This window comes from Labrus mixtus, chromosome 6 (assembly GCF_963584025.1).
Source record: "Labrus mixtus chromosome 6, fLabMix1.1, whole genome shotgun sequence".
NCBI classification, from domain to species: Eukaryota; Metazoa; Chordata; class Actinopteri; order Labriformes; family Labridae; genus Labrus; species Labrus mixtus.
Window position 1 is genome coordinate 16,647,168 of NC_083617.1, and position 144,179 is coordinate 16,791,346.

General features: G+C 39.4%; 5 protein-coding genes and 1 non-coding gene across 13 annotated transcripts in view; 3 read left to right on the forward strand and 3 right to left on the reverse strand.

Annotated features, from left to right (window-relative positions):
* Positions 1-11,599, forward strand: part of LOC132975614 (WAS/WASL-interacting protein family member 1-like) — a 22,733-nt gene extending 11,134 nt beyond the window's left edge. For all 4 annotated transcript variants that reach the window (XM_061040293.1, XM_061040296.1, XM_061040295.1 and 1 more), the window contains 8 exons: positions 5,071-5,173; positions 5,374-5,503; positions 5,913-6,077; positions 6,757-7,483; positions 8,161-8,261; positions 8,482-8,709; positions 9,655-9,768; positions 10,069-11,599. In XM_061040293.1, the coding sequence (XP_060896276.1) occupies positions 5,114-5,173; positions 5,374-5,503; positions 5,913-6,077; positions 6,757-7,483; positions 8,161-8,261; positions 8,482-8,709; positions 9,655-9,768; positions 10,069-10,121 (1,578 nt within the window). In that variant the 5' untranslated portion in view covers positions 5,071-5,113 and the 3' untranslated portion in view covers positions 10,122-11,599. The remainder of the gene's footprint in view (positions 1-5,070; positions 5,174-5,373; positions 5,504-5,912; positions 6,078-6,756; positions 7,484-8,160; positions 8,262-8,481; positions 8,710-9,654; positions 9,769-10,068) is intronic.
* Positions 11,600-13,133: 1,534 nt separating this feature from the next.
* On the forward strand, positions 13,134-21,526 carry LOC132975605 (lysosomal cholesterol signaling protein-like). Of its 3 annotated transcripts, XM_061040282.1 has the most exons (20): positions 13,134-13,272; positions 13,730-13,938; positions 14,046-14,193; positions 14,325-14,454; positions 14,575-14,753; positions 14,920-15,072; positions 15,195-15,262; positions 15,800-15,971; positions 16,706-16,861; positions 17,006-17,089; positions 17,278-17,401; positions 17,500-17,584; positions 17,849-17,936; positions 18,194-18,413; positions 18,527-18,604; positions 18,968-19,122; positions 19,509-19,604; positions 19,695-19,759; positions 19,865-20,002; positions 20,798-21,526. In XM_061040282.1, exons 2-20 carry the CDS (start codon positions 13,781-13,783, stop codon positions 21,285-21,287), a joined length of 2,787 nt encoding a protein of 928 aa, XP_060896265.1. In that variant the 5' UTR covers positions 13,134-13,272; positions 13,730-13,780; the 3' UTR covers positions 21,288-21,526. The 3 variants fall into 3 exon arrangements, with proteins under 3 accessions (XP_060896265.1, XP_060896264.1, XP_060896266.1); XM_061040281.1 differs by lacking the exon at positions 13,134-13,272 and having other exon boundaries at positions 13,434-13,938; XM_061040283.1 differs by lacking the exon at positions 13,134-13,272 and having other exon boundaries at positions 13,434-13,938; positions 20,740-20,942.
* A 3,440-nt stretch (positions 21,527-24,966) lies between these two features.
* On the reverse strand, positions 24,967-31,856 carry LOC132975606 (transmembrane protein 41A-B-like). The gene is made up of 5 exons (XM_061040284.1): positions 31,431-31,856; positions 27,317-27,467; positions 26,418-26,579; positions 25,814-25,952; positions 24,967-25,716 (listed from the first exon to the last, which is right to left on the reverse strand). Exons 1-5 carry the CDS (start codon positions 31,568-31,570, stop codon positions 25,481-25,483), a joined length of 828 nt encoding a protein of 275 aa, XP_060896267.1. The 5' UTR covers positions 31,571-31,856; the 3' UTR covers positions 24,967-25,480.
* An 8,768-nt stretch (positions 31,857-40,624) lies between these two features.
* Positions 40,625-81,619, reverse strand: bean1 (brain expressed, associated with NEDD4, 1). 2 transcript variants are annotated; one of them, XM_061040306.1, is made up of 6 exons: positions 81,199-81,619; positions 80,988-81,158; positions 75,527-75,644; positions 51,024-51,227; positions 50,342-50,483; positions 40,625-41,259 (listed from the first exon to the last, which is right to left on the reverse strand). In XM_061040306.1, exons 3-6 carry the CDS (start codon positions 75,549-75,551, stop codon positions 40,869-40,871), a joined length of 762 nt encoding a protein of 253 aa, XP_060896289.1. In that variant the 5' UTR covers positions 75,552-75,644; positions 80,988-81,158; positions 81,199-81,619; the 3' UTR covers positions 40,625-40,868. The 2 variants fall into 2 exon arrangements, with proteins under 2 accessions (XP_060896289.1, XP_060896288.1); XM_061040305.1 differs by having other exon boundaries at positions 80,988-81,619.
* A 9,786-nt stretch (positions 81,620-91,405) lies between these two features.
* cdh5 (cadherin 5) lies at positions 91,406-127,243 on the reverse strand. Of its 2 annotated transcripts, none has more exons than XM_061040286.1 (15): positions 126,200-127,243; positions 117,168-117,413; positions 115,888-116,167; positions 115,290-115,406; positions 114,961-115,128; positions 114,610-114,791; positions 113,018-113,131; positions 112,384-112,526; positions 112,170-112,303; positions 111,023-111,132; positions 109,713-109,815; positions 103,858-103,988; positions 103,510-103,624; positions 98,305-98,437; positions 91,406-96,907 (listed from the first exon to the last, which is right to left on the reverse strand). In XM_061040286.1, exons 2-15 carry the CDS (start codon positions 117,411-117,413, stop codon positions 96,520-96,522), a joined length of 2,364 nt encoding a protein of 787 aa, XP_060896269.1. In that variant the 5' UTR covers positions 126,200-127,243; the 3' UTR covers positions 91,406-96,519. The 2 variants fall into 2 exon arrangements, with proteins under 2 accessions (XP_060896269.1, XP_060896268.1); XM_061040285.1 differs by having other exon boundaries at positions 117,168-117,417.
* Positions 99,389-99,460, forward strand: trnaa-cgc (transfer RNA alanine (anticodon CGC)). The gene has a single exon. It is a non-coding gene; the product is annotated as a tRNA-Ala (tRNA).
* Positions 127,244-144,179: the final 16,936 nt, after the last annotated feature.

The window sequence follows — 144,179 nt, forward strand, 5'->3', positions numbered from 1 at the left end:
GTGCAGCTTGAACAGCCTGACGAGACAAGTTTGCTTGTGTGTGAGTGACGTTTTCCTGTTCAGCTAAAGTTTGTCTTACTTTGCAAAAACCAAACCCTGAACATATTTTCATTTCAGATCAAAGATGGTTGTCGGTTACTGGTGTCTAAGTAAGCAACGTCATGCAACTTCTGTACCATACAGTAAAAGCCCCAAAATGATAATGAATTAACAGTTTTAATTATTGAAGGAAGAGTGAGGTCTCATTTATAACCTCTATTTGACCTAAGCGCCTGCTATTGCACCATATCCCTGTGCTTGAGAGAGAGTTCTATCTTGACGGAACAGAACAGCAGGATTTGTGATAACACTTTTTTTTTTTTCTAATAAGTTGGTGATACTGATTTTTTGATTTTTTCTTTTTAAGTGATAGTGTGTCGTCCTACGAACCTGCTTCATGAGATAGTTGGATGTGCGGACACAAATGTTGATCATACTTTCTGACAGAAAGCCCCTGGTGTTGATGACACCAGAGAGGACTTTGAGATCAAAGAAAAGAGAGAGAGAGAGACAGAGTGACCCAACAATTTGCCGGACAAGATTGGATCTCTGTCTTTCTTCAAGTTGTTGCAAGTAAGAATTGCACCCTGAAACTTTGGAACACTTAAGCCGTCGACTCTCCATTGAATTTGTTATCACTGTTAAGACATGCTGGGGTTTAATAGGTGAACTACAAGGTGTGACACAAATTATAAGACGTTTAAGAGATGAGTTTGAATGTTTTAACGAGAGGTCTTCTCCGTACGATGTAGCTTGAACTTTATATCAACTCAACATCATTACAGTGCATTTATGAAAACAAATGCACATGCAATATCAAGTGTAGACTCTCAGGTTTGTGAGTCAGAGTGCCAATGCTTTTGATGTAAAACATTAAACCTCAAGATGTTCCCAAAGTCACACTGATGCCTGACTTCACTCTTCAACCTCAGACTCTGCTGTTATAGTTTCAATCCTACGTATATAAAACCTGAAACATGACACTGCAGTTAATGTCCAACCTGAATCTCAGACTAAATATCCATGATCTCCAGCATTTTCTTCACATTATTCCAGCCTCTTACAGTATTTACTCTTTCTAAGTGTTGTCACATGCACACAACATACACATTCACAATCTGCATGAAAGGCACCATGGCATTAAGCTCTTAAAACGGAGGTATTTCTACTAAACTGTTAACCTTTTCCATGAAAAGGTAACCTTTACCTTTTCATGTTGGGCTCTCAGTCAGTGTTTAGGTTTATTTTGTTCAATTTCCATCATGTTCTAGGTTTGGAAGTACGGGGCCGTCATATACAGGTGAATGGAAACATCTTAATATCTTAAGACCTTAACAGGCCCAGTAATGATCAGGTTGGAAAATAAGCATGTGGTGTATTGATATTTTTTATAAATACTACATATTAGTCAATGTAGGCCACTGCTGTGGAAGTATGGTTCTTCAACTAAACAGCGTTCTAGAGACAGTTTAGTAAATGTATTGTGAAATCTGTCCTGTGTATTTCGAAGCCTCTTGAAAACAAAGAGGCAGCATTGCACGTGAAGTCCTTCAGGCACTGCACAGTCACAGCCATGCTTTAGCCTAACTGTTATTGCTAGCACGACAACATGTTGGCGGTAATAATGCTAACATGTTGATGCAAGGCAGATTTAATGTGTACCATGCTCACTTCAGGAATTTAGCGTGTACATTTACTGCTTGTACCGTCACTTTAAGATATATTTATCAAACTATATTTTGCTTGTTCCCATTGATAAGGCTTTCTAGACTTTGATGCATTTCTTTGTTGGGAGTATTAGACTTAAAATAATTAAATGTAAGTCTGTTTAGTCACCACTTATAATAATAATAATAATAATAATAATAATAATAATAATAATAATTAAGTCTAGTAATAAAGCACTTATCAAAACCAATGTGACAAAGTGCTCTTCAGAATAAAATCCCAACAGTAAAACACACAACAACAAAATCCTATTTAATGCATGAAAATAAAACAACAACGCAGCAATCACCCAATGAGCAGAGACTGAAATAGAAGCAACTTGACTAAAGTTAACAGTAACACAAATGAAATAAATAAAACATCATGGATGAAACAAGGATTATAAGAAGGCCTTTCGATAAAAATATGTTTTTAAAAGAAGATACTGATGTAACTAGTCTGAGTTCCTCAGGCAGGTCGTTCCACAGCCGAGGAGCCCGAGCTACAAAAGCTCTATCTCCTTAGTTTTTGGTGGTGTGAACGAGTGCTGCGTTGTTGTTGAGGATCTCAGGCTGCGCACTGGCTGGTAAGGGGACAGAAGTTCAGAAATATATTCCGGATTTAGCTCTGCTTCAAAACCACAAAACTCTAACGAACTGTTTAGAGTTGTGGTTCGAGCCTCTAACATGAGGTGTCATGCGTGTGAACTCTGGGGTTGACAAACAATGCAATGACATTTGCAAGAAGCTGAGAATGAAAAAGGGTGATGGAGGGGTGGGGGTGGGTGGGGGGTGTGGGGGGGGGGGGGGGGGGGGGTGTAAGAATGAACAGTGTGAGAGTGATGCTCAGTTTGAGGGAGAATATCAAAATGAAGCGTAGCTGAGATGAAGAAGTATCATCATCCTGGCAACCGGATGGCTGCGGTGCCGGAGCTGCATGGTGACTTCCTGTTTGTCAGCAGCATACAGGAAGTGTGATGCTTTTAGAGGATGGTCTGACTGTGTGTGACTTAAAATGACTTAAAAAGAGGCCAAGCTCTGTGAGTATGTTTGTAAAGGGAGAGTCATCTATTTCAGTGTCAATTCAAATGTGTTTGTGTAGGACTGGTACTGTGCAAGATGCACCTCATGTAAAACTTTTGCAACTAGATATCTGTTTCATGTTATTTGATCTGAGCTTACTTCTGTATTCTTACTGCAATCTAGATAAAATACAATTACATTGTGGATATTTTGAATCTTTACCAGTTACAGTCCGCACATCTCAGCTACTATTTCTGTGTGTCTTTGATGCTTTTATAGCCTGCGATCTGAACTGCAGTATAATATTGGCGATGGAGAAGTGAAAACATCTACTGGGATTTCTTGTGAATTTACTGTATGTGTGTATCGGACCATAAAGTTAAGAAGGGGAAGTGTATCTGACTTATGTCCTGTCAAAGGCTGCTTCACCTGTCAGGTTGTTTTTGTCATGTTTTTTGCAGGATGTGTTTTATCATCTGTGTTTTTCTATGCAGAGAGTTAAAGTTGTGTTTTCTCTCTGCAGTAGAGGCGTTGAAAACTCCTTTCTTTGTTTTGCAATGTTAAAGTTTTCATGCATGTTGGAGTTCTTGATTTCCCTTGATGGAGTGTCTGCAGCTGCTTTCATCTTCTTCAAGTAGCATTTGAGCCTGCCTGAATTGTGCTCTTCCTGGTTTGATACAGTGGGTTGATCCAACATGCTGTTACGTCGTCACTCAGTTTTGAATTGAGTTTCCAGCTTCAGCACCTAAAATTGATTCAGATTATCATGCCAACGAATGCATATGGAAGGGGACAGCGCGGCTTTGACTAATATTACAGGACTATCTCTCCCCAGTGGCTTTAACACAGAGAAGAGAGTAAGCAGCATGTTATGAAGTCGTGTTTTAGGGAACTTAACACTCAACTTCCTCTTTATGACATATTTATCTCAGGTCTTTCATTTCCTATACACTCACGATCAGCAGATCAGCGGAGCTATTGCATGTTGTTCCGACATATTTTAAGATAATGAATTCATTATTTTTAGACTTTTTAGATTTTAGGCTGACGTTCCCCTGCAGGTTTTCTGAAGGGAAGATTTAAACAAAAAGTTGTGCGAGGCACTTGCCACCATCTTGCCTGTAACAGGAGCTAGCATGTCACAATTTAGTGATTGGAGCAGGAGACAACGTCCACTGATATATGTTATAGGTCAACATCCTTGACATTAAAACAAACAAAAAAAACTAAAACCTTCATGTAATTCTATAATGCTCCTGATTAAAAGTTCTGTTTTTTTTTTTCCTGCTCATTTCAACACAATTACAGCAGTGTTAAGCACTTTAACGTGGGGATAAATGTTCACCTGTGGTTGTTTCCTTTCAGTTAAAACACTTAGTAGCACTCATATCTGGTTCCAATATCGACATATGTGTGACACGTCCTCCAGGGATGCACTGATGCATCAGTTAAAAATCAGAATTTGCCAAAACTTGCCCTGTTGACTAAAATCTGCCCTTTGGCTAATAATGTGACATGCACTAATGTCAGTAGCGAAATTGCTTCTGCTGTGTTGTACAAAGTTAATGTTAAGTTAATGCAAGCAGGCTCTATGCTGATTAAGGGAAGAGAATAATATTTGCCAGACGTCACCTGTTTGATAAACTTGTGTCATGGTCAAACGTGACAGGAAAAGCTGTCAGTGTGGGATTCAATTTCAAATTCAAGAAGCTTTATTGCCATGAACAGTTACAACCATTGTGCTAAAGAAACATAATCAAAACAAAATCAACAATAATATGAAATGTAAAATATTTGATTGATGTTATATTATACTTATGACTATATTATAATATTCGTCTTACACCGTCTCTGAGAAAGATCAGTGACATGTCGTTTGTGAAACGCGTGTAAGTGACATTTCAAGGTACATGAAGAATTAAGAACTCGTCATGTAAAAACATTGCTATCCCAATCAGCAACTGGCTCAATTATAATTTTAAACAATGGTATCGTATCTGCCCTGTTTTTCACAAGATAGTTTGAGAACCACTGCAGGACACTCGTTCTTTTTTTATTGCAGAATCTCACAGTGAGAGCTTGTTGTTTTTCTATTTGAATGAAATAAAATGGTAAAAGATTCACTTGTCATGTGACTTGAGTAATGCTGATATGAAATTAATTTTTATGGAAACTCTAAAATTGTCTTAAATACCTTGCTCTGCTTCTGCCTTATTCTGCTATTATATTTTGCAGTGTATTGTGTCTGTGTTTTTTCCACTGATGTCCACATGACTTAAATGCGGCGTTATCTGTCCTCCAGGGTGCGGCGCCCCGTGCAGATAGAGTAAACTGGAGAGAGGAAGATGCCAGTCCCGCCTCCCCCACCACCCCCAGGGCCTCCCCCTCCTCCCACCTTTGCTCTTGTAAGTCATTCTATCTCTCTGTCCATCTTTGTGTTTTTCTACCCGGTACAATATGCTGCTCAGCAGAAACATCATGTCAAGTTCAATCCTGAGTTTTCTCCAAACACACTGTTTTACCGACACACTCTCATCTCCTGACATGGTTTCCATTGATTTACCAAACAAAGTGAAGTGTTTCTGTATCTGTGTTTGTGTTACAGGCCAACACAGACAAGCCCAATCTAAAACGCTCAGAGCAGCAGGGAAGGAACGCTCTGTTGGGTGACATTTGTAAAGGAGCCAGATTAAAGAAAACCGTTACCAATGACCGGAGTGGACCAACACTGGACAGTAAGTCAAGACCATGATTCATGATGTTCATTATCTTTACTGTATCCTTACTGCAACGTATGTAATACAGCGTATTACAAGTACAAAATATATGGTAAATGTACTTAAGTTTATATAACGCTTTTCTAGTCTACCGACTACTCAGCGCTTTTACACCGCATGTCACACCTACCAATTCACACCCATTCTCACACTGATGGCAGTGGTTGCTATGTAGTGAGACCATCAGAAGTAACTAATCACATTCACATGTATTCATACGCCACCGACGAAGCAGCAGGCAATTCGGTGGCGGTGTCTTGTTCAAGGACACATCGGACATGTAGCTGCAGGAGCTCTACCAACTGAGCCACAGCCGCACCCTGAATGTCAATCAACTTTTTCTGTTTGTTTTTTTTCCTTCTTTCAGAACCCAAAGGAGGAGGTGGAGGTGGAGGAGGTGGAGGTGGAGGAGGAGGAGGAGGAGGAGGAGGAGGAGGAGGTGGTTTTGGTGGTGGGTCTCCTGCTGGTTTAGGAGGCCTGTTTGCAGGAGGAATGCCAAAACTGAGGTCTTCAGCAAACAGAGAGTCCACTGGTAATTCAACATAAAAAATGACTCTGAAATTGCTCTGAAGTGTGAGGGTTGAAGTGCTGTGTGTCATTGTGTGTCAGCCATGTCAGAGACGGACAACATGTGCAGAGAGGTCTACAGTCATATAGGATCGCCTCCAACCCCCCTGCCCCCTTTAAGAACGGGCAGGTTTAGATAATGAATAGATGGCAATATTTCCTACAGATTGATGCTGAACCTGAGCAATGGAGGAGGCACGTGGTGGTGGGGGGGGGGGGGGTTGTAACCTGTTCTTTATTAGGTTAGGTTATATGTTGATATTAGGTTTGTATATTAAGTATGCTTTATTCTCTCACTTATTTTAGTGAATGTCTTAAACGTAAAGAGAAGCTTCAATTTTAACATCGAACATCACACCTCAAATGTTTCATTAATGGGAGGGACATCTGACGTCCCTCTGCTCTGTCTCTCTCTCTCTCTTTATCTCTCTCTATCTCTTGTGGTATATATTCTGTTTTTATATGAATATAGATTTTAATAATAAAAAATACAAAAATGGCCATCAAATAGACCTGATGGCTGTAAGTTTACCTGGACGGCCTGCCTATGTGTTATTTAAGTGTAGGGACTACTGGAAGGATAATAATGATATTGAAACAAAGTTAGCATGCTTAATTTCACTGTCGCTGTTTCTCTCCTCCAGACTCGGCACCCAGCCGCGGACCCATGCTCCCCCCAGGAGGTCGCTCTTGTGGGCCAAGTCCCTTTGGTGGTGGTGGTGGTGGAGGCCCGCCTAAACTCCCAGGAGCCCCTGCTGGTGTCCGTAGTAATGCACCTGATCTTCCTAAGGGCCGACCAAGTTTTTTATCCAGACAGGACACTCCTGGAGGACCCCCTCCTCCTGTACCCAACACACCCAGACCAAACCAGAGCTTCCAGTCTCGTGGTGGCCCACCTCCACCGTCACTCCCTGGAGGGCCGAGGCCTAGCCCGGCTTCCGGACCTCCCCCTCCTAGCCTTCCAACTGGGAGGCATGGACTTCTACCACATCCAACAGGAGGCTCCTCAGCTGGACCAAAACTAGGATTCTCTGCAACTCCTCCCCCTCCCCCTAACAGCAGCCGACCCTCTTTTCCACCTGCTCCTGGGGGAAGGCCTCCACTTCCCGACGACCGACCGCCACCTCCACCTGCCCCTGTGGGAGGTCGTCGACCATCTATGCCCCGAGACTTTCCCCCACCTCCTCCATCTGTCAACTCCAAACCTTCTTCCTCTGTCTCTCCTTCCTCTGCCTCTCGCCCTACAACTGGTGGAGGTGCGCCCCCTCTCCCACCTGGTCGACCGGGCCCTCCCCCCATTCCACCCTCCCCTGCTGTAGGAGAGGACCACAGCACCCCTCGTCTGCCACAAAGAAACATATCACTCAATAGGTAAAGTTGAATCTGCCTCTTCAAAGCATTTTCTATCAGGCGTCAGACACTGATGGATGTTCTTGATTTCTGAGTCTAGTTCGGTGGCCGAGAGAATTTGCATAGATTCAGATCCAGTTGTTCTGTGTTGCTGCAGTTCACGCAACATGCAAACTTCTCTATGGAACTTCCCTCTTGCACGCATAGTCTCTTCAGTGTTTCCCCTAGGTTTACAGCGTTGGGCGGGTGGGGACAAGCCGACTTTTAATGACAGCTGTCCTTTTCTATCGGAAAGGTATCCTTAAATGACTTCTTTCCCTGATTTCCGACTCTATCCACTATCCTATCCCTACAATAAAGGCACAAAAAGCCCAAAAATCAAACTTAAAAAAAACAAACTTATTTGACCTTCAGGGGGGGCGGGCCGCCCCCCTAATATAATGGTAGAGGAAACACTGCTCTTAGCTTAGCTTGTAGTTAGTTTTGTTAGGAGACAAGTAAAATTAACTTTAGTTTTCTAGCTCCATCTGGCTTAATATTAACATACATAGAATTGACCTTGAGTTTCAAAGTCTTAAAAAAATGTTGTGACATTTATTAATAAAGTTGGATTGTACAGCGATTGTCACTTGATCTTCATATAGTGAGACATATAGTGGACACATACTGTAGATTAAAATTCAGGTTCTGCTTGACAGCCATGCTCCAGCTCCACCACATAGTCGGGCAGGACCTCTCCCTCCTCCACCGAACGAGAGGCCGCCATCTCTAGGAAGGAACCAATCCTCAACACGCACAGGTGGGCAGCCTTGAGAGATACATTTAACATTCAATTATTACTGCCTACAGACCATATATATATACATGATCAGAAAAGTTGACAGTGTTTGCCTCCTTTGTGCAAATAAATTGTTGTTGGAAGCTGTAAATATTGCACTTGAAATATGTATCTGTATCGTACAAACAATCACTTTTCTCTTCCTCAACTGCCATTAAAAATGTTTTTTCTTCCTCCAAAGGGCCTCTTCCTCCGCCTCCTCCCTCAGGCCGTAGCATAGGTGGGGGCAGTGTGAACTCATCACCAGCTCCTTCACCTATTGGTAGGCCAGGCCCGGAGCCCCCTCGTGGTGGACCTGGCGGTAGACCTCCCCTCCCTCCGGACAGGCCGGGGATTGGGGGGGCCCCTCCTCCTCCACCACCACCTATGGGTAACGGGTTCCAAAACTCTCACCACAACCAGATACAGGGTGAGTAAATCAGATAAGGTATACACTTTATTTATAAGTATTGATAGTTTAATTTGTCAGGAAATAGAGAACAGTGAAATCAGCTGGACCATGATTATAGACTGGATCCAATGTACAAGCAGTATATTGAAGTACAAAATAACCCTGTTATTCAGCATAATGGCTGTCTGATATATGAATTCATGTATGCCAGTAGTCACTCTGATGGCAGATTATTCTGTGGCCCTCAGTGTTGTTTTAACCACCGGAGATTTCAATGTGTTCAGCTTTGCAGAGAAACCCGCTGACCTCCCTTCTGTTTTGTTTAGTTTTCTCACTGAACCAAAGAATGATTTGGAGAGCAATGTGAACAAGAAGTGAAAAGAGATCCTAAATGTCTGACATTGTTAAATTCATCCATCCAATAATTTGTGAATATGGAATGCTTCTAAAAACTGGTGACACTCTGTTTGACAATCAGTACATCAGGTAATGATAAAAGTTTAAAGGAACAATATGTAACTCTGACCCGTAGCGTTTAAAATCGGTACTGTACTGTCGATACTCCAAATTCAAAACATTGGAGAGAGCCGTCCCCCTCGCTCCTCCTCCCTAGAGTCGATGCTCACGAGGGTTGCCATGTCTTAAAACTGCCTACCTTCTCTGATCAAAACAAAAACAAACCATGATGAAGCAGAATTGAAACTTAGAAGGAGGACATACTGGCTGCTGCGTTGTTGACAGAGAAGCCAGCACTTAAACATGGCATGTTTCCTTAATGTCTGATCATACAGGAAGGTCATGTTGTGATTTGATTCAGTAGATATCTTACATGTTGATCCTTAAAAGTTAATTACACAATATTTTCTTAATGCATTAACCCCTTCTCCCTGAATAAATATAGAAAAGTTGTTAATGTCATTCTGAATGGGAACCACACTGACCTCAGTTTGTCTCGTTGAACAGATGAGTGGGAGAGTCGATTCAATTTCCATCCTGTGTCTGATCTTCCTCCGCCTGAGCCCTACGTGCACTTCCAGAAAACCTACCCCAGCAAGATCGGCAAAAGTGACGGCAGAGGTCAGTCAGACACTATTAGACAAGTTTACTGATCAAAACAAATTGATGTTAAGTCATTCATTAAATGCACTTTATTTAAGTAGATGTAACTCACTACTTCAAATGTTTTTTTTCTATAATGAACCTTATTACATAGACCACTTCGTTTTTTGAGATGTTTTGTCAGATAGTTGTGTAAAACATTATCTGAATTCAGCTTAAAGTTCAGCTGTACTATGACACAGTGCCACCTGGTGGTGGGAATCTCCTTTGGACAGCGAAGTAAACTGCAAGCCTTTCTTTATTTTTGTCTCTTTTCAGGTTCTGGTAAAAAGGAGAGAGGAGCTCCTCCGCTTCCTCCAATGCCGAGGTGAAGAAAAGTTATCGATAAGCACAACCCCTCTCTGTTTCCCTCTTCCATCTGTTGCGCTCGTTGTGCTTGAATCTGCGGCATGTGGTTCATCTCCGGACTGCAGTGTATAGAATGGATCTGAAAGTCGGTTGACAAAGAAAAAGGACAAACTTACACAACACCTCTGAAGCAGCATTCAATGACCTGACCAAAGCCGTTTTATTTTTTCTTCTGTGGTATGTCCGGATAAAAAAAGGAAAAATGTACTTCTCTAGGTGCAAATATAATGTGTTCTTTTCAGGTTACATCCATGCTGTCCATGTGACACTGATCATTAACAAACAGTATTTTGTAAGAACATTTATCAATATTTACTCCTCAAACTACTTTGACATACTTCAATGCTTCAGTGCTTCCTGCTTGTTGGATTTCATATTTTTCTTGCTAGATGTTATATCTTACCAACCCAGCTGCACTTTTAGTTAAACAAAAAAAAAACAACTAGTATTTTGCAGCCTGTTTACAAAGTTCAGAGTTATGTAAAGCTTGATCAACATAGTCGCAGGATATCAGTGCAGGGCTTCCAAAGGTGTGCTGATAGGCCTTTTCTCTCTTTCGGTACACAGTGCTTTCCTTGTGCCTTTGTCTGTTCAGGACGGTATTTCCAGGCTGCTCAAAAGAGTAATGGGAATTATCCTAAAGTGCCTTAAATTATTTTTGGTATTTTTTTTTTCGATGGTCAGGTTGGATCACCTCTGCTGAAGTAAATGTAGAGTCTCAATGCCAGCATCGTTCAAGCAAACTAAAAATGGCCTAAACCTCCTGCCGTGCCTCCGCTTCTTTATCGGCTTCAGTGCAGGTGTTGAATTTGCAGAAGCCACACGTGCCTTCACATTATGGATATTAACGCCTTTGCATTTATATTGCAACCACTGAATGGTACTTTTTATTTGGTTGTAAAATGTGCATTTATTGTTCCTGATTGAGATGTTTTAAAGGACATCGTATGGTGTTATGACAGTATTCAGATTTTGCTGTTAAGGATTATGAAGGACCAGTGTCTGTAATTGGTGAAGGAAACAAGTGATACTGAAGGGCTGTATTGTTTTAAGTTATGTTTCTGTAATGTCCAGTATTATGCTTTCCCCAGCGCCACTCTGAATAGTCTTTGGCTTGAGATTTATTATCATGTGCTGGTCAGAGAAACGTCATCTTAAAGACAATCATAGGGAAGTTAACATGGATGAATAAATGCTTGAAGGTATTTGCTTTAAATCTGCTTGTATTTGACTTTTTAAAGAGCTTTGATATTCTTGTATAAAGACCTTCACTTTGACTACAGACAAACATGTTGAATTGTAATGTGAGTATCCAAAGGTAGTGATTTATTTTGCATTATCCATTTTTTACATTATCAGATAAGAGATATGCATTGTTAACATGTTTGTGCAATAAAGCTGGACAATACATTGATAGAACAGTGTGTCATATTATAAAAGACTGGCTTTGCTAGCTTTCTTTTTATATCAGAATTCTCCAGAGGTAAAATGTTACACTAGTCAATAATGTTTCAGGATTGTCTTGATTTTCTCACCATTGTGCAGCTGTACAATCAGTTATTATCATCATTATTCTCAGTTCTAACATACAAAAGTGATGGTAAAGTAATACCTCTTTTGGAAATATGCAAAGGTTATTGACTGACTGTTCAACATCTTAGTGTTCACACATTATTAAGCTGCCTCGTACTTGAGAATTTGAGGATAGTGGAGCCAGCTAGCTACAGTTTGTTTCAAATGAATGAAATAGGATTTTTCTGTTTGTTTTTTACTGAATATGTGTGAACCATAGACTGTAAATAATAATACATATATAGTCTTTGCCTATGGTGTGGACATGTGATAAATTCGACCCTTGTCACTGCTCCCTACGTACTATTACATAAATAGTAATAACAAGAACGAAGCTGAAGAAATATCAGAGAAGAATTGACAACTGATATGTACACAAGCATGTGGAAAACATATTTGGATATGAAAACACTATCACAATAAATTAAAAATAATTTCTTTATATGATTCAAGTGTTTACTGAAAGCTTTTGGAAAGGAGCAATGTCTCAAAGGTTTTTAAGGTCAGAAAGGACAATGACATGTTGCTGCTTGGTTCTGTGATGGCGGAGTGGAGGCATTGGGTTCGAATCCAATGGGGTTTCCACTATAAAAATCCTGCTCACAGCGGTAAGCTTCAGTTTTGATTGATATAATTAAAAACACTGACAGAAATAATTGGCTAGTGCATCTGACTTACACCCCGCACTGTATCACAGATGGCTCTAGGTCAGGGGTGGGCAACTGGCGGCCCGGGTTCCACATGCGGCCCCCATCAACCCTCAACGTGGCCCTCAGGTCAATTTTTACATATCAATTAATTGGGAGCATGAAGAAAACATGTCTAAATATGCCATGAAATCATGAAAACCAGAAGTACGTCCATATTAATATTTGATCACTGGTATATGTTGAGTTAAATTGGAGAAGAAAATTGACTAATCGTTTTTGTATCCTACAATTTGGCCCTCTGGCAGTGAGAATTAAATGAATGTGGCCCTTGCTGTGACCAAAGTTGCCCATCCCTGCTCTGGGTTATACCGTATATTCCATAAAACATGATGCATTAGTGGGAGAGGCTTCTTCTAATTCTCACTAACTATTGGCTTATATAATCGACCCTGCTTCTCAACTCGACGAGTATAAAATACAAATTACAAATTCGTCAGGTTTCATTATTACTATCCTTGGAATTCCTTTTATGTCACATTACATTACCGCTGCAGTCGCGTTTCCACTACAAAACACATGAGCATAGAGTTCAGAGAGGTCCACAGATATTATCATTCCGCTTATCACATGAATGCAGCGCATAGGATGCAGCGTCACGCAGCGCGCTATATCCAATCAGAGCAGGGGTGTAAAGCGTACCTCGGCTGTGATTGGTTGAGTCACCTGTCAGCCATTTTTTTCCAGGGCGTCACCACTTCGACGCAGCTGTCAGATGCAGGACCAGAGCTTCTCACACAAACGAAAAAAAACAAAACACGGGCTTTGCGACCTGCAAGACACATGAACTCCGTCCATTTCTCATGTTTAAAGAATGGTTTGCTGAGTAACAGAGGTAAAACATCATTTCTTATTAGATAATTTCATAAATCCGTGTCGGTATGTTGAAGGTATAGCTTACCTTGACCTCCGTTTTAACTAACAGTTCTCTGTTTTTAGCATGCACCTAGCTAACGTTAACCTGGCAATGACAAGGGCTCATGGAAAACAGATATGTTTTAGTTTTCTGCCTTGTGTTTTCATAAAAGCAAGCTCCTGAGTGAAGCTGGTTGACTTCACTGTGCCAAGTTAGCTGACGGTATGTTCATGCTCAGAGGCGTAAACAGGGACCCTGATCCCGTTACTTCAGACCCTCATACTCTTTTTTTATCACCACAATCCACATTAGTGTTGATTGAGTTTACACCAGCGGGAAGACATTGATATTCTGTATAAAATGACTTCACACTTCTACCTAACCTCTTCTCACTGATTCCTGTCACTCAATGTTTTCCATCCTTGCCTTGCTGTAGAGATAGTCCCCAGCAATCTCTTCATCACTCTGACCTCATCTTATCATCACCATGGAGACTGCCAACAACTACGTGCTGATCCACGGGAAAAACATATCCCACAATACCCTCGGAGGCTCTGCTGCCGTACCCCACATGTCCATCGACAAGCTCTTCCCAGCTCTGCTCGAGTGCTTTGGCATCATATTGTGCGGCTACATAGCTGGCAGGTAGGCATCTGCAAAAACAGTCCAAGAGGGAGAAAAAAATGAATCGAGGGTTTTTCTCAGCGAGGCTTTAATTGACCCTCAAAAAAATGACATTATTCTGCCTACAGGGCAGATATCATCACAGAGAGCCAGGCGAAGGGTTTGGGGAACTTTGTATCTAAGTTTGCTCTTCCAGCGCTGCTCTTCAAAAACATGGTGCTGCTGGACTTTGGAGATGTGATCTGGGCATTTCTCTGGAGTGTGCTGGTTGCCAAGGTCGGTGTCTTTGCATCTCTTTCACAAATTATTTAACAGAAAGTGCCGTTAACTCTCTGAAACCATGTCGTATGGAGATGTGATAACAATTGAACAAGACCTGACGTTGTTGTCGCCCCTCCTGTGTGTAGGTGACAGTGTTTGTGCTGGTGTGTGTGCTGACTCTGATGGTGGCCAGTCCAGACAACAGATACAGCAAAGCTGGTCTGTATGCCATCTTTGCTACGCAGAGCAATGACTTTGCCTTAGGATACCCTATAGGTGAGGCTGATACAAAATCCTGACGTAGACTTCCATACAAATTGTCAGTTTAAAAAAAAACACTTTATTTAATACACAAATATATGCATCTCTCTCTTTCTCTCTGCCCTGTTCTTCCAGTTGATGCTTTGTATCGGAGCACATACCCAGAGTACCTCCAGTACATCTATCTTGTCGCCCCCGTGTCCCTCATGATCCTCAATCCCATCGGCTTTGCTCTTTGTGAGGTGCAGAAGTGGAGGCAGGCCAGCCATTCACATCACAGCACTGTTGGCATTGTGGGAGTTGTAGTCCTACAGGTGAGCTAAATACAGGCTTTTTCAAAGTAAATTACACATTGTTGTGAATGTAATACAACCTAACATTCTAAGGGTTTGCAGTCATTTTTATGACTAACTTGAAGATATCAACTGCTGGGTGTGATGATTCTTTTTTAATCCACCACACTTTCTGTCTCCTCTACAGGTGCTGAAGAACCCAGTCGTATTCATGGTGATAGTGGGAATCATAGCCCACTTTGCCCTGGCCCAGCAGATCCCTGCTGTGCTATCTGAGTTCATAGATGGCCTGGCTAACTCTTTTGGAGGTGCAGCCTTATTTTATCTCGGCCTATCTATGGTAAGTTTGTTTATGTTGAATCCTTTGTACTTATTCTACAAGTCTAATTTTCAACCGATATGAACCACAAGTATCTGAAGTGTCATCATCATTGTGAAGTGATATCTCTGTCTCTGTGGCAGGTTGGCCAACTTAAGAAACTAACCAGAGACACAGGAGTGGCCCTGATTCTCCTCATCACAGCCAAACTGTGAGTCACAGTGGGATGATGTATGTGTGAGAAAATTATGGGATGGCCTGTACTACTGTATATGCTGTGTATTACACTACAGTATATTTAACTTGTTTTATACTCTTTTTTTTTCTTACTATATTAAGGTACAGTACATCGATTAAGAGGGGTTTTATTAAAACGCTTTTATGCAATACAGTCCATCACTACCAAGGAGGCTTAAAAAAAAAAAAAAAAGGATTTAAGCAACCCCTCTGTTACAAAACCTCAGATTAATCAAAAAGCATTATAAGCTTCTAGAAACGTTTTCATTGCATTGCTGTTGTATTATATTTTTGGACTGATATGTGCGAATCTTACCATAATAACCTGTAAAAAAACAGTTATCAAGCATGGTATTCATTGCATGGAAAATTCCATAAAACAAATCGAATAATTGGTGAAGCTATCAGTGTTTTGTACAAAAATGTTTTGATAAGCTTTATCTTAAACTAAAGCACTTAAACAACATTATTTTTGATGCAGTGTAATGGTTTATTCTGTGTCTGCCTCCAGCCTGGTGATGCCTCTGGTCTGTAAAGACATGGTTGATATTCTGGATGTCGGAGTGAACAGCACGAGCGCCAACCACACCAGTCTGTCTAACTTTGCTTTCCTATATGGAGTCTTCCCGACTGCTCCGAGTGTGGCCATCTACGCTGCCCACTACAACATGGAGCTAGAAGTGGTGAGTGCTTTTGATATGCTTTTTTTTTTTGTTATTGGGACATAAAACAATAACCCCCCCCCAATATGATTTAACAGACGTAGGACTGGGTTCGCAGCATATGTCCAAGTCCCTTTTTTTATTTATTTTTTTAACACATCTGCATTGAACGCTAACCTAGTGCCAGTTTTCTCTACTTTATCATTTATCAGTTAAACCCTTTTTTTCTACCTCCCCTTTGCATGTGAGATATAAAATGTGATCCCAATCCTGCTTTAAAGTAACAAAAAAATTACTGAAGGTTTGAACCAGATCAAAGTCAAAACTGGATGATGTGATCTGAACAACTGGGCCCTGGTCAGGGCTGTGAAAAGTAAGCTATAAAAGAATCTCACACAGACATGCAAACACAAAAACTGTGACATTTTTTTTAATGCCTTGCCAGAAATCCACGTTAAACTCTTCAAACTGTATCAATAGTTTGACACCATGACACGGCCTAGTTACATTCCTCTTCTGCAGTTACATGTAACGTTAGAAAGGAAAAGCATGGACATGCTACATGGAAATCACAACCAAGCCTGTGATTTTCCATTTATAATATCCACATTCTCATTCAGTTTTTAGTGTCAGAGTTTCCTGCACAGAATATATTTTAAAAAAATGCACCAAAAATACTTTTCACTTTCATTTGACCTCTGTTTTATCTCATGCCTTGTGTTTTAAAATGTCCTTTTCTTGTCCTTTTCTTACAGGTAACATCCGGGATGGTCATCAGTACGTTTCTGTCTGCACCCATCATGTATGTCTCAGCCTGGTTATTAACAATCCCCCTGATGGACCCGACCCCCCTGGTGACAGAACTTGAAAATGTCAGCTTCAACATCAGCATTGTCAGCCTGTTAGCAATGGTAAGTTTCTATATTTTTGAGTCTCCCAAGTGATTCCATTTATCATGAAGGTAAACTCAATAACTGTTCCCACAAACTGAATTATTATCAACACCCAGGAGAGTAAAATAAATGTGTGATAAAGTGTCTTGTTTCTTCTCTCAGGTGTGGACCATAGTGGTGATGTTGCTCAGCAGAAAATTCAACAGACTTCCTCACCTCTTTTCTTTGAATCTTTTCTTGGCTCAGGTCAGTCTCCAGTCACAGCGGAAGACACTGAAAGTTTGAAACAGCTTGGGGTGTCATAAGGAGCATGTGCTTCTCCAGTAATGTTTAGTGTGAATGATATTTGGAGTTCATTTTTTTCTCAAGAATAGTAACACCTCACATTCACGTTTTCTTTGCCTTCCTAACCTGCAGTACTGTCTTTACTCTAGTTCTTGGTGTGTGTCAGTATGATCCTATGGAACGTCTTGGTGAAACAAGAGGGCAATTTGATCGGCAGAATTATCACCTTCACGCTGCTCTATGGCTCTCTGTACAGCACCTACATCTGGACGGGTCAGTTACCATCAATTAGACAACATTTGACTCAAAAATGAATTGTTGTGTGGTGTGTGCAACTACTGACTGAAAATAAGCTTTGTTCTGTTGTTCAGGTTTGATCCCTCTGTGTCTGGCTCTGACTGACAGAGATGATCTGCTGAGACTCCGACCAGGAGTGTTCATGGTTTTGGGTTGGGGGTAGGTCAGCATGCGGGAACACCTCAGAACATTCTCTGAAACCTTATGAAGTATTTGTTGTTGTAATAATTACATTGATGCAAAAAAACAATAATCAATGTGTATTGTGTGTGTGTGTGTGTGTGTGTGTGTGTGTGTGTGTGTGTGTGTGTGTGTGTGTGTGTGTGTGTGTGTGTGTGTGTGTGTGTGTGTGTGTGTGTGTGTGTGTGTGTGTGTGTGTGTGTGTGTGTGTGTGTGTGTGTGTGTGTGTGTGTGTGTGTGTAGGGTTCCCTTCCTTATGGTCGGAAGCCTTCTAATATTTGGGGAAAGGACTGAGACCATCGATTCTGCCTTTTTCTATGGCAGGGCACAGGTTAGACAAATGTTTGATTCAATTGCATAACTTTTTTTTTCCTTCACAAGGCTTATTTTATGTATTGTATTTTAAAAAAAAAGTAAAGTCTCCTGTCATTGCTCTGCTCTAATCGGTTTATTTCTTATCAAAATCTATTAAGAAGATCCGTAAATATATAATAATTAAATGTAAAAAAAAACTTGCAATCATATACAATCAGAATCCTCATTAAGTAGTCCTGGAAGTTCTGTTCATTTTTGCGTGTCTCCCTACAGATCATTAGCACGGCAGTGGTGCTTGCAGTCAGCCTGGGGCTCGGTGCAATATCTCTGATGGGCCTCAGCCAGGGAGACAGGGAGCAGAGAGGCTATGAGGCCCTGAACAGAGCTGCTTTAACAGGCAATAATGAGCTGAGGCCCCCTGGTGGCACAGACGACTCGCGACAACCACAACAACAGCTGACAGCAAATTCGCCTGCCTGCAGCATCAACTCAGGTGACTCCAGTCTGCGCTTAAACCCTGTTGTAATATACTGTAGGCTTGGATTTTAAGCAGCCCTCTGTCTGCTGAGCTTTCTGCTTACCTTTACCCCTCTGTTGTGATACCAGACCACAACGGTTTCTCTCCTCTCCAGTCCTTACCGGATATGATCGCAAGCACACAGAGGGAGCACCTCAACAGCACAGGTAACAAACACAAATATGATACCTTCCAATTTGAGTTATTTCTATTGTGTGACCCGCTATTCAACTGTAATGTATCGATATCAATCTAGCTAATGCAGAAACTATAGCAAGGCACTGACAATGGCCGGCTTCTTAAATATGAATTATCTATATGTATTTTACACAATTATACTTTATGTGGCAGCTCGTCTCCACTGTGAGTACTGGTATGTATTTCTGTGTTGTTAAAAGTAGGAAAAACAAAGTCAGCTGAAACATATTAACTGTGTTAAAAGCTTTGCAGTGATTTAAAACAGAATTAAAATATCAGTGTTTTAACGTCAATCGGAGTGGAGTTGATCAACGTTGTGTTTTTATTTCAAGGCCACAGTGGGGCGCTGTTAGACGGGCAGACACTGGGCTCTACCACCTCTGAGCAGCCGCTGGACCTGCCGCCACCCGGGCTTCAACCCACTGACGATAAACAGACAGTCAGACACGTTCTGCTCTGTCTGCTCCTCAGTGTCAGTCTGCTGGCGGTGAGAGTTGAATGCTCGTTAAGTGTGCCCGTGTGTTTTTCTGTATGTCTCTGTGCAAGTCTGACTGTGATCAGCAAATTAGCAGGAGGGGGAAAAGGGAGAAGTCACACATTGACACTCTTCACAGACAAGATGCTGATGAGCCTGATGAAAGGAAAGTGTCACAGGCACTTTCCACAGTTTGGTGGCGCTGTGCGTCTCTGTCAATAACAACAGACTCCTTGAGAACAATGTGGTGGAACTGCTGAAAAAACACATCATTGTTATTATCACCTAGATTTTTGCCCATGACAAAAAGAAAAAAATCAAAACAAGCACACTCATAGCTTTATTATGACAATTGTCCTGATGTCTGATTGGTCACTGCTGTGTCGTCGTGTTTGCAGAACCTGTCCAGCTGTCTGTGGTGGCTGTTCAACAAAGATCCTGGAAGACTTTACCTTGAACTCCAGTTCTTCTGTGCTGTGGCCAACTATGGACAGGTAACCTCATGCACACGTGTATGAAACAAAACTTGTGTTCAGCAGTCACTACAACAGCTAATTAATTAATAATGCTTTTTATGGGCGCAGGGTTTCCTGTCATTTGGCATCTTTGGTCTGGACAGACACCTTATCCTGCTGCCCTTTAAAAAGAGGTGAGAGTTGTTGACAGTCGGTGCATTGTCTGACTTGTACATTAAGGTTTCTGGATCGACAGAACAAGAATTGTCTTTATGCTTGTGGGGGGGTGTCTGTTTCAGGTTTTTGGGCCTGTGGCAGGGCAGGGACGTCGATGATTTAAGTCCTTCAAGTGTACCAGAGGAGGTCAGACTCACCTGTACCCAGTTTGTCCGCTACCACAAAGATCAATGTGTACAAGACATTGTGCACACTCGCAGGTACAAGTACTAGTCTGTGTGTGAGCATTTGCATGTGTCATACAGCATGTTTTGTCCTCTCTATGAAAGGAACATGTTCATATGTTCAGAGAGATTTGAATATAAATGCTATGTTTTCAAATTCCCTCCATCTTTACAGCTTGTTTTAGTTTGTGCTTAGCTTTGTCTTTTATAATGGTTGGTATTTCCCCTCAGACTTTCCTATAATTTCCTCTACATCCTCTTTGCATTTATCTCTGATTAACCGTTCTGCTGCAGTAACCGATGTTCTCCAAAAGTGATTATTTTTCTTCAAATAAATTCATTTTGAGCCATTTAAAGGTTTTCTATATGTTTAGCTGTATGTTTCGTCATTGTTTGCGGAACATGATGAGGATTAGGATTATAAGTGTTTGACCTAAATTTGAACCTGGTCAGTGTTATGCAGGATGTAGTCATGAACCTGTAGGAGAAAAAAAGAAAATAAGCTAAACTAAAGAGTTAATTTTCCACTTTTTAACAGTTAGCAGATTGAGCCAAAATGATGTTACTGGTGTTGGACCACTGTACTACCTAACTCTACAACAAATGTCTCCTAAAACCTTACTAATATTGAGTCTTTGAATTTTTTTAGGATTCTTGAATGCTTTCCTTTCTTTTACACTCTTTCTTTCCTCTTTCTCCTTTTGAATTCCTCGTCCTCTCCTTCCTCCACGATTGCCCGCCCTTTCCCTCTTTTTTCCTTTATCATCCCCTAGTGGCTCAGGGGAGAGTGTGAGCGCTTCCACAGGTGAATCCTTCCTCTGATAATAACAGGTTTGGAGGAGGACTGGAGGAGGAGGAGGAGGAGGAGGAGGAGGAGGAGGAGGCTTTGAGACATTCCCCATCAAATCAGCCCCAGCACTTTGACCCGCATCAGGATCCTCAGGAGAAACTAAACCTCGAGCCGCAGAATCTGCACCAAAATCAAGTTCCAGCTGAATCCTGCAGCCAGTATTCCCTTTCATCTGGATCCAAGCTTGATCCTGACAGTGACCACAAAGCTCAGGTCCCGGCTAATCCCCACCCACACCAGCATGGTCTAGCTTCAAGCTCAACCCATCTCCAGCAGCATCCCCAGTCCTGCTCGGAAAGCGTGTTTCGGGGAAGTGACTTGGTGGACTGGCTGACAGAGCGGGGCTTGTGCGCTGGGCGAACCGACGCCAAACTGTATTGTGTTCGACTTCAACAGGGAAGAGTCATTGCCCACATGGGAGGTCAGGGCAGTTTCAGGGATGATCCCACTGCGCTGTACATCTTTACATAGGGAGGAGAGAGGGGAGGGGAGGTCCAATAACATTTCAGAGGAATTGAGATGGAGGTACAAAGCTGCAACCACCATGACCCAGTGTCAAAACCAAAGCAGAAGTGCCTTATGGTGCAGTTTCTTCAACGACCACCAGATACTGGTTAAGTCATGGCTAAGTGACTCATAACTAGCCTGATAAAAGTAGTCTGTCCTGGTTGAGTCAGTGGTTTTCAGGTTGATATTCAGTGGTATATTCGAAGGTGTGTGTGCTTTAATTGACAGGTGGTAGAAGCTGCTTCCTTGTCAAAGCGGTCGTTGAGACAGTTGAGAAAGAATAAGTGGAGATGAAGAAGAAAGAAGCTCTCCCCTCTCCTGACTCTGGACTAAATCTTCACTTCTGTTTACTCTTTAATCAAACATGATCTCACTGCTCAGAACTGAGCTTGCTTTTATATCAGCTGTATGATTTTAAACTTCCTCTTCTCTGGATACCTGTTAGCCAGTCAACTCCTTAATGAGGATGCACATCTTCAATGTGTGAAGGACAATTAAGTTGCCATTCATCAGCCTGTAGTCGCCAAATATTGTTTTATTTATGTGACATTGCGTTCAAATGCATCCATAAGCCTTGAGAGCTGCTCACTGAAAGCCAAGATCATCTTGAATCCGCCTGATATTTCAGCGTTGGATATTTTTGCACGGCGTATTTTTGTAACCACTCTGGGCCATGATGTAAAAACTTGCATGACTCAAAGCAGATGAGACTTCTACTCAGCACTGAACCGTTTGCACTGAGAGAATAATAACATTCTTCACAGGCAACACACTGGATTTCTGTCTTCTGATGATGCTGCGGAAGATATTTGTTAGCTTTGCATCGTTATTGTTTTGCTGCTGTAATCTTGGAACTCTTGGCTGAAGCCTGATTTTTTTTTTTCCCAAGTCACTAATTGGCTTTATTCAGCAAGGGTGAGAAATGAGCAGAGAAGCCTTTACCGCCAAATCTGGCACAAGTTTGATTAAGAAAACGTAGTCATAGCTACACCTAAACTTCAAGTTTTTCTTGTTTAGGAAGCACTAATACATTTTTTGTACACCAGATTCTTAATTCTAGCATTTGTTTGGGTGACCAATTCAAAAGACACTTGTTGAATTAAGCTTGTTTGAACCTTCAGAACATAAAACAGCACAAGAATCCTTTATGTCAAACACCCGTCTGCTGAAAAGCTGATGTTACATTTGTGCTACTAGGTAACACTGATAAAGTCATGATTACTGTCCTAAGCTCTGCCAGTACTTTCCTGAACTCAAAACTGACGTATGAGGATAAAGCTTATGAAGGCTGTAGGTCTAACCAATGTTTACAGATTGTTCAGCTCACACTGAGCGACTGGCAGCACTCACTACACTACACATATTGTTTGCCTGTTAAATTGCTGCTTTTTATTGTTTTTGCAACTATTAAGTTTAATGTGTGGAAGCAGGCCTGTGTGAAATGTGACAAATGTTACTGGCTTTATTTCCATAACACTCAAATAAGTTCTTCACCATCATTTGAGCCCTAAAGGATCCGATTTAAAAAAAAAAAGGATTTTCTTTATCACAAGCCTGTCATTAATTTTACATGTGCAAATTTGTCTGTCTTCCAACAACTAACGCCACTTTTAGTTCATGTGATTCACGTCAGGTTGTTAAATTGACAGAGTTGTTTTAATGAGATTAGTGCCTGCCTGTGCCAATGTGAAGGTGTGTGAGTGTGTGTGCATGGAGAAAAGTGTCTTTGAGTTCTTCGTGTGGTGTGTGTTTTTAAGTGTTGTAAAGCGCTGAGAGAGAACAAGAGCGATTTGAATATGAGTTACTGTGTGCTGTTGTTTCACACGTTCAGTGTTACTTTGGACGTCTTGTTGCTGTGAATCAATCAGGGTCAATGACTGTGTGACCATGACAAACGCACAAATAAACTACTCTTTGCATCCTACACATGTGTAATTTAATCATAAGAAAATGATCCGGTAAAAGCAAAGGTCAGCAGAAATCACAAATTTATCCCAGTTATACAAATTTGACAGAAAAGCAAACATTGTTCACAACATAATGGATAACACCGTGACATTTTTTAAAGACAGGAGTATTTTTATCTTTTTACTTTGTATGTTTTTTGCATCTGGTAAAAAAAAAAAATCTTCCTGTCACTTAAACAAAGCCCCTCATTGTTTTATTAAGACTTCCTGTGCAGCCTTTTGCACGTTGCTGTCCGACCTTCATGACCCTCCGTATCAGTTTTCACTGTTTGTGTCAAGAGCTGCTACACTCACACATAAAGCGTGACTCCACTCTGTGACTGTGAGAATCCTCAACTGTACTGTTCAGCTATAATAATAAAGGATTGAAAGTCCTAAATACAACAAACAGATCATCTTAAAATGATGAACCTTTAAATTCTACATTAGAAAAGAAAAGTGTCTATAAAAACCTTTGTTTCGTCAATCGACAACCATCCTGAATGTGGAGCGAACTCATGTTGTGGTTTTTTTTAATCAGGAGGTACAGTTTAAAACTCGTCTCTCTATATAAAAAATATCTGTCCTGCTAAACACTCACTTAAAAAAATGTTCAACTCCAAACGATTTAACTTCAACAATGACTCAGTTTAACTGAAAGCAAAAGACAAAGTGCAACAGCGCTCCCAGTAAAAGGCCTCGTAATAACAAGAGTAAAAGACGCCATCTTCTCATGATTGTATCAAAATAAAAAGATTTCAATTGAAGAGTAACTTAAAGGCAGAGTTGGTAATTTTCTCCAGATTCATATAAGATTTTGGTTGAAATTCTCTTTAGGTCTTGACAGACATTAATAACTCATGCTCTGAAAAAGGAATGAGGAAAATCTGTCATCTGTAGCCGTTGTTAGCGTGTAAAAACTTTGACCAATGTCTGCCACGAGGTGCCAATCTGCACTAGCCCTAGAACTCAAAGCGCGTTAACGATGACAGAGTTTATACTGTGAGTTTGTCTTTGGCCATTGTGAGTAGTCAATAGTCAGTTTTTTTTAACATGTATTGTAGTAAAGTTTAGCGTTTACATCCCGCTCTTCTGGAGCAACGCCGCTCGTGCATGTAAGTGAGGGGCGTGGCTTTTGAGGGAGCAATGACCAACCCTGCCTTTAATCACAGTTTAAGTATCTCTAAAAGTCTGTTACAACAGTGTGCTCTATCTCTCTCTCTCTCTCTCTCTGTTGAGCCCATCATTAGAAGATCTTCACAGAGCTGCAGTAAACCCCTCTGTGATACAGCCTCCGCTACATTAAGACACATGTTCAAGTGCTTTAGGAAAAGACAGATTCACACTCAAAACTTTAAAGAGTAAAAATGTGCTTAAAAAACTCCATGTCGATCCTGAAAAAGTATTGGCAGCAAACAGAGTTAGTGAGTAAACATTAATACAGATTGAAACATGATTGTCTTTTTGGTTAGTTGTCTGTTCTCTTGAAACCGCAGCAGACTAAAATCAACAAAGAACATGGAGGACATCTAGTATGTTTGAGCCACCACGGGGGGGTTTAGTGGGGCTTCCTGCACAGCTCTACACTACATGTTTATCACACGGACAAAATTGCTTTCAAAGCTCTGGCGATAACTTGACAAAGTGGCAGCACACTGGAAAGAGGGTCAGATTTACAACTGTAAATTTACATCACAGCGATCATGTCTGTAAAAAACAGTATTACATTTCCCCAATATGGAAATCACTGTTTGAAAGTTACAATTAGGCTTGAAGATTAAAAAATAAATTAACAGAATAATCATGTTTAAGGGTCCTTTCTCAGCGCTAGCACCTCTAAAACGTCATTTCAAGATGACCAAGGTGATTTAACACCATTTATTATTACAGTATTGCCTTCAGAATTTCAACTACCGAGCATTTTGTAGAGAATCCATTCAGCTTCAAATGTTAAGACCTTATTTCATTGTAAATCCAAGGGTCTTTAGGGCCCTCTCAGAAGATCTCCCTGAAACTCTGTACCTCTGTGATAACGTTCGGAGTGAGAAACATAGACTCTCTAAGGTTGGTGTTATGTTGCCTTAACACACTTACAAACGTTCAGAACAGATCATACTTATACTTCATCCCTCAAGAGGCTGTAGTGGACAAATGGCCACATGTCTACCACTGGACGAGCCCAAACCACATGACTCCTCTATCATGCCACAATCATTGTCTTTTCCGGTCCCGCTTGACATCATCCTGCCTGGGTCCATTACTGTCTATGCCGTCCACCTTGAGGTGAGCTTTGCTGAAGTGTTTGATCAGCGCTCCGGGTAGGAGAGCCATGAGGGCGATGGCCAGGAGCTGGGCCAGTGTCCCCCAGGAGAAGATATCATCCAGAGAGGAGATCTCAGAGAGCATGGAGCCCGTACGGACACAGATGAAGTTGTAGGGGATCAAACCTGAAGAGGAAGTTAAACAGCTAAGTTATCAGGCTCTTTGGTTGATAGTGTTGTATGTGTGTGTGTGTGTTTTAAATGGGTGTGTGTGTTGTCTCACCTATCAACACAGAGAAGAAGAAAATAGGCATGGGGATGTTGAGGACAGGACAAGTGATGTTAAGGAACCAGTTAGGTGTCATAGGGAAGAAACGAAGGAAAAGCAGGAAGAAGAACAAACTGCTACGATTTTCCTCTACCTGACAGGGGGAGGAAAGAGGGACGATAACAAAAGGGCAAACGTGGAAGAAAAGGAGGTGGAAGGAAGACAAAAGCAGAAAAAAAATCGTAACAAGGTTGTTTTTTGTTCATGCAAATATAGAGATGCTGACACGACAGCATGAAGCTACAGTACTTTAAAAACTGAGGGAAGATTTGGTTTTAATAGCGATAATTGCTTGTTGGTTCATTTGTTTGTTGTTATTTCTGAAAGTCACTCTTAATTGATTGATTGAGAGGTAAGATTTTTCTAGAGAAAGAGATAAAAGGCTCAGATGTTAAGTTAGTTAATAACAGAAAAGAAAGGGCTAAAGAAAGATGACATTTTTGAGTGGCTTTGAAGAATTATGCTTAAGTTCTATAAAGGTAAAAGCCACAGCCTGCCGCTCTGCTGGCACTGGTGTACAATATCAGTCATATTCACCCAACAGAGATGTCTACCGTACCTTCCTCTGCAGCAGGGCCACCTTCTCAGGGAAGACTTGAACCACGTGCTGCTTCCCAAAAGCCGAGGAGAGCAGGAAGCAGAGTGTGGAGCCTGAAGTGCTGAGCATGCAGGCCAACACCAAACCCTCCCAAGGGCCAAATGTTGCACCAGCCAACATGTTCTGAAGGAGGGATGATCAAACAATGGAAGAAGGATTTGTTCACAGAGCTTTGATGTCATGTTAAAAGTTAATCAGGCCATTAACTTCTTCTATGATTGCCAAAGTTAGTTTCGGAGTTCCACAGGTTTCTGTCCTCGGACCGATTCTATTTACCTCATATATGGATACTTTAGACATAAAACACCTTAATTTCATCATAGGTGTCAAAAAAATGCATGTTTGGTGAGTCTCACTCTGCGATAGCGTCACAGAATGAATAAGAAGATTAAACTAAATCTAAGGTTCGCTGTGAGTTCAGAGCTGCTGCAGCTATGCGCTACCATCTTGCTACGAAAAAACATTTCCTCCTCTAATTGGAAAGTAATGTATGTATAATGCTATTTTAAAACTTCCTTTTTTTGCCGATGACAATCTATATGAATGAAGCTAGCCTGCTTTAAAGACATAAAGAATTGAGTGACCAGTAGTTTGTTAGATTCAGTAATTCGTTTCAGTAAGATCTTCAACCAGTCCAGTTGCCTTTGGATCAAGCTTCGTAGCTTGCTGAGGTTACTGTGCTTTTCTCAAAACACCTCAGAGACACTTTATCTAATGCTACCTGGCTGCCCTGGATGGCATCATCTTAGCATCCATCACCATCATTGGGTATTTGACTCATGAGGGTCATGAGAACATCTTTTATTGAGATTTGGCACTCTATAAATAAAAATGTGCTGGATTGATTCATAATGTCTCACCAGGAAGGAGGAGCCAGGGATGGCGAAGGACTGTTTGTAGAGGTAGGCACTGCAGAACAGCAGCAGCACGTAGCCATGATGCTCTCTTTTGTAAAATTTGAGCATCTCAGCGAGCTCTCGCAGCTCATCCAGGTCAGAAGGGAACTTCAACCTACATGGAAAGACACATTATGATGAGTCAAATAAGAATAAACCAGTTTAATGTTGTGCCAGAAAGAGCCCAACAAGTTATGCAACATATTGAACAGACTGTAACTAATTATAAAAAAAAACAGGGAAGTGAATTATCCAGGCATTTTCAAATTGATTCTCTATAAATTATAGAGCAACATGAACTTAATCCATTCACCTTTTTTAAATGAGTGAGGCAGATGAAACTCATCTAAGCATCTTAAATTGTAAGAGAAACATTTATTATTTTTAATTTGCATGAAACAAATAGATTTCATTAAAAAAAAACGACAACATTGCAGCAACAGTGTGTGTTTCTGTGTGTTGATGTGCCAGTGTGTGTATGTGTGTTTGTCAGTGGGACGGTAACGTGATACATTTGATACAGAGACAGAAATAGCGTCACTGCCTGCAGACTTGAGCAGAGGGTAGGAAGACGGTTCCAAACACACACAGCCACACACACACACACACACACACACACACACACACACACACACACACACACACACACACACACGCACACACACACACACACACACACACACACCACGAAACTCAAGATGCTGACTTTCATAACCACCTGCTGGACGTTCAGTATTGCTTCTTCCTATTGGCCAGTGGACATACATTCTGTTCATCCATTGGTCAGCAGGCTGATGATGCTTTAAGTGCTAGGATATGTACTAGCATGAATGTATGTACAATATTTACGGAGGGAAATGTGTCATCGTGGCAATTTTAATTTTGCTTACACATAACCCCAAGAGAAACACCCTGCACACACACACACACACACACACACACACACACACACACACACACACACACACACACACACACACACACATGCACACTCACACAAACACACAAACACACAACAGACAGTATTTATTTATGTATTTATATAAAGGGGAAAAAACCCCAAGGAGAAGGGGGTTTCATCTATGAAGTCACTTAATAGCAACTAAGAAGTGTCATGGGGCTGTGTGGTATCAGGTTAACTGTTGAGAAAACTCTTTTAGCAACTTGAAAACTGTGAAATCGTAACGCACAGCAAATTCAAATTTTCCATCCTCGCTGTTTGAGATGTCCAACCAGCTGTCCAAAACATATTTGATTTACATATATGATATCAAACTGAGAAAAGCAGCAAATCCTCACATTTAAAATGCTGGAGTATTGATAAAGTGCTTAAAGGGTTAACTGGTTATTTGTCTGACAACAAAATAATCATTTTAGCTCTGAAAGAAACCTGAAATTACTTGCAGATATTTCATTATTTAGGGGTGACATTAAATAATATTAACATGTTTTCAAAATAACCTAAATGAATTATGTGTAACATTTCCTACTCTTTAAGCAAGTAGACATAGGTTATCTATTTTGATGATTTGTGTGCTTAATCTGTCCCTAATTTTGACGATGTTTACACAGACCAATTCAGAATGTTCTTTAAGTTAGCAGAGACTATCTCGGCCTCACCTGTTTCCTACAGGGCCATTAGATGATACATCAGAGAGTGAGGAGGGAGTTTTGCTTACTGTAAATGTTAGTGAAAGTTACCTGGTGGTATGTCATTTAGATCAATGATTCTCAACTGGTGGGGCGGGAACCAAAATCGGGTCGCAGAGCTGTTTTCAGTGGGTCGCAAACTTTGTGCCTGGAAAAAAACGGTGTCAAAAAGTCTTCGAGTCGTTTATTTTGTTCCGTCACAAGTTTTTCCCGTCTGAGGTCAAAAGTGCACGATTTTTTATAAAATAAATCTCATTGGTTGAAAGATATAAGAGGTTTGGGTCGTGACTCTTCATTAAGGAGTCGGTGGTGGGTCCTGAAGCCAGACCAGTTGGGAACAACAGACTTAGATAGATGACATAATATGAATAACTGTGACAAAAAGTCCCGTTTATTAACCTTGTCTGAGGAGATGAGAGATTTTACATCAGAAATGGTGGCTGTTTAGGAATGAAGACAACTCTTATCATCCAATGCTAATCCATGATGTCATTAAATAAATCTATTGTTTGTGTTTGTGCTGACAGAAATCCCACACTGTGTCTTTAATGCTTTTAGTTCATACTAGTAGTTGTTTTAGAGTGTTTACCACAGATGGGAGACTGGTTCACCCCTGGACTTTTCAGCTACAACAAAAGAATGTTGTGCATGTCATATTATGAAAGGAGTTACAAGTTTTTAGCATTGTGATCCTGGCATTACTGTGTTTGTAATGAGGCTCCCATCTGAACTAACGGATGACTAAGCCAGTATGATGCTTTCAGAATTGTGTAAATCAGTGTATTCTAGTGATGAAAGATACAACAGAAAACTCAAAGTACTTGGTCTTTTTTGATTCTCTGTTTTTTTTTTAATTTTCAAAATCCAAAACAAAAAAAAACAAGAATTTACATTTTTTAGACACTTCAAATCCAATTTTTAATGTGTACTTTTAAATGTGTCCCAAAGGAATGGAGCAGTTTTTATTAGTTTTTTAAAATAGAATCTGTAGCTTTTGATAGTTGGACTGTATGTGTTTTGTTTAAAAAAAAGTTTAATCTAAAGGCAAAACTTTTTTACCTCAGCCCATGTGCAAAAGACTTGATAAGTAACACTATGATATGAGTGATATCAGTTTAGTGGGTGCAAACACACACACACACACACACACACACACACACACACACACACACTGCTCTTGGCCTCAGAGAGTCTTGGTCGGCGTTATTCTATCATCCCTGGACATCCTTACACATGGCCGTCTGGCACATTGCAACATACCACTTACACGACTCACAGACTCACACAAACTCACACAGACTCACACAAGAGCACACTTAGACACGCACACACTCATTTTTAGAAGTTATGTTACCCATTCAAGCTGTAAAGCAGACTGGTATTATTCATGTCTTCATTCTATCCCTTTCATATACTCTCTCTGTAGAAAACATACTCCGGCATTAACATGGAAAAAGAAAGGTAAACATTGAAGGGTCACATGACCTTTGGCTGCCATTCTTGAGGGATGGGATCAGGAGGTTAATAAGAGGGATCACAGCCACTCAATATCTTCTTCTCATATATTCTGACCTTTTTCGACTGTCCTCTTATTTTGTTTCTTTTAGGGATTAAGGATGTTCCAAATGAAACCAGGGAGGGAGAATAGCTCATATATTTGTGTCATATACAGACATTCATTTATTTATTAATGCATTCATTTATTGAAGTGGTTTCACAAGCCAAACAGATTGGAAACCCATCATTTAGGATATGCAAGGGAATAGGGAATAAGGGGAACACAAGAGACTTGGGGGAAAGTTTCACTATTTTGGCTGAGTGCAATTGTTACAGCCACTTGGGAATATCCACCATGCAGATAAACCCCATCAAAAACATATCATTTACCATTGGATTATATTAATAGTATACATTTCTATCACTTTAATGGAGTTTATATAATTTTGGGCATAACTTCAAGAGATTTTTGTTATTAATGTGTTATGAATTATGTTTTAAGTAAAAACTACAGTTTAAAATGTAGAAGTCAATCAAGTATCTCTTAATGAGAAGTAGGTTTAGGCAATAGGCTTCTTTGTTTTAAAGGCTCTTCTTCTCCCACTGCAGTCTGCATCAAAGACTTGATAATAAAGTGAAATCTACTTCAGCCTACTTTTACCATTTATATCCCAGTTTATTGATTATTCTATCATCTATGCCCCCTGTAAATCTAATTTCTAGCCAACGTTGAGCTACGTTGATTGATTTGTGAGAGTTTAGTTTGCTCTCACTGTGTATTCACTCATCTCCTGGATTAATGTAGGAATTAATCTAATGTTCAGGATTTCTTTATTCGTTGTAAAAAAAACTAAAAAAAAAACTGTGGTTTTCTTATGCACTTTTCCACATGGAAGTTTCTACTCGGTGTTTAAAGTTGCATTGCCCGTACCTGTACTCCTGGACTCCCCCGTCCTCCCCCTCGGCGCCCGGCTCGACGTGCTTGGGTCCCGGGGGAAGATGAGTCGACAGCAGGTAGAGGTAGACAGTTGCCGCCACCATAATGGCAGCCAGTCCCGCTAAGGAGCGCATGTTGCCCCCCGCCGAGTCTCACTTTTTCAGTAGAAAACTCCAGCTGGAGACAGTCTGACCAACTTTAAAGAGAAGGGGGAACCCCAGCTGCATAAGAAAGTCGACGTGTTGTAGCTCAGTTGGACGACACCGTGGAAGGGGGGTGTCTCTTACCGGGAAACGGGTTACATATCACGGTTGACATTCTGCCTGGGTTCGGCTAAGAGATCACATGGCAGCCGGAGACGAACAACTTTCTTATATGTCCTTTCCTCTAACAAATATCAGATTAAACTTGTGGTGTTTGCATCTCATTACCAATTCAAAACAATAAACAACAGCCCCTCCCCCCAAAGGGACATAGAGCAGGATAATTAAATTTAATTTTAACCCTTGTTAAAATGCCGCTGAAGGTCTCTGTGTACAGACACAAATAAGCCACTAGAGGGCGACATAGTAAAGACCAGGTGGTGAGATTCTGTAATGACCATAGACTGTAAATATTGGTAATGACTCACTGAAAACACACAGTTATTATTGAAGAGGTTTATAATATGTAAGAAAATTGTATTCTTTTATTTTTATTTTATTCTTCAATTTTTTTGTCTCTTTTTTGTTTTGGTTCTAAATTTTGATACATTTTATGCATCATTGGTATGTTTTTGTTGTTAAGCAATAAGGTGAAACAAAGTTAAAATCATCTCCACACAAAATGATATGTGGTTGTGACATCAGAGGGAAGACCCTAGTCATATTAAGTTTATACACAAGGGCAAAGGAGGCATTTAGACATTTGCATTTAGGCCTAAATAAGAGACACAATAACAAGTACAAAAGTAATCTTTTAAAAGCTCAACTTTCAGAAATGTGCTTGTATAAAAGCAACAATAAAAAACTTAAAGTCAAAGTAGCCTCAATAGGCCCTGTCTCCTGGCCACTATTACTAAAAAGGTTTGAGTTGGAGGTAATTTTAACCATCATACATAACAACATACATTATGTTATGATAATGTTACAACAGTATAAATGATCTAACAAAGCACATTCTGTTTCCCTTTTGAAACTGAACACTCTTCATCCTCTTCATATGTATAAATTAGAACATACTCAACACAAGGACATGTATTTATAGTATAAGTGTTTATTAGAGGGGTATAGATGGGCGGTTTTAAAAGCTGTTTTTCCTCGCCTCAAGGACTGTGATCATCTCCTGCACAAGAAAATAAGAACATGACAGTTAAAAAAAAATCACAACTTTTTGCTTTTCAGGCACATATTTCAGAGGGTTGTTGTAATTGGGCCTATATCATTGTTAAGATGGTTAGACAGGCAGCCAAAACTGTCCGCCTTCAAATGCAAATGAGTACCCCCCCACCCAAAAAAATAAATAATAATTAGACATTTAGTAATAATGTAGTTAAGAGAAATATTGGAAATCACATGGTCTGCTTCTCCTCAGATTTGTAGCTCAGGATTCAAGAGTACTGAATGGTCATTTGGCATTGTTGCTGTTGCACTGTTTGATTCATCACTCAAAAAATAACCTGGTCCAGAGCTGGCTAGGTGTGCATGATATGCCACCATAGTCACGCACCCTAAAAATGTATCCACCCTATCCACCCCTATAGAACTGAAATCCAAGCAAATCCATTTTCAGCAAATCCTGCTTCAAAGCATTGAACTCTTGATGGAATACTTGCACAGAGACAAAAGGAGAGCCTGTGTCTGGACACAATTTTAACACCAGGAAGAAACTGGTTTGACATATAGAAATAAAACATGAAACTATTGTTAAGTTCTTAAGTTTCATCTGTTAAGTACTCAGAGATTGAATCACCTGCTGACCCTGCATCGCTGATTGTCAAGGGGTCATCTGCTGCAGAGTCCTCATCGAGTGCAGAGGGTTCCTCTTCTCGGGGTCCTTCTCTTTGTGGACTGGGGAATCATCATCTTGTGAAGAGGGATCATCTACATTGGGGTCATCATCCATCAATGTTTCATCATCGGTGGAGTCATCGTCTTCTGAAGAGGATTCATCTTCTGGTGAGTCCTCGTCTTGGGAGCCATCGTTGAGTTTCGATGGATCAGTGGACGAGATGGTTGAATTATCCACATAAATACCTTCATCATCATCATCCTCCTCCCCACGGGAATCTATTGGCATCGTGTTAAGCCTGACTATAAGAGCAAAGAGCAGGAGCACAATCTGCCCGTTCATTTTCTACAAGAGGAAAACTCACCGTCAGGTCCAACTTTAACTTCGAGAAACAATTTATGATGACTCTAAATAATGACTCACCTCTGCTTTGAAACCCAGCAGCATGTAGTCTGTCAGTGGATCTTTATCAGAGAAGTTTAAGGTGTCTCAGTTGTGACTTATAGACTAGACTGACAGGGGCTGATAGTGTCTGAAGAATCTTAACAATCTAACCAGTTCAGTTTTAGTTAAAGAACTAATTGTCGTCAAAAGTACATAACAAAAGTAGAGTGACATGTTTTTTAGGAACTAATACAGAGCTTTAGTGTCTCCAAGCTTAAAAGGGTTTTGCACTTAGCTGAAGTCAGAGTCCGTTGAATTGTAAAAGTAACCATATGAAAAAGTAAAATAATGATAATAATATTCTTTATATTATTATTACTGAAGCCAATGTCCTCTAAAACACCAGTGCATTACTCAAACTATAAACAGAAGTGATAACATTTGAGACACGTCCCTGTCTGCAGATTTTGCATGTATTGAATAATCTCTTTATAGAAATTAATCATTAGTAATACAGCATTTTAAATTGTAACAATTAGTTTCCGAGAGATTTAGATTACTTCAAAGCAATAAAACACAACACATGTTTTTCTAACATCCATGTTGTTTTAATATTACATCCTATAAAGCAAAGAAAAGCACTGAAGTTGGAACAATAACAGTTTACTGGTATAATTTGAGGAGCACGTGCAGGGAGAGTTGAGCCACTGAATTGTTTCTTCTTTTTTTTTGGTTGTCTGCATTTGGGATTTCTCCCTTGCAGCCTCAAAAGAAAAATGATGACATTTAAAACATACACAGAATTGAGCTGAGTCAACGTGTTCAATAGTTCAGCCTTATCATTCCTTCAAGATCTTCTCCTCTGCAAATGATGTAATATGTGTGAATATAGAAGCTGTAGTCATATAGAGCATTAGGTAACACTTGACACTGGCTTTTTTTAGCTGCACAGAACATGTTTTCTTGGTGTAATTCTAGCTTCAGGCGAATGGGTGCAGGTAACAAAAGGTTGTAGCCTACAGAACAAAGTGAAGCTTCAATGTCATGTGAAGTGACATTGTGCACTTTATGGAAGGTACAAAGGAAGCCCTCAAGTAAAAAGACGGTTTATTGGATTTGCATTCTTCTCTCTACAATGTCATGGTTGCAGAAAAAAGCAAGCTCATCATAAATCCATACATGAGTCACCGGTGCATTTCCCTCTACCGAAGTTTACCCAGGTAACAAAATGAAACACACTACTGAGCCTCCCCTACAGGCCCTCCCACCAGGTGATTTTATGATGAATGTATCATATTAATAATATGGCGGTCAAGACTTTATTTTTCTGTATTTTAAAAAAAGTTAAATGATGTATATTTCAATAATGACATTCCTGTGATACTGTTATTACCACTTAGGTGTTTTCCAGCATGAGTATGATCTTATTCTACAGATCATTTTTGAGTAGACATCGATTTGGACAGTGACTTTTGTCGATTTTTGGATGATACTACATTTGTTATGCCAAGTAGTTCTTGTAAACAAACAATTAAACACATAAAACACACATGTATTTAAATCTTGTTCTTCTGTAGCAGTCTAATGTTTATTTTGCTATATCAGTCTATAAATAACATTTCTACTGCTAACCCCCTAAAGCTCTCACAATCATTATTTCCCTGCCAAAACACATAACACACAGAGGTGTGGAGGCTTTAGATCATTTGTGTGTGGTTTGTTATATTGGTGGTAAACTATCACTGGGTAAGAGGTAAGAAGCTGAAAATCTAGCTTTCATGGACATTACACGTGTGCGATTTCACCGTCATTTGCCCTTGTGGACTGCGAGTGTGAAAATGGAATGAACATGACAGAAATGTTGGTTTTGCATGTTGAAACAAGTCTCAAGAAATTAACATAAAAACCAGATTGTACCAAAGTACACATAAAAGATTCCTGTGACTGGCTAAAGAACTAAACTGTCTAAACTACAGATAATGAAAAATCAAATGTTTTATTTACTTATTTTATCTTTTAGGGAAGCATGTGCAACTTTTTCATCCAGTAGATGTCACACTTGATGTCACCAGCATCAAACTGCAGCTTGGCGACACCTCTGCTATTCTGAAGCCTCCTCTCTCGTCCAGCGGCACACCTCCAACCCCTCTCCACTTGAGTTGCACAAAGGGGGTTATGAATTAGAACTCACCATAACTCAACACCATTAAGTCCAAAATTGTCCTTTGCTCAAGCTGCAATTGCCTGTTGCCTGCATTGTAGTGTTAGCAGGCTAATGTTAGCACACTTTGGTTAACTCATAGCTTCATATTGCACATAAATTGACACAGAAGCAGTGAATAGACTTTTCTTCTCTTCTCTTGTCCTTGACTGAAACAGCTTTATACGCAAGGCCGTCCTGTCCATATAAACATGATGTAAACACGGCCTGACAACATTACAGCTGGCGAGACTCAGGCTTCACATTCATTGCAGTCATGACATAAGCCGTTTTCACATATGCACTCCGGATAATATCTAGATATTTACAGGAGGACTTCTCCAGAGATTCTCCCGACCTAGCCGTTCACATATGCTCCTCACAGCTGGAGACTTTCCCTGTCAGAGGGGAGGGGGCTCGGGGGATTTCCCGAAGTAAGACGTGACGTAAAAAACAACGCAGAAGTGGCGGTAGCAACAGAGTCCGCTACACAACGCTCTAATGAGAATATTTGCCTTTAAATCAATGCTATGTGTAATCCAATGGAATGACCACATCCACAAAAGAGAGGAGAACAACATACTGATGAACAGAAAACATAATGCAGCCGTTTAATTACGAACACGGAGATCGTAGTGGTCGCGTGCAGACACTTTAGGCAGTCACTGTATATAAACGTCACTCGGGTCCCAATGGCTCGAATTGAAATCTCCGGAGTATATGCTGCCGCGTTCAGACATCAGCTCACTCGGATTTCTGCAGATAAAATACTAGGGGTCTGGCCGGAGAAACTCCTGGCAAAGTCCGCGCGAAAAATGCAGCCGTTCCCACATAGCCTAAAGTGCCTCCGGGTAGCCAAATCTCTGGAGTTTTTCAGGAGATTTCCGTATGTGTGAAAAGGGTTTTACAGAGTTATTTACAGAGGAGATACTTGATTTCGTCTGTATTTATCTTTAAAATGTTGCACATTCTTCCTTTAACCTTTTCATTATGCCTAAATAAAGCTCTATTTATTTGAGAGACTAACATAATACGTCAACATTTTGTTCCCCAGGACGTAGTGTTGTTTGCTGCTGTGTGTCTCCAGTTCTCAAATCCAGCCACTCAGAGGGTATAAGAGTTCAGATTTATTCATTCTTCTCTACAGAAGAAAATATTGGAACAAAACCTCAAATACAGAACATAAAGAAACATGTTGCCCAGAGTTCCTAATATATATACATGAAGTCTGTTGGTTTTGCAACTCAAACAATGAAAGAGAGGAGAAATGGGAAGTGATACACATGTAAGACATTTACATACCATTTACTAACACAGAATGCACACACACAAAACAGAGCTATGGAATAGCTGAAGAAAAGGAAATGGATGTGTTGGACTGGAGTAATCAAAAAAATCTCAGGTAGTGTTTTTACTGAACAAATCCTATAATACTGACATCCTTTATTAACTTTATTGTACCTTTCATCTAATCTAATAAAGCCATCATCTAATTATCACTTTACACAAGAACTGCAAAGAAGACCAAGGTGATGTAACTATTCAGAATCCAGGCCCACACATTTTCAAATTTAACACCCCCCAGTGGATCGTTTTCTGTGTTGAGTTCATTCTTACATTTTTGGTGGGCTGGGATGAAATTTTCAACAAACATCAAGCGGAATTTGTGTACACACTGTACAAACAGCACACCAATTCATGGGGCTTTTTTTGAAACAATGAATGCCTGAAAGGAGTCTCTCAAACAGTCGACATGAATTTTCCTCATTGAATCTGGAATCAAGTGGGGAAAAAAACTGGAATTTATTAGTTGAAAAATATAAAAAGTAAAATGCATTGTCTTTGGAAACAATGTATTAATGGATGTGTTTAAGTGTGGTAAAGTAAAAAACAACTCTTACTGTGTTAAATTATACTTCGATGACTGAAGGCAAAACCTGCTTAGGAAAGACTTCCAGTTCTCTAAGGATTGTTTCACCTGTAAAGATTCTTCAGGGGAGGAATTTCAGGTATAATGCAGGATTACTGTTGGATTGTACTTGCTTTTAAAACTACTAACACTTGTTTTTACAACAATGGTAGCAGATGGATCTCAGTATTTGTTTGTTTTGAACAGATTCATTTAAAAGTATGTGACTCTTTATAAAATGAGCCATTTAAAAAAAAAAAACCTGAACTTTGCAGGATGCTAGAGAGGGGGGAATAGAGAGAGAGGGAGAGAGAGAGAGAGAGAGAGAGAAGTCAAAACACAAAATACAACTAAAAGAGTATTTAACATGTTGTGTTTGAATTAACCAACTCATAATACCGAATGTTCATCAGTTCACAGAAAGAAAGACAAAACAAAGGGTGTGAATAACACAGCAACAACACACATCTGATAAGCTCATCTGTCCTATTCATGGAATCTGTTCTTATGTTATTAAAAATGGATTCAGTGCTAAGATCGTCCTTACACCACGTCATTAAAACCAAACTTGACAGAACCGAACATGTAACAGTGCAAAGCACTGGATTATTTGCATTAATATCATTATATTATGGCTACAATGTTCAAACTAACAGTCTGAGGGATATTAGGCACATCTTTAACACACACATATCACACAAGGACCATTCTGAAATAAACAAAACAAAAATACGACTACACATTTTTGACGAATGTTTGCATTCTGATGCCTATATGTAATATTTGCACAGTTATTAAAGCTCAGCCTCAAATGCTTGTAATAACTGCTGATAGATTGTGGTGTTTTTTTCCCCACAGGTCTCTAGAATAACTCTGCTGTACCCTTGGCAAACAACTAATGATCAAACACTTTTTCTAGGATTTTGTCACAATTCTGTTAAATGATATAAAATACTGAGAGCAGTTTTTTCGGGAGCAATGTAACAGGATTTTTGATGGCCATAGTGTTTGTTTTTTGCTCTTAGGCACCAAAGCAGAAATAAGCTGGTTTCTGTATTATGGGCACAACTCAATGCCTCCTGAAATATGTTTTTATACGTGTCAGACATTTATGCACAAAATTAAAAACCATGGTAAACCTATAGAGTTAAGGTTAGGTAACACCAACTGCTTGAAGAATGTCTGGAAGAGATTAAGATATGATTCATAAAAAGGTCCATGGTTGACTGAGACGGGACTGGAAGCTGCAAAAGACTTCTCAGTGCAGGCCCATCATACTACTCCCTATATGGAAAATAAATCACTGTGCTCGTCATCAATTGTGTCTAAGCTGTCTCTTTCATTTAAATCAAATAACTGTTGAATTCTTGTGTTTGAACTAAAGCTTTGCGTTTTAATGACAGGATTTGCTCCTTCAACTATTAGAAAGACAGACAGTCGGGCGGCCCACTGTTCTATCAATGCTTCAAATCGTCTTCGTCTTTCTATTGAAATCCTTTTTGTCTTGTAAAAGTGAAATTAACATCTGAGAATCTGGACTGGTCAGACAATAAACACCCTGAAACCTTAAGTTGTCACTCAGCTTCAACACAATTCGATGGGCATTTAAAGTATCTTCTTACATTTCATTGATCAAATGATTGATTCTTTAGTTCAGGGAATTATCAGAAGATTAAAAATAATTTAGAAAATAACCGTCATGAAAAATTGAAAAACAATTGACATCATTATTCCGGTCATGCTGTTAACATTTGTGGTTTGAACATGAACACACGTCATCTCGTAGAGGCTAAAGAAACTAAGAAGTGATCTGTCCTTATAAGCAATGTGATGATAATGTTATTGATCTAACACAATAAGTTACACCACTTAACTGAGAAGATGTTTTACAGCTCTAGTGCAATAAGACCTCCATGATGGCTTAAGCTTGGCTAATTTTTGATGAGAGTGAAACAAGATTTTTTTTTTAAAGGCAGAACAACCATTCCCCCAGTGAACAGTGCGTTTAGGTCTACAGTTTCATGTGTAAATTCTTTGTTGCATTTCCCCCCCCCCCCTCCCCCCCAAACCCCCAACCACCCCTCAACATCAGGAAGAGAGTTTGGAGCTACAGTTTGCTGCTTGGGTCCAGTTATAGAACTGATGTTAAAACCAGAGCCCTTTAGAGAAAAAGTGATGGCAAATTGTACAACAGTGGACGAAAAAAACGACCTCTCTGATGATGCCACATGTACAACAAATGTAACTGGAACAGTTGGAGAGTTGATATTTTACTGTTCCTGTCCAGGTAGTTTCTATATTTGTTGAAATTGTTGAAATCAGAAAGTCAGCCTTGTAACCATTGGGAGACTTTCCCCACACTGGAAGCTACATGACACACAACAGAGACTGAAAATAAGGTTCAATCTGTGTGCTTGTGTATACCTTTAACTACACTACTTTACATCACGTTGATATTAAACCCCGTCTTTCTGCTGTCATCTACAGTATGAAGACTCTAGAGAATGTTTTTGTAGCAGTAACTAAGTCCTTAACTCAAAATATGACACATGAATTATAGAACAAGAGATTAACAGTCAAAAAATTAACCAGACAGTGGCGTTATTACTGAACAGAAGAAAGTCTTCTTCTTATGGAGTATCATTTGGAACAACAAGAAAATAATACGTCATTCCAGAAACGTTACAGTGCAAGACAATCAGTGAGTATTTTATGTTTCTGTCAAGGAAAACGACTGTGGGTAAATAGTTGAAAACTGGAGTCCTGGCTGCTTTAAAATCCACTGAGATGTTAGAAACTGTATGGATAAGATGCTTTCATCTTATTAATTGTCCGTTGTTTTAATGTCACAGCTGCTCCTAACAGCCATTTTGTGTCCCACATCACAAGTGATTCTTTAATTCAACTGGGGAAATCCAATGGCGCAGGCGAAAGAAACAAATTAACAGTCCTACAAGATCTGGTTTGTCCCTGGTTGCTGGGAGTTGCCTTCATCCCCGCCCTCTGATTGGTGTTTATAAAGGTCACATGGCATGAGAGGGAGGGGTTGTCCTTGCTCAGCCAGCACCGACTCATAAGGCGGCGCTGCTTCCAGAGGGAATGAGATGGATGCGATGCCTTGATGCTCCTCCTGAGGGAATCCTGGCGGGTAGTGGGAGGGGGAGAACCAGGCGGCGCTGGCTGAGGTCTCACCATAGAACGGAGAAGGATCCAGACTGTTGAAGTTAGGCTGCTCTTCCTGCTCTGGCCCTCTCTGACAAGGGTCCAATAGGGAGTAAGGGGGTGGGTCATCTGTAGGTATGTAGATCGGGGTTGAACCTGGGCCAACACACTCATCGTAACTATGGACATGAAAACAAAAACCCAATAATTAGTACGGTGGCAAAAAGAGAACCAGCCAAACTACTTTCTGGCATGGCTACAAGCACGATTTTGTGTCACAGTCACACAAGCCAAGCAAGTTTAAGAAGATATTTTCATCTTTCTGGCTCCACATGAACATGAACGTGACAGACCCATATTTCATATTGCTTGAGTTAAACGACAAGAATATTATATATATATTATATATATTGCCTGAAATAGTTATCACCGATTTTGCTGTGGCTTGTGCTTTCCAAAACAAAAATCAATAGCCTTGAACCTTTGCAGTTCGGCCTTGGTGTTTCATAGGCAATTTTTTATTGGAAACTAAATATTAAGCTGTTTTTCACCATCAACATGAAGTCTATCCCTGTAAGAATGTATCAATGCCACAGCCTGTCTGTTTCCATTCTTAAACACTGAACGCCTCCTTCCTTCATCCTGCTGTTTTGGCAGGGTCCCAAAACACTTCCCTGATGAACTCCCACATCAGCCACAGAGGTCTTTTTTTTTTCTATCTCCTCCCCCAGCCACACAAAGAAAAGAACATTTTAATTGAATATATTCAAACAGAAAACATAATGATCTAATCTCTTCATACATGTGTTTGAGGATATAGGATGCGGTAAATCAGCACTGTTGTCAGTCTGGTACCACAGCACTGAATGCTTCTCTTTTTTTCTAGCTGTCAAATTTTTCATTTATCTTTCTTTTTGTTCCTGTTCACTCTGTTTCCTTCTGTACCCTCTGTGATTTTGTGCCCACTTGCCAGCTATTTTAAAGCAGTGCTAGAGATTTTGAGTATGTGTCTGCGCTTTCCAGCAAAAGAGGAGAGCTATTTTAGCTGAGACAAGACTCAGGCACGACAATAACAGGACTACATGAAGACCAACGGGTGGTTGACGGAAGGCTGGGACAACCAGCTTTGAATATGATTTGACAGTTAAGTGTACTGCTATCAGTTTTTATACAACTGTTAGTTTTGAACCAGCAATCTGATTGAACAATATTCATTCCATGAGTGCTGATAGAGTACAACAGCACTGGGACAGATAAATGCTAATATTACAAAGAAACTGTTCTACAAAGTAAAGAGAGTGCAGGAGATTATTTGTGTTGCACAAAAAGAATATTCAGTACAACGTCAAAACCTCGAGTATGGTAATGTTCACTACTTTAAGAATTAATATAGTACACTTTCTATTGTAACATCTGAATTTGTACATACACTCTCTACACAACACCCTCATAAACCTTCACGTTTGTACCAATGGAGTGGAGGTAGATTCAATTTTATTCTAATCATTTGATTTAGCTTTGGGTAAACCTGACCTTAAACATTCATGCTGTGGCATGTTGAGGTGAAAATTGGAGACAGGGTAAGTGTGTGCTTGGTTGAACAAGGGTGTTTTCAGAGGTGTTGTAACACTCTGTAAGTCCCTATTTGGTCTCTCAGGAGTTATAAGCCCCACCGCTCCCCTGTGGCCTTCTGCTGTGTTTCTGAAAGAAAATAAAAACACATCACACCAGATAATGAATATGGTGTTTTACACTTTTGTGTTTTCTGCTTTTATGTTCCAGTGTTACCTGGTGTGCCTGAGTGAAAACAATTTGTCCCCTATGGCACACACGCTGGGAGTTGTGCAACTGCCTCCCTTTGTTTGACCCTCTGTGTTTTTGAAAATGTCATGTTTTTATTGTGAATAAAATATGTAAGTTAGTTATTCACATCAGGACAATCATTAATTGATTCCCTACTGTTTTTGTCTGAGATAATTATTGTTCTGAACAACCTTGTGGTTTATGTTGAACTGACAAACCGCCTTCTACATTGAATACGTTTTTAATGATTAATTGAGTGAATTATTGATTCGATTTTTGAGTGATTAAGAATGCCCTACATTTAGTGATTTTCATAAATATTTATTGACCACTATTATTTTATTTTGAAACAAAATCATAAGCAGCAGAATTATGCTCATTGCTACACATTGCCCTCTAGTAGTAAGCTCTGTCCACAGTAAATATGATGGGAGAAATGTGTAGGTCAGGTCAAGTTGTATGAATGGCAGATTTCTGTTCTGGTTACATAGGGACGTCCAAAAGATTTTAGAGGGGAAGTGATACAAAATAGTTCATTAATTATACAAGCAAATAACTTATAAGGGATGTTTCTACAGTTAAGACTGTGTATCATTAGTCTTCTAGGTGTCATCTTTGTACTGTGGGTTGCTGCCAGTACGGGCAGAAACCATCGCCCTGAAGACAGGTGAGGAGGACAACTATAGGGCTTGCAACTGCAATGTAAGGCCTTGGCACATCAGGTCGTTGAGATGAAATTGATGGTGAAATTGGTGACTTTTTTTTTTTACAGTCAGCAATGCTAATGCAATCACGTCATCTATTGGCCCGCACACAGCCTTTCAGTGGCTTCGGTTTAGCCAATATGCATATTGTATTTCAACAAATTCTCCTCGGGTGTAAATCATCCACACTCTTACCTGTCACTCTGACATCATCACATAAAACGTTCAGAAAGTCAGTTAAGTATTTGTGGTTTGCGTTTCCTCCTTTCAGAAGGATGATTTAATTCCATCATGACAGGCGATTAACAGATGCTGATTTTGTAAGGTTAGCTTGTAGGCAATAGGCCTAAATAATTGCCTATGGTGTTGGCAGGCACATTTTAAAATGTTATGTTGTTCAAACAGAGACTCCTCCAGACAAATAATTTATAGCCTTAAAATATGCCCATCATTGTTGAATAAAATTAAACATCAGTAGATATACTTTGGGCATGTAAATGATTGAAATAGCCTACTATAGCTGGCATTGTGGTTTTATCCTACAACACTTTTTGTATTAACTTCATCAACTTGTTTTGGTGCACAAAGTAGCCTTATTATGACTTTTGCAGAACATTCATCACGCAGGTTTGTCCAGTTCCAACGTAAAGGTTGTGGCCAGCCACCGGCTCCTTTAAGCACACACCTCCCGAGTGTGTCACACAACAAACCTCATTGGATGAAGAGCTCAGATTTTCAAATAATATGGCGCAAACTCACCGCTGACTCGCATAGAAGGAGTGTGCACAGTGCAGCCCGACCGTGTGTCAGTCTAGTCCACCCAGCTCATGGTAGCACGTAAAAAGTCCGCTAATTTCTTCATCTGTCTGTCTCTGAGAACAGATTAATCTCGGCAAATATCCTCCTTTCGTAGGCTACCTAAGCAGAGCTCGCTACCATCTTCTCTACACTGGTGCACCGCCAGAATTCAAGGTAACGCCGGTGTGTGTCCGACTCCGGTTGCAAAGAGGTTGCAGAAAAAACAGGCTTTACTCTGGACTGTACATTTTGTACTGGCTGTCAATTAGTGACTACAAGCGACTGAGAAATAGGCGATGTGGGTTTTGTGGTTGTCATTATTTGTTAAGTTATTTTTTTATAGGGAGGGTGACCTTGTGGTTAATTGTTTGAGAAAGGAGTTTGAGCCCCAGCTGACTGCTATGTATAATTTGCTGCTGCCTGATGGTAGGCAATATATTATTAAGCCTATATTAGTTTGATAGACTGACCCTCTGACTGGCCGTTGTTTCCAGTGATGCCTGTCATCGATGGGGGGGGGATTTTTTGTTGAAATGTGAATGTAAGCAGGATTAGAAGGCCTTAACAATCAAACTATTTGGTGGTATTAGCTTTTATGTATGTATGTAATTTGTTTCTAACCAATTTATCTAATTGTGCAGGATAAAATCTCCGTATTGTGACTAAAGTACAGATATTTTTTCAGGACAGAGAAAGAAGTCTGAGTCAGATGCAGGTCAGGAGAAAGGGAGGACCTCTGGCAAGTGTTCATGAGCGGGTTGTGACGCTCTACAGAGCTGGACTCTGGACAACTGTAGCTTCAGCATGGACCATATGGTCCCTGTGTGTGAGTGTGAGCTTGTACAAAGCTGGCGTGTCCCTGTACCACTGTGAAGTATACCTGCCTGTGGAGTTAGAGAACCATATAGATGCTGCATGCACAGGTGTGTGTGTGTCGTGCCAAAGCAGATATGATTTGTCAGCATATAAAGAGTTAGATTTAATTTAGAAGGTTGCAAAACTGGTGAATTGTATCTCCCTTTTCTGTATTTCTGTACTGTGAATGTATTCTATTGATCCATTTGTCTCCCCGTCTCTTTGTCCCATGTTTGTGATGTAAGGTTTCACACTGGACAGTACAGAACAGTGTTCCTGAGATTTGATCATTAAGAATTCATTGCACTCTCATTTTTTCTCTCACTCTCTCTCTCTCTCTCTCTCTCTCTCTCTCTCTCTCTTACTCTCTCACTTGTACTTGTTCAACTTGTAAAGTCCTTGTCCTTGCTGTCGGGTGTTAGCATTTTTTCCTAAGCTTTTACATTTCCTGACTCAGAGTTAAAAAAAAATGTGATGAGACAGCCTGACTTGCCAAACTCTCCCTGTCTTAGTCAACAACACTAAGCATACAAGCTCATCAATCTTCACATATCAGTCTATGAGGCAAATGAGAAGGTATATAATTTTTAGATATCTGTGTACATATTTTGAAGGACATATCCTTCTTTATATTGTATATATTGTATATTGTGTATACTGACAACCAAAAACAAGTGTAATCACAATCACCTGTATAACAAAGAAGCCCCCCCCCCACCTAAGTCTCTTATAGTCCATTATGTTTATACTGCACTCATAGAGACAGAGGAAAACAAAACCTTCATCTCAAGTTATTACATTATTATAAGACTTGATAAAGTATTGTATTTATAGCATACTTCTTTCTATTTAAAAGATTTAAAATAAAGCATGTACAGTAGAAATAAAAACAACAATGAATGGTCACATATAACTATGTAATTAGGTAGAAGTTCCTAAAAAACTGAGGATAATACAATAGTTCAGATAGTTGAATTAGTTTATTCTTCTTTTTTAGTTTTTCTTCACTCTCCGCTTGCCGCTTTTTGTGTGTTCATCAGACATTATGACCTTTTTGGCCAACAAGTTCTGATTAATCAACGATATGCTATCTGTACAGCACAAAATGTGTGCTTACCAAACTAAATGTATGCAAACCAAACTATTTTAAAGTTTGGTTTGCCATCCAAGTGGCCTAAGTCTTCTTTATTTTGACTTTAATTGATCTTGAGTAAAATGCCATCATAATTTCAAAGCCAGATTATTTAAAAAGCATCTTTCTGAACTGAGGGCAACAGTTTACCTCTCCCTGCTCCCCCTATTACTTTGCAACACATCACAAAGCAATTTGTGTGTGTGAGTGTGTGTGTGCATATGTATCAATGTGAGTGTGTGTGTTTGTGTGGTAAAGCCTGCCCATCCTCTCCCTGAGAGGAAGCAGAAGCTTTCCGTCTCCACAGGTGAAATGCTGATCCTTGTGTGTGAGTCTTTCAGCAAGAGAGAAAAAAAATGATGGTGTGTGTGTGTGTGTGTGTGTGTGTGTGTGTGTGTGTGTGTGTGTGTGTGTGTGTGTGTGTGTGTGTGTGTGTGTGTGTGTGTGTGTCCAAAGCATGGCGTTCACAGTCTCAGTAGGTGAGCTGTTGATCTGAGTTCCCTGAGTTTCCCTGGACCATCTGTGGCCCACACACTCGCACACTGCAGGATCATCACATGACTGCAACTACCTGCTAGCTGACGGCGTCAAAAACAATGTCTTACCAGCATCATGGTAAACAAAAATGCACCATTTGTATATGCATATCTGCACTTATGCTGTCTGCTTGCAGGACCGTGTATGTGTTGGCTGCCGTCCGGCTCACACAAAGCTTGCCCAGAACACAACGCCTCGCTGCCAGAGCGCTGACGTATCTGGCTAGCTCTGTTCTCCTTTCTTCCCTTTTCCTTCCTCCTGTTGTTGTTGTGCGCTTACTGTTACCCTGTCTCACATTTCTGCTGCATCGGTTCAAGAGAGGACAAACATTATGAATGGATTCATCAGAGCTCTTGTGGGAGCTGTAATGGCGAAACTGGACATTTTCTTGGCCCGCATTACGCCCTGCAGCACCTAGACCCTGCTGCTGACCAGTTGTATCCATCCACAGAAGATTTATCTTTCCAGCTAATGCACTTTGTCTGTGTTACAAAACAGCACCAAGAACATGACAGGAGCTTTGGTTTGGTCCCCAGACCACAGCCCCAACGCCACCCTTAATGCCTCAGGTTCAACATGATGGATGTGAACATGCAACAGTAGAGAGTCGACGCGAATTAGAATCCAAGTGGAGCGTTTTCAGCACTGGTGAATCCATGGAGGCTTTAAAGAACATGATCTGTGTAGAAAAGAAAAACCGTCGAGCATATGTGACTAGCAGTTGGTTACTTGTATGAAGGCTTAGATGATGATGAAACTTGGCATGAGTAATCAGTTACAAAATACTAACTGTTGTATCCTGTTACATAAATAGAGTAAGAGAACAACCAGCTTTCAATTACTATGACACAAACAAGTCCTAATATTGACGTAATTGTTGTGAATAGACAGAAATAACACTTTTTTCCCCATAGCAATGATAATTGAAACTTCCTATGGGGGTATCGAAGTGCCAAGATGATGAAAAATAATAATCAAAACTTTGAAATATTTCAAACAAAAGGGTTCTATTGGTGAATTTAACAATAGCCTTATTTAGAATGCCATTTTAGGCTGCAGGATTTATGTCCGGGAGGCGTAAGGGGGGGGGGGGGGGGGGGGGGGGGGGGGGACCAATCACCCCTCTATACCGTCTTCAGAGGTAGTGACAGAGGTGAGACGGTTTCAGCTGAGCCAGCAGGCGAGCACAGCGCCGTGTGTGCGTGCATGTCTGACTGGCTATCTTGGAGTTCTCGCTGTGCCGTGCTTCCGCTATACGCCGAAACGCAACAAGAATTCGCAGACTGGAACGCCGCTATTACGCCGTTGCTGTACCAATATGAACGTACGAAGATGTGACGATGGCTGAGCTTCGTGGCGGCACTTTCGAGGGGAAAAGGGGCTGCTAAGAACAAAGAACAGGAAAGGATGACGGAGTGAGAAAACATCCCAAAAGAAATTTACTGAGGGGAAATAATGATAATGTTGAAAGTCATGGAGGCGTATTAGAAAGTCAGACAATGGCTTTAGTCAATTATGATCTCTTTTTGGAATAGAAGAGATATCCTACATCCCGTAGATGAATTTGGATTAAATGATTGATTGTTTCTAAGGCAGTGAAAGGAGGAGAATGATGAACACACACACACACACACACACACACACACACACACACACACACACTGCAAGGGAGGGATGTATGTGAATTATTAAAGTTGCCAATTAGATCAGCTGACATTTAGATCAAAAACACCATGACATTGGCCTTTAGAAAGCTCTTTCTTCCATTCTCCCCCTCTCTCAAACACACACACACACACACACACACACACACACACACACACACACACACACTCACACACACACACACACACACACAATTACTCACGCACATACACTCTCTCCAACACACATACACACAAGACGCACAAACACTCGTTCTTGCACCATTACAAAGGGCACCAAACCTAGCAGTACTCCTTAATAAATGAATTACATCAGAGGAAGGGTCAAACCAGCTGTATTGAGAGCAGTGGGGGCTGAGGGCTGAACAGTCAGGTGGACTTTTTTTATTGACATTTAATATAATTGGTAAAAGGAGGAGTGGTCTACTTCCTTTCTTGGACATACTGTAGCGGGCAAGAATAGCCAAGAGTTTCATGATTTGAGCTCAAATGTCACCAGAATGTATAGGTTCTTGTCCAGCACCAACATACCTTAGTAAACATGCCTAAATGCAAGGTTGACATTTACAGTATGTACTAATTGCACAACTCATTGAGTCCACCCATATCATAATGCCAGACATCTAAAATGAGATCATCAGACAGTTGATTAACTTAGCCTTAGGATGCTCTCAGGAAGCTTAGATTGCCAATCCAAATTCTTTGGCATGCCCAAAGTGTATTAAGACTTGTTAAAAAAATCTTGACTGCAAGAAACCATCCAAATAATAATTTATGCAACCTTAATACACTGGCACTTTACCTCCCGTAGAAGCACTTTAACTCTGAAGGTCACTTTATTCTGGTTTGTCTTGAATAACATCCCAGAGCCACTTTTTATGCTTGTATACATGTGTGTCTGTCAACTAATGTACAGTTTATGTTGCTGTTTGGTCATGACTTGTTGTTTGGTTGTTGCTTGTCATTGTGGTTATGTAAATGTGTACATTGTGCACCCCCAACCTGCCAAGGGACTACAGAAGGAGATTAGCCTATGGCCACAATCTGGCATATTAAGATGCTTATGTTCATTAATGTGCACCATCCCTATTTTAAATAAATAAATAAACTTGATCCAAAGCATCACTCAGAGGCTCTGGGCCATTATACCGGGGCATTTTTGTGCATTTTTGTGGCGTCACCCCCTATAATGTGTCCCACACTGAAATGACATCTTGATGCAGCTGAGCAGAAGAATCATACTCCTAGAAAGTGAATTAAGGACAACACAGAATCAGAAAGGCTATTGTTTTTAGAGAGAAAGATGCTTATTTCATGTGGACGGCCAATGTTCTGACCACAGCTCTGCATACAAATCTGTTGTTGGGGTGTCTTGTACTGGAGGACGTATTAGAAGCAGGAGACCCATGTTCGGCTCCAACTCTTGGCATCTTTTCTCCATTTAATTCCCCACTCTCTCCTCCTAAATGTCCTACTCTATCCAATGTCCTGTCCTCTTAAACAAAGGCATTAACAGCCCAAAATCTTAACAAAAACATCTGTCTGTTGTGGACCAAAACATCAGACCTGAGGAATCTCAAATCACAGTGCTTTAATTCTGTCTTAAAGATCTGGTGAAACAATCAGTCCTTATTTTTGTGCAGTCAGAACAAAGCTGAAGTCACTACAAGGAACAAATATACATGTCAAACTTTTCCTCTAAAAACTGGATCATGTGCATGATCTGGTGGTGAATAAAAAAGCTCAAATACCAGAGCCAAACACTTACCGTGGAGGAGAGTCGGGGTACAGGTTGTTGACCTGTGAAAGCGTCTCTCTGAATGAATCAAAGTCCAAACCAGGTGGGAAATCTTCTAAGCAGGTAGATCTCAGTTCTCCTACTGAGCCACCATAAGAAAAACCATCCAGACCTGCAGACGCAGAGACATGATGCCAATGTGTGAATTTGACGTTGTCATCAAGGGCCATCCAGTAGAACGGCAATAATTGAGGCAACGCAGCCTTAAAGCTTGTCTTTTAAAGAAAACAACATTCAAGCCTCAAACATGATGATGAATGCTACAAAGACCCCAAAAGATAGGAGAAGAAAGGAAACAGATTAGGTACTATTTTAACCCCCCGACAGAAGCTATTGTTTGATCTGTGCTCTAAATACTGATGTATTTACATTGTCGATGGAAAACCAAAACCCTACCAGAGATTTTGAAAGCCAGTTATGTGCATGAGTATGTGGGTGTATTGAGTTTTAGACCAACATCAGCAAGACAAATGTGTTGGGAGTGTTTCCTTAGTTAAGCCCCCATGTGAGAACCATTTCGAAGTAGCCTAAAGAATTAATATTGCTTCACTTTTCCCCCTTTTAAAAGACTTGGTGATGATCTGTTGACTCTTTTTGACTTTAATCTAAGTGTGAGCTGGTCTAAAAGTCAAACGTTTGGCTGCAGACTGACCGTAGCTGGCTCGGAGGTGTGGGTTGCGGAGTCTACTGTCTTTTCGCAGGCTGCCGACGATGATGGTGATGCAGGAGAGGAAGAGGACCAGACCTATAACGATCCCCGCCACCACCAGCGGAGACACCAGGAGAGATGCCTCCCCTCCTGACTCCCTCTCACTCCGGCAGTCTGGGTACTCCCCATGGCTCTGGTTGGAGCTGACTGCAGGGAAACAGAGACAGATGGAGGTCAGGACTGAGTGTGTGCGTGTGTGTTATGTAGATAATACCACACACTTACCATAGTGTATAACCATGACACATCAGTATATTAAAGTGTATTAAGAAAACATAAGCCTCAGTGACTTTATGAGTGAATGCTCTGTGGAGCTTTTGTTTATCTTAATTTTTCTTTGAACAGATATCTTGATTTGTAAAATAACAACTCATTAAAGCTCCTGTGAGAAATGTTAGGTTTGCGTCTCTCGGTGCCCCTTGTGGAGAAAGCAGTTCCTCCGGTCTCTGTGCTGATCTTTTCCTGTTCCTGTGTAAGCAGCGTTTTGTGATGAAAAGCATGCACCAACTCCATTCTGCTTTCTTTAACAGTCAAACGTGTGCGAGTCTTTGCCTTGGAAAACATAAACAAAGGCTGTTTCTGGACCGTACTGTAATTCACTGCATCTGACACTGACCCATCAGCACCAGTTATATGTAGTCAGAATTACTCCTAATTATTAATCTTGTAGCTGATGGTCTCATTTGGTTGTGACGGTGCCTGTGTGTAGCTCAGGCTGAGCTATGTGGGAATTCACAAATCTTAATCCTAACTTTTTACACAATCCACCATGTTAGAACGTCCCTTTGTACAATAAGCAATAAAATACAACATGTTATGTAACACAATATGCAGAGCTTGATTCAGTTATACTCTTACAATAATGGAGGTACATGTATGTCTTCCTGCCTGTCTGTCTGTCTGTCTGTCTGTCTGTCTGTCTGTCTGTCTGTCTGTCTGTCTGTCTGTCTGTCAGGCCTTAAGATAGTTAATGCACCAGGGGGTCATGTTACATAACTGCAGTCTTGCCCTACACACACTGTGTCATCGAGAACGTGATAACTTGAGCTGAAGTCCACACACACACACACACACACACACACACACACACATGCACAGACACACTTTTTTTTCTCTCAGTTATCATCATCATTAGATCACAGCACAATCCTGTTCCTCTTCATTTCTGTTTGAACGTCTCATCTGTCTGTTTTGCTCTGCTTGTTGACTCTCCTCCATCTGCCTCTCTTGATGTCTCACTGTCAGTCAGTCACTCTGGATCTGTCTGTCTGCGTTCACAACACGGCCGAGACAGGACAGAACAGAAGGGTACAGTATGTTTTCATTCTTGCTGTAAACCATAGTGCTGTGACTCTGGTCTTCATCCCTCTATATTATATGTGACACAAATCTGAAAAAAAATCTTCAAAAACTTCAGGACCACAAAGCTGCATGTAGTTTTGATTTAAGAACCAAAGACATGCGTCACTGCTGTGCAGGGGGGCGTCATTTCTTCGTTTTTCATACCATCTCATCACCTGTTCTATTTTTTCACCTGGAACAAGTACTTAAAGGCTTTATATGCATCGATTATTAGAATCTATGTCATATGGGTGGTGGCTCTGAATGATCTGGCTGCTGTGGTCTGTCAGTGCGGGGACATTTTTTTTTTTTATGAATGTCAAAGTAACAAAGATGGCATGTTCTAAATAAAAGTCTTTTGGATTTAGTGAATGCTAGTTATCTTAAACTCTTTAATTCATCACTTTAATTTTCAATTCAAATGCATGTTTGTTGCTTAATATTTGAAACTGCATTTTCATCAACATCATTTTTATCATACATTTTCATTACTTCCACCCTTGAGGTCCCTTTCCTGAAATGATAAATGGCAATTTTTGAGATGTGTGAATGGTAAATTTAAGACACAATTTCTCTCTATTGTCATCAAACTGCAACTATTTTTAACAAGTTGACCTCAAATGAATCACTAAATTATTCATCACTTAAAGTTGAGCAGACGTGTCAACTCTTTCTTCTCTTCTTTCTCATTATTCTGAAATGTGCTCTTTGCTCAACCACCTTCCTGTTCGACTGAAATGCTCCTCTTGTACACTTTACTGAAACACTCTCATACTTTTTTTTTAACAGTAATTGTGAACGATTTTTAGTAAGTTATATAAAATACTTTATGAGAGATTTTTAACAGTGTATATAAGCACACTTAACTCGTTTGAGTATTCATTTTATGAGAGATTTTCAGTGTGTAAGTGATTGAGCAATTTATACCTTTATACCTTCATTTGTACCTTCAAGGTTCTAGTTTAGTTTTAGGACAACTAAAAACAGATAAGTACATTTTTAGTCTGTTAAAAGTCATACATATTTAGTTAAAATGTTTTCTCTCTTCTAAAATGCCAAAGAATTGGGGCGCTGGTGGTGCAGTGGTTAGTGCACGCGCCCCATGTATGGAAGCTATAGTCTTCTCCAGGTTCAAATCCAGCTTGTGGCTCATTTCCTGCATGTCATTCCCTACTCTTTCTCCCTGAATTCCAACTCTATCCACGGTCCTATCTCTCAATTAAAGGCATAAAAAGCCCCAAAATAACAAATCTTTAAAATGCCAAAGAATGTCCGAATGGTTCTTCTCTGTGATTTTGAATTGTTTGTTTTAAGGATTTTAAAATTTTCTATTTTAATATTTCTTTATTTTTTCCCCCTCTGTCATGATGCTTTTGATGTTGTGTGAAGCACTTTGAATAGCCTTGTTGTTGAAATGTGCTATATAAATAAACTTGCCTTGCCTTGCCTAAAATAATTCAATTGGCCTAATACAAGTAGCTATATCACAAATTGATATGACTGCAACAGGTTTTATTCGCAGTTTTACGATACTAATAAACATGAAAAAACTTAAAAACCTAAGCAACATTTTTTTACAAACATTTTAAAGCAGCTGTAAAATAAATAGCCTAACATATGTAAACACTCATATGGAACACATAACAGCACTATAATTACTTTATAAGTACTTCAACACCATACTGATGATAATACATACTCTGAATGAACGAATTGTATTGTAAATACTTTCACAGTGTTGCAAGAGTAGCCTACATTTACTACACCTGGTATACATTTGAGCACAGAATAGCTACAGATTGAATCTATTAAACCGTTGATTATATTTCTTTTAAAAGGCAAGCCTTCGCCCTCAAAGGTCACTGACCTTTCATTGGTCAGTATGACATTTCATCTGCACTTCATTGGATGGCCAGGCTATTGTTAGCTCATGAACGATTGTTGTAGCAACAGCTAATGCTCTCTCTGTTGCACTGTTACACACACACACATACATAAACACACACACACACACCGGCTGCGCCTGCTCTCTGCCTGGCATCGCACACACACCTCTCCTATCGCCTGCTTAAATTTTGAGGGACATATTCGACACACAGTGGGGTTTAATATAATGGATTTTGATTACCTGAAGGCCCACCACCAACATTTTAGTCTCGTCTCTTTAACAAAAAATAAAACTCATGTGTCGTCAGAGTTTTTATTATCAAATATCTATTTTTAGCTCTTCAACATCTTGTCTTTGTTCATTTATCATAATTTTTCGTTGACAGATTAGCACTGTGAGTCTAATTGAGATCTTTTCTGTTGTTTATGAGCATTACACTTTTCAGTTGTGTATGTGAGTCTAGAATTTACGAGTAGTGTATGTAAAAGCGTGTCACTCCACACATGTGCATGGTCTTCAGTATAGTTTGTGAATAGTTTGCTTTCAATGTGAATGTGTGAGAAAAAGTAGGCCTACATGTATATGTGTAGAAATTCTGAATAATTCTGAATAATGTCCCTAATGGCCCCTCATACTCCATCAGTCCTTCATTAACTGCAATGCGTTAGACTTGTTATCCTACATGACACAATGTAATAAAGTAAACTCAAGTATTTTCACAAAATCTTTCATACACGATCCTTTGTGCTACGGTACTGGATATTAAAAGGAATGTGGTACAATATAAAAAATGTCTTCATTTTTGGCCATTATTCCAGGATGAATTTATTTGAGTCACTGACTGACCCAGAGGCAGAATACATTCCTTTGGTTGGCAATATGTTTCCTTCTTTTCCTTTGTTTCTCTCTCTTTCTAATGCAGCTAAGAATATACTGCAGGAAAAACGCCTAAAATCACAAGATGATTTACACTCACAATATTGTTTTCAATTTGCTCTCTGTGCTTCTCTGTTGCTCATTTGTCGTCTTTCCCCACTAAATGTCTGCGTCTGATTCTGTTGTCGACAGTTATTTGGTTTCACAAGATTCCCTAGAAGAGGAAAATGTTCTCTCGCTGCAAAATGATTCCCAACAGAGCTCTGTCCTCCGTTAACGTCTCCTCTCTCGCACGCCCCTTTGTCTCGTCTGTCTCCCTCTCCTAACATGATTTTCTCTTCATTTCGCTTCTCATCTCTTCCTCATAAACCCAATTTTCTCTTGTTCTCTCCAGAGAGCACACATGAGGAAATCTATACTTACCGGTATATAGATTTAAGTTCACATTAACTTCACTCCCTTTCTAACACTGAGGCTAGGCCTGGGTGATCAAACGATAACCATAATTATTGCGACATATTTTTACTGAAAATTAACAACTTTCACTCAGGAGCAAAAATCAGCCTTTAAATTTTCAAGCAATAATGATTTCATATTTATTGTGATAATTATCGATATCGGCTGATATGGCAATTTTTTGTCATATCGCCCAGCCCTAACTGAGACACACACTCAAGAATCAGAAGAACTGACGACTATCTTGGTCTACTCATCCAAAACTTTTTTGTCTGCATGCATGGCTCTTGGAGTGGGACTGTTGTTCCGTCCACCACTGTTGTTCTGAATACAATAGGTTTGCAGTCTTTAAAACTACTAGATGGATTGCCGTGAAATGTATGATGTCCAAATGTCATATATCCATCACTTTGCCCGAGCAATCATCATCAAAACAAGTGGTCTTTCCATCAGCCTGAGCTGTATCTCCAGTTTATTGCTGATGTGTTAATATCTTCATGTGCTAAACTAGCATAACAAATGTGTTAGAAATATTAGGTCCTGTCTTCTAAAAAATATATATAACATATTACTTTTTTTGCCCAATATTGATATACAATTAATTTAAAATTCCTGCCTTTTGATGTTCAGAGACAACTTTTTTGGAAGCCTAAAAGAACCTTGTGCAGGAATTTAACTAAAATAATTAATATTTCTCTTCCCAAGTCATGCCTGTATTAAATTAATTATATGTTTTTCTAAACTTAATGAATTCTGAATAAAGTGAGACATTTCACTCTGTTATTGTGAGACATACTTACACACACACACACATGGGCTTGAAAGCACAAACAGTGACCTATAGACATGCAATTATATGGTCAGAGTGAGGGGGTTGCACATGACCGACTGGCGGCCTGAGCAGTTTGGGGTTCAATTCAATTCTTTACTCAAGAGCACTTCGGTAGTACGTGGGGAGTAAACTGACACCTCTCCAGCAACAATGTTAAAGCAACAATAGCACTTTGGTTTTTCAAAACAAGACCGTGACCTTTCCCAAACCAAGTGTTGTGACTGTGCTATCCATAAAAGAAAGTTCAAAGGGGACCTTTAATGCTTGTACTTATTTTCTGTCATGATGTTAAAACGTCAGATCATGATGTTCATGATAAACATTGCCAAAGTTCTTCAAACTGTCATCAGCTCCAGGGAAACCCCCCGCTAAATCTTTTTAGGATGTTTTTTTTCCTTTTTCCGACCTCTCTGCTCAGGATTTGGTATCAAGTTCCAGGCAGTGCTCATGAGTGTTGTAAGTTCTGACTTCCAAAGCTGGCCAGTCAGAAGAAAGAGAGCTTTCAGAGAATAGGTTCTTAAAGAGACATAAGCTTAAATGGCTCCTGACTCTTTCAGAACATATCTAATACATTCTTGAAAATTACTTAGACAGTGTATTTAATGTGTTTAGCCAAAATATGTGTAATACTTTGTTGATATTTAAAAAGTTTCTATAATGCTCATTTTCAGCTCTACAGTATGTTTTAAATCTGGGAATCAACTAGAATTGCCTTGTATGACTCACGGCTAAAAAAAAAAAAAAAAAATCCTTTCGTGCCTTTAAATGCAAAGCAAGTTTCTCTTTCTGTTCTCAGCACTTCGGAGTGATCAAAGAAAAGAGCAGGAGAAATGAAGAGATACAAAGAGTAAAGTGACATTGGAGAGAGAAGGCAGCTGTGCAATAATTTTTGGGAGAGTGAGGAAGACAGTAGAGAGAGAGGGAGGGAGATTGTAATAAATGGTGATAGTGTTATATCTCAAAACCCTGAGGGGACTGGACCCAGCTGCAGAGAAAAAGAAGAGAAAGAAGAGAAATTCTGTTTGCATGTATGTGTGTGTTGTTGACTGACTGTGGTTTGTATTAGTGTCTTGAATTATTATCCCTACATGCACGTGGCATGTCGTAAATCAGTTTAAATTAACAGAAGGAGCAGGTTAACAAGGAACCTTTAAATCTTGAGACATCCAAGGCTCAGAAATGTCATAAATCTTTGGACTAAAGTATCACACCCTATTTGTCACTGTGTTGCATCACCATAGATTTTTTTGGGGAAAATATTTAATTGCCAGAACTTTTAGTGTATTGCTCCCAACATCTTGGCAAGCCTCATTTTTCAAGGAAAAAAGAGACAACAGCAATTTTTTAGGTGAGATGCATCATTATACATTATTGCCTAAAAAATGTAGGGGAGCTTCTTTAAATTAAATCTACATTTTCTAGAAAGATCGCATGAGTTTTCTTTAACACAAAAAATCCTCTGGACTTGCATGCAGCTTCATCCTGATATCACATCCTATAAGGCCTTTCTGCCCTAGTCTGTTAGAAAATAACTGTCTTGCTCAAAAGCCCTTCAGCTAGGCTTGTGCTTGCAGGCTTTTTTACATGAGAAGCACACTTGGTTACAGCTGTGTGTAAGAAAGTACTGTATATGCTATATGTTCATATATAATGGAAGGGCAACAGAGGTAATTCACTTTGACAGCTTGTCACTAAGGTTTACTGTTGCGCATGCACCCACCTCCTTCAATGTTACAGTGGTTTTACAAAAAGCTAGTCCGTATAGTCCTGGTGTTGTTAATAGTTCCAAGACCAGTGATAGTTACTGCATTTAATTCTGCATGAGGTTCAGGTTGTTTATGCTTCTTGCTTTTATGTTTCACAGACGTTTTGTTGTCGAAGAACGTACTGCTGCACTATGACGTCATCCTCAAGAGGAATAATCTTTATGCATTGCAAGCTCATGCAAAATGCAATGAGGGAAACTGCAAGCCCAAACATCAAACTACATAACTGAAGGTTTAGAAGTCCAACCTCCTCAACCTTGAAGTTATTTAGTTTGGATTCATACAGTATCATTTTACTGTAAACTCAAAAAGGAAAACAGATGGTAAGTGAGAAATCTGTCTCTCTCCCACTATTGGTGTTTTTAAAACTTGCCTTAAGACATATTTATACTCAATTGCCTTTAATTGTCAAATAACCCATCAAGCACAAAATCCATAGCTCTGTTAGTCTTGTGTTACACTGGACTTAACTGTCACTTGTTCTTTGTCTTTTGATTGTTGTTGTTCTTGTCTGTTACTTTCTAATGCTTTGTTTTCTGTCTGCAATGTTCAGCACTTTGGATCAACTATGTTGTGGTTAAAGTGCTATTTCAATAAAGTTGAGTTGAGTATAAATCAAGTTGAGTAAATAACAATAGAGGTTTTCGTTATCCCTCAATAAAAAATGGCCTGTAGTTCCTTGGTGGCAACAATCCTAAGAACAAAAAAATCACTATAAGGGATTTGTTTTCCACTGAAAAGGAACAGACGGTATTGTGTGACATTGAAAACCTCAGAAATTATGAAATAATGTTTATTTTTTAAAGAAGGGACTGAGAACATAGATTTACATGAGCACTTCTAACACAGAAATGTGCCAATTGAAATGCCTGAAATTAGTTTACAGTAGCCAGAAGGTTGATTTCAAATTCTTTAAAAAAAAAAAACCCACAAGAATAAACCTACTGATAGATCATTGTTGCAGACAAATACAAGACCGGTAATACATAACCACTACTCAAGATTACTGCATAAGAGTGCCCATGCAGTAACTACACAACGTAAACTGACTCAAAATACTGCAAAGTGGTTTATCTGAATGATTGCAAGGCTAAAGTAATAAAAAACAATGTTATTTTAAAAATTATAAAACCACTAAAGTGCTTCCTGTACAGATGAGTTTGGACAACATCCAATGCACCAAACGTAAGTGGAGAGGCTGCATTTGAATGCAGTGCTACTGGTAGAAGCATGCAGCCATTTGTAACAAAAATGTAACATACCAAATGGAACTAAATCACAATGTGTCCCAAAATAGCTTCACCAGTGCAAGAAACAAGTAAAAAATATCCCATATTTAATGGTGTTTCTCTTCAGTCTTAATTAAAGTGTATTTCATTTTGGGCAGATAGAAGAGTACAGGAATTAAATACTTTGTAAAGATAACTATGCAGACTTAGGATGGCCAAAAACTTTAATCTGAAGATGTAAAAGCATAAGAGGGAGAGTAACTGATTTTGTGTCAAGATCAACTTGTGTGTGTGCGTGTGTGTGTGTGTGTGTGTGTGTGTGTGTGTGTGTGTGTGTGTGTGTCCGTCCAGTCAGATGAGGGAGTCACTAGCAGTCATTTATTTTTGGGTGTCACAAGCTATAAAGGTTAAGAGCCTGTGATATTGACTGCTGCTGTGTTCGCTGCTTCACTTTGTTCATTAGCTGCATACATTATACAGAAGCATCAAGCAGCCACTCAGATTTCATCTGACAGCTTGTCATTATGAGTTACAACCTTTTTCCCTTCAATATGAAGTATACCATACAGCGCTGGCTGACTGTACATCAAGGCAATCATTCTGTTTTCGTTCTTTCGTTTTTTACATTAAAATCACTCAAATGTTATACTTACTCCAGAGCATGTTACAGTCATTTTTTTCAATATTTCCTATTTTTGAAGCATGGGTTAAACTTTGAAGGACTTACCAAGGGTAAGCTAGCCATTGCAGATCATCGCTATGAATCACTGAATATATACTGTACTAATAATTCAATAGGCAGGAACATCTAAGAAAAGTATCCATTTTCATGAAGCCGTTATCTTTTAGTCTCTTTAACACAGAATTATGTTCCTTCTTTCGAACTTTCATTGTTCCAACTCTCTCTATATTCCTTCAGGCTCTGCTTCAGTAGCTGATGAATATTCAGAGTAACACAACAAACCACTGTAGACCTTTTTTTTTTTTTTTTTGTGTGTAAAGCTGACAGCTGGACTGATATCCATCCACACATACAAGCATGAATCTCCCCGGAGACTTCAGCTTCTTCAAGGTCAAGACACTCTTCAGGCTCTGTTTGTACACCCGGTTAGTCATTAATGCGGATCTGCTCTGCTGGAACTACAGTAACAAAAAACTGTTAGCATCGTCTAAGAGAAAAATATAATCCTCTAATACATTATGTATAAAAGACTGATGAATGAAGAGAAAATAAAGAGGGAAGAAATACTGTAGGTTGGCTTCATTATACAAAATAAATTCAGAAAAATGACAACACCATATGGTTTAATGTCATATTTCCTTCAGATCCCTTCTGGATGATCATAATAACAAAAATCAATTGTTGCCTCAAATCATCTGTTTCATCAGTCCTAATAGCAACGATTAAGAATTGTAAACTACATTGTTATTGTTGCTATTGTGTAGATCCCTTCTGATATTTTTGTTGTTGTTTATTTCTTACCAAAACTGTCATTCCTCACTCACGATTTACTACTCTTCCCATTGTCACTGTCATCATGGTATAGAAATGTATACATGAACTGCAAAGCAACGTTTTTTAAGGTTTGATGCAAATAATGGTTCAGAAATGACAATAAGGCATTCTGGAAGAAACTCCAATAATCTATAAAACAAGTTTGGTTTCAGGAGAAGAGTAACAGTCAATGCAATAAATGATGTGAAAAAGACAACGAAGCCTGGTAAGTAAAAATAGACACAATGGAAGATACATTCAGTATCTCACCATCACTGCATTGTTTATCTGATCTGATGAATTTCAAACATGTCGTGGCAGCTTGCGTGTGTTTTGTGTGTGGGCTGGAGGGCCGAGCAGGATCTGATTCACCGACCTTCAGTAACCTCATTATTGTTTCTCTCATTCACTATCTAGTCAGTGCTGCTTGTGTCTTTTCTTATATGGGCTCGTGAAGGAGTTGCTGTTGCAACGGAAACAACATATGATAAAAAAAACTATAACTTTTTATTCCTTAAATGGAATAAAAAATCACAATATGTTTATTATGTCCTGCCAAGGGATGGCTCTAAGCTAACTCTGGTGCAATGCATCAAATGGCAAAATGTACGTTTAATATTGCATTTGGTCCCTTTTACAATTCAAAATAAAAAAATAAAAAATAGAAAGAATCAGTTTCCACCAAAAAAACAGTGGTCAGAGATATTAAAAGTAACAAAGAAACGGTAAAAACGCAAACAAATGTGAAGCAGTACATCTTTATGAGGTGACTGACTTTTTTTGAAGTCAATCTGTATAAATCTGTCGCTGTTTTAGAAAGCGTTTCACACAGAGTTCAATCCAACACTGAAACACTAATTAGCTAATGGACAACATTTATCACATTTGACACTGGAGGCTAATTAAGCCGCTTACACATAACAATCACTAGCAATGCAGTTAGAGCAGCAGGCTCATTAGGATGCATCAACATCAGTGTAAGTGTCGGACCACACAGCTGGAGTCTTAAGCCAATCAGGCTGAGTGATATCGACAACAACCGTGACACAGCAAGCAGTCAAACCTCAAACCGCAGTCAGAGAACAACACAAGCGCTGGGAAAACAGATGTAAGTTCAATGTTTTTCTACAGCAACAAAAGTATAAACGCAGTTTTTTTGGGGGGCTGATTTGGACTTACTTAGCACTTGACCTGAGCCTGGTTTGCACCACACTGCTCAAACTCAGTCATTAACCTCTCAGCTGGTGTTTTATTGTCTCACTGCAATATGATACTTCATTGTTTCAAATCACAACTGAAAGAAGGGATTTGTTTTAGATCAGAGGATCTAAAGATGGCATGGATCAGGGAGAGGAGCTTCTTTCACTTTACTTGAACTTTTAAAGTATTTTTAGTAGTTCTTACTTTTATAATGACACTTTTGTGTGTTAGCTGCACTGAATTAGAAAATCGACTTTATTTGCATTTCACACAATGATCAAATAGCTAAAAAAAAAAAGCTAAATTTTTCGGCTTTTATGGATATTTCTTTTGTCAATGATCGTTCTCTATTTTGTTTTTTTCAGCATCAGACGCTGCAGGATGACTTCCAAACCCTGAATACTTGATCTTGATATTTTACCACCTGCATTAAAAAAAAACACGTTCCTCCATTTCAGACATATGAATACTCTTTCCACTTAGTTTTTCCCTTTCAGAAAGACTGTAAAAATTAAGAACTGTTTAAAAATTAAGAACTAAGAGAGTGTGCCTTTAATTAGAGGGAGGGAGTTACTTTACAGTCATGGTTTTCAACAAGAAACCAATAATGTAATCTGTGCAATGTCTTTGCTAAACAGATGTAGAAATTAACCAAATACCACAATTAGTAAGGTTGTATTGTTTAAAGCATCAAATATCACCAAAGCCATGGGATTTGACATTATTGTTGAAAAAATAATGTGCAAACCTGACCAAATATTTTTTTCCAGCCAGCAAATCCTCTATTTACCTTAGAAGAAATACACATCTTAATATGTTTGTAGGTAAGGTATCAGTAAATGAAGCTTTTCTAGTAACCTATTCAAAGTCTGTATTTGGTGAGGATGGAGTTGTGGCCTTGACATTAAGTGACAGATATTATCTCCTCACTTGTGCAGCGTGCTGGAAAATCTTGGTACAGTGCGGTCAAAGGACAACAGGGGCCTCAAAGAGAACATCTCTCTGTGACACGCACATCCTCCTGTCTGTCCTCCGCTCTCTCTTTCACTGCCGTCTTAATCTTCCGCTTCCCTCCCTCCCTCTGATCCTTCCTGTTGTCGTATCGAACACATGCCAGGAGTGCTGTTGTTTTTTTAAGGAGAGCGGGTACACTGACTTTAAAGCATCATGTCTTAGTACTGGAGCAGGGGGAGGAGGAGAAAAAGGGAAAGCCCTGAACTCATCCTTGAGGACCACCAGAGTCAGTCGGTCTGCCTGAAGCGTCTTTGAGACATGCATGTGAATATAATGAAGCCAAAGAATTACATTGGAACGCTGTATACAAGAGGGAAAAATACTACCAGTTTTTTTTCTTAAGTATCTTAGATTTATCTTAGCCTATTAAGTAGGGGTGTAACAGTATGTATATATATATATATATATATATATATATATATATATATATATATGTATATATTCGTCTCGAACCTTCACATACACCTGGCTCACTTCACATATTCATACAACTAACACGTCTGAGTGGAGTAAAAGGCATTCACACATGGCAGTATCCACTTCACTATCAAGGTGGCTGTAATTATTGTAACTGTTAGCCAACCACAATAAGAACTATGTACAATAAACGCAGAAGAAGACACAATAAAACACAAGAAGAAGAAGAGTAATGTAGCGAGATGACACAGCAGAGCTAGAGGCTTCTTTAATTCAGCTGTGTGGGGAAAATCTTGAAAAAAAAGAAAAACAGATGTTCAACAATTAAACAGTCTGTGACATGACTGCAGCTAGTTGCGTATACATTTCAACGACTGTGCGTGCAAATGGAGAAGTAGAGGACCCTGGCTTCGAGTGTGTATTAAAAAAAAAAGACCCAAACCACGTTTTAATGTCACATCCCTTACGCACATTATTCAGTCCACGTTCCCTGCCTTTTACTGGCTTAGACGAGCACAATGTGCACTGCACACATTGTTTGACTAACAACCGTGATGGAGTACAATTCTTTTTTCTTTTATGATTCAACTTATAGCCATGTGCTAAGTAATGAGAAAGCATTGTATCTCTCTCCTAACATGTCGTTTTATATCTGAATAAGCCATAAGGAACATTTATAACATATACTCCCATGCCTTAAAGACCGAGAGACATTACTTTAGACTCTAGAGCCTTTTATCAGACATTGAATACCATTACTGCATACCTACTTTGTTATTCCTACCTTTAACATCTACTTAAGTAAATTATATATTTAAAGGTATGATTAAAAAGCTCTGCATGAACACAATACTGAAAGTGAATGGACTGTTTATAAGTTACCATCCCCTGTGTATAGCGTCCTTTTCTGTGTGTGCCAGCAGTGAGCTGATGGTGATGATGCCAGCAGCATCACTTGGCAGTCAGAGCGAATTTGATTTCACACAAAGCATAAAGAAACAGTGTTAGCCGCTAGCGAGGTAAAGCTGAGACATATTCAGAAGACCGTCTTTTAAAGCAGATGTGTTCACTGTTTCTGTGAGGCCTGTGTAGGGTTTACATGCAGTAGTCTCCTAAACCTAAGGCGCGATGCTTCTTCAAGGCTGACGGCTCATCAACATGACTGACAGGTGCAGTGGTACTAACTGAGTGGCAACAGAGAGAGGGAGATTAGCTAAATGGTCATCTGACTCTTGAAAAAAAAAAAAAACAAGCATACAGAATAATTACAAAGTAAGATTTGATGATATTGCAATTACAAATACAATTGCAATATATCTGGGACGCCAAGTGGGCAGCCTGGGTTCGAATCCGACCTGTGGCTCCTTTATCGCATGTTATTCCCCACTCTCTCTTTCCCAGATTTCCCAGATCTGTATTTTTCTCAGGTTGAGATGACATACATTTTTTGATTTAATGCTAATTTAATTTATATTTACATTTTGTACTTTGCATACAATTGCTAGAGTAACTGTTTGCTATGATGCACTTTGCCTTTAAGGTTGCTCATGGTTACGGTTGGCGTAGTGATATTGCTTTAAAATAAGTGAGGTATCACTGTTGTTGGTGCTCGGTCTGGGTATGTCATGCTTTGCTACGGACAGACATTAAAAGTAAACGAAACGCACAGCAGAAGTTGTCCCCGTGCTTTTGCTTACCCACAGCCAAAGGTACATTTACTTCAGTATGTGTAGTGTCATGGTTAACGGCAAGACAACCAAGGATTAAACAAAGAATCAACATCATTCAAGAAGCGCCTTTACAATTTCACCACCTAATGACCACAAAGAAATGGAAGATGACGACCAAGATGCATCAAATAAATAACTAAAAAGATTGCTGAAAAGATGTCAATAGCACAAAATGATCACAAAGAGATAAAGAGAGAACAAATGGGTCATTAAATAACACCAACATGACACAAAATGACCACAGGGAGACAAAATACATCATAAACGTATAAATTATAAATAAACGTAAAAAATAAAGATAAAGGGACACAAAAGAGAGGCTAAAATATTACAAAGTGACAAAAGTGGTCACAAAGATCATTCTAAATGATTTCAAAGAGGCATAAAATGGCACCAATTGGACATGAAAGAACACAAAGAAACATTAAATGTCAAATACGGGCTTTAAATGTGACTCTGAATATAACCTGATTCTACCTGCACACATTTTTGGTGTAAGTGGAGGTACTTTTGAAGTTACAGCCCTCACAGTCAGTAAAAAAAAAAAAACAACATAAATGGTGTTCAGTGTTGTGCAGTGAGCTGAACCTCAAAGTAAACGCAGCCTCTAATGAAGAGTGTAGGTTTAGCTGACGTTGGTATACTGCAGTACATTCATTCATCCTCTCTCACACATATCAGTATCAAGTAAGGATACGTATTTATGAGGCAGTATGTGGGTCACAAAACATCGCTGTGTGCATGAATATGGGTCAAAATACATCATACATGCCTTAATCTCCCCTCTCTCTCTCTTTCTCTCTCCCTCTCTCTCTTTCTCTCCCATGTGGGATAGATGGCAGGGAGACAGATTATCACACCCTGCTGGCCCACATTCCTGCCCACTCTTCATTTTAGCATACCACCCCTCTCCTCACTGGTTCAGCTCTGACCAACCCATGGGTTTGTTGTTGTTTTTCGTCACTTTGGGATCATTTATTTCCATAAACAACTGTCACTGACATACAAAGCCGACATAATCTGTCTCATGAATCTGTATTTTTCTATATAAAAAATAATAATACAAATAAACAGAGTACCTGTATGTTGCTGCTGAGTGTTATGGAAAAATAATTCGATAATAAAACGAGTGGACTTTGCTGGTCTATTACACAATTTTAAATTTTAATTTTTGTAGCTAAAATGGTCAAAATCAAAGCATTTTATTTAACTTTCTAAGAGCTTGTATACACACTGCAGTATAAAAATACCATTAACAATGTCATAAATATAATTACTGTCTGTAGTTACCAAAGTATATACACAGGAATAAGGACTAGTTCACACAAAATGGTTTATTATGTAGTTGTCTCAGCCTATGACATAGTATCATCACCTAAAAATTTGCACCACTTATGAGGCTAATGTTACTCCTGAGAGGGAAGCTAAGTGACAATGATTAAATACTTAAAACTAAATATGCAAGAGTAGTCTAATAAGTAACTGTTTATAACACAGGCAGTCTATCGTTTGCTAGATGGCTCGCTTTAAAGAAAAAAAGCTGCATGATCCTCTCATCTTAATCTTGGTTAAAGTATTCATTGCTCAATTAGTGGGAGTATCTTGAGTTGCATTCTGAAAACAGGCGTGATGAAGAAATATCACTTCAGAGGAAGGTTATTGTCACTAGCTGAAAGCCTTTAGAGGGATTTGAACTGATTCTAAGTAAATTCAAAGAGAAATCTCTCTGCAGAGGCTGGTTGTGTGCGTATGATAGGAAGAAGGAACAGTTATGTTTTATTGAGCAGGTGCACTGAAGGCCTGAGAGTTTTTTACTGGCTGTCCTGTGGTCTGATTATGTCAGTGCAAAGTCACAGAACCTGTTTAAATAACTAATGGCTGAAATTGCACATTTCTATTTTAAGAAATGCAAATATAGATCAGATACACTCAGTGTGACTCTGGCCTCTCTGAAGCAAAATGAAAATAAATCCTTGCAATCATGACTGTAGTATATCCTCCTGTGATTGGTCAGTGATCTCTTTAGATCTAGCTCTGATTGATCGATAAACACTGCAGGTCAAGTTGTGGTTGGCCAATGCCAGAGAAAAGTCCATTCTGATTGGTGAATGAGCCGCACAAATTCAAGTCCAGTGGTCAGAGAGGACTTTAAATCCAGCTATGATTGGTTGATCAAGACTTCAGCCGATCAGGAAATACCATCTATGATCTATCCTTGAACACACACACGTGTGCGCACACACACACACATACACACACACACACACACACACACACACACACACACGCACACAAACACACACACACACTACAAAACTCTATAGACGGCCTCTCCTGTACACAGTGGGCCATTTCAAATAGCTTTCAGAAATTGAGAAATAACATAATATGTATTTGGATTGCAATCATAACTCACAAGTCAAAACATTAGTTTCCCCTTTTTTTCTTTGCTTCCTCCTCAACTTCACAGAACATTTCTGGAAAGAAAGATCAGATTTTTTTTTCTCCATCTTATGCTGCAAAATGTTTTTGGGGTTTTTAAGGTAAATAATGTTTAGAAACTGTGAGAGCATAAACCATTTCCTACACCAGTCTACAATAAAACAACAAAAGATGCAACATTAGACTTTTTAGTACATGTTGAAAACAATTGATTCTATTGTCTTTTTTTATTTTTATTTATTTTTTAAAGAAGAAGAAACCATGTATGCCTTTTCCGTGGGGACCTTTTTTCTCCCCTGATTGACAGGTGTCTCTGTTCATCACATTCAGCTAAAGAGGTTACTCCTTCTGTCTTTGAAGGCTGCTCTTCTTCTTCTACTAACTAACTAACTAGGAAGTAAGCAAAAAGACAGACATCCCTTTCTGCTCAGAGCCAGAGCTCTGTTTAAATGCATGCCAGGATAAACAGCATCATCAAAAGAACACCTTTGTAAGTAGACAAAGGGAAATGATTTTAACTGTCTGTACTATATGCTCCAAAGCAACCATTTATGGTTGGAAGCAAACCATATAATGCAGCTTGTCATAAAGAACATGAGAAGTCCATCGCTGTCTGATTTTTAGGACATTATTGTAGAGTATAAAGCAAAATTAAGATGGATGCACACAATGTACTCACTATTGATTTAAAACTAAATAGCAAAGAACTTTTCCGATAACAAAATAATTTATTACATCACTGTAATTCCAGTTTTCTGGGAGTGTAAAGCTGTAAAGTAGAGGTGTGACAGTTTGACATGCAGCTACATGTCGCAGAGCATCTCAACACACAGCCTGTTCTTAAAAAGTATTTTTCTCGAGGTAAAGGCCTCATCATCTAACACAGTTTTTTTCCAAACAAAAAAAATCATGGTATGGCAAAAACATTCGCAGGATCCCCCCCACACACACAGCGGCTCAGACTGATTCTTTGAAAATTCTTTCCGTTTCTGCCAAAAGATTAGACAACCTGTCTGAAATCTGTTCGTCTGTCAGGTCACTAAAGGAGGATTACAACCAATCCAGGAGGTGCCTGTGGGCTCTGTGGCAACAGTCAGATGAATAAAAATCCAAAATAGACACAGTGTTATATCACAGAGGCCCAATGCAGAGAGATCTTTCCCTTTGAATTATAAGACTGTGATCTCTTTCTCTCCCCACTGTCTCCTCACCTCACAATGTCTCAGTCTCTGTCTTTGCTTTTCCTTGTGGTTTCCCTGTGTGCACCCTGCCCTTTTTCTCAACCCTTTCTTTCTTTTTGTCGGTCTCATCTTTCTTAGAAGTGCTGCGTAGGGGATAATGATGATGGAATAGAGGTGGAGAGAGGAGGTAGAGGCCATGTGTAATCATGTTATAACAGCTCCAGCAGAAACACCTCAGTGTAGCTCTGAACTCCAGATACAAATACAAATGCACAGAAATCCATGTTTCTAAAACGAATGCATTGCATAATACATTGCAGACTGATTATTTGCATTTCAGCATTAAAATAGTCATTGTCTAATTTGATTTGTAAAATGTATCCATCTAAATGCCCCAGTCAATTCGGTTTATTTTTCTTCAGTTTTTACTGTGCACACTGAAGAGGTGATCAAATATTTAAGTTGTTATTTGTTTAGTCTTTCGCTTACATCTATCACACTGCTGTGGGGGAGGGGGGGAGGGGGGGGGGGGCACCTTCCCCAGGCAGGTTAATTGGATGTAAATGGATCGGGACAGTTTCAAGCCCTTTGCCCCGTAAGAAAGTCAACCTGCCTCAGAGCTGCTGTGCCGACAGTCTCCACCTGAGCGTAACGTGTCCCTCTCTGTCTTACCTTGTCACATCACAAGAATGTAGACATTGGATGCAAAGACAGGAATTTGTCTGATGTGAATTTTTGCTTTGTAGTATCTGCAGAGTGAGACTCAATCATGATAACACAGCTAAATATTAAGGGTGTTTTTTTACACTTTTGATGACATTTTATACTTCATTCAGAGTCTGCTAGCCAAAAATGCTCTTCTCTGATAGCAGATACATACTAAGATGTTGCCATACTGTAAGAACACTTGGTATTCTCAAAACCAGCAAGCACTTCATGATACCATGAGCAGAATCAGAGATGCTTTATTCAGATTCTGTTCGATTGTTCTTTAAGCTATATCCACAGCAATAATTAACAAAACAAAATGAAAGGAAACAAAACAAAAAGGATGTTATCGCCATTTATTGTATAACCCTGTTGAATGAAGTTACTACTCTCTGAAACTATTTCTATATGTAGATAGTTTATCTTAATACACACACCCAGCAATTCTTAACTTTAACTAAGAAGCTCCATGAGAACAACCAAAGAAGATGTTACTCTATCTTAGACTCAAGTGTTGATCAGGCACTGAGATGAGGTTATCGTCACACATTTTCTTTATACACAGAAAAATACTGAGTGAATAACCATTGGTAAAGAAGTGCAAATGAAAAGTTAAAAGAAGAGTGATTGACCTTCTGCAGCCAAACTGAAGTCTGTTTAAGACTCACCAGGCTGCCATTGCCCTCCCTACGGGAATAACTGAATTCACTTCTTCATGGTAAAATGTTTAATTGTTGAGTTCTTTGTGGTAGGTCCTTTTAATATTCGATACTCTAAACCTTCATCTATCTATCCATCCATCCATGGTGACATTGACCAGCTGAGCCAATGCGTCCATTTCCAAATGACAAAGCTAATGGACTGAAGAGGAAGACGCAGCGAGTGGACATAAGACAGAGGAAGCCGGCGTTAGTCAATATTGGCACTGAAGACATTAGCAAAGACATTTACCCTTCACTTCTCCTTCCTCTCTCTCTCTCTCTCTCTCTCTCTCTCTCTCTCTCTCTCTCTCTCTCCCCCTTTCCTTATTCTCTCAAATGTTCCAAGTCACCTCCCTCAATTTCTCTCTCCACTTCTTCTCCTGCCCTCTACTTCCCCTGGAGAGCGATGCTGTCTCCCCCTCCAACACCTATTTTCACGTCCAATACTTAACCTGCTCCTGTCCATTGCTTTTATTGTTTCATTTCATCCTTCCTTTCTTTTATTTCAGCTATACATCATGAACTGCCCCCCTTGCTCCTTCAGACACCATTGTTTTAGATGGATAGATAGATAGATAGATAGATGATAGATAGATGGATGTATAGATGGATAGATAGATAGATAGATAGATAGATGATAGATAGATGGATGATAGATAGATGGATGTATAGATGGATAGATAGATAGATAGATAGATAGATAGATAGATAGATAGATAGATAGATAGATTGATAGATAGATGGATAGATAGATAGATAGATAGATAGATAGATAGATGGCTGGATTGATAGATAGATGGATAGATAGATAGATAGATGGATAGATAGATAGATAGATAGATAGATAGATAGATGGATAGATAGATAGATAGATGGATAGATAGATAGATAGATAGATAGATTGATAGATAGATGGATAGATAGATAGATAGATGGATAGATAGATAGATAGATAGATAGATAGATAGATAGATAGATGGATAGATAGATAGATAGATAGATAGATAGATAGATGGATAGATAGATGGATAGATAGATAGATAGATAGATAGATGGATAGATAGATGGATAGATAGATAGATAGATAGATAGATAGATAGATAGATAGATAGATGGATAGATAGATAGATAGATAGATAGATAGATAGATAGATGGCTGGATTGATAGATAGATATATAGATAGATGGATGGATGGATGGATGGAAAGTTTTTTTTCTCTTCTCCTTGCCCACCTGTAGTGTGTATTAATTGTCTATGGGCACTGATGGGGGGTTAGTGAGGTGGAACAGCTTTGGTATTTGCAGACCTGCTGGCCCGTGAAATCTCCCCGCACATGCATACGCCTCATATCCATTTAAATAGATTTAAATAAACGACCTTACACTGTGGCTAGATTGGGCCCGTGCACAGACGGACGCCGAAATGGATGGATGGACAAAGAGAGGGAAAGGTGCACAAGATGGAAGGTAAAATGCCGTTAAATGAAGTTTTTCCTACAATTTCCATAAAGCACGGGAATGCGATGATTGATGGCTCGGTGGTGGGAAGGCGAGGCGTCGCAGTGCAGCTCTGATGGATGGATAGATGATGTGTGCAGCGAGAGGGAACAGAAGGTAGATTCCATTTCAGATCTGCGCTCATCTGATGTGTGCACCATGCTGGCGCTCTAATATGTAGATTGTGTTTAGCCTTTATCTACGGTAGCAATGTGAGGGAGCACAAACACACTCGGGCCATTTTGTTGAGACTAATGGTTGTACATGAAATGCCCCTGAATACTAATTTTAATGAATAATTTCTTACTTTTTTGCCACTTTCACATCATCCCTGGTCAAGGTCATGACTCGTATATCGATCTATTATCATAATTATCTATTATGTATATCTACTATGATAACACTTTGGTTTGGACTGTAATCTTTCAAGTGTTTTAGCAGCAATAGCCATCTTAGTACACATGCATATAAAGAAGAGGTTAGGAAACTTTAACATTTGATGTCTCCTCTGCAGACACATTTTCGGAGTGACTTTCCCCTCTTCTCCAAACATGGAAACAGATGTGGATGTTTACCTGGCAGTTGGGGACCGAATGCCCTTCTCTGGGGCTCAGCAGCAGCAAACCCTCAGGATCTAACAGCTGCCATGTGGCGCACATCAGCCACCTTTACATGCTGCAAATGCACCCGAAGGTGGGTCAGGACAGCGGTTTTTGAGCCATGTATATCCAGGAAAAGTTGACTGATATGTTTAAGAAAAACCTTGCCATGCAACAACATTCCTTTTGTCGGTAGTCACAGGCATGATTTTTTGGGGGCATTTTAAGTTTGAGTGCCAAACATCAGAACAGCAGAAGGTGGGTTAAAAGTGTTTGAGCCACAGTTGTTCAGAGTTTTTTAAGATCAACATACCTGTGTGTTTAGTGGCAAAATGGGGAAACTTTAAGGAATACTGGAAGTATTGAAGCGTTATGGATGTCAGTAAAGCTCTTTTTATGGTTTCACAAATAAAACATGCAACACTTTATGATGCTACCCTAACCCTAACCCTATATGTTTTTTTAATGTATTTTAGGTTAAGGGATATCTTTATCGTTTTCCAGAAGTCATAAGACACAAAATTAGCTTCCCAGTTTTTCCCAGTTTTACTTTACTGTTCTAACTGTTCTTCAAAGATTTGTCTTTTGGTTAACTGTGGTCAATCTGTTTGTCCCTATTCTTCTTCCTGCATCTTATCCCATCTCCCCCTATCCCATTTTCAAGTCCAGCGCAGTTTGGGTAGATGGCTGTTCATCATGATGGATTAACGCTGGGTCTTTTTAATGTAGCAAAGAGTAAGGTACTTTACCTTCTTTTTGTAATGTGTTGATTGATTGACGGCTATGCGCACAAAAATACAGAAGAACACGACCCCTGCTTCCAGCGTGTATTAAAACTGTCCAAACTGCGTTCCAATGACCCATCCTGTACGCACATGAGCCATTCCATGTCACCTGCCTTTGACTTGGCTAAAACGTATTGTTCTAGCCCAGCTTAATTTTAACTGGATATCAAGTCCGTAAATCATCAGACTCATATCAAAGTACAATACGTCTGAAGTTAAGAGCACAAATTATCACAATTTACCCAATGTTTAATTGCATTTTAGAGACAAAGCAAACAAGTTAGTATTTTCCACTTGTTCTAACATCCTGTCCTAGCTTGCACTATTGAAACCAGTCTTTTTAAAGGACTGTGTAAAATGTCAACCTCTACAATAGGCCACATGCAGAAATACCTTATCTATATGGGCAGCTATCTATAGAGCCCATCCCAAAGCTTTTTTATCTCTTCTCCCTGTTCTTTTATTCATCATTCTACTTCTTTTCCTGGGAGGGACACACTGCTTGTGGAGGTCTAAACGCCCGGAGTGGAGAGGGATTTCAGGTGTCGGGGTGGGGGGCGGGATGTGAGAGAGGGATGTGAATAATAGATCAGAGAAGGGAGGAGAGAATAAGGGAGATATAAAAGGTGTGGAGATAGAGAGAAAGAGAAACAGATATAAAGAGGGTGTCAAAAGGACAGAGAGTCAGATAGGGAGGACGCCTGAGGGATGCATGCCAGTGAGAAAGGGGACGGATGTAGGATTGACAGTTTTTCTTGGAGGGCAACTGTGACAGGAAAACACACATCTATAAAAGTACTGCATCTGTCCTTCTATCAGTCCATCTGGTCCTCCCACACACTGACTCTTCCTGCCTCCGGTGTGGTCAGCAGCTGTTGCATAAGACAGCCATTCATCTTTTATTGAGATGGCAAGCTTCCATAAATATGTCTACCTTGTTCTCAGGAGTCTAAAAGCTCGACCTGCAGTCAAGGAAGCAATAAACAGGATACCCACAACATCAACAATAACAAACCACTATATGCTGTAGACTTAAATTCATTTTAAAATTATTTCAGGAATGAAGGGGATTTCATGAAAATGAATTATATTTTAAGATTTACTGTAAATTTGTTTTGCTCTTCTGACAACAATTACCATGATTTAGAATATAACAGAAATCTGAAGTTCACTAGAGGCAGATTACAACAATTTCTTTGTCATGCTATCAGACAGGCTAATATAATATAGATTATTTCAAGTGTAACATTTCATTTGAATAATTGGAATGTTTCCTCTCTGAATTCTTTGAAGTTTTTTCAAATATCAAAATGTCCAAAATGACCTAAATGATTTGGCAATAAAGTACAAAAGTCATTGAAAGTTAACTGCAGGTTTTGCTTTGAAAAATAATATATGATTGTCCAATATTCAGCATGTGTTGAATTGAGTGATGTGTTGTTGTGAACTGTTGTTAATCTGTTTGTTCCTTCTTTATGCTAAAGTAATTTTACTTCTTAATAAAATACGTTTTATAACTTATTAGGACAGTTTAATTTTGTTTTATTTGCCATTATTATAGTAACGGCAGCTTAAAATAATAAGAATGAAATGAATTATTTAAGGGCCAAGGGTATTATTAAACACTAGCTGCTGCATTTAGGACTGAGACTTAAGGGCCTTTCCATGTGGTCTATGGCACCCTAGTTCCAGGGCTTTCCATGCGCTCCAGCTATCACTTGAACAGCAGACTGGTCACTTTATTCAGCCCCTCGACCCCCCTAGCTGCCTACCTCATTGCTGACACTCCATATGTTTTTGGGAAGCCCTGCAGTATTTACAGTAGCCTATATTTGTTCATCAATACAAGATAACCTCAGTTCATTTGGTATGAATATCCACATCAAAGTGTAGATCATGTTAATTATCATTTAAAATCATAGACATTGGTATTTAATAGTAATTCAATGCTGTTTTGTATTTGGAATCTGAGAGGAAGCCCTAACCCTTCACGTCACAATACCCTACAACAGAATGTTAGAATAAAACTTTTCTTAACTGAACAAATTGTGCCCCATACCAGGCGATTATAGTATTAAAGGAGTAAGAGGGGTTGTGCAGGTGACCCGTGTACAGAGGGGTCAGTCTTCATCACAGTGGTTGCAGGTTCAACTCCCGGACCTGACGCTGTATGTTGCATGTCATTCCCCACTCTCTCTCTCTCTCCCAATATTTCCTGTCTGCCTTAGCCCCCCCCCCCAAAAAAAAAAAAAATGAATCGAGTGAGAAGAAAAAAGTCTTGTTCCTTACCTGAGCAGATCAATTTCATCAGCATGAACCCCTGTTCAAAGTGCTTCCTATTGGCACATCTCAACAGGCAGGAAGCCAACTTCAACTTGTCGTGACCTCACAGCTGCTGGAGGAATTACTACAGGATATAGAGAGAAAGAGAGAGAGAGAGATCACCACGTTAGTGAGAGCACAGTCTGTGGAGCAGGCCTACAGAGAGCAGAGAGAGAAAACAAACAGTAGCAGGTAGATGAAGAGCGATAGGAATAAATGAAGACTGAGAGAAGCTGTGTAGTTTCACAGAGAGAGAGAGAGAGAGAGAGAGAGAGAGAGAGAGACTGATGTGCAAGTCACAACCTCCAAGACCGGCTGTTTATAAAGCCCTAGGCAAATTGTGTGTGTGTGTGAGAGAGAGAGAAAGAGAGAGGCAGTCAAGTGGCCACCCACACAACCTGTGTGTATGTTCATTGCTCTTTTCCAGAACATGGCCTGCAGGGTTCAAGTCTTCCAATCAATAACTAAACCAAACACGCACAAATGCACACACACACACACACACACACTGTGCACAAATACAACACTTTACTGAAGGAGGGAATTTCAACTGATCACAAGAACATCGCTTATTATGGATATTATATGAACATTTATTAAAATGAAATTAAATGTGTAATTGAAGGTCAATTTATGACTTATTAGTCATTTTATGTAAAAAGAAAAAAGGAAAGTCTAAAACTGATCTTTTTGGATGTTATGTCTTCTTTCACAAGATTTGAATCGTGGGGACCCTTGCTGATGCAGCAGGACTGATTGTGTTGGAATATAATGATCGGGAGATTGGCAGACTTAATGAGTGAGAAATGAATGGATCAAGTCCTATCATAGAAGAAGCTGTTATTCCAAGTCCAGAAGACACATGGGCCTATAGTTTAAGTACGCGGTTCATCTCTAAACTCTAATTGTAAAATCTAACAATTCATGTTCGACTATGTAAGTCCTTGGACGGTGTCATTCCTAGATTTTTAGCATGCGTTCGTAGTATGAGTACTATTGACCAATAAGAAATATCAGCAGACTTTGAGGTATATGAGGGACTTTACTTCATACAAATCTGCATTATAATGCTGTTAAGAAAATTAAGATCTGTCATTTGCAAAAATGTTCTTTTCTGTGTTCTATTTGCTCATGGAAGCCTCTTAGTAATCCTCCGGGGATGTACTGTAAAGAACAAAAGTTAAAAAAAACTAAAAAAAACTACCATTTATTCTGCAGTCATATATGGAGGGTGACTTTCGCTTCACTTTTGATCTGTCACACGGTCGCATCTCATATTGCTAATTTTACTGTAAACAAATATGTGGCGGAAAGTAAATTTTGGCTGAGAGCCATTTATCACTACACACTGATAAACATGCGATTTATGTTGTTTAAGGTGTAACAGTTTGGTTTGGTTTGAGGTGTTGCTTTCTCTTGATTCTAGAGCCACAGGTGGCCATACCTGGTAAAGAGCATGGATTTGTATATCTCGGTCTCTATGCTGGTTGGCAGGTTGCCATGCTGGCTACTTATACTGACTTGTAAATATCTGGTCTCAATGCTTCTCATGACAACTTCTAATGGCAATTGAATTGGCTTATAACACCCAAATTGTCTTCAGTGTTTTTGAGGTGACTTGTTGACTAGTTTAGATGAAATAAAAAAGATTTCTGTTTTTAAAAAACGGTGGGAGGAGAGAAAAGAAGGCGAGACTGAGAGACAGGACCAGTCAGAGACACTGAAACTAAAGGATTCGGGTATTGCCTGTAGCCACAACAGCACTCCATCATTTCTCCATCTTATTTTCTGGTATTCCCCTCCCTCTGATTCTCTCTCTTTCTCTTTATCCCTCGCTCCCTCCTCTCATCCATCTCCTCGCAGCTCTCTCTGACAGTCTATTTGGCCCACACAGCTCTGTCATCCATTCAACCTGTCAGTCCTGGCAACGGCAACAATCACCCACTGACGGGTGTTTGTAGCCGGGCAGGCAGGACTTGTGGTACGAAAGTCCGTGCCATGGCTGAGAGCCTTTGGGATCATTTCCTGTGACAGCCGAGTCACAGAGGCGACCCATACAGTGAGAAGGTCGGAGGGTCAGTCCTCTCAGAGCAGAGAGATCATCTCTTGTTAGAACGTCTTCTTGCAATCAGAATGTACTGGATTGCTAGTCGACATATATAAATAGATATTACAAACCTTTGGATGATTTAGTCTCCTGAAGAGGTTTGGTCATCATTGTAATCAGTGTTTAAAACATTTTACCCATGACATGAGGGGCCAACAAGTTGATGAGGCAAGTTATCAAATCTATTAGACAGGAGACTGTAGATGCACTGAAAATGTCCTATTCATTTCTCAGGTTAAATAATATTAATTTGCATAACTGTTGTAATGATCAGAGCCTAACTGAGGACATTTCCAGAAATAAGATAACGGTTTACAACAAACGTTAATTTGAAACGTTTCTTTAATTTTCTGTTGTAAAGGCTGCAGAACTGTTTATTAGAATAGCAACCAATGCTGTGGCACCAATTTCACCTCACTTAGTCAATTGTGCAATGTTTTGTTCATGTCGACACATTTGCCTTCAAAGTCATACAAAAACGCAGATTTACCTTTTCTTTTCAAATGGTATTATATTTAAAAAGTACCCACCTTGACATGCTGTACACAACCTCCCCTGGTCAGCTCTCAATCAAATGTGAAGAAGTTTTCTTCGAACATAAAAATAATTGTTTAATGATTCCCCCTTTTTTAAAACAGCCTTACACAGTCCCTGCTTCACTGTTTCAATTTTCTTCTCTGTTCAACAAAAAATGTTTTTCCCATGTTGACATATTTTTAAAGTATGATTTTCTCTAATTGTATAAACAACCCACTTTTTTTTAGCACCTCTGGTTCTGGAAGTAAATTTCCCCATTTCCCCCAATTCACAAAATCCTTATATCAAGAGAATGACACCTAGAAACCAAGACAACCAGCTACCCCAATACTGGTGACTATAAGATATTTGATTTGGGGCATAAACGGCATTGAAAAACTGAGAAAAAGGCAAAGACTGTGTACATATTGTTCTTCCAGAGTCAAGGAACTACCCATCCCAGAACCCATTGCGAATGAAACCGCTTCTCCTTAAATGTAACCCTTGTTGTTGTTATAGTGTTCATACTGTTAATACAAGTATTGTTGTACCCTGTAGTTTGTGTTTTATGAATAAGTCACATTCACTGCATCATAACATGACCCATTTTAGCAAACTAACTAGTTAGCCAGCTAGTGAAACTATCTGTTTGCACATGATGCAAAGGGGCGGGAAACATTGCAATGGTAACAACCAGCTCCACCAATCAGAGACGTCGCTGTGACATTCTATAAGCGTGGGTAGAGTAGTTATTTTCCCCAACATCTCAAATAAACCGTGTTTTTCTTAAAACGAGTTTGATATAATACGAACTTCTTTCTTCTACAGGAGCGTATACCATCGTTCCACACTCGGTTAGCTCGTGGAAAGTCTACCTCGGATGGTTATGACATTATGGCTAATAGCTAAATGGCTATTACTTCTGTAGCCACACGGTTGAGCTCTATCGATTTGTGCATCTTTTGGGTGGAGTGGGTGTATATCTAGTCTTAGCTCATTGATCCTGTCACAATTTAAAGAGTGTGTAACACTAAAGTCAAAGGACTTTTTGTAGCACTGACCTTCACAGCTGAGTGGAGAGAGAAAGCCACTTAGATAACACGGGGACGAGCTTTGATATCCTCTGGGGAACCCGGCATGGAGACTGCACGCAGCTACTGTGAGTCTCTTTAGAGAAAACTGTCAACCTCTGTCACGGAAAAGTCACACGTATTAAAACCTGGAAGAATTTCTTTTAACACGAATACACGGCTGAAAACACAAAATGTATCAAGGGAATTAATAGTTCTGTCTTTTATAGCTTGTTATTGATATTATCTATTTTCTGTGACAATGTTGTCTGTTTTTATCCTGACCCATACCCGTTACGTCATCTGTACCTGTTTGGATTTCCTCCTTTCCACACGCTGAAATAACTTTTTATATAACTCCTCATGCCTGCTGATCTGAGAGATGGCAGTTGAAAACATTTGGCCAGTTCTCCTCTCTGTACTGTAAGTGTTACTGTAGGGTTGTAAGGCTTCTGTACTTCACTGCTGAAACAACAGAGTTAGAGTGTGTGGGAGGAAAAGCCTGGGAGGAAATCTGTGCAAGAGAGAGAGATACCAATCCAAAAATCACTACAACACGCCTACAATGTAGTCCTACAGGGACATACAGCATGTTTGTGGTAGTCCTATAATGTAAATGTCATTTTTCACATTTTTATTTTGCCTTTGAATGTTAAATTCTTCGATAAAAACGTTTTATTGAAATCGCCTCGGCATAAGCATTATATTATATTTCCACACCATAGTCCTTTTGGATGGCACATCTGTTTTTGTTTTGAGACTGGGCTTTAAAGTTCGTCTTGTTACACATTTTCCATCCAAAATTCCATACGGATGATCAGTGGGGTTGATATCTAATGGGTGCAGAGGTCATAATAAACCCATTCAAGCCTTTACTGACCTTGCATCCGCATCCATTCTGTTTCTAGATGATGTACAGACTCATTACTACTTCCAATCATCCAGGTGATTCCAGTGGTTGAAGTAGGATTAATGAAGAAATTATAGAGTTGTCATTTACCGGAAAAGTTTGTGCTCCCTTAAATCAGAGAACAGAAGTATAGTCAACAAATATAATCAATTAAAACACCATTAGGCTGCTGATTTAGTGTTAGTGTCAGTGTTTTGAGATTATTTGAAGTTTAGCACAAATGTATTAGCAGTGTTTTCATGTTGTTGCAGGAGGAGGCAGAGGTCATTTACTTTAGTTCATATTTTAGCAGTTTATAGTATTTATGTTACATTATGAGCCGTTGATCTATAAAAAAAAAGTAAACAGCTTAACAGTCGATTATAGCTGTCGAAAGTGCAATAGTTCCTTCAGTAAGTGAGTTTAAGCTGCAGTCAGTGGAAATGAAATGAAGTAAAACTGTATCAGTCATAGAGAAAATGAACACTTGCGTGCAGCTACTAAATAAATGTGATCTGCACTTTACAGTGTTGTAGTATTCTCCTGTGCAGTGCACCTACCGAATGGTTACATAATATCATTTGATAGAGGTAAAAAAAAAAAATACCACAAAATAAAACAATAGCATAAAAGTACCGATGTGATAGGCTTAACGACCTGGCGTCCCTTTACAGTACATCTCTGTTCTTGTCTTGCACAGTATTTAAGTATACTTTTAGTTTGAAGATCACGAGCGAAAGAGAGAGAGAGAGAGAGTTTAGACAGGAATGGGAAGAGAGAGAGAGAGAGGGGCAGTATGAGTGAAACCGAGTGAGAGCGTGACAGTGAGAGAGATTTGCTGCTTACCTGCAGAAATGTAGAAATATATGTCCACGAGCACGCAGGAGTCAATTCATCTGCTCCTTAATGTCTCTTCACATCTCTGTCAGCAACAGCAACAATATCCTAGCCGGATCACCCAGTCCGAAGCTCTCTCTCTCTCTCGCGCTCTCTCTCTATCTCTCTCTCTCTCTCTCTCTCTCTCTCCCTCTCTCTCTCTCTCTCTCTCTCTCGGGACTTGGCCCACCTCCTCAGAATAGCGCTTCGTTAAACTCTCGGTGATACCCGAGATTTACCCGCACGACGATCAACACTGAAGAGACACGCGCTCCGATCGTCCGAGTCCCGTCCTCCAAGCGGTCCTGTCCTCACAGCATCATCATCATCATCATCATCATCATCATCATCATCAACATCACTGTCATAATCCTCCAACCCGCAGAGCTTTATTCTTCTCCTTGCTCTAGGAATATCCCTCTGTCGATAGCGTAACCATCAAAATCATCAATAGCGTTCATCTGCTTTTCCCTCCTGCATCCTCATCTTCCACTTCGTCCTTCTTCGCGTAACTGTGTCCTCACGGCTGCCTCTCCGTGTCTCTGTCCCGTGGCTCGACTCTGCAGCCCAGTAAGTGTGTCATGCTTGGGGAGAGGAGCGTTTCATCCAGAGCAACCATATGCACAGAGTCAGACAGAGAGCCAGGAAATTACAAAACAAACTGTGATGATGCTCAGGGGAATATGTTTAAAAAACTTAATGTACAGAAATGATCTTTGAAGTTCTATAAGATTACTTCAGAACGTATAGTACAACATTATATTCAAACCTTAAATTATCAAAATGATGGCAAAACAAAACCCCACACATATTATCCATGAATCTGTAAGGAAGTTCAGATTATAAAGCACAGATAATTGAACAACGAAGATGAAATGCTACAGTTTTGAAATATAAGCCCTTTGTAGTAATGTAGTTATATAAATACAAAAGCTCAACACATTTGAGTATTTACAAAATACAAACATTGGCTTTCCCTGCATTCTGACCATTTTTTTCTGAACCATTTTGTGTCTTTTTTGCACAACTTTATGATTAAGATCTTTTGTGTCTTCTTCAAATCTCTTTTTCAGAAACATGTTCTCACAATGACAAACTTTTATAAACATGTGGACTGGAGATTTGCAGTATCTGCACTATTCCAGCCCTGCAGAATATCTAAAGTTTCTTTATACAAGTGTATAGCTGAAATATAATTTATTATGAGAGTTTTTCGGTTTGTTTAAGGTTTGCACTCGTTAGAATTGTAAATAATATGGAAATTTAAAGAACAATCCAGATTATGATTAATTTCTGTGACATATGGTCATGCAGTGAAGCGGTGATCTTATTTTAATGTAGTTTGAAGAGGCGTCAAGACTGTTGAAATGACACACTCTCACTTCCCAATGCAAATCAGTTTGAAAAACTTTGTCAACAGTTTACAAATCTGCGCGTTAAGAAATCCAAGCTCACTGAATGTACGTCCGCGTCCTCTATTTTAATTAGCAAAGTTACGTGGGTTTGTTTGATAATAACAGTTATGCAATTCTTTTTAACAAAAATGAACCGTCACTTTTACTCCTAGACCAAAACTCACACTTGCAAACATTCACTTCCCCCATATCAAATTGCACAAAAAGCAGCAAAGGTCAATGCTCCCCATAACAAGCAACACATTAAGTTATTCTAAACACTAAAAATATAATTATTTAAAGTTAATTCTAAAAGTTTTTTTTTTCTTCATATAAACAGAAGCCAGAGCCATGTCTCAAAATGTTGTTACTTCTTCGATTACAAAAATATTTTTATTCAATATTTCTTTGTATTTATGGGTCTTACGCCTACCTTTTTGTACTTTGATTTCCCCAACATGCAAACATTTAGATGTGTGTATGTATGTATTTATTTATGTATGTGTGTGTGTGTGTATGTATGTATATGATACAGGTACTCTGGCTCCTGAAAATATAAAAACAACACAAATACACAATAACACATTAAGATTTAAAAAATCCAATGATTAACAGAAAATAGAAGTTTGACAAAACATATTGATCAGCGGCAATCTACTGGAGCAGGTGCAAAACTATATGCTGCTATTATTTGCTTGTTATTGTTATTATTATTATTATTTTTTTTTTTTTTTACAATTTTTACCTTTTTATTAAAAATATTTTAAATAAATAAATATTTATTTATTTATATAAATAATTAAATTACTACACACATTTGGAAAGAAAGTAGTGTTAAGGTGGAACGAGCATTTCAATTTGTTGGACAGAAAGAGTATTTGCTCCTTTGCAGAAATCCAAGACTAGATGTCACGGAAACCTTCAGGGCCACTGTAGCTTGTCCTCTATTTGTCCAATTAAGAGAAAGAGTTAAAGATCTTTTTCACAACACTCCTCTGTTGTTGTAACAACTAAGGCACGGCCCTTTGCTGTTTCAACATGTCAATGACCCCATACACAAATTGAGTGATACAAAGAAATGGTTCTTTTATTCAAGTTGAGTGTGGAAAAAACCTGGCAGGCTTTCACAAAGCCCTGACTTCACCCTTGGTGACCGACCTCACTCACGCTCTTGAGGCTTAACTGGAGCAAATCCCTGCAGCCAGGTTCCAAAATCTGGTTAAAGCCTAAAACCAGACGAGTAGAGGATGTTAAAGAAGATTACTAACAATAGTTTTGAAATCACATGATTGACAATAACAATGAAGCTTTCATTTCAGATGTTTTGATATTTGTTATACACAGCACGAAGGTGTGTGATTTAATCATTCATGTGAATTTGAGGAGTGTGTGGGCGTGTATTGACGTATAGACTGATATCTCGATCGATTTCCTGGAAGCCTTGTTGCACCGATCAGGGGAAGTTGAAATGGCACCGATACAACATGCCGTATTTACATCAGATATCTTGTTCAATCAGGAGAGACTTAATTGAGAATGAACAATTATTTATTTAACAATAAATGTGCAACAATTTAGATTTGAATGTGCAAAGTCTTTGGGGGATTAGAGTCCATCGTGACAACTTCATGTACTCGGAAGGGTAATGAGGCCGACAGCAGGATAGGATACCCCCCTATGGAGTCTAGACACTGGTGGTGGTGAAGAGGAATGGAGGCTATGATGAGCCTGGATCTGGACTCTGCTGAGCTGGAATGGAGGTGACTGGGGCGGTGGTGGGTTGCAGCGGTTGCCCTGAAATGACAGAATGACTGTGGAAGAGAGAGAACTGTTTTAGCACTTTGCCGCAGCAGGATGATTGGTTGAGAGAGGTTGTGCCCGAACCTGGTTGGTTAATTCTGGTTGGTTAATTTACTCTGATCACCAGAGCAGGTAGACAGAGGAAGACGTTTAGGTTGAAGTGAAAGGATGAATGAATTTGTGAAAGAATATAACCAGTCTTCCTGTCTGAATTTACGCTGAGCTCCATATGTCGAAGTAAGACACAAGGTTTCTGCCTATGAAAGGAACATTTTCCTTGCTGCTCTATACCCATTGTTATATCCCCATGGAAATTAATACATAGTTATGATATACTGTTGTTGTGATTTGGTGCTATACAAATAATGATTCATATAATTCATTGTTTGATATTTTCAATATATGGACTCTGGTGAAATCTCTGCAATTCCCGCATAGCTCCAAAAGCCCTCAACATGAGCAGAGGTCAAATAAGACAGAATTAAAAGACATCATCGCACATGTTTTCCCACTTTATAAATAACTTATCCCTTAAATCTCAGTGGAAGATGCAGTTTTTTGTTTTTGATTAAAGCATATTTATATTTTCATACTTTACATTTACATCCACAAATTCTTAATTGTCATTAATCCACATGTCAGTAGCAACAAAGACGATTTATCAAGTTTTCAGCTGAGCTTCATAAAAGTATCACTTTCTTGATAATTCAGTTCAAATTTTCTGGGGTTGCTGCTTGTAATGAAATGTGAAAGAAGCCTTGAATGTGTGTTTGGTTCTTCTGCCTCCAGAGCAAACGTTGTCAAGATGTCCAACTGAGAGACTACTTGCACTTCAACAATACAGTTTGTTTATCCGAAAATAAATACAAATTGGAGTGGCCCAGCTCTGACGTACTTTAAGGCAAATCAGGTCATATTAAGTGAAGGACTGTTTCCATGACAGAGAAGCATGAGTAGCTAACTCATTATTAATAATATAACTGATCCTGAAAATTAGAAAAACGTGTTTTCTTCCTACAACAAAGCCATTCAATTACTCCTCATGAAATGATAAAAGATGTACTTTATGCTTTGTACCACAGTGTGGCGACAGAGTACTGCCTTATTCTAGCCAGCTGATAATTTGGCTTTCTCATGCTTACTGCTGCTGCCTCCCGTTGTATCTCTCCTGCACATCGTGAGTATGAGTTAGAATCCACAGCTTTGAACTAACACACAGACCTGTCACACAGATTATTAGGTGAATAATGTTCCATTTTAGGTGGAAACTCTCTGTGGAATTAAAATGTATGACTGCTTAAGCATGGTTTGAAATGCCAATTAATTTAACCATACAACGACATGCTGTTGTTAAACTGCTTTAAAGTATTGGGCTGTCCACGAACGACTTTGGAATCTCTACAAATAAAATAAATTATTATTTTCTCCTGGCTGAGCAAGGATGTTGCAAAACAAATTCTATTCTGGAATATCTTGATTTCCATAAAAGAGAAACATATGGCTTTGTTGCAGCCTTTAAGTTTTAAAGAGTCTGTACTGTAGAACGGATATCTATAAAACGTTCTACTTTCTTTGCTGCACAGAGCAAAAGAAGCAAACACAGAGGAAGTGAGGATGAGGAAACGAGGATATCCTCCTCCTCACATTGTTGTTAAGTATTTGCCGTTCACAGACAGGACGTCAGTTAAGCAGCGCTGACAATCATTGTTAAAATCACCCTTTGAGTAGGCCTACATGTTTCACTTCACATTACAGCAGCTGATAATTTCAGGTTCAGTGTTGTTGCACCAAACCACAACATGTCTCCCTCTTTCCAAACACGATCCAACAAACACAGCCAGATGGAGAACCTTGTCGGTGTCTGCAACAGCTCAGGCTTTTGTGCTGGTTGTTTTTTTTTTTTTTTCATTCAGGTTTGTTTGTCAGTGTGTCAGTGGGATGTTTGCTGCAGCTCTGCTTTTGTGATGGTTGACTGCAGTGCTTTTCAAACTAGGAATGAGGACCAGGCCTGTTTCCATTGGGCACCCATAAGGGAGGGGTACCGGTATGTTTGAGTAATCCTGCTCTACCGTGACTTACACACAAGGAGCTGAACCCCCCCGCCACAACCACCCCCAAATTCTGGCAATGCCATGTTCTACCTTTTTAGCTACATGCCACAGCTTTATGTCCGCCTCCGACAAAGACAAAACCACATCTGCTGTACAGACCAACAGAGGACACAAAACAAAAGAAACCCAAATCCTGATACACAGTGTGAAGCCAGAACCTGCGTGTGTGCCATGGTGTTTAGTCTGTGGATGCTTGTGTTACACTGCAGTGAAATATTTGCACAGACAACCAAACGAAATTATCCTCCTGCAATAACAATAGAGACAGATTTTATTTACGAGATTTAATCAAAAAAAGATGTAGGCCAGGGGACAGTTTGGCAGGTTTTCGAAACAAAATCTCTTTCTGTCAAAAGACGACATCCCTTGTGTATAAATGGATGGAAAGTCTGTACGATTTGACCGAATTTAGTCTTTCAGTCCTGCAATCCATTTCAGACGTCTTGTTAAATCTCTTGAAATTCATTCTGACTTCTTGTTGGGTGCCAAACCCATCAAAAAAATCCAATATGTGATGCAATATTAAGGAAATGTGCATGGAATTACGAGACATGAATTGTTGTGCATCGAAGCATACTCACTAGGTTTTTAACTTTACCTTTTTAAATGACATTCGTGAACAAAAAGCAGAAGGTTGTGTTCCCTTGTAAAGGAAATTTCCTCTATTTTTGTGTGTATCATAAAGTCAAGATCTCATTATTTCATCTGCAGCGTCACGTATTAAGGGCGATTTGGGAAGCTGTTCTGTGTTAGTATGACACTGAAAACCACAGTGAGAGTCATTTCTTTCTTAAATATTTCAAAAGGATTTGAAGGGTTTGAAAACTGCATGGCTGCATAATCTGCATCTGTACTGAACCAGACACATTTTGACATATGTGAGATGCTTAAACCCATTTACATCATACAGAATCCAAATTGGAGGTGCATAATGATGCTCAAAGTGCTTCAACCACACGGCCCTTTTTAAAACCCATTTCTATAGTTCAATATACGATCATGATATGGAGCAGCAATCAAAGAGAAGCACCTTGAACAGTTCCGCCTTTACAAATAACCATGCTTCGTGTTTGTAATATGTTATAAAATCTGTGTTGCAGTGTGCACAGGTCTCCATGCTACTCTCTCACATTCATCGTTGCTTTTTTTTCACAGTGACAGAAACAAGACTCTAAGTGGATTACATGCTGTAGTCATGTAAACAGCTACCCGTATCAACTCCTTTTGCATGTAAACACAAACTGCAAACCCCATTTCAAAATTCAGACTTTCTTTGATCAGGCTTCAAAGGATTATCCGTTCACAGTCTCCATGTAATCTTATTCAAGGATAAAGCACGCCTCACTTTAATAGTCTGGTTTTGTACTCTGACCATAACGCGGAGTTTAGCATGTTGCCGCCAGCTGCTCCTGTCCCGTCCTCGCCACAAGTAGACCAAAGTTTAGCTGAGGTTTTTTTTTTTTTGAGCGAAGGAGGGAAGTGGAGATGGAAGTACGCCTCTCTCCCTCTCTCTCTCTCTTTCTCCTCTCTCCATCACTGTCTTTTTTCTCTCCTTTCAGTCTCATTCCTTCCTGTGCACATCCGTCACATCTCCCAGCTATCTTCCTCGCCTGAATAAGTGATGACAGGGTAAATTTGGTGTCTGTGCAGCTGAAAAGACTCAGAATGTAAGCTTTTTGAGGGCATCCCTGTTCCTGATGAGGTGGTATTACAGAGTTTGATCAGAGGAAATATGAGAAAATATCAAAGAGTTGAATGTAGGACCACAAAGAATCATTGCGAGTCATGTTAAAGTGCTACAGTCCACAGAAACATGGCATAGACAGCTGCTTGAAATGCTGTTTTGGTTTCTATATGTATTATTTACTGTAAAGTGCTGGTTGTAATAGTCATGTAAATCAAGGTTATTTTCCTCTGATGTTTTACAAAAAGAAAAGGCCATGTTATAGAAAATATTTGAAATTTTATACGTTTGGTGTAACAGCCAAATAACTTGTCTTCCTGTGTGCCGTAGAGCCTTACCTTTCTGTAAGTTAAGTCATCAAAACTACACGGCTCTCCTGGCTTAAAGTGAGACAGCTCTCTGGAAGAAAGCCCTGAAGGCAACATAATACACTCATCCAGACATGTCTTACTGTGTAATGAGAGTGATACAAACTGTAAACAGTCTATACAGGTTTATACTGCACTTTGTGGTCTGTTAGTGTAATATTGGACAGAACAAGCGTAAACCAAAATGTTTCTTTTTTCCAAACACATATATCACAGTCGCTCATGAGACAGAGAAATATACAACTGTTCCTCACTAAGTCGTTCAAAGCCATTTCATTGTCCTATTGGGATTTAAAGTTTTCAGTATGCAACAAGAAGCTTTTGTAATTAACTAAATGTCACATCGAGAGTTTATTCCTGTTTATTTGGATTCAACATTTTGACAACTCTAAGATTGCTTTGTTAGTGTTGCTTATTATCCAGCAGCTGTAATTGACACAAAGTACATTTGTTTAGCAAAGCAAGTGCACGACTGAAACTTCACTGCAAGAAGCATTTTTGGTCCAATTCTTCTTTTGTGCACATTACTAAGGCTCTTTAAAGTTGTGTCACTTTATTTCTGTGATGATATCTCAGCCAAAAACAAATCAGCAGGTGGTTGTTATGAAATAGCAGAGCAACAGTACAGACAGTAAAACATCATAAATGTGAAGGCCATTTGATTGTCAATTATCCTACTCTGTGGTCTATATGTTGAAATGTGGCCTAAATTCACTAGAAAAACATCCACAGTTGTTTATTCAAAAAGCTGCAGTCCTTTCTCAGAGGCAAAATCAGGATAAATAAGTAACACAATGTGCCTGTTTGAAATAGTCGTATGGTTCCTTTTGTAAGGCAATAAGACAAATTAGCTGTAGGCATTAAAACTTGTTGTAAATTAAGTTTCCTGACACAGAGTTTATAAACACGGTCACATATCAACCGTACAAGGACCAAAGCCTAAAGGTGTATGCACACCTGGTCCTGTTTTAGAGTCAGATTTGTCGGCCAGATCAAAATCAGAAAAATCCTTGTTGAACTTTGAACACTTGAGTGTGTGTGTGTGTGTGTGTGTGTGTGTGTGTGTGTGTGTGTGTGTGTGTGTGTGTGTGTGTGTTGGTATTCCCAGCAGGATGTCAACACAAGACGTACAGGGAGATTGACGTCACTTTGGTATTTCCCTCTCATAGTCTCACTCTCTGGTTTTTTTCCCCTGTGATCCCGAACACCCTGTCGTGACTAATGTTCGTGTCTCATATGGATTTGATCACATATATAGAGGACTTACCCCTCGATCCACTGGCCCCTTACAATAATAAAACCGCATGAACCTGTGCTGAATTTACACTTGGTTTGTAACAGGGAAAAACATCGGGATATCCCTCGACTCACATCTGATCACATGCCAAAGATGAAGGCGAAGGAGATCAGAGCTTTCCTCACACCGCCTCACAATGTGTAACATTTGACATATCGGATCGTTTAACACAAAGAAACAGAGTTGGTCTACAGCATATGGAATCTGAATACACTGACTACATAAACACCTGCTGGTAACATATACATTTTCTTGTTTTTGAAATGTCAGCACTCAAACTTTTGGTGTAACTTGATGAACATGTGCTACAAATCCTGATCTGACCTGACCCGTTGTTGGGGTATTGTCAGCAAATTCCAGCTTCTCCTTTTATGGGCGTGGGGGGAGATTTGTCACAAAAACACATGATTTCATTTCCTTCTAATACCGGCCCTAACATCTAAACTCTCAAAACTCTAAAAACATGCTTTTGTAAGTCAGGATCATATCTGTTTTTCCTTTCATTTTTGTGTCCATACTTCTCTCATTAGCATGAAAAAAAAACCCATCATCATTTCAGTTTTTTCTCAATCAGGAGCTTCAGTGGTCATTTTCTTTTCATAGATATGTGGTCAATGACCTTCCTATCAAGATATAACATGGAAGTGGAACGAAATGTGTTAAAATGACATCTTTTAACCTTAGAAGCAATGACACTCAGAGGGCTCTTTGGATCATTTTGGTCTTGTGAACTCCGATCTTCTGGAAAGAGAGTGAAGTTCTTTAGTGGTGATTTTTGTGGCAATGGATGAGTGACACAAATACTGAAGTTTTCACTCAGGACCTGGTGTTTCAAGTTCGACCACGAATCAATCAGCATTTTTTTTAAAAGTCTGAATGGAACATGATGGTACTTAGGTCAAGTGCTTAATATGACATGTTGAGCGTAATTGACCGAGTAGTGAGGGTGTCTAAACATAAAGAAGTTGTTTTAAGTGACGTAAAGTAACATTAGAAATGAAATAGTCAAAGTCCTCTTTACTGCTGTGCTATTTTTTTGGTCCAAAAAATGTATGCTTTTCATACCAAGTACTTTTGGTACCAAATGTAACCAAATTGGGATTTTGCAAACCTACAGGTGTTGCAGCGATAGAAGCGGGGAAGCGAAACGGTTCAGTAGTCTATAACTGATTCTACCGAACTAAAAAGCCTCAGTATTTTTGTAATAAGCTCCATGACCAGAAACAGGGCAAAACTAGGACAAAATATTGGAAATGCTTTTGAAAAATGGAGAGAGGTTGGACCCCAGAACAGTTTCAAGACCAATGCAGAGCTGGCTAAACACTGAAGCTTCAGAGAGAAGGGGGCGTGGGGAGACAGCTGTCTCTAATGTTTTGAATTTGGACTGCAGTACCCACTTTGATTGCTACGAGTCAGAGTTACAAATTGTTCCTTTAATACTTTGGTCATTTTTTATCTTTATCTTCTTTTATTACAGACGGACAATAGAGTGTTCTAGCTGTATGCTAAGTGTCACCTGTGTTTGGTACAATCTTCTCTTCCAAACATTTTCACTCCAGGACATAAAAACCAAGATGGCAATGCCAAACAACATTTTTAAAACACTTTTTCCAAAGTCAGAAACTCAATTTTTGGATTGTATTTTGGTGGTTTGATTCATAAAAACATCACACTGATTAAATTTTCTTTTGCTAAAATGTGAACTCTAAAACACAAATCACCAGAACACAGAACTTCAGTGTTTATTTTTTATTCTACACTTACAAAAAATTTCAGGTAATAAAAAGTAGATGCTATACACCATAAAAACAATATAGAAAACATAGTGTTTGCCATCAGAAAAAAATTGAATTACAGTAGTTCTTATTTTTCTAAAGAATAAAGGCACATTTTGCTCCAGTCAAGAGCCTTCCTGTATTTACACAAGAGAAAAAAGTGTATTTCTACCTTGTTGCTAGTTTTATTGGTTTGACACCCATTTGTTTGTATGTACAGCACATGGGTACAATCACAAGCACACACACTGACACACACGTGACTAAAAACAGAAAATCACATATTCACTCGGACTGTCACTCATGCATCCAAGATTCATCTTTGCCACTTGGAGAAAACCTATTGAACCTATTGTGACTCTTTACAGCAATAAAAAAAGAGATTGTGTCAACTTTAACATCTTCTAAATACAGAGATTGAGGCAAAACATAAAGAAGGTGAGGCAAGAAAACGTTTTTAGGCACATTCTTTCTATATACATGTCCCTCAAAGTAGACTCCTTAAATAAAAGGTTACAGGAATGAGCATACAAATGTATCGGTTAAAGGTCTGAATTGTGAGGCTGTGACATTGAAAAATTAGGGGCAGATGTTTCTTCACATAAAGTTTAACACTTAATTTGTGCTTGGATCCCAACCTGAGAGGTATTTTTTCACTGTCTGGATCCAAAATGATTCCCTTTTTGATGAAAGGAGACAATGCACTCACACAGCCACTGATAACCTTTATAGTAAAAAAACAAAAATTTGGCACTTTTAAGGATTTAAAATAACTCAAAAACAATTTCAACGTTATATACTGAATTAGCCGATGAACAGATATGCAGAGATAAAACAGAAATCAAATGTAATGTCATAATGTGCATATTAAAGTCACTGTAGAGAAGCAAATAACTCAATGTCGGACTAGTAATAAGTGAATGAACATGGCAGCCAGACATCATTGTGTTCTTAATGTTGTTTTTCTTTGCTAGTAAAATTAGTCATGATCTTCATATTGTTTTTGCACATTTATTGGTTGAAAAATAATTTTCATTGCTTGTTCGGATATATATACTGTATGTTTTTTTTTTTATTATTCCCTAATGAGTTTTACAACTGAACTCAACAGGTGGAAATAACTGCCAGCCCTAGCAGCTAAAAATGTTGGCAAATGACCCTATTACCTCCGTAAACATCCCAAATTTTCCTCTCTGTACTGTAAGTAAACACAACACTTATTGCTGTTTGGAGAATATATATTGGAGCGTCTCTATCTGCTACAGGCTGCTGGCTTCTATACCTCATTAACAACATGAAAGTTTTAATCAATTAATTAATTAATTTGTTGTAGCTCAAATCATAACGAGGAGTGTCCATTTTTGATCAACACGTTTCACAAGTTGCTCACACAAATGGTTAAGAATCATACTGATCTATGATAAGATTCGAAAGTGTGTTCACTAGTCCCATGAGCTTTCTCAAGACTCAACATAATTTTTATAGTTGTCTTTTTTTTTTCTTTAAAAACAAAAGTCAAGTTTTAATTAAAAATTACATTTTCAGTGCAACCATCACAACGATAAAATAAAAATGATAGCATAAGAGGCAATAATCACGGGTCACCACCAAAGTGAGGATTTCAATTTTTTAAATCTAAAAATTAAACTGTGGGTCATTTCTGCTTCTTGAAGATGCCAGGCTAACAGGATGTTAACACCACCTGGATGTGTGTCATCGTTTCATCCTGAACATCTTTGCTCTGAAGTGTTTCTGCCCAGCTGGAAAACTCATCACTGCCCTACATTGTTCTCTTCTTCTTTCTTTCTTGTTACCCCCAAGCTCATTCAGTGTTTCAACTTGCCCCGCTCCCTTTTCCTCTTTAAGATTGTTTCCCAGGCCGGGCTAACGGGAAGCGAGCACAATGTGTTAGCCCTCTTCGAGATAACACAGACAGGAAGGGGCGGGAACAAACCTCCCAGATGGACAGGAAGTGGATTGCAGTGTTTGGTTTAGCTGATTAGAGAACGAAGAGAGAGAGAGATATGGTCAAGCAAACAAGGAGCTCAGGAGATGCGGAATGAGAGTGAGGTGGAGGAGCTTGTTACTCTAAGTATATATATGAACCCTACAGGAAGGCATTCAGAGGGCTTCCAGCTATTGTGTCCAGCGTTTATCAAATGGCATTCCACAGAGGCCGGGTTTTAAAGAAACAAGTTCAAGTCCAAACAAAACAGAATAAAACAGCAGAGTAAATAAACTTCATTCTCTAAACTAGAAGGATTTACATTTAAAAAAACAATGGGACTGTCTAAAAGACACGTGGCAGTGTCTTCATCAGAATTAAGCAGGACTCAACCATGTATTTAAAGATCACAATGGCAACAAAGCTTGCTTATAGAGAAAGGGCTGCACTTTACAGTGACATACACTGATTTATAAGGTGTCACTTACAACAATAAGTGACCTTAACTCTATGAGCTTTCATAAATGTTTCTTTCTGCAATAGTCCACCACTTAGCCATTATGTCTGAATTGATTGTTTAAATGCTACAGAAGTGTCGGCTCAAACTTTTAATTCAAGAGGTCTTAAGCCTTCTACCAGATGGCCAAGGTTGAAAAGGTCATGGAAAGTAGGTCCAAGGCAAAACCACCTACAATGCTAGTAGTACATAACTGATTTGGCCAAAATGCAGTATGCAGTATGCAGTATGCGAACAAATGCGAGATCTGCCAAAAAATATTCCAATGTCGTACTGATTCGGAAAAAGTATTCCTTTCGTACTGTCTCATGACAGCAATGGCTATCGTTACAGGGGAAATAATCCCAATCAGACCAAACCACACAATGATGCTGCCTATTATCTGTTTTGATTCTCAAAATCATAAAAATGGAAATGAATAACTTTTTCAGACTGTAAGTCGATGCTACACTTGAGCAAGGTTTGCCGTCAGCTTGGCTGTTGTTTATTTCTGCATTCCAGAACAGGAAACCAGTTTAGCCATGCCTGGCATACTGCAAATTAACCCCGGACATACAGTCATACTGCATACTACTATTACTACTACTCAAAAGGTAGTATGTAGAAGGCGGTTTTGAAAACAGCCCAGGTCACTCAAAAACTTCAAGCCTCAATTCTTCAATACAGTGTTGTTATTTTTTGTAAAAATGCATCAGATCTTCTGAAGACTGTCAACATATTGGATCGTAGAGTTTTTGTGCTGACAGTAGCCAAAAAGGATGAAAGGTTAAACTTATTCAAGCCACCTCAGAGCCATCACAACTGCCCGACGAGCTGCCTTTGCCACTCAGTGTTTCCGCAGCTGTCTGAATGACTTTTGTTCTAGTAGGCCTCTGAGAATTGAGCTTTCATCTCAACAATAACTGTGATGATGGTTCCTGTCAAATAAACCCTGGGAACACGCTGTAATTCTGTCTGAGCATCAGTAGTGCCATTTCCTTTTAGTCCTTCCCTCCATCAGTCTGTTGTCTTTTTTTTCTCTCTCAACAGAGCACAAGACCGCCAAGAAAATTGACAAATGCCTCACTTAGGAAAAGACTCCTTGTTCATTTCAGGGTTACCTCGAGAAAAAAAACTCCCCTAGTGCCAAACATCAGAAACTTTTGATGGACCTTATCTGAACTTGTTTCTTTTTGAATGTGTAAAGAATTGTTGCAAACATCAATACAGCTAAACATACAAAGCTTGTCAAAAAACCCAGCGAGAGCGTATCACAAAATAATGCACAAGACAGACTGATGAGTTTTCCAGGGTTCAACTTTCATTTTTTGCATTTCTGGTCATACGTCCTTGAGTTTAAACTCAATTTGACTTCTCAATTTTTCATCTACTTCAGATCTAGAAATTGATTCGCTCTTTCCTCGTTCTTGCTTTGATAGTGCCCTTTTTGTCGAATATCAAAAAACATCAGAATTCAAATAGATTACAAGCCTCCAATACCAAAGAGAAGAATAAGACAGAATACGATGATAAAAAGCTCAAATTAAAAAAGGATTTGATTTGAAGCGCTACATTTTGCATCCCCAGGAGAATGGAAAGAGAAATAAAAATAATTCTGTTAAAATTGTAATATTAGTCTGACTATTTAAATGAACCAACTCCTAAATGACTTAGTGATGTTTTGAAATACTAGCCATGCTATATGATTATGCATAGTTATTTAGCACTGTCATTGTCGCTTTGAGTCCATGTTAGGTCTTCCAAGTTGCACGGTCATGAACTTACAAACATGTATAGCTGATAGGTGCAGATGCAAATTGATATTGGTGCACGTAAAGATATCTTTAAAAGAGAAACGATACAAACTTTTACCTTCAATACAATCCCAGATTTGTTAAAGGGGGATGCAAAATAGGGCCACATGAAATAAAAGCAGTACAACATAAAGCAATGAAATAACTGAGTTACATGTTTGACCAGCGGTGACCTCATAAGCCAATAATATTTAATAATAACAGAGTAAAATATGATTAGCTGCAGTTCCAGTAGAGTTTCATCTGATTGGAAGTTTAAGTTTTCTCATGTAGAATGAATTCAGCAAACATTACACAATGCTTCCTGTGAAGGGATAAAAGGCCTCCCAACGGGTGGATCCCATACTCTCATTAAAACTCATTCTTCTTCCACATGTTTCGATGTGGTTAATGATCACTTCCTTCTCTGGTGTCCTGTCCTGGTGTTACTCTAAAATAATTCCAAAATTTCATCGGAAGGGGAAGGGCACCAAAAGAAATTGAATCTTCTTCCTGGAGTTTAACGATGGTGAGTGTGAGGAGGAATCGATAAAAACATAGGACACAAAGAATTACACACGATAACAAAACTTAGTTGTTTTTTTTTACTATTGAAGCAGGGCGCCCTGATTCCTTTTTTTCAGAAGCTAGAGAAGTCTTTAGAGAAAATGGTTGTCAGCTCCTTTTCCAGAAACAAAATGGAAAGCCTAAACGCCTGGTTTGTGTGTATATTTTCTGCATGCGTTTGGCTTTAAGTGGGTGTATTTCTATGGCTGTTTTTGATCTGTGTATGCGTGTGTATTTTGGCATCACATGTGCTCGTTAATAGACAGTCTCCATCAGTATTGATGGTAGTACTCAGTTCCATCCACGCCATACAGCTCAGCCAGGGTCCTGAACCTCGGCCCCCATTCGCTAAGGAAATCATAATCCACGTTTGAGCCAGTGGAGGAACTTTCCAGAGAGCTGAGGCTCCCGGCTAGAGACTCAGGCCCCTCGTAGCCGTAGATGTGCAGAGTGTCAAAAGGGAATCCGTCTCTGTCATGATCCGCTTCGTCTTTCTTGACCTCGATCATGGCGGCCATGTCCCCCTTACACGCCGTGGGTTGTGGGAGGTGGTGGGGGGCTTTCTGGACCATCGCGTAGAGGGAGGGGTGAGGGTGGCGGTCGGGGTGGCGGAGCAAAGAGCCATCATTGCAAGCAGAAGAGAGGATTGAGACATCATAGCTGAAAAAGAGGAAGACTGTATGTTAGCTTACTAAATGATGGTAAACCTTAACTTGATCATGAACTATTTTATAATTAAATATCTCAGCAGATTGTTGCAGACACATTGTTGTTTCAAATGTGTTTTAAAGGCGTTTTAAAGCTGTATAAGAGTACATAAGGAAAAGATACAAATTGAATATATGATTTTAAACTCTAGAATTGGATCCTACTTCAAGGCTAAGATGAAGATTTTGCTCTGCTGTCTCTCTCTCTGTCTCTCTGACCCCTTACCCACCTCAACAGGGAAACCAAAATAAGCACCGGACACTTTATACTGATGTCACTTTAATCTTTAACTTCTACTGTCCCACCCTCATCAGCAACCAGAAGTATCTGCATTTGTCACTTTAAGACAGAGGACTTTAAATAATACACTGGAGCACCATCATTTGTTAGTGCCAAATTGTATTTATACATAGTTCAAGTCCATGCACATTTGTTGTTGTTGCTTTTGTTTTGAATGCACACCTTTTGCACGTTCTAAATATTTTTATATATCTGTACTTATATGTTTAATTGCTATCTTTAATCATTTTTGTATACTATTGCAGTTTGTGCCGTGGTTTGGAGAGAAACAATTTTTTTAATTTTGGATGTCCAGTACGTATGGCAAAACTGACAATTAAAGACTTTGACTTTAAAAAAAGGAAAAAATCTGAATCCGAATCTCTATATTAATTAGTATAAGTACATTAACCAAAAAAAGTCCAGTTTACTTTTGCTGTTGCTTGTCATTTGTCAGTCTGCAGATGTTCATAGCCGTCATATGTTTTGACAGCATTCAGTGTGGAGATAAAATCTCTAGTGTACAAGATTATGTATGGATTTAATTCTACTTAAATTTGGATACGATTAGATTCAGATTAAATGTGACCGTAATGATTTGTTTTGAGTAAAGTGGGTCAGAAAATTGACAGACGCAGCAAAGAAAGAGAGAGAAGGAGACTTGCATGTATGAAATTTGAAGTTGTAGCAGTGTGATGAAATGAATTAGTTTTGTTGTCATTAATACCAATTAAATCACGTGTTAAAAATGTTCTTTACTTCCATTAGCTTCAGTGAGTTTTTTTTTTACAATTATTAAATTAGTTTTTTTATGAAAACAAAGATATGAATGACCTCAATGGCAAAGATGAAAGGATGATATTTTTTTTAACAAATATATTTCACTTAAAAAAATATTTGTTTTTTTCATTAAAATACAGAGATTATAAATAATAGCTGATAGTTCGGTTTCGAAAGGTTCCTTTTTTTGGGATAAGTCCTTGAGGAAAAAAAATCTCAGGATGTCAGCTCAGTTATTTCAAATTTTTGAATAAAGGTCGTTCAGATTAATTTTTTATTCATCTTTATACCCATTAGTGTCCATCTCTCCTCCTCCCTCCTCATCGTATGTGACGAGCTGCTCGTGAATCTCCCCACTGTTCTTCATACTGGCCAGAGAATCCTTCTGGTAGCGTTTCCTCATTACGAACAGGATCACTATGACTGAAAGGTAGAGAAAATATGGTTATTTTCTTAAATGACATTCTTTCTGTGCAGGACTGTTAAGTGTTGATCACTTTTAACAGCATAATCATCACCAAATACATTAAAAGTTAGGACATAGTAGAAATGATCTCTGCTGCCAAAAGGCATTCTAGGACACGTATATGATATCCTCAGGTCAAATACAAACACGTAAACATTTGAAAACCCCTCAGACACACAGATTGTCCCACCATTTTCCCTGCTGGACCAACAGTTCTAAGACTTAAAAACATGACAGAAAATTAGGCCACAAAAAACACAACAGAATAAGAATGGGGGCAGGAAACAAGTGAGGAAAGTGGAACACTAATGAGGGAAAGCGACTAGAAAACAGAGCAGGAACGAGAGGAGTAAATGAGGAGTGGATGGTTTAAGGTGTCTGAGACATTCGCCTCAAGCATTCAAACCTCAAATGAATCTGCGCAGCGAGAGACAAACTGATCCAACAAAGAAAGAGAAGAGAGCGGAGCGTAAGAAACAGGACGAGAGAAACAGTAAATACAGGATGGGAAGTGGAAATGAGTATACCATAAGAAAACAGGACGAGTAAGAAATGGAAGGGAAGACACGTTGGTGAGAACAGAGAAAAAGAAGAAAGTGGTAAAAATGGGGAAACAGAGGAAGTAAGAAAGCAAAGACAAGAACGAAGGGTTAGAGTATTTTAGTGTTAAATCATTCAATGAGCAAACTGACATGTTTTTCCAATGTTCACGTAACAAAGACCTTGAGTGGACGTGAAAATTTCCACCATTGTCTGTCAGGAGCAAAGATGGAAGTAGCAGAGGAAGAAGGTGATTGTAGTTGGATAGGTCAACAGAGACCACAGTTTACTTCCCGCTTCCTCAACACTGAGTCAATGCTTGTTTCTAATCCAAAACATTATCTTTGACCAACAGAAGTTAAACATCAGGGGATGTAGCTCAGTGGTAGAGCGCATGCTTCGCATGTATGAGGTCCTGGGTTCAATCCCCAGCATCTCCATTTCTTACTTTGAACTAAATCTGCTGCAAAAGAGAAATACTGAATGATTTGTGAACAGTTTACATCTCGGATAAGGATCCACAACTCTGGGAGTCATTTAAGAAGTAAACACCAATACAAAGCTGTCTGTCCATCTCAAACTGTTTCACTCAACTGTGATCTTGTTTTTTGTACATGATATAAAGTTTGTGTATTTGCGCAGTAGTCGGTGCCTTTAGCCTTTTCTCCCTCCCTCTTTGCCGATGTAATAATAACTTTTTCCCCTGGGCACTCACATACTGTCCTGGAGCATTGCTGTTTTGATGACATTTGATTTTTTCTTTTGTAAATCAGCATTTTTCTTTTACATTTGTGAAACTTTGCATCCTTTTCTTAATATTTTCAGCAGGTTTCCTGTTAATGCAAGTGTTTCTACTTCATGCAGCAAGTTTTGTTTTTCATTTGCAAGCCAATTCTGCCAATTCATTTTCTTTTGGACTTGTCAGTGTGCTTTTGAATTGGCATTGTTTGTAAATTTGCAGCCTGTTTCTCCTGATGGACATTTTTTGGGGCTTTTGAAATGCATTTGCACTTTTTGGCCACCGTATATTTTAATGTAATCTTTCTCTGTGCTCGTACATATGATTTCATTTGTCATATAATATAGAGGATTGATGCATTAAAGCAGTGTCCCATGTGAATTTAAACAGATATAAAATTACATCCACTGCATTACATAAATTCTTTAAACGTTGATGAATTTTAAAAGTCTTTAAAGTAATCCTAATTAGAATATCAGGAAGCAACCCTTTGACTAATTGTATCTCCTGCTTGTCAACAGCAGTGTACAAACATTGGAATTTCATTAAAAAACACAAATTCTATCTAAAACAAGTCCCTGCAATTATGATGTTTCATCAGAGCTGAACTCTTAACCCTAACTGGATAAAATTCCCCAATACACGTCCATAGCGTTTGAAAGATGTTATTTACAGAAGCAAAAGGTAATTCATATTCCCAGTAAACCTGCAAATCATTTTCCACTTTTGGTTTTGCTTTTTATTTTGTCCTAAGAAAATGGGGCAAAAGAAACACAGTTTTGATTTGATTTTTTTATGGAGCACTCAAAGACATACAGTAGTGAAGAGGAGGAAGGCGAATTAGAAGAAGATCCAACAAACAAACAAGAAGACCCAACAACCGAGGGAAGGAGGAAGTGGAGGAAACAGGAGAAGTTAGGGCTGAGGAGACAGATGAGGAGAGGAGGGGATACATTTGACATTAGATTACGCCCCGAGCCTCGGTCCTGATATGAACCTCTTTCTCTCTCAGCGGACGGGCAGCATTAGCCATGCCTTTTAGTCGAGGGCGAGCGGGACTAATTTAAGTTTGCCTGGGAAACCAGCAGATTAATCTTTTACAACACATGCTCTGCAGTTTAATAAGCTCTGGAGATATCAGACTTAGAGGGACGAGAAAGGAGAAAAAAAAGGGAAGAAGCCCTTTCTTTGTACAAAAAAGACTGAGAAAATTTTTCTTCTTTTCACTCTCTCTGCGTGTCAAACCAGACTACTTGTGAGAAAATGCGTTGGTGAATGGGGAGCGCGGTAAATTGCTTTGGGCCCTGGCAGATAATGACAAGTGCATTAAATAGTTAATCTGGCCTGCATTTGGGGGGGGGGGGGGGGGGGGGGGGGTGGTGTTTGATAAAGAGAGAGAGAGACAGAGAGAAGGGAAGAGAGGGATGCAGAGAGAGAGAGAGAGAGAGAGAGAGACCCAGAGGGGGAGAGAGGGAGGAAGAGAGAGATGAAGGAAAAAACAGAGGGGTAAAGGCGCGATAGTGAAAGAGTGTATAAATAGTTAATAGGCCGAGTGTTTGGTGGTGTTTGATAAGCAGACGGCACCTTAAGAGCTGATAAACTCTCCTCATTACCACTACTATTCTTCTGCAGCTTTTTCCCACAATTCTCCTCTTCAGGGTCTCTCTTTAACCTCTTTCTGTCTTGCTCTGTCACTCACTCTGTCTCCCTACACCACAGCTAACTTGTCTCTTTACTGTGTCTGCTTCACCCCTCTCCACCTCCCATATCTAAGTTTAGATATAAGTTGTTTTTTTTTTTCCGTCTGTCACTCCGCCTCCATCCCCCTCTTAATCTTCAAGTTCTTCATCTCTTTGCCTTTTTCTTCCTCAGCACTTCTCACCCCTCTGGTTTGGCCAACTATCTCCGGCATGCCTCTCATCCAACATGACAAGTGTCTCTTTTTCACCAGAAAAAAAAAAGAAGCAGGGGGCGAAGGTATCAAAGAGAATATTGAGCTCACAACCGCAGGCATTATTTCCACATCCGCCGCTGCATTATTCATAAAACCAACAACAAAGGGAGGGGAACTGTTCCCCACAAAACACAAACCTTATTTATCGCACAGCGAGGGCAAGTGTGTGCACATGCCCCAATCACTCAGCGCTGGCATTTTCTATCTATCATTGATGTTGTCTTCATCAAACCCTGTCAGAGAATGCAACTCCTCAGGTATAAAAAGGTATTTGACACCTGTTTGTAAACTGACTGTGAAACAGTGAACACTTAAAGGAAGACATTTAAAAAAAAAAAGTTTTACATTTTTTCTTCTGTCTATCCCTGAATCTAAGTATGAAGATTTTACTAATGCCCATTCATTATCTTCCCATAGACCCCAAAACAAGCAGGCAAGCAGGCCAGGCAGAGACACATCTTATTTTTCTGCTTGTTAGGAATACACTTGTGTCTGATTATGATTCAGATTTGTTTGCTTCGAACAAACTTTCGTCTTTCATCTCCAAAACATAACTTCAAAGTTGGTTCTCTCAAACCCCGGTTTCAGAATTCAGATTAATGAACAGCACTGTTGACAAAGTGAATAAGGAAAAAAGTTTACAAAACACTTGATGGACAACTTGTCACCTATTCAATAAAAGTGTTTCACTTTCCTTTTGACAGTTTATTGACCCTCATTACGTCTCGCCCCCTTTAGTCTCTGTTGCCATATCTGACAATTTCCCGAAGCCGCTTCCCTTTAGCCAAGCGTTGCAGTGTGTATTCGTTTTGAAAGAGAAAAAGAGAAGCAATAAGCTGCGGAATAGACGTGTCCTAAAGTAGTGGATTCTTAAGTGAAGACTATGCTGAAGTTTTTTAAAACCTGCAATCTCTAACCCTAACCCTAAAACAACTATGTGGCAGAAGAATGGAAGACAGATTGCTGAAATCTGCCAAAAATGATCTTTTATCTCAATTAATAAATTACGAGTTAATGCTCGGTCAATTGCTTTAAGTCAACTTTAACAAAACTTTTAAGACATGGTTTAAGAGTAGAGTGTACACTACAAGTCAAAGGTTTGGACACACAACATTATCAGTATGATCAATAATAAAGTCTACTATATTATGATATATATAGCTACTGTAAGCTGTATCTAAAACACACCAAATAATAAAAGGTTTTACTTTATTTCCACTATCTTCCACATTTTAAAATAATAGTTGATATTAAAACATAAAACATTTCATTTTATTTTTGTTTTGGAAAGAAATGCATACATACGTAGGCATCAACGTCACCATTTCTATTTATATAAGAAACACATGTTAGACATTTAAGCACAAGTCTTCAGATACAAATGTCTTTAAGATAATAACATGCATTTCCAAACTTTTGACTGTATAGTTCACAAACCTATGAGTCCATGAGATGTGGTAATCACAGATCTTTCTAACTCCACATCATTTTCTAACCTGAAGTATGTGTAGCTTGAACTGACATTGACTTCAGATCTTAATTGAGGAAATAAATCAGACCCCCCCCCCCCCCCAGTTCACTTGCAAGACACCAGTAAACAGACTTTGATGTTGAACATTATTGGAGTTCAGCTTTAAAATGAAAAGACTGTCTCCTGAAGTGAGGTACTTGAGGCACTGTTGTGAAAAACCTGACACCATTTGTCTTTTTAGAAGTGCTGTGAAGAAATGCTCCAAATTACGACAATTATCCATCAAACATGCAGACTTTCAAAGGAGAAAAAAACTAACACTTACCAAGTATGGTCAGTATGCAGAGCAGAATTGCAATGAGGGCATGAACGCTCACTCCCATCCTCCGAGCACCAGCTTTGCACTGAGTGGGAACCCGCCTGGCATCACATTTGCACGACTACAACAGGACAAACCAATGATATGTACATCAGTGAAACTGATTGATGTATAAAGTCACTGTATGTCCATTCAATCTATATACTGCATGTGATAAATGTGAATATTCACAATTAAAGATAATCATGTGTTCATTTGAAATTTAGCAAATAATCAATGCATCTTCTTTTCGGTGCAGAGAAAAAAAAATCTGAAATCTGGAAACACAACAGAGCTGCAAAAACACACACAGACCTTGATTGCCAGTTTTGTGATGCTGGTCTGAACGGGTCGTCCACCGTCACTGATGCGCACATCCACGCTGTAATCCTTGGGGTCATCCAGGCTGAATGGCCCCTGTTTCACCATGATGTCTGCTGTGCCGTCTAAAAGAGGCAAGCACATGAATACACACATTTAGTGAACAAAATATCCCAATTACCGACACATTTTCACCATTCCTTTCAGTCAAATCTGTGTCTAATTTGTCTGACTCATCACAACTCTTCTCGGTAAAGCGAATCAAATGTTCACCTGCTCGGTGTATGGAGACTTTAAAGTCTATTTTTACAGCGAGTGTCTGCTCCACAGATAAAACAAGAAACAAGAACAAGAGGAGAGTCATTACATTAAGGCAGACAGATCACTTGTGATTATCTGTCAGTTTGGTGCATCTCAGACTTCAGTCATTTAGGATTACAGATAATGGCAGCGCCTTCTAACCTGAAATCATGACATCCTGCACAAGACCATTTTGGAAAGGCTTAGATTAATAAATCCGTGTACTATTTTTGACTTTGAAAATGAAAATGTCATGACTGGAAATGGAAAGACAATACAGACCCTAATCCTTTTATTGTAATGTTTTAAGGCCTGTTTTTGGCCAGAACATTTTAAAAGTCAAGAGTCAAACAAATAAAAAGCTGAAGGTCCAAGATCACCAAACGGGTTTGAAACAAATCAAACCAAGAATAGACATGACAGACAGCTGAAACATGTTGAGCAGAGTGCAGTCCTGACCAACAAAACAATCATTCGTCAAACCCCCATTGGTAGGCAGGCGTTTCCTGCTGAGATGATGGGGAGAGCCTTTCTACACAATCCCACCACTGAAAGACCATCAGAGAACACAATGGCAGGAAAGACCTTCGCCAACACTCAAACATACCTAGACATACTTTGTTAAACTCTCAGACAAAGAAACATGCAGCGTAGCTCTGGTTTAAAGTCAAGTTTAAATGAAAACAACATGGATGTTGCTGACATTTGCACTCTGAATACAATCAGTGATTGGAAAGTAGAAAATTACAGTTTTATCACCCCTGAGTCTTGCTTTAAATTTTTTCGAGATAAAATCTGACTCCACCCTTTAGGGACCCGACTGTATGATTATTATTATGACTGAAGTAACTCATTATTAGTCCATTTGAAAGTTCTTCCTATAAAATAATACTTCAAATAAAGGAACAACATCTGTTCTGAAACAGAATTTACTTCTAATTGAAATTCTATTAATTTTGTCTTCAAAATTGTTACACTTTGATTATGCATCCTTTTTGCACTGACATTAAATGCACCCTTTGCCACAAGCAGTTTAGAAATATTTCTGCCCAGCTAGATCTGCCCCGTTCAACTGTACAGTACAGTAAGTGACCCTGAAGTGGAAGTGACTAGAAGCCACAACAGCTCGGAGACAAAATGAAAGACAACGCGGACATACAGAGTGGAAACAACACAGGCTGAAGTATGTAACATGTCACATATGCCAATCATATCATCTGCCTCTTTAAGCAACACCAGCACTATCAATTGTCCCATCAGGAACTTTGTGAAATGGATTTCCTTGGCTGAGCAGCTGCACATGAGTTGAGTTGTGAAAAGCACATTGCCTCAAAGGAGGCTACAACTCCTTATTAGTTCATTTGGTTATGAACTAGATGTCCAACATGCACAAAGAGACGCAAAGATCAGGGTCCACTGACTTCTGCTTACATACTGAAGGCTTGCAAACTGCCAATTAGCTAGCTTGCTAGCAAACAGCATATAATGGTCACACACTTAGAGAAAGACACGCCAGTTTCTTTTCACAAACTAATTGCACAGAAAGATACTGCTGAAAGAAAGTGAGAAAAGTTGTTTCTTGTAATTTGGGTTCAAAGCGTGTGACAACCAAATTTAGTTTACACAACCACCTCACTCAGATCAGGTTTCTGAAACAAAGTGAGTGAAAGTGTGTATCTGTGTGTTAGTGTGTGTGTGTGTGTGTGTGTGTGTGTGTGTGTATGTGTGTTAGTGTGTGTGTGTGTGTGTGTGTGTGTGTGTGTGTGTGTGTGTGTGTGTGTGTATGTGTGTTAGTGTGTGTGTGTGTGTGTGTGTGTGTGTGTATGTGTGTTAGTGTGTGTGTGTGCATGTGTGTGTGTGTGTGTGTGTGTGTGTGTGTGTGTGTGTTAGTGTGTGTGTGTGTGTGTGTGTGTGTGTGTGTGTGTGTGTATGTGTGTTAGTGTGTGTGTGTGTGTGTGTGTGTGTGTGTGTGTGTGTGTGTGTGTGTGTGTGTGTATGTGTGTTAGTGTGTGTGTGTGCATGTGTGTGTCTGTGTGTGTGTGTGTGTGTGTGTGTGTGTGTGTGGGAGGACATGGATACAGATGAAGTCTTAACTAACTGAATAAAAGATGAAAACAGCTTCTGTCCTTCCTTCATCTCCTGCTCTACCACCGTTTGAATTCATGTCTATATTGTCTCGCTGGATTTCTGTCTCTTTGTCATTGTCCTCTCTCTGTTTCTTTTGTTCTCTCCATTTCTCTCTTCATGCATCTCATTTATCTTCCTCTCTCTCTCTCTCTCTCTTCATCCTTTTGTCTTCCTCCGCCTTCTCTCTCTTTTCTGTCTGGTTTTAATGCAGCGAGTTTCATGTCGCCGCCTGGTCTCGACATCTAGTCCTGTCACTTCTCTGTTCACCTACACTGACTGTTGAGGTGTGTGTGTGTGTGTGTGTGTGTGTGTGTGTGCGTGTGTGCGTGTGTGTGCGTGCGTGTGTGTGTGTGTGTGTTTGTTTCAGGATCCTGTAATGAAAGCATGTTTTTTTTTTTTGCAAGTTTTAAAGAGCTGGTAGTTGATGAATATTTTAAAAGCCATCACTTTGCAGCTCTTGGTGTGTGTGTGTGTGTGTGTGTGTGTGTGTGTGTGTGTGTGTGTGTGTGTGTGTGTGTGTGTGTGTGTGTGTGTGTGTGTGTGTGTGTTAAGTGATGGTGATGTGAGGTGCTGTCAAAGGTTTTTTTTTTTGGGGGGGGGGGGGGGGGGGGGGGCACGGTCCTGATCCACTGGGAAGAGCCGAGGTTTACACGGACAAACAGCACTTATCACACAACTCCTCATCTCCTTTTACTTTACTCCCTGGTTCTCCTTCCCTCCTCTCGTCTGTTGATGCAATCTGTCTTTTTTACTCTTTCCATTTCTCTGCTCCTTCTCTTACTCCTTACTTTTGAATATTTCATTTAAGCATTTGTGTTTCTGATGTCCTCTTTCCGTCTTTTATCATGTCCTCGTCTTATCTCCTTCTCTTTCTCCATATCCTCATTTCTTCTTTTATTCCCTTATCCCATGTCATCTCTTTCTTCTCCTCTTGTTCAACCTCCTCTCTTATTTAATGTCCATGTTGTGCATCTTTTTGTGCTGCCTTTTCAGGTCACATTTTTTTCTCTTCCTTTCAATAACCTTCTTCTGTTTTTGATTTTGTTTGCTTTCTATTCCCTCACCTTTCTCCACTCAATCATATTGTCTCTCTTATTTTCTTCATCTCCTAAACCTATTTTTGTTCTCTTGTTAAACGCCCCTTTTCAATCCTCTTACTTTAACATTTCCTCCCCTTCTCACTTCAACACCCTCTCACTTTACTTTACCCTGATTTCTAATTTCTTCCTCTCAACTCCTTTGTATCTTTTCTACCGCTTCTGCCTCATCTTTCTTTCCCTTTCTCTCTCCTACATCTTAATCTTCCTCCTCTCGATCAGTTCAACATGTCAACCCTCCAGGCACGAGCGGGGAAGAAAATGGATAAGGCAAGTTCATGCCTTTTTTCCCTCTGTTTATCTTCCGCTCAGTATGTTTCAAGTCTCACTTAAATTAAATAGTAACACCTCACCTAAATCTTTCATCTGACAACCTGAGGCTTTCATCTTTTCACTTTTAGTATTTGACTGGAACAGTCGGTAAGATTTTCCGCTTGCTTTCATGTATTATGAGGGCATATGATGATCAAAAATGATGAAAACTGTTGTACTTGTGTCATTTTGTGTCCTATGTTGGATAACCAAAATAGGCATCAGATATCTGACGTAACATAGCGCCAAGCTTTGCCTGGATATCAATGTGTGGATCAAAGATAATACCTTTGTAGAGTACACACCATCGTTTGTGTCACAGTCTGTTTATCCGAGCAGACATTGTTAACTTGTACAATTATACCTTCAACATTTGTACTCACAATCGGCATCAGATCTTCTGACTGCAGATATTACATTCAACTCCCAGCGATATTTTGGTCAAAGAAAGGTCAGAATTGCACACTGTTCTCATTCCCAGGTGCACATACCGAGGCTTTCACACACCAATCTGCATCTCATAAAGAAGCACAAGGTTCCTATAAGCATTTATATAAGAGCCAACAAGCTTTTAAAGTTCTCCAATGTAAACCCAGCTGTAAATGTAAACCATGATATTTTCCTAAACATAGTTAACTAGTCATCGACCTGAAAAATAAGAAGACTGCAACAGTTTCACAACGTTTTCAAAATGTTAGAAGACGTTCTTGAAGAACTGAAAGCAGACGTTTAAGTGTGTGTGTTTTCAGCTTGGAGGTGTGACAAAGCAGGCCTGTTTGCCATTTAGGAAGGAGAATGGGTTATAACTGTAGACACAATAACTATGTTAAGTGATGTATTAACAATCCAATATTATATTCTATAATCAAAAATTAGACATTAGTTTTTTTTAACCATGCTCACTCCAGTAGATGAACCATAAAGACTCAATTTTTCCTTTATTTATGACATTATATCAACACTCCAATGAAGAAGCTCAACACCTGACACCTGTAGTATGAAGACAGTCTAACCGTGTCAGTCTAATCTGGTTAATAAACAAAGTTGATCTTCATAAGTGTTGCTTTTGACCTCTTCAAGCCTTTCACTCTCCCATGCATCTTGGTAGTTGGTGAAGTTGTGCCAGAAAACCCTCCTCTGCTTCTGTCAACACTCCACTGACAGATTTTCCCAATTACTGTACAGACATTCATGGTTCTCAGAGTAAGTATCTCACTTTTGTGCCACATGTTGGTTATGTATAAAGACTTCTACTGGATGAAGAGCAATAACTTTTATGAAACCTTTACCTTATGCATCAGAATCAGCTTTAGCATGATTTCAGGTTTGTATGACAAAGTATCGGCCAATCTAATGACATTCCTGTCACTTCTGTACATCGTTTTATTATAGCGCTAAGAGACACACTTTACAGTACCATACACTAAAGTAGGGAAGTTAAAATTGTAAACCTTTCTCTCCCTAACATTATTTAAGGTGGATAAGGAAAAATTAAATATGACTTAACTTAACTCACTAAAGGTTTTTGAAAAGCCTAAAACTATAACATCAACCATGATAAAGGTGTGGATACATTCACAAGGTTGCCCTTGGTGCAGTTTTTCCTCTAAACATTATTTACTATTTTACTTTGAAGAGGCACCGTAGTATTGTGTGTGACATGTCCCTTAAACATTTTCGGCTGGGATGAGTTTTGGAATACATAGAGAGTCATCCTTAAGTCTACCGAGCCACTTTCCCTCATTATTTCCAACATTTGCTGTTGTGAATTCGAGACAGCACTTACGGTCCTAGACAGGCTCTCTAAATCCCCCGTCTGGCAGCAAGAACCAACGCACGCTTTCAGAAGTTAAAATAATTTCAACTTTCAGCAACAAAGCACTGTGCCTCAAATGGAGTTTCACTTGTTGCATAGCAACCAGTGCCAGGGCGAGCGCTTTCCTCTGAGCGCCATTTAGAGCAACAGGCAAGAAGAGAAAGGTAAATATGTGCTCGGTGCACACACAGACTTACTGCTGTAGTCTTTGATCGTGAAGTTGGAGCTCTCAGTGGCCAGGCTGAAGCTGAAGGAGGCTGGCTGGTCGTCTTTATCTGTGGCTCTCAATGTTCCTATCACCTGCGCAAAAAATAGAATGGCTCAAATTCAGTCAAATAAAATTCACACTATTGTTTATATAATCTGTCAAATACATTGGAAATGAAAGGTAGACTCTTTATTTAACAGCTCTCAGTTAAGTATCTCAAAGAAAAAACAACTCAGGCTTCAACAGAGTTTGAAGCTTCAAAATGGATTTGAACCTTTAACTCAAAGTTAAACCTTATTAGATACACTTTTGATTCAAACATTTTTGCTGGGAAAAAAATGCAGAAAATCATTGCATCATACAAACACTGAACCCCTTAATTGTATCCCAACAGGAGGCCAGCTTGTTGAACTTGTACAGATACGTTTTTGTTTGTTTGTGTGTTTGTGGTTGTCGTAGCACTCTTGGGGTAAAGGCACTAAAACAGTAAATACAATCCATTAACCATTTATGTATGTCACAGTAGGATAGTGTGCTGTTTTTTTTGTAAGATCAAATTAAATACTTTATCCATTTTTCAAACTGTCATTATTGTTTCTCTTTTTGTGTGAAAGGTATTAGTCCTAAATTATATGCAATGATTTCAAGGTGACATATTATTCAAAATACACATTACCATGGTTTTCTTACACTAAAATGTGTCCCTAGCTGGTTAACAAACCCCCCAATTATGAGAAGAGTCCATCCTCTATGCCTTTTGCCTGCTCCACTTTTCAGAAAATGTGTTCTCAAACAGGCCATTTTTCCCTTCATGACATCACATAGGGAAGTAACCCCTCCCCCGGATGGGTGACACTCCCACAGCTAGGTATTTGTTATGTCCTCTGAGTCAGCCTTCTCAACTAAAACAATGTGGTGTGGTGCAAGAAAGCGCAAGCACAACCAAGCCATTCCAGAGGGGCGTGGTCAGACACAACTCACTTGCATTTAAAGCTACAGACACAGAAACAGCCTGTTCTGAACAGGGCTGTGATAGAGGGGTTTAATATGCATGCTTAAATACAGGATCAGAGTGGACTTTTTGGCAAGAAACTTCACAGACTATTTTTGGGGAGCTCTGAGACTTATTTAAAGTTGCTGAAAAGGAGGATAATATGTGACCTTTAAAGGTCTGTCATTATCTAGGACAGGGCTAATAGAGAATGTTTAGGGATGCAAGTGGAACATTAGACTAACTCAATCCAAAACCATAAAAATTAATGAGCAAAGTCTGCTGAACATAACTTTTTTGTTCCTTACCATATTTGTGAAGTCGTTCTCACATACGAAGATCTCATCCACAGCCAGCTCCGGCTTATTGTCATTCACATCCTGAACTATAATGTTAACTTTCACAAATGACTCCAAACCTACAGAGGCAAGAAAAAACACATACTTGACATTATACATTAATATGTGTTTGTTACAGCTGTTCATTTGATAATTAAGTACTGTTACACTGTATTGAACTACATCGCAGTTTACTTACTGTACAGTGGTTGTAGTGAAAAAAAGACTTTCATGAAGCTGCCCAAATGTATTCTCAATTTCATGCATCCTTTGTTGTAACTCAAATGATGTCATATAAAACCACGTATGTAGGGAAAACTGAGAATCATTTAAAGATGTAAATTGGAGGACACGGGTGTTCCAACAGAGAGAACAGTGACACTTTAAATTATGACTTTTCACTAATTATTCTCAATTTACTTACTGATAATTTGAGTGCTATCATCTTTATTCAAAGATAAACTATTCTTTGCCATGATGCTGGTCAGGTGTGTACATCTCTCCCCTAAATGAAACTGATTAAGGTCAAGTGACTCAAAAGATATCTATTCGTGGGCTTTATATTTGGCAGTTGTTTTTGTCACACTAAAGCAGCTTTTACATTTATTTTAAATCACTGACATTCTTTTTGAATGCGAGTCTTTTGATGAATGTGTGTGAGTCTCTTTGCTGTCGCTTGCTCTGAGATTTTGAAACTATCTTTAGTTCAGTTCATGTACTGTATATCGAGGACCTTGTCAAGCTCAGGGGACCATTGTGTTCCTTAAACATCGTGACAAGCCACGAAAATAGATCTCTGGATTTTATTCACTGCTGGTCTAAAAATATGTAGTTTTGTTTCGAAGCTGTGAGTGAACAAAGAGGCCCTCTAATGTGATTTTCCTGCTTACTCTCAGCTTCCCGTGTGGGTCGGCCAGGTGTTGTTGCAATACGTTAAACCTATAAAAATCCCTGTTAAGGTGTCAAATCCCCATCCTTCAATAAATCCAGATGAACAATGAGAGAACACACTGTCTTTTTTAGGGCCTCCCCCTGCAATCATGTGTGAGAGAAAACACATGGTTTTGATTTTTTCGTCTGAGGTTCTATTGTTGAAAGGATTAATTGTGTGACGTACCGCTCGGCTCCTCCTGCGCTCTAACTTGAAACATGTGTGTGGCCTCCAGTTCTCTGTCCAGCATCCTCAGGGTGGACAGCTGACCTGTGAGTGGGTTGATACTGATCGGACAGTCCTTGTCCAAGATGGAGTACCTAAACAGGCGGAGAAAGAGATGGATCAGTGAGACATTGCAGGATAAATCACAATTTTTGTTGATTTTAGAAGATTATACCTTATACTCTTGCTAGCTCTGTCAGGATCTCTGGCTGTGACTGTTCCTATGTTGTTCACAATCCGCTCTTCCAGCACTGTGAACGTGTAGATGGGCAGCGAGAACACTGGCGGCTCGTCTACATCCAGCACCCTGACGTTCACCTGTCAGTTTAAATCCATTCATAACAGTTAAATGACAGCATTGGATGGAAATTGCGCACATTTGGTTTGCTTTACAGATTTAATGGACCAGAATTGTTTCATTTCTTTGTTCAACCTGTCTACAATGTCATTCTTCAGGCTCACTCTGACACTGACACCCGCCTACTAAAGGCTGCCTGCTAGAGCTGAAGATTGAGCAGCTGTATTATAAAGAGCTAAGATCTTGTAGAGCTGCTCAAGGAAATGTAATCAAAAATGGAAACGGATAAAGGTTTAAGCTGAGTTTCTGTAAGGAGTACATTCAGGAGAAACATTACCGAGGTTTTATGATTCAAAATATTTCCGTCTCATTGTTGTGGACAGTGCTGTACATTTCTGCCAAAAAAATCAGTACATTCTCTGCAGTTTTTACTTCAAAGAAATGTGAACTAGGAAGATGAAATATTTCTTAAGGCTTGATTAAAGACCGCAGATGTCCGTCCAATATTTACCTGGGCTGTGGTGACAGCACTGTTCACGTTGTCCGCAGGAAAACGCAGGTTTTTGAGGTTTTCTCGCACCTGGACTGTGAAAGTGTAGCTGTTTGTTGTCTCATAATCCAGGGCCTGGGGAATTCAACACACAACAATGAAAAAAACAGCATTAACTGGATCAGGGTTAGATAGATAACTTAAATGAGCTCATCTTTGCATTGGTCTTGGTCTTGACCATCTCTGTTCATTAAGGTTATTAATATTATGTGCACTGGTACAGTAAGCATTTTAGAGTTTAAAAATGAAGATGTTCAGTCTCGTCAGAAGTATATATTCTCCTATCTAATGCATCTGCTTTTAGACTTGGGAGACATTCACACTTTCCTTTTTTTCTCTACAAATGCATCTCCTGTCTTCTTCCTCAGTGCATTAACACCTGAGTGTATTCACCAAGGACAGCGATCGATGCCAGGTGTAAAAAGGCTCTAAATGTCACAACTCAGCTGGAACAACCTGGTTGAGCTCAAAACTCTGGGTTTTAGTAGCGCGATAAAATGCCAACGTATTCCCTCCATGTTAAACATGTTGCCATGCACGGAAAGAACTTCTACTTTGACAAACACTGAGGCTTGAATATTTTTACGTATGCACCTATATATGTAAACTATTACATGGCAGCAGAGAGTTTTTATGGTCAGAATTTTGCAGGAATTATTTCTCTCCTCTCTTTTTAAAATCTCCTACTGTCAAGTTACATGTTTTTTTTTTTTCTGCAGGGCTGTTTTATCAGTGGATGGGATACCACAGGTAGACTTAATCTGTTAACTGGATTATTCATGCTAACAGGTATATTCAGTCGCAGGGTATCAAAGGCATGTGTAAACAGCTTAACAAGAAAAAGGCCTTAACCGCAGTGTGTCTGATAGCCGGCTTACTCCCTGCATGTAAACACAGCAGCTGAGAAAGATGAGGGGGGCAGCAGAGCTGAGGGGCGAGTCGAGCAGGGAGAAGATTCGATTCAAGGCGGCTCTGTCGGAGCTGTTTCAGAGCTCATTTTATTAGAACCCATTTTCAGCTCTCTGATGTCCTAAATACTTAATCTGAAGAGCACAAACCAGTGAAGGAAAACTACCTAGAATTTCTGCAAACATAAAAAGCTACAGTTTATACTCTGTTATAAATCCTCTTGTGAAAAAAAATCTCACATTGCACATCAAAAATTTCAGGTAAATGGTCATTTTTGGGGAGGTGTGATGGTCGTGCGGTGGTGTTATGCGTAAGGAATCAAGGAAAAAGACACGCTCAAAATTTCTCTTGGTCCTGGAAATAATTCTGTCTCGGTTGTGTATAATGTTGGCAGAGCTTGCATGTAAATCTATTTTTGTGCTTCGCTCATGAATGAAAGCACTTCTTAAATATCTTAAATGGAGAATAAACATCAAACCATACCTTGTAACACTTTGAAAATAGTCTGTCATTTGTTTTGAGGCCAGAGTTCTTCAATGGGAGTATTTTCTACTTCTAAAACTACTTTTTTATATTCAATGCTTACCAAGGTGTTAGCCTTGAGTTACACTGTTTGTTCCCCCACTGTTACATGAGCCTCTTACCTGTTTGAGCATGAGGTTGCCGTCCTTGTTGGGGCTGAGATCTATGACAAACACTTTGTTGTTGTCATTGGGAATGATGAAAATAGGTTCTTTGTTCTGAATTTGATCCCTGTCCTCCAGCTCCAGAGTGCCGATCTTCTCGTTTAACTTGTGATCCTCTGGAACCTGCAGGTCGTAAACCTCTGCAGACAGAAAACAGACAACCGTTTCAGTGCTAAATAAGACATTTCAAGGTTATATATCAAGTATTTAAAAGGCACATTTTCTTTGTTATAAGTGCAGAGGAGTGACATCTAAAATATTAATCGTCACCCCTGGTTTTCACATCCATTTTTGCACTCTGTATCTTACTTCGGGTGAAAGAAGCGATGTTGTCGTTGGTGTCAGTGATGGTGATGGTGACAGAGGTGGTGGCTGTACTGCCAGATTTCATTCCTCTCATGTCCTGAGCTTTAACCACTACCACGTACTGACTCTTGGTCTCCCGGTCCAGAGAGTTTATCTTGCAGCTGATCACACCTGCAGAGACACAGACAGAAAGAGATGGGGTGTTATCTCTTTGAGGTCAGCGCTGACTCATATTCAAGTAAAAATAGCTCAAACATTTACTTGTTAAGGATGAAAAACACAAAGTTGCTGCTGGAGAACAATCAAGCTGGACGTAAGAGCCGTAAACATACCTGTGATGCTGTCAATTTGGAAGGCAGAGAGGTCGTGGGTCAAAGAGTACCTGAGCTCTCCGTTAGCCGTGGTGGGGTCATCGGCATCAGTCGCCCTCACTTCAACTACTTTAGTTCCTAGAAGAATATAGATGAAAAGGAAATTTTCTGCATAAGACATGCTATGTTTTGCATATAAAGCCAACCCTAAATGCTCCAGTATTGAGCACCATGGCTGTTTAAGTGATTAATGCTTCATGATTATGTGCTAAGATTGTGTGATTTAAGTCAGCAATGGGGCTTTTTTCACAAGTGGAAGTGTTAATTAATGTGACAGGCGTTGACATTATGTTTGAATTTCCCCCGACATTTCACAGTTTCGTCTATTTTTATTCTAAATTATCACTGGATGGTAAATGTCAAATATATACTTGGAGCAAAAGAAAAGGGCTCCTGCAAGAATTCGCTTCATGTACGGTCTACATTGCTGGAAATATTCTGCTTTTCTCGTCATTTAAGCAGTCCCACTAAAGGCATTGTATGTAGAGCTATATAAATAAACACAATTTGAATCCCAATGACCTTTTTGATAAACACTTTCAAAAGCAACCCTTCTTACCTATGGTGGACCTCTCCATTATGGATCCGTTATACGTTCTGGGGAATACAGGGGTGTTGTCATTGATGTCTGTCACCTGTACAACAAACTCTCCAGAATCTTCTATCAACTTGTTGTTCCCGTCGAACATCTTGGCAGTCAAATGGTACAAGCTCTTCTCCTCTCTGTCCAGAGATCTGGTGACGAACAGGTCTCCTTTTTGATCTACAGTGAAGATGGTGTTTGCTCCTTCACCGTCAATTTTAAAGCTCTTCACTTCCACTCTCTGACTCGACTTCAGCTGTGAAGGAAAAGATGGTTTCAAATCATAGTTTCAGCTGTTAAGACTTTTTTTCCCATTGGAAGAAGGATTAAAATAAACAACAACCAAATTAAAAAAAAATCTTAATTTAATTTAAATTCTTATGAGCACAAGATAGTTTTCTTGTGTGGACAAGATAATACCTTGTTTCTACAAGATAAGTATCATGTGATCACAAGTTATTGTCTTGTGACAAGATCATATTTTGGGAAGTTTTTGGGATTCAGAGGCTTCGAAATGTATGAAAAGATCACTCAGATATTCAAGACTTGGTAGGCAACAAGCTATTGCCCCAGTTTGTGGAGCATCAACGTTATAGCATCAAACTGAATGGAATACATGGGAAAACACATGTACCTTCCCTTGGCAGGGTAAGAAATTCATAAACATGTTGGATCGAATTTTAGGCACTGAGCCCAGGCAGTACAGAAGAAACCCTCAGAGGTTTCTTTGCAGATGGTTTAAGGTATCAGATTTTTGACAGTGAAGTCAAAATGCTGATGTTAACCCAATCTTGGAACCCATGAATTATTGTTTGACAAAGAAAAACCTCTGGGATTGAAGGAAAACTAGCTAGCTATTAGCAATAAAGGACGTCCTGCCAACTCTTGCAGTTTTTATGTGATGGTGATTGTTACCTCTCAATAGCTAATTAATAAATGATTAGTGTTTAAGTTGAGAGATGAGATCTTAAACATTAATGTAGCTTTTAATAATGTCATTAGACGGAACATTTCTATAAAAATGCATCTAAGTCATCGTCAGATTACTGCTGATGAGATCCAGGACTGCATTACAGCCAATGTGTTTTTCTTTCCTTCTTTGCAATAACAGTTTTCTAATATACAGACTAAAGACAGTGAGATGTGATTTGACAGAACTTGGAATACAAACGGAAATCAGAGTTCTTTTAGCCCTCAAAATATCACCACTTGCCTACACATTCGGAGTCTCTTTATTCAGATTTGTATTGACCTACCTGTCCTATCTTGTAGGCAATGGGTGCAGGTTTCTCCTCCTCAACATAGAGAGAGTTCCAGATCCAGTCTCTCTTCTGTCTGAACAGGACAGGATGGGTCTCCTTCTTCACAATCCCCACGGAGCTTGACCGCTTCTTGCCTTCCACTACAGGAATGCCAAAATCTTCAGCCACGGCGAGAGAGATAGACGAGACCACAGAGGCCATAAGCCCCATCATGGCACAGAGTTGAAGCCAAGCCATCATCTGTCTGACCGAAAAAAAAAAAGGGGGGGAAGAATGAGGGGAAAGAGGGGTGAAAGAATGAAGAAGAGTGTGAGAAGGAAGAGGCAAGAGCGGAATAAGTGACGAGGAATATGGAGGGAGAGAGAAGAGAGAGGAGATCACATTAAAACCACTTATCAGCCGTGGACAGACCCCTTCACTGTGCCAGGGTGAGACTCAGAGTGAAGGCCAAGGACTCCCTTTCCCCTTACTGAGCTTGAGGTCTAGCTATCATTGGCGGCCAGGGCTCATAAACCTTTTCAGCCAGGGACCCAAATGAAACATTTAGCCTATCATGGGACCCGGGCTGAGGCGTATCACTGCTGTGGTCGTACTGGGATCTATTAAACATAGGCCCGTGACCCATTTTAGGTCCTGACCCACTGGTGAAGCATGAGAGAGAGAAAGAGACAGACAGACAGAGAGAGATGGAGAAAGGAGTTGACATTAAAACCACTTAGGATGACTGTCTTAATCAGCCATTAGAAAGACCATTTTCCAAAAAGTAGATGTTTGACATTTTTAATTTTTGATTGGTATTTTTTTCCCTTTAATACAGCACATAACATTTGGGAAAAAAACTAAAGGATTTTGGCATAACACAGAGGGATACAAGTTCTGAAAAATCTAGGATTATTAGGGATGGAGGGGTCTCATCCTGCGTCAAAGAAATGTGTTTCATTAAGACAGATGTGTTTTCATGACAAGGATCAAAACCAAAGTGTTCCTACAAATCAAAAAGCATGCTTATGTTTGCCTAAATGTGTGTGTGGTTTGATTTGCTCCCTACGTAGACAAAAACAAATATGCAGCCATTCTTGGTAGGTTTCCCCATCCATGTCAATGGCCTAATTCTACTGTTTACCCAGAGATTATTGAGATTGAGGATAAAACCATTTGTAGTAAATTAGTTATGAAATAGTATTACAATCTCATACTGTTATAAAGTACTGTGCTGTATTTTTTTCAATCAGATAAGCCTCCAAACTCATGGATTTATGACTTTAGAATATTATCTTTACCAATGGCACCAACACCAGACGTACACAGAGCCTAGAATAAGAGAGACTGCAGCAACACATCAGCGGCTCTGTGAAGTTCATTATCAAGACCTCATTATCAAGTTTGGGGATATATAATCTTGATCTGATGATGGTACCAAGGGGATACCCAGATTTGACAATTGTATTTGATTTGACAACTGTCAGAAATCCAATACAATTTTAATAGAAATCCATGAAAGGTTATCAAGACTAAACCTGTAAAACCAAAAAGGACAGATCGTTAGTAATGCTTTCTTGAACATGTATTAATCAGTGTTTTTTATGGGAAAGCCCTTCTTCTGATTTTCTCTTCAGGTCTGAACGACCAATCATGTAACATCATAAACATAACTGATGTATAGTGCAGAATAACCAACTAACACTGTTAAAGATGAATTTTGGGCGATTCTACCTCTTGAACCACACTGGCACCTCATCTGATTCATGGTTTTCTAAATGACTTCGACTTGGAGACATTTCTCTGTGTTGCATCACTCCCTTTTGCCTTCGAGCCTTTTTAGCACTATTTAACCAAAATGAAAATGTATAAGGCAAACAAACACCAGCTACCTTGTAAACTTTTCCTCACGTTCTTACTGTCTCACCCTTTCTGTCTGCCTCTACATCTCCCACACGCCCCCCACCCCCCACCAGCACTGCCACTGGGCTCTATCTAATAACACAGAAATGCCAGGGACATAATCTTCGCAACATTTTAGTCTATATGTGCTGCGTAGATATCTCAGCCCAGCCCTGTGCCATCCCCGTAGACAGATTAGTGCATTTTATTGTCTTCTAGCCATTAGTAGCAGGGAGGGAGGAAGAGAGATTACGATGAGGGGATTATACCGGCACAAAGTCTTCTCCCTCTAATGGCCTAATCTCGTATTCTGCTGACCTCCTCTGACCTCTTCACACGGCTCCCCACAAATCAGCTCAAACAAAGACTCAACAGTGTTTGTTTGGCCTTCACTTCACATCCTTTTGTTGGGGGTTTATATTTTTTGCTCTTGTGTTTTGTGTTTGTTTCTACTTGTTATTCATTCTTTTCAGGACTAAATTAATTATACACAAGTGAATAGTCTATTATGAAAAATTTACGACAGACTTTTTAATGTGAGTGTGACTGGTTAAGGACATTATCGTTGACTCTATACCACTGATAATTAAATGACAAACAACAAGGTATTTTTCCTTTCAAGCCTCCAGCATATTTGTGGATATCCTTCTTTTTTGAATATTTTCTCTTCTTATTCAGTATGGATAAAACTACATTTCATCTTATACAGATGTTTGCTGTCAGCGTTTTCAAAGGTACTCTCCAGAGAACTCCTGGTATACATTAAATTAATTTATTATATTTATCCATTTTAATTTATCTCCAAATGCATTCATGTCTCAATTTTACCATCACATCAGCATATTCAGAAACACCAGCCTGAAACCACTGTAATGTACAGTCTAAAACAATTGTAGTTTTTTATTCCTTTCAGATTTATTTGAATTCTTTCAGTTTTCCCCATGCATAGACTCTCTTAACATAAGTCACCTCTACGACCTTTTGAAAACAAAAAGAGTCTAAACCATCAAAACCAAAGAGAAACTGAGACCTAAGGAAGAAGAGGATACACAAAAAGAGCATTTGCCTTTTAACTTCAATGAAACCAGTATCATAGCATCAGCTTATTTAGCAGAAAATATCTGTTTGTGAGCAAAATAATTTGCTTTCTTTAACTTCACTGCTCTCAGTAGACAGTTAAACACAGACACTTCAAAGTAAAACAATGCCACTGTTTAAGGCCCAACATGTTTCCTGAAGGGGTCCTGCAGTGTCCTTCAAACTCTGCTTAGTTTGAACTGTGTGTCAGCCATATCCTTCCTCTTAACATGTTCTGGACAAACAAAGCACTCAAACCCTGTGCTTTATCGTACATTTTTCTTTCTCACACAGAGACAGTCACAAACACAGGCCAGAAAGGAGGAGACCTTAAGTGACTTTAAAGTCAAAGAAAATCAAATAAGAAAAAGTCTGACATTCTTGTCGCCTCTTTAAAGCTTTTAAAAGACTCAGAGGCTTACCTGTTGCCGGAAAACAATGAAAACTTTTTTTTCTAAAAGTTATTATTATTATTATCATCCTTTAGAAAGTAGATAATGTCTTAACTGAAAATCTCTGACAGGGATCAATAGAAGTTTCATGTCTTATGCACATTTTTGTAAGTTCTGTGTAAATGTTCTCTTAAAAAATGTGTTATGGCCACATCCCTTTTGGATTATGCTACAAATTCAACTTAATTCTTGAAATATTTCCGTAAAAAGCATTTTAATCATGTGGAGAACTCTTAACATCTCAAGATACACCTTGACTCATCTCCCAATAAGACTATCTCTTATCACTGCATATAAGCTCTTACTCACACACGTCCAATCATATCCTATGACTCATAGTTTCGGTAACGAAGAGTCCTTTGGGAAAATCTAAAAAAGGCATTTTTTAAAGATCACATTTTTGTTCAGCAGGCGGCGTCTTACTCCTCCCCTTTTATCAGCAACAGGAAGTATAAACACAATGCCTTTTGGGAAATAACATGGGGTCTGGGGTCTGTTAACGAGTGGCCGTCATTAGTGCGTGGACACACCCTTCCTGGTATTCAGCTGCCGCTGACTTCATGTCCCTCTCTCATGTCTCTCTCTCTCTCTCTCTCTCTCTCTCTATCATTTGGCTGTTGTCTTACTTTTTTTTTCTGTCTGTGTCACACTCCGTCTTTATCCTCCGTGTCTCTGTTTCTTCATGTTTTGTACTTTTGGTCCGTCTCTTTAATTTGCTCACATTTTATTTTGGTCCCTTTCCTGAGAGTTCTTTCAATCATTTCTTTCCTCTTAAATGTTTACCTCTTCTCTAAAGTTGAATCCCTCAAGGTAACAGATTGCATCTGGATGTTCACACGGTCTATTTCTGTCTCTTAAGTATCGTACCACCTTTTTCCTTTTCTCACCTTTTCTTCTTCACCTCACTTCTTTTCTCGTTCCTGTCACTCTCTCTACCTTAGAGAGATTTAGCACTTAAATGGGTGTTGCAGGGCAGAAAAACAAAGAAACAACAGGTTCAACAAATCGTTTTGGGCTCAGTTTAACTCCAGCTTTCTTTGAAACCCTTTACTGTCACTTTGGAATCAGAGCAGAGTAAACAGAGGGATTCATGGAAACTGACATGAGTGTTGAGTACGATCAAGAAGATGTAAATTAAGTTTAGATTTTTCATACAGTTGTATACACCTGTCATTTTGATTTACAATGGTTGTTGTTAATCTTTTGATAATCGCCCTTTCATTCCTCACAACTGCAAGCATCATGCGTGCAAAGCTCACTTCAGGATTATCCAAAGATATTTATGGCAGCATTTATCAAAGACATCTTTCAGAGGTAAGGAGAATAAATAACATCCAGGAATATCTGTAATTACATCTGTACATTGTCCGCAGGCTAGGGAGCGTGTGAGAGTGTGATGGAGGAGTAGAGATACAGTTGTCATTCTGCGGGATGTTTTGTGACTGGCAGACAGGTCTGACCTAGTTTCACTCAACCAAAGGCTAAAGCACAGAAACGAGTCAACAAGACTTCATAATCCTGGAGCTCGCTGAAGGGACGGTGAAGTTCTGTTTGTGTTGTTTCAGTGTTTTAAGAACCTCCTGTGCTTCATGATGAAATCTGAGCAGGGACAAAGCCGGTATCAATCTTCTCTGTGTGTCACTCAACACAACTTTGGGAACTGGATCACACAGACAGTTCAATATTTAATATGATATATCTTTTGGTTATTTAAATGTAAGACATTCAGATAGAGTTGGCTGGCTCGTTCACATCATCACATGTCATCTGCTGACTTAAATTCCCGCTAGTTGCTGCACCCAACAGCTGAGATTCACAGGAAGGAGGTGTCTACTCTGAATAGCTGGCAACATCTCCAATTTTAATCCCATGAGAAAAACTCATTTAAGGGTGCTAACTGCTTTGATTGTCCCCAATTTAAAATGAATGAACTACATTAGTGTTTGAGCGGCTGTTTTCTACAGCAGAGGACACATATGTGGCTATATCTGTTAAAGGTGTTGTAAGTCGACACACAGAAACAAGCACTGTTTAAAACATGTCTTTTTCTGATTGAAATGAAAAAAAGCTGTGAGAGAGAGAGTCAGCTGAAAGGTGCATTGATTAGACAAATACAACACTCTACTGACTGAATGGAGCAAAAGGACCACCACCCTGTGCCCCTTTTAGCTGACAAAGGCTTGATAACTTTCAGGAATGGTGGTGTGTAAGTTGAAGAGTCCTCAACCGTTTGCCACTGTTCCATGATGTAACGTCTGTGATTTGTTTTCGATATTTGTTGTCCCAAGAGATAGTCCGAAAATATTATGTAACCCCATGTACTGAATGGACTATAGAGTCAGCATCCCGAGGCCACAGTGTGAAAGTGTTCTGGTGAAATCTACAAACCACAAAGTGGACAATGCAGTGTTCCCTGCGGGATGTTCTCCACGTTTGGTCAACTGGCCGGATATCCATATAGTTTATTAAGGTCTTTCATTTGTCCCCCAAGAATGATCCTTTTTTAATTCTTTAAAAATCTTAATGTTTGATCTTAAAATATTAAACTTTTAGAGGAAATCAGTTTTGGCCAGGTAACCATGAATTTAATGAAGGCTATATTCTTGCTCCCATGGTGATGAAACATGACCTTGATCAGTTGTACACATTTCATTTGTTCATAAGTTTTCCTCTATTTTTTTTTGTAGTATTCCATAAGGGCTCCTGTTGTCTCTCTTTTTCTCTGTTTTTTGTCGATCCTTTCCAAAACTTTGTCATCAACTAGCAAGCCTCTTGTTGAGCGTCAGCGTCAGTATCTTGTTACACACAAATCTCTTTGCAAATAAAGTCTTTCACACAGTTTAGTTCACTTAAGTCTTCCTTAACTACCCTGAAGTCTGGACTTTGTGTATTTGAGTATATGTATGCCCCACAGGGACTGATTTCAAAGCCTCAAATCTGTGTGTGGTGTCAGACTGCTGAATACTGTAGTGGGTGTCTGTTGTTGAGATTAAAACACGTTTAATCACAGAGCAGCTTCTAACAATCTGTCTGCCAGCAAGTCACACCAGGACCCGCTACCAGTTACACACACACACACACACACACACACACACAAACACACACACATAAACGCACACTGTGTCCTCACTGACACTGTCCTGTCACGGACTGTGTTTCGGACTCAGATTGGTGTTCACTCTTTCTGGTTTATTCTGTTTGCTTACACAATCAGACTTATCTGTTTTATAAAAGTGAACCGGTAATGAAGGATTTAGGCCTGCTGTAAAACCGACAGTAATGACCAAAATCTAAAAATAACTAAAGTTATCCACATTGGTTTTGGCTCAGCTGTCAGCCCCCATCTCTGCTTAAGGCAAAACATTTTCCAACTTCAGCAACCCAACATAGTGATTTTCCTGTCCTCATAGAACAAATTCAATAAGCATTCACCTTCCAATAGAAACAAAACTTTGCCGAAGTATGTCTAACCAGATGATTTTAATATATCTGAATGCATCACACTCTCCATGTAGTACGAAGGAGATGTTGGAGGTATGGACCAATCACGGTAAAATTAAAGTAAGAATATGCATCTTTTTGATCCAGTAGATGTCGCCCTCGAGCACCAGCAAGAATCCAAAACAAACTGCTGTTTAGCGACACCTACGCTATTCTGAATCATCAGCTCTCCGACAGCGACACACCTCAAACCCCTCCTCACGTTTGCACTAAGGCGTTAACAAATTAGAACGCACCATAATTAAGTACTAAGCACTCAGCACAAGTGGCGGGCGGATTGCATTGTTGTGCTGGCAGGCTAATGGTAACGCTCTTTAGTTTGCTCGCAGCAAATTTCATGAAAATTTAACCGGAATGAGCATGATCTAAAAACGCTTACATTCAGATAAGCAGTGAGTGCAGTGTGTTATTCTTCTTTTCTCTAGTCTTTGATTTTAACAGCTTTTATGCGCAAGGGGATGAGCCGGCCGGCCGACCGTTTCCGTCCATGTAAACACGGCTCAGACAACATCACAGACAGCCGGACTCGAGTGTCACACTCATTGTATACAGTCATGACTCAGAGAGATATTTACAGAGGATATATTGGATATCTGCTGCATTTATGTGTAAAATATCGCACATTCTTCATTTTGTTGAACGCACAACCATCTCAAATGTCGGATTCAATCTGTTCATGTGCTTGAGCACTGAATGTTCCTATTGATTCACTGGGGGTCGGATGTAAAAACCAATATAAATATAATGTTTAGGGAAATCAAATCTCTTCCAAATACTTATGTGATAGTCAGTGAAGTGCAGAATACAGGTCAGACACTGAAAGAAAAAAACCCGAACTGGGTCTTTCACTTGTAATCAGGAATGTCAGCTGAGCTAACATCCCCACATCTGGACAGCTTGTCAACCACTCTGACATATATCTGAATGAACGAACGAATGGCTCTAATCAGGAATCTTATGTGTGCATGCATGTGTGTATGAGAACATGCGTGTGCGTGTGTGTGTCTGTGTGTCTGTGTGTCTGTGTGTGTGTGTGTGTGTGTGCGCGGCAGGGTGAAGTCTCCCAGATGGCACCCGAAGGATTTTCCCCCCTGGTTAGTTCCCTCTCCAGGAATTAAAATACTGGGTTTAGTTGCATAGACAGCTTTCAATGTTATGACAGCATCAAGTCATCTCTATCACTATGGCTGATGCATCCAGATCCACATAAAATACATGATTTCAAAGAAAGTATTAATGTGTGGATTAAATAACGGGAAAAATTGCAATAGAGTTCAGCGGAACTACACCAAACATTACAGCATCAGAAATGATCTGAATAACCTCTCGAACAATCACTGCTTTAGCCTCTCCTGTAAAGTGTGATTTGATAAAGCGTGTCCAAAATAAACTGTAGAAGAAGAAATAAAATATGAATATATAGCAGGGATGTCGATAGCAGACAACGTGACAATTAACTGACAAAATCTGGCTACTCTGAAGATATATATCAAAAGTTTAAAAAGGTAAAAAAAAATCTGACACCAGGTTGACAGATGCAGAAGAAAATGGAGATTTTTCTTTGTGGTACCCAAAAAAAATGAACAGCTGAACTCCTCCTGATGGATTTAGTTTGATTTAGATTTTTTTTCTTTCTACAGATCATCCTGTATCGTCTTAATGGTCACAGCCGTCTGTGCTCAGGAATGACAGTCCACCCTCGAGGGAAAAGAGGGCGGAGGGGGGGGGGGGGGGGGGGGGAGCGCTCAATTACAGCATTCAAATCTACACCGAGCTGTCCGAGATCATTGGCGTAACATATGTGAACAATGACGGTTGGCGACAGTCTGTCCTTACAGGGGTTATAACCATGGTATCAAGTTATTTCTGTGCCTTCCTCAGGACAGTTTCACTTCTATTGATGAGCGTTTCACCCATGGGGTGACCGAGAAAGTAGCCCGGAGGGTGTTCAAAAGAACCTGGACTACGTTTTCCAGCACATTTTCAAACACATGAAAATATTACACTCCAATTTGATACAGGAAAGCACTGGATGAGCATGCAGACGCATAAGTAATAGCAGAATATGTTTCCCTTTAAATTTTCAAAACATTGAGAGAGCAAAAGATCTCTTACCGTACAGACTGATGCTGCAATTCAAGCAGAAGTGTTCAGACCTCTGTATTCACACAAACTGAAATCCTTAAACGTGCCTCCCTTCCCACCCACTGGGTTTATTCTTTATTAATGTGGCAGGTTGTGGTAGAAATTAGAGGCTGGTAGGTGGTCGTGCGCTCAACAGGGAGTATAACCGCCTCCTGATTCAACTCTGTCTCTTCCGCGCTCTCGCTTCTTTTCTTTTTGACTGTGGGCGCTTTCTGATGTTGAAAGAGAGCAGCAGGTGTTGTTGTACAGGCAGGGATTTCTGTCTCCCTCGGCTTGTTTTCTTTTTCAAAACCAGTTTTCTGTACAAATCCTGTTTCTGGACTGTGGAGAAGATAATAAGATAAGTCAGTGATGATGGAGTATAGGTGGATGCCTCTTGAAGGAAAACGTATCCCAGAGTTAGATTTTCCGAAAGTCGAAACAATCTCCTACAGCGCAGCCAATTTAGTGTCTCTTCTCACAAAAACAAACTCCAGTGGCTCCAGTTTTAAAGTTTGATTAATGGTCTTGCATTTTCTTCCCAGGGTATCAAGGTTCCAGCCCAGGAGTCCAACAGGTTTTCAAGTGTCTCCTGCTCTTTTTTTGTCCCTCCGTATTTGATGTGGTTTTCCCTCCCAGTAGCAAAGCACAATGTTGAACCCCAGCTGTCTGACCACAGTCCTCTTTCTCTCACACAGGTCACTGCCCACTTCCTCTTCCTGTTATTGTCAGTGTTCTTCGATGGTGCTCCCTGCTACCGCTCCTCTTCCTGACCTGGAGGGGGGGGGGGGGGGGGGTAGTGGAGAGGAGGGGGACGAGAGGTATATGGAGAGGTATGGGATCGGTTGAAAAGCAGACAGAAAAACGAGAGACAGAGGCAGAGAAGCAGGGAGGGAGCGCATATGTCAGAACCGCTCAAAGACGTTGGAGAGGCGAGAGAAGCAGCCGGCTCATGTTCGTGAAGCAGATGGAGTGAGTGTGTGAGAGGCAAGAAGAGGGAAGGAGGGAGGGTGATGAAGAGTAAGGTGAGAGAGGCGTTACTTCTCCTTGAAAAGCAAGAGGGAAAGAGAGAGAGAGAGAGAGAGAGACGAAGATTGGGGGGGGGGGGGATTTATTATTCATGTGTGTGAGATAAGGATTAAGTTAAACAGGTTATTGGGGATAATCCTCAGAGATTTCCCCACATGAGGCTAGTAAATATTTCAGAGGGCTGACTTCGCCAGAGATTGTGGTGTGTGTGTGTGTGTGTGTGTGTGTGTGTGTGTGTGTGTGTGTGTGTGTGTGTGTGTGTGTGTGTGTATGTGTGTGTGTGTGTGTGTGTGCGCGAGAGAGAGGGAGAGAAAGAGAGGAGGGAGAGAGAGAGAGAGAGAGCGTATCTGACAGAGAGATCTTGACTAAGCTGGTAAATGAGATGAGTCGGACGCCCCGCCACCACACACACACACACACACACACACACACACACACACACACACACATTCACCAACCCCCCTCTCTTCAGGGGGAGAGCCGGCCGTCAGTAATTTGGCGAATTGGACAGGAAAGCCGACTGGGTGTTTTTACATGAAAGCTCTCCTGTGGCAGCAGTAGCGGTCCTGTCGTTCTTACCCCCCCCCCCCCCCCCCCCCCCCCCCCCCCCCCCCCACCTCCCCTCCCCCCCCTCTCTGTCTTTGTCTGTCTCTCTGGTTATTTGCATTTTCAGTTCCACAATACATACAATATTTTCAATACAGCTGGGAATAGATCTGTCTAACATCAACAGACAAAAAAAAAAAAAAATCAACATTTACTTTGAGTCTCTTCTGTCACTCGCAGTAGCTGTGTGTGTATCGTGATACAAAATGTACTTTTTTTCAACAAGTTCTACAAAATGAAGGACAACAACAGTTGCTCGTGAACGCCTTAGAAAAAAAGTTATAACTGGCATTAATGTAAGTTAAAGCTCCTGTGAGGAGTTTTAAGCTGGTTGTAAATAAACTGATTCAAATGAACTAATACTGATCCTAATGACAAAATATCATCAGGGACATGATTGACTTTTTGACTTATGTGATTATGGGAGGTCACGGAAAGAGGAGTGTTCAAGTGCGACAGCATCCACCTAAAATCCTGTACAATAAAAACCATCAGCTTATAATCATGTTTAAATATGTTTACTCACTTCTGTGTAGAAACCATACCAGTACCTATATGTGATCGCTTTATGTCCAACTCAATGCAACACATTTGCCAGACCTCTTGGTTGTATATTTTACATTTTCTAAACCCCACTTGGCCCCTCTTAGTTTAAATAGGCTCCAGCACTCATGGATCTATAAGTCAAACCAGACTCTTTATGGCAGTTATCAGTTGTCATCACGAGTAGGGATTTGAGTTAATAGGGTCTCATTCTGCCTTCTTGTCATCTATTGCTTAAGTGGATCAACTAATACTTTCTTCTGCTGGCTGTTATTATTATCATAATGGGAGCAAAGCAGAGCAGGAAGTCAGGTATAAAAAGTTAAACATATCAGATCTTGAGGTGGATGGGGGCGGATGGATGGGTCAAACCTATACATTTTATTTCTATCAATAGTCCCGAGCGCAATAACCTAAACTCACAAGTCCATTATATATTTCAAACACGCAAATATTAAATGCCATGCACATAATAAAACTCTTTGCAAGATGTCAATCAAAGTGAGGGAGAGGGAGAGCAAATCTAAAAGAAAATATATATTTATAACTATTAGAAAACCTTGTCAGAAACAGCTTACTTGATGGTTCTGATTTCTCAGGATTGTGTTGGCTTGGCAGCTCACATATCTCAATCAAAATTCGCCCCCCCATTCATTGTGTATTGCAACTGTCCGAGTCAGCATACTGGGATATCTAGCCACATCACCTAACTGAGCTAGCAGCCACTTTTTAAAGCTTTTCTCCCTCCTTATGTCAAAATCATCCATACACAGAAAACGGTGATATACTGTGTCGGAAAATAAACTTTGTTGAGTGCTGTATTGTTTGAACAGAAACCTAAAAGATAACAAGTGACCAGCGGAGATGGGCGGCCCGAGCTGTTGGCTTAAAGTGAGCAGGTTCCCGGGAGGCTGAAGTGCATGGAGAAAGGACACAGGCCTGGTTGCAAGACGGTGCCGTTTGGCAAAGCCCAGAGTTTTACGGGCAAAACTGGTCTACTGGTCTCAAGAGGAATGAGCGCAGCCTACATCACCAAAATGCTGCACACTGTTTCTCCAACATCCAAATCTACTGCATGACAAGCTGTCATCTTCACCGGTGCATGTGCAGCGAGGAACGGCACACACAAGCATAAAGGAGCAAAGAGTAGAGAGCGAGAGAGAGAAAGAGAGAGAGAAAGAGAGAGAGAAAGAGAGAGAGAGAGAGAGAGAGAGAGAAAGAGAGACAGAGATGAACAGGCATCAGATCGATGGATCAGATAGATCCGAGCAGATAGTTCAATTACAGACAGTATGTAGTTAGCTCTAATTTGAAAAGGCGACACAGTGAGGAGTTGGCTCTGATTCATAAAGTCAGCAGAGTAGTGTTGTTGCACATGATTGGCATATTTTTTTTTTTATTGGTTTGAAATTATTTGCGTAATCAATCTCAGAGATAACCCTGCCCACGTGTAACACCTAATATAAAAAAAAAAAAAAAATCAAAAACTTAAATGACAAGATTTCCAAAATGGTGGGAAGGGCATTTCAATACTTTAAGAGAGATCATGTTATGTAAATAAGATTACAAATAACATAGTTAGAAGCTTTTTGTGGATCTGGGTTTCTATAGGCTTTAAAGTTTACTTGAGTTACTTTATTTGAACCCAAAATGAATTGTGTTTTAACAGACCTGAACCAAGTTCAGGTCTGTTAGCGCTGATGCCAGATGTTTATGCACGTTCTGATCCAGTCAGCTGTTGGTCCCGTCTAAAGCACTCTTATAGAAGTGATAACAAACCATTCAATGTTCTGATAACATCTGCAGTGGGTGTGTATGCCATGTGAACCAACAAGCTGCCATCACAGCAGGACAATATACACTGTATGGTGTGCATTTCTTTTCTTTTTTTCTTTCTTTTATTATTATAGGTTCCTTTTCTTTCTTACGTTTCCCAGCTGAACTATAACAGTTTTCAGCATCTGGCTTTCTTTGCGGAAAAAAACCCCCCCAAAAACGTTACTAACATATAACTTCAGGGAATATATCTCACTCTCTACACTCTTTGTCCAAAAGTGTGTGTGTGCATCTGTATGAGTGTGCCTGTGTCAAACTGTCATTTCAGAGGGATAAGTGAGAGACTAGAGACATTTATGACAGTTTCACACCAGAGAGAAAGAAAGGCCTGAAGGACAGTCAAAGGATTTTTGAAATTCTTCACCCAAAAGTGTTCTGATCATTATTTCATGTCATAGTTTTTTGTTTCTGTGCATTTACTTTTTTTTTTTTCTGCCGTGAGAGTATTTGTAATGGTTGGAAACCGTGCCTTTAAATTACCTGTACCTTGGGTTATATCAGGCCGAATATGGCAGACAGAGAGTGATTTATGTATGTGCAGAAAACGAACAAGGAGAGGAAATAACAAAGAGAAAGAGTTTGTCTACATGTCGGCTGTCTGTTTTTCTTTCGGTAAAAGAGGCGACATGTGCGAGAGTGATGGATGTCCCACAAACAAATAACAAAACGTCACAAATATGATGGAAACTCTCTTGTTTACACATTTCATTTCCTCTCCCCCTCTGTGTCTCTCTGTCATTCTGTCTTTTCAAAAAACCCTCATGCTCTTGGCCTACTTTTTCTTCAACGGAAAAAAAAAAACACTTTGGCACTAAAAATTGCATCCTCGCTCCAATCATGACATGTAAGGAAACGGGTGATATTCCCCCACTGGTGGTTTGACTGGAAGAATACCAGTGGGAGACGAACATCAAGAACTGGAGGACTGAGAGAGAGAGACGGGGAGAGAGAAAGCCGACAGAGAGCGAGAGAGAGGCAAATGTCTGACATGACAGCTCTTTTTTAACAGTTCTAGATCTGCCTGAAGGGGCCGCTTTCATCATTAACACCTACAATGCTTTTGTATAAGCAGTGAGGAGACAGAATAACATGGAGTACCTAAATCTCCACTGAAAATACTGCAGCAAAGGTGGGTCATATCAGGGTGAAGAAGAGCTGCTAGATGTCTCAGGCTGCTTCAAAGCCAACATATCAAAACATACATTTAAATAATATAATAATAACTACTTACTTGCAGTAATAAATGAGTATGAATTCACAGTGACCATAGTTTTATTAAACTGCTAAATTGCATGTGAAATAATAAGTCTCCCTCAAACACCACCTTTCAGAAGAAATACATTCAGTAACATTGTGAAAAGCTTTAAGCTTAGCTCTAAGACAATCCTCCTGTGAGGTGGCTGATGGCGGCTCTGCACCACACTGTCACTGATTACAATTTTGATGGAACAAAAAAAAAATCCATTCGCGTGTGCGTTCAAAAGAATCGCCAACATGGATGTCAACGTGCTGTATACAAATGTACAGAAGACAAACAACGCCCAGACCAGGAAGTAGCACAGACTACAAGTTACTGCTGCCTGAAGCCAAGGTGCCAGACGCTACCAAGGCTAGCCTGCCACTCCAGAGCCTGTAAGACCAGCTCCTAATACCAAGGCGAGAGAGAAGGTCTACAATGATGCGGTCTACAATGATACGTCTTTGAGGAATTTGGAATCAAGATTGCCCACTTTCTCAGACTCTTTCTCAAACTGGTATCGTCTTATACAAGCCGATAGCTTCCATCATGCCCCTAAAGACGGAGGGCGACTTCCCTGCATCAAGGAGCTCTTGCGAGAACTGCAGAATCTCCAGGGCTGAATACGTGAGAAGATCTGCCTCATGTTCCCTGCACCATGCCACAAAGGCCCTCCTTCTGTGAAATTTTGTTGATGGGGCTCAGGTTTCAATCTGCCCAAACGTCAATCTCCTCTCGTGGTGTCAAAATGATCAGTGACAGTGTACAGGTGCTCTTAAACCTTCATCAGCCACCTCATAGGCCAACACAGGCAGATTGTCTTAAAGCTAATCATCCACACCCTCGTCTGACCCATGTAGACATATAATAAAGTAATGTCTCATTGCCAAGATTTAGCAAGGTATTTGCATATGCTTCAAACTAACAGTTTTTTGCCTGGATTCATCAGGATATTTGCTTGAATTTTACTCCCCATATTGATCTTTTCTCATTGTTTACAGGTCTGGCTTGCATGTTACATGTTGGTCTTCTCCTCCTTCAGTTTCCCAGAATTCGGTGACTCTGACTGTAGATTGAATTAATTATTGTTAAATATTTCTTCCCCCAATAGTAAGAAATAATGTTTAAAATCTCACTTTAGGTCGTTTTTTCTCATAGTCCTTTCTAGGATTATAAGTGGTCTTGGGGCTAAAATGAACCTTTCTTGCTGCCGTTTGGCCACTGCTTGCATCATCAGGTGTAGGACTTTGGGTAGTGAACAGAGCCTGTCTACAAGGCACAGAGAGTATTGACAAGTGCAGTGGAGTATAAAGGCATGTCATAATATGACAAAAGCATGGGATAAGGTTGAAGAACTGTGAAGTGGTTTCTTAAAAGATGAGAGGAGGCGTCAGAACCCTCCATCTGACCTCAGTAAATCACTGATTCAAAGCACCTTTCTGACATGCTATGTTATGCACAGTGTTTCATTTAAATATTGTAATTACACAAATTCAATGGTAGGTATTTTGTGTGTGAATAGGATAGATAAAGGTAACTAAATTGAAAAACTGAAAATTGATTCAAAGGGGAGAGGGTTTTATTAAGATTAACCCTCGCAACTTTAGTAGAACAAGCAGCGCAAGAATGCATAGAAATGTGTTTTTATTGCAAAATAAGTCAAAGCCAAAAAAGCAGTGAAATAAATTAAGGAGATTATGTAAACATAGCAATTAGAAAAATAAAAAGACATAAAATTGGTAATAAATAAATAAAAATATGTTATTTTGTGTTTTCAATTCACATAATTATTGTATCTTATATGACGTTTGTATGTAAGGCTGCTTGTTGTTTGTCAGTAATTTTGTAAACTGCGTTCTGCCTGTCTTGGCCCGGAGCCTCTTTAAAAATAGATTTATAGTCTCAACAAGATTTCTCCAGTCAAATAAATGTTATATATATATATATATAAAAGAAGAAGATGGCAGTATCACATATTTCAATTCAACTCAATTCAAAAATTGCTTACGGACTCACGGTCACAGCAGCCTGATATATACACATTTACAAAAGCACAATAAAGGTTCAAAATGAATAAACAATATATATAAAAATATATAAAAATAACTATTGACTTAAAATAGGCATCAGCACCATTGTCTCCAATACTGGGACTGGTAACAAAAAGTACTGTTGCTGATGTTTGACTCGTCTCAAACATCTCTGTTGCACTGCACCATCTATAGGCCTCTTCAGTCATATTCTTAAAGCATCATTATGTGCTCTACTTGAAGCCTCTGCATGCTTGTTTTCTTACAGTTTGTCCAGAAGTGTGCAGTAGAAAGAGGTGTACGTTACACTTTCAGCAGAGACAACCAAACAACATCTGAACACACACTAAAGCTGCACATACATCAGCATGGTGATGTATGTGCAGTTAAATGAATGTGCTGAGCTGCTTTACATCATCTACATTGATTTTGACTGTTAAGTTATTGTCTGTGATTTTAACATTTATGTTGGCGTAATCCAGCACAGTTTCCGTGAATAACTTTGGACTGACTCAGCGTGTGAGGCCACTCCCAGTACAAGGCACGATGTGGTCTTAATCATCTCAAAGGGTCTTGCCATTAAAGATTACAGTGACTGATGTTGTTCTTCTCAACCCTTTCTGTGTTGTCTTTGCGATAACTATCTCAGCGCACACATGCCTTCACACCCAGGTAATCCAAAAAGAAATCTGAAAAAATTCAGTAATTCACTCTGGATCACTTTTTCTATTCCAGCATAATCGTCTGTCTCAGCCATTTATATGTAGAAAATGTCATTTCTTAAATAAAAGTTGTTTTAATGCTTTGTCTTTACTTGAGTGAAGGTATTGTCGGTGAGAAAAGGGCACAATGACGATATGTCTCCAGGTTCATAGTTTTTTAATATAGAACTGACATGAAAGGCAGTCCTCAACATTATTACCCAAAAACAATAAATGCCTGCATCTTTCATTGACAGGTTGGCGAACACACCTGTGTTAATTGCTTGAAAACTTCTTCACCTAGACCTGATTTTAGTTTCCTTTCTTTTTCATTGGCAGAAAGTGTCTTAAGTACCATATCAGGGATGTGTTTTTCCTCAAGTGAAAATTATTTGATTCTATAAACTCTGAAAGACTTGAAAGAAGAAACACAACATCTAAAAAATACATAAATGTATGTTAAATAATAAATACATGTTAAATCATTGTTAGATTTCATCAAGTGATCAATCAAATGGTAAACTTGAGACTGTTCCCAAGAGAAACAAAAACATCTGTCTGTCCAACCCAAAAACGTTGCTGTTTTTGTCCAACCCTGCTCCTTTCCTCCTGTATTTGTCTTCATTTGCACTTTTACCTGTTGTCACCTGTTTTCAGGACATACTGTAGTTGTTTGCTTTTGGATTTTCTTGCTCACCAACGACTCAGTCAGCCCTCTTTTTCTTTGCAATAATTAATTCTCGTAGTCTATATCTCTTTGGACTAGAATTTTAACTCATTGGTTGTAGAAGGTTTGGACTAACTTAATTTGGAGGACTTATTGCACAATGCAGAACAACACCTCTCCATCCATAACAAGCAAGCACAGAGAAAGTATTGTACTTTCTGAGATCTTAAAATGACTTAAAATACCAACAAAATAACCAAAGATGTTTTGACCCAGGATGCACCATCACCAGGAGGTAAACATCTATTCCAAAAAATACAGTATAACTAAAGACTTAGGCTGTTTTGCTCAGCTGCCTCAGGCAAACTGTTAGTGCCCTGCTACATCACAACAAACAATTAAGAACAATTTTACTGAGTTGCATATGCATGAGTTAATGTTTGTTTGCTGAGCCTTAAAAGCAGAGCTATCCAGCTTTCTCTTAATCTGCAAGTCAGCTCTATCTGGAAGTTCACTAAGCTCTCCATCTGTCTTTAGCTGCTAATGCTCGTGACTAGCTGTTATTGATGATAACGGTGTGAAAGAAATCAAGTTTGCTGCCTTGTTTTGCTGAAATATGTTTGCAATAGATTGTGAAATTTCGAGGTTTGCAGCTGTAGTCTGTATCGCTTTATTCTTTTTCATGTTTCCACCTGTTACCTGTGTTTGTCTTTAGTGTTCTGTTAAGTTAAGACATAGTATGTGGGTCGCTTTATATTCAATAATTGATGAATAACCTAGAGACAGAAATAAAGCAGAGCAAATATCTGCTCAGGTCGGGGTCTTATTTAAAACATACAAAAGTTGCTATTAATAATCAGAGATAAAAAAAATATCCAAAGGCTTAGATGCTTGTGTTTTGTTGGACAAAGTTGGTGTTGTTATTTTATTTTATGGACTTAAGCATTTTAAATTAAAAGTGTGACTCACTAATAGCACTGCTGTGAAACTGTTGTGAAAATGAAGGCATGGCGGACAAAGAAAAGCGCCTAAATCTCCTGTGACCTCGGTTACAAAAAAAAATGTCATTTCAGTTTTTACCAGCTTGAATTGTGATGACACAAAGATCCCGGGAGACGAGAAATTAACCCCTACTGCGTTCATGTGTGTGTTAATGCTTTTGTGTGCCTTTACAACGCATGCTTATGTGTGTGTATTTGTGTGTGTGTAAATAGACAAAGATCCCTGAGGACAAATGATGAGGAGATGATATCTTGTGAAGTGTGCCCTTTAAAAATAGCAGGGTCGCTGTCAACATAACTCGGCTCTGGTTGAGCTCTTTGTTTCTGTGTGTGTGTTTTTATGTGTGTATGCCACCATGATCTTTTATTTCACTATTGGGTCTGTGTGTGTGTGTGTGTGTGTGTGTGTATGTGTGTGTGTGTGTGTGTTAAGCATTTCTTCACTGTATGTATTGGAGCTCTCTGTGTGTGCGTGTGTGTGTGTATGTATGTGTGTGTGTGTGTGTGTGTGCGTGCGTGTGTGTGTGTGTGTGTGTGTGTGTGTGTGTGTGTGTGTATGTGTGTGTGTGTGTGTGTTAAGCATTTCTTCACTGTATGTATTGGAGCTCTCTGTGTGTGCGTGTGTGTGTGTGTGTGTGTGTGTGTGTGTGTGTGCGTGTGTGTGTGTGTGTGTGTGTGTGTGTGTATGTGTGTGTGTGTGTGTGTGTGTGTGTGTGTGTGTGTGTGTGTGCGTGTGTGTGTGTGTGTGTGTGTGTGTGTGTGTGTATGTGTGTGTGTGTGTGTGTGTGTGTGTGTGTATGTGTGTGTGTGTGTGCGTGTGTGTGTGTGTGTGTGTGTGTATGTGTGTGTGTGTGTGTGTGTGTGTGTGTGTAGACAAGTAACAGCTATTAGGAACTGTCATCACGCATGAGTGAGCGCTACATGGACTGTGTGTTTGTGTGCATGTGTGTGTGCTTATAAACGTGTGTGCGTCCGCACAGAGGTATGAGGTGCATTTAAGCAGAGCTTCTGTGACTGATGTACATGGTAATGTGAAATACCGCCTGAGGGTGACACAGACAGAGAGGAGGATAGAAGGATGGGGGGGTAATGAAAGACATGTTGAAACAAAGGTGCAGCATGAAACAAATAATAAGGGAATCTTCATTTAAAGTATATAAAATGTTATTTAATGCACTGGCTCAGCTTTTCTTTCCCATCATAGCTATTAAACTTGTTTTCAGTTAACTATATTAAACAACATGTATTAACTGTAATTGAAAAAAAAACACTTTTTTTTAAATCTACTGACTTGAAGATCTACTCTACAAACTACCGACATTGAGTTTCCATTTTCTTAATACCTCTTTATACAGTTTGAACTTGAGTTTTTATTAACCAAATTTTGTGAAGATGATTAACCTGTCACTACTAGCTTCTATGTTCAACTTATCTGATGATATGACCAGTCACTTTACAGATCCAATGCATGAAGAAATACATCTTGGACTAACTTGTTCAACAGTCACCATGGCATGTAGCTCATTACCTATCTTTGATGATGATTGTATAACCCAACATCCTCCGGGATCCATTGTGTGCAATCAGACCGTAACTCTGTGGTAGGTGCCCATATTGAAATTAACACAATTTACAATGTTGGTAGGTTCACTAAACTCTACATCCATTATTATCTATTGCATATCTGCCATCCATCACTATTCCAGAGATTTCTCTAATGATTCCCCTTTTCAGGGAAATGTTGTGGACTTAACACCTAAGCTGTATCTGTCAGAGTAAGGTTTACAGTATGAAAATGTTCCTCTCAGTCTTTTTTCTGCTGCACTTTGGAAAATATGTGCTCAAACAGGCCCTTTGGAGATTTTTCCCTTCATGACATCACAAAGGGCAGTAACCCCTAACTCAAGGTGGGTGACACTCCCCCAGGTGGGTGTTTGTTTTGCCCTCTGAATCCGCATTCTCAACCTTAACATTAGAGCATGGAGCGATAAAAGCCCAAAGCCACCCACGGCCTTCCAGAGGGGCGTGGTCGAACTCAGCTCATTTACATTTCAGGCTACAGAAACAGCCTGTTCTGAGCAGGGCTGTAGTAGAGGGGTTTATAGGCATGCTAAAATACAGAATCAGAGTGGATTTTTGGCATAAAACGTCACAGACATGTTTTGGGGAGATCTGAGACTTATTTAAACTGGTTGAAAGGGAGGATATTATGTGACCTTTAAGGTTCCATGTATTTCTGGGATGCAGCTCAGTGCATTTGCTTATTCTCCTCTTCTTTCAGCACCAGTGTTGTAGCATAGTTGTCAGCTTAGAAGACTTACAGGAAATTTTGAAGTTTTTCACTTGGTATTGATTTGTATTTTTGGCTATTTTTTATGCTTTTGTCTTAGAGAAGTACAGTGGAAGCAGTGAGGCATGTGATGTAACCACTAGTATCCAATGCTCAGATCACAGGCCATTTTAGCCTGTGTCTCTAACTCTGCTTTTGTTGCAAACTTTGAACAAAACTACACTGCAAACAGGAAAAAAATAATTGGATCCTAATATAGAACTGCAGAAAAGAAAAAAATGAGGTTAAAAAAAATCACGATTTAACTGTTGCTTCAATACAAGGCATTGCATTATAAACACACCCTTAAAAAAGTACACATTTCAAAGAGATTATTTATATGAAAATGACTTTTTGAATATGAAAAACAGTAATTTAAAATAAATATGTTCTGTCCTGATACATGTTTTTTACCAACTTAATGAAATAGTTCTGCCATATTTAATCATCCCACCAGTGCCTGATGCAACGTAACCCCATCACTACACATCTCGATGCATCTTTTGAAGTGAGGGCTGTTTTTAGAAATTGTACTTGTAGAAAAAAACATCATCCATTACAAGGTGTTGTGATAAAATAAAGATGCAGATAAGGTGAAGTCAAAGATTAATATGTGTGGGCTTGTGTTTAAAAATATTATGGATTTTCACAGGAGCTTTTGTTTAATATTAAAACATATGTAATTGGTGGTAATTAACACTAACTCTTTAGGGGATCCAATTCTAGTGTTTGAGTAGTAACTTGCAAACTACTTCTATGCTTTAGATGTATAGATATATAAAACTGTGAAGAGGTTCTGAAAACATACTTTAGCTCTGGATGATTTTCTCTTTCTGATATCACCCAACAAAATTGGTATTGAAAAGGTAAACATTATCAGATACATTTTCGACTTATCTTGAGGGAAAACTAAAGTAGTAAGAAGTCTAACTTTTCTGATATTGTACAAAATGGCAAAATTGTTCCCTCCTGTTTCATATTTCATTCTAAACTATACATTGATCTCAGAGGTGGACTCAACAAGAGACTTGCATTTCTGAATCAGAAGTTATTTTAAGTTGACTCTGATGCTTAGCATCATGCTGTATATGTCAAATAAGCATCTCAAGTGGTGTCTGTGGCTCAGAAGTAAAAGGGGTAGTACACTTACATTTGTACGGCAAGAAGCTGGGATCAAATTGTTAGTGTGAGACACTGAACCTGTAAAAGTTCCTCAACATCACACCATGGATGTATGGATGTGTGAGGGTGAATGTGGCAGTAGTGTACAGCACTTGAAGTGGTGAGATGCCAAATGAGTACCCATACTATTTAACTTTTATCGTTTACAGCCATAATTACTTTTTTTTCTTTTTGACACAGCAAAGGAATTGGTGCAGTTTTTGGCTCTGATTGGATTTATTAATTTGAATCAGAAAAAAAAAAACGCTGTTTAATCTCACAATGTCAATCCAATCAGCAGGGTGGATGGGTCCAAATGTCTGAGCCTTGTCAAAACTTTCACGACATAATCATCTGGATAGTTGTTGTTTCCCGACATGAAAAAGAAAATTACTGAAATCAGATAGAGAACAAAGTCAACATCTGTTAAAAATATATCGGAAATATATTTAAGTAGTTCAATCTGGACCCAAATGATGGACTGACAGAACAACATTAACCAACTGTGTTGCTGGCACAGATGAAAGAAGTGCTTGTATTTCACTACATTCTAATGAATGCAGTCTAAAACGTAGTTTTAAAGTTTGATTAGGAAAGTACAATAGGTGTAGAACATTCCAGAAAGATAAGAGAAGTAAGGAGGGGAGATAAGGAGAGGAGAAATAGACTCAAGGATAGAGAAAGCTCACACACACACACACACTCACAAGTCCTATGTAACACTCCCATTAAAATCCAGAGATAATGACCTACAAATTTCTCTCAAATGGACTCTCCGCCCTGCTGCCTCGTCCTGTTCCACTCCCCCGTCTCTTCTTGTCTCTCCCACCTGTCTGTCTCCTATTGCTCATGTCTTTCATCACTCCCTGTGCTCTGTGGCCAAAACCTATCAGAGGTTGAATCAATGGCGAGATGGCTGAGGGTATCTCTGTGTGTCTTTGGGTGTGTGTGTGTGTATCTGAGTTCTGAGTAAGCTGTCTCTGTGTATGCCTTTATGCACATTATGAAAAGAAGTCTGTGCGTATGTGTATTTTCTCCTCATTATGGAGCGATTTTGTGATTGTGTGGTTTAATGTGCTCTGCCTCGCTCTCATCTCCGTATTTCATGTATCAAGAAATGCGCAAAAACACATTTATAAGTGTGTGTGTGCATGTGTTGGTGTGTGTTTCCTTGAGGATGCTAACTAGTGGATGCTAAATAATGCAGCGCTCTGACGAATGCCTCTCCTCCCCAACAACATCCCCATTAGTGATTCGGGGTTTGAAAATGTTAATGCTTTTAACACAGTCAGTGCTCATTCACGTCAAACTGGAGGAAATAGCAGGACTGGAGCAGCTCGCACATACAGTATACGCAATCATGGATAGAGACAAAACCAGAGAGACAGACTTGTACCAAACCAGGGTATACAGAGGACAAGAACATGCAAAGACACTCACTGAAACGCAGACACTGACACATACACAGGTTCATATATATGACAGACATACAGCTGGAAAGGAGAAGTTTAAAAATTGCTTTTCCCCTTTTTAATTATTCAACAGACTATACCATCTTTACCATATGTAACTTGAGCTGCAATAATGGTCTGGAGCATCTCAATAAGATGAACAAAACACAAGGTACTTTCCCGGTAAAATAAATAAAGTACAATGAACTACCATTGTCTGTTTAAGAAGTTAGAAGACCTTTATACTGTATGTAATGTAAACTGGAGGGTCTTTGAGTTGTAGCTATAAGCTTTTTGTCCATTTCCCTGAGCAATGTAACATTACTGTCTTTAGAGGGGTGTAAGACAAGCTTTCTCTGAAACATGCAGTGTCATCAGCCACCACTCTTCACGTTCCACAGTCCAGCTTCCAAAGGGGACATGATGTCTGGCCTTTGTGGACAATAGAGGAGTTACAAAGATGTGATCACACACTGGCTTCACACGCTCAACTACTTCCAACAAATCAAATATTGTTCTAAATCTGCTGGAAGAATTAACAGCTGCAAAAGAGAGGGAGCTTCTTTTTTTTTTTTTTTTTTAATTCAGGCCCACTAAAGTGGATATTTTGCCAATTTAAACCTTGTCCCTTTCTTTTCAATAACACCCCACCAGAAGGCGGCCCTATGGCGAACAACAATCCACAAATTGACCAATTAAAATACTTAAAAACACCTTAACAAATTGAAAAGGACAGGATTTATTACAATTACTCAAACTTCATGATGACAAAGGTCAACTTAGCAAGTAATATAACAAAAGACAACAGACAATCCCTGACTGAGAGGCACAGCAGTCCCAACTCCAAATGCGGACCCTCCGCGAGGACGAGCAAACGGAGGGGTAGTGGGTAGGGAGAGTGTGTAGTGGCTGGTTTGAAAAAGACCCAGACAGCCGTAACAAGATAGGCTGAATCTCAATGTCCTCCCTAAACCCTGAGCCCTTACTGACTTTATTGACATCACCTCGAAAGTGATTGAGTGCATGAGGCTGCGAGGGCTCCAATGGTTAAATACAAATGGGACAGCACTTTGCAACTTCTCTGTAACCATGACTGGATGATTTCATGTGGCTAAAGCTTATTTTAAGTTTTTCACTTTACTCACTCACAGCCATGGCGCTTATAAAAAGTTCTACTCAATGTAGGCCAATTATATAAATGTATTCGTTGTGGGATAAATAAAGGTTTATCTTATTTTATATAAATATAGCGGGACTAATATGCTCTCTGTCTCTCTTGTTTAAGTTTATAGACTTGCAAATGAGTTCTGAATTAGTGGTATTTTCCAAATAACCTTTTTTAGTAGACTGTAAATAGAGCGTGGTTTCACCTACCTGTTTTTTTTTTGACCGTCTCTACCTTTTTTCCGTTTTATGGTGTTTGTTTACCTTTCAATTATTGTTGGCTTCCCCGGGAAATCACATGTTTCACGTCACAATGCTATGAACCATGGGTAATTCCCTCACGTTAAGTCTGCAGAGATGCTCACTTACGGAAAGGGTGCATAAAGGGCTCGTAAAGTCAGCGAGAGATCCATCAAAGACATGACGATTTGACAGTGGGACAGCAGTAAGCCCTCACAGATTTACCGGGAACGCGCACCAAAGTCAGTGAGTGTGTGAGGGTGGACATCGAGATTGGGCCATAGTGTGACAAGAGACTCATTTGTTACTAATGGCGAGCACCTCAATAAAGCTGGGAGATATATTTTTCTTCTCGCAACAGTGACGTTTGGCGTATGGTGAATTGGTCGACTTTTGCAGCTTAGATTTCTAGTTTTTGCATTCCCTTGTTTTGTAAACTAGCTCTAGAACATGCAAGACGAACAGTGAAAAATCACAAACAATGCATCAACAACATGTTGTGGACAAGGATACATTTCCGGTGTTTTGGGAGACTACTATATTTTTCCTAGTTATTTTAACCAGAGTATGCAATGAATGAAGTGCAGCTGAGAGGGCAAAGCTGGCTCCTTGCCTGCAATGCATCCTGGTACATGTAGGCACTGCCATCTAGGCTTCACAGCACAAGCACTCAATGTTCTCTGCAAACAATGCAAACACTGAGAAATGTATTTAATTTATTTGATTTCCTAGATTTGACCATCAACACTTATTACACCTCCACACAGAAGAGGGTGAAATTCCCCCTCAACAGAGCTGCATTTGTCACAAAGAGTCAGTCTTGTTGATATTTTTGTCCTAGTGGCACACTGCGGTTCTTCTTTTGTCTGTAAAACAGGACACTTATAATGGCAAACCAGGCCCATTTTTTTATTCTGTTTGAAATCTTATGTCAATAGTAAAGGCAGTTATGTGAGTCCTAACATCAAAAAGTCCAAAAGGCTGAATAGACACAGGTTCAGGGACACTAATCCACATGCAAAGTTTGCTTTCGGTCCATTTTCAGTTGACTACATCAGTCAGAGGGAATATTAGCTTTTTATTTTTTTTTTGGCATACATACTGTATGAGTAATATTCCTTGGAATGAAAAGCTCCCTCCTTGGATTTCAGTATCAACTCCCATAATTCACACAGTGCCTTTTATATGTTTTTCTAAGTGAAACTGTGTAATAGAAAATGTTTTATGTCCAATGCGGTCATAGTTTTTGAAATCCCAAATACTAACAATGGTGTGCCATACCAATCATCGCATCCACCAATGGTGGCATTTGTTTACAATGATCCTATCAGTGTACCTTTAAAATCCAATGAACAGATGTTTAAAATGTCTTGCAACATCTTACAGCTGCAGCAGCAAGCGGCACAGCTCCACACCTTGTTTACAGACAAAGGGAGTGATGCTCGACTTCTAAAATGAGGCAATAGAAAACCAACTCACATTGCAGCATAATGCATTAAAATTCAGAACCGTGAAACTGGCGTGTGTTTTATTCCCCCTTGTTTGAATTTTTTGGGTAGCGTTCAGAAAACAAGGTGAAAAGAATGAGCTCCCCATTTTAAATTTTAAAGGAAAGTGACAGAGAAAGACTTTATCTTTTCAAATGACTGAATTCAAATGAACTTGCAGCGCAACAGAAAATGTGTTCAGTTTAAACTGCCTGAGGCAGAACGGGAGAAATAAACATGCTCTGCACGCTGCCTTTTGTTATTCCTCCCTCTTTTGGTTTAAAAATGGAGCATCTTTAGAGGAATTCATCATTCAGTGTGACATTTTAAATGTATAGAGAAAACAATATACTTATGGTATGTCTATTGTTTCAAATGTAGTATTTAATAATGAACCTCCAAACACTATTGGAAAAATTCTGAATCTTATTTCATATTTATTTATTCTCTTTTTAGTCATTAGTTTTTAGTCAATAGAGGAGTAGTGTA

Excerpts from the sequence above, each read along its gene's own strand:
- LOC132975605 (XM_061040282.1), top strand. The coding sequence starts at position 13,781 with ATGGAGACTGCCAACAACTACGTGCTGATCCACGGGAAAAACATATCC. Across the intron at positions 13,939-14,045 it reads TGCGGCTACATAGCTGGCAG|GGCAGATATCATCACAGAGA; the intron begins GTAGGCATCTGC and ends TTCTGCCTACAG. Across the intron at positions 18,605-18,967 it reads GGAGCACCTCAACAGCACAG|GCCACAGTGGGGCGCTGTTA; the intron begins GTAACAAACACA and ends TTTTATTTCAAG.
- bean1 (XM_061040306.1), bottom strand. The coding sequence starts at position 75,551 with ATGCTGATGAAATTGATCTGCTCAG. Across the intron at positions 51,228-75,526 it reads GATGAAATTGATCTGCTCAG|TCAGCTCCAACCAGAGCCAT; the intron begins GTAAGGAACAAG and ends GTTTCCCTGCAG. Across the intron at positions 41,260-50,341 it reads TACCCCGACTCTCCTCCACG|TTACGATGAGTGTGTTGGCC; the intron begins GTAAGTGTTTGG and ends TCATGTCCATAG.
- LOC132975606 (XM_061040284.1), bottom strand. The coding sequence starts at position 31,570 with ATGCGCTCCTTAGCGGGACTGGCTGCCATTATGGTGGCGGCAACTGTC. Across the intron at positions 27,468-31,430 it reads GGGGGAGTCCAGGAGTACAG|GTTGAAGTTCCCTTCTGACC; the intron begins GTACGGGCAATG and ends CTTTCCATGTAG. Across the intron at positions 26,580-27,316 it reads TCCCTGGCTCCTCCTTCCTG|AACATGTTGGCTGGTGCAAC; the intron begins GTGAGACATTAT and ends TCCCTCCTTCAG.
- cdh5 (XM_061040286.1), bottom strand. The coding sequence starts at position 117,413 with ATGATGGCTTGGCTTCAACTCTGTGCCATGATGGGGCTTATGGCCTCT. Across the intron at positions 116,168-117,167 it reads TTGCCTACAAGATAGGACAG|CTGAAGTCGAGTCAGAGAGT; the intron begins GTAGGTCAATAC and ends TTTCCTTCACAG. Across the intron at positions 103,625-103,857 it reads TCACAAAACTGGCAATCAAG|TCGTGCAAATGTGATGCCAG; the intron begins GTCTGTGTGTGT and ends GTCCTGTTGTAG.